Source organism: Ranitomeya imitator, chromosome 4, assembly GCF_032444005.1.
Source record: "Ranitomeya imitator isolate aRanImi1 chromosome 4, aRanImi1.pri, whole genome shotgun sequence".
Taxonomy (NCBI): Eukaryota; Metazoa; Chordata; class Amphibia; order Anura; family Dendrobatidae; genus Ranitomeya; species Ranitomeya imitator.
Genome location: NC_091285.1, coordinates 628,331,455 through 628,475,633, shown reverse-complemented (window position 1 = coordinate 628,475,633; position 144,179 = coordinate 628,331,455). Strand labels below are relative to the sequence as shown.

The 144,179-nt window shown below is 43.6% G+C and overlaps 1 protein-coding gene across 2 annotated transcripts; it reads right to left on the bottom strand.

The window, feature by feature from the left end:
* Positions 1-34,158: 34,158 nt before the first annotated feature.
* Positions 34,159-106,757, bottom strand: TCF7L1 (transcription factor 7 like 1). Of its 2 annotated transcripts, none has more exons than XM_069766685.1 (12): positions 105,750-106,757; positions 104,830-104,890; positions 103,534-103,664; positions 62,386-62,469; positions 56,264-56,396; positions 56,068-56,170; positions 55,899-55,982; positions 55,296-55,439; positions 54,312-54,471; positions 54,125-54,232; positions 52,261-52,309; positions 34,159-35,721 (listed from the first exon to the last, which is right to left on the bottom strand). In XM_069766685.1, the coding sequence occupies exons 1-12, from the start codon at positions 105,933-105,935 to the stop codon at positions 35,318-35,320; spliced, it is 1,647 nt and encodes a 548-aa protein (XP_069622786.1). In that variant the 5' UTR covers positions 105,936-106,757; the 3' UTR covers positions 34,159-35,317. The 2 variants fall into 2 exon arrangements, with proteins under 2 accessions (XP_069622786.1, XP_069622785.1); XM_069766684.1 differs by having other exon boundaries at positions 56,068-56,185; positions 105,750-105,963.
* Positions 106,758-144,179: the final 37,422 nt, after the last annotated feature.

Genomic DNA, 144,179 nt, shown 5'->3' with positions numbered 1-144,179 from the left:
GTCCAGCTTCTCAATTTGTTTTTTACTGCTTGCTGGAAGCTCTGGGACGCAGAGGGTGTACCTCCGTGCCGTTAGTTCGGTACGGAGGGTCTTTTTGCCCCCTTTTGCGTGGTTTTTGTAGGGTTTTGTGTTGACCGCAAAGTTACCTTTCCTATCCTCGCTCTGTTCAGAAAGTTGGGCCTCACTTTGCTAAATCTATTTCATTTCTACGTTTGTCTTTTCATCTTAACTCACAGTCATTATATGTGGGGGCTGCCTTTTCCTTTGGGGTATTTCTCTGAGGCAAGGTAGGCTTATTTTCTATCTTCAGGCTAGCTAGTTTCTCAGGCCGTGCCGAGTTGCATAGGCAGCGTTAGGCGCAATCCACGGCTGCCTTTAGTGTGGTTGGAGAGGATTAGGGATTGCGGTCAACAGAGTTCCCACGTCTCAGAGCTCGTTCTTGTTTTTTGGGTTATTGCCATGTCACTGTATGTGCGCTGACCTCTATGTCCATTGTGGTACTGAATTACCTTTCATAACAGTACTGGCGGCCACGAGTACTAATGATTCTCAATAGAGGGAAAAAAGAAGTTCTGAGACCATTTTTTTTTCTTTGCACTGTGTTTTGCCTTTTTTTTCCCCTAGACATTTGGGTGGTTGAGGACACAGGTGTAGCAATGGACATTAAAGGTCTGTCTTCATGTGTGGATCAGCTCACGGCAAGAGTACAAAGTATTCAAGACTTTCTGGTTCAGAATTCTATGTTAGAACCGAGAATCCCTATTCCTGATTTGTTTTTTGGAGATAGAACTAAATTTCTGAGTTTCAAAAATAATTGTAAACTAATTCTGGCTTTGAAACCTCGCTCCTCTGGTGACCCAGTTCAACAAGTTAGGATCGTTATTTCTTTTTTGCGTGGCGATCCTCAGGACTGGGCATTTTCCCTTGCGCCAGGGGATCCTGCATTAAGTAATATCGATGCATTTTTCCTGGCGCTCGGATTGCTGTACGATGAGCCTAATTCTGTGGATCAGGCAGAGAAGAATTTGCTGGCTCTGTGTCAGGGTCAGGATGAAATAGAGGTATATTGTCAGAAATTTAGAAAGTGGTCCGTACTCACTCAGTGGAATGAAGGTGCGCTCGCAGCTATTTTCAGAAAAGGTCTCTCTGAAGCCCTTAAGCATGTCATGGTGGGATTTCCTATGCCTGCTGGTCTGAATGAGTCTATGTCTTTGGCCATTCAGATCGGTCGACGCTTGCGCGAGCGTAAATCTGTGCACACTGCTGTATCGGTTCAGCCATAGTCAGTGGGATCTGCCATGACTGGCGCAATGAACCTATAAAAACTGTGCCTCAATAAGGATTCCCTGACAGTACGTCTATATCTGTTTGCCTTATGTGTTCTTTACATTTGTTTTTATATATGGGGATCTAGTGTTCCCTTAGTGTAGGAGTATCTATGTCTAGCCTGTAGTGGGCCCTAGGTTGTGGGTAGTGGGTGCCCCGTGGCTATCTTAGGGCACATCAGTACATCTAGGGACAGCCGCCGCGGAGTGGGGGCGCCAATACGTTCCCCCTGTAGGGTGCCAACCTCCACAGATAGGCAGGCTACGAGTGTAGTACTCACTAGGGATACACAGCATACCCCATTTTTAAACTTAGTGTTGGTTCTTTTGAGCACATACGGTATTTTTGTTTTTGTTATTTTGGTCCGTTCTGTGGTGTGAACCAACGTGTGGGTTCTTTTGATTAATAAAGATTTATTATTTTAGGATAGTTTATGATATTGTAGTTGAGATCCTAGTTGGCATTATATTTTCTATAGATACCATTTGGCGGTATTACCTGAGCTTAAACCTGAGCCTATGCAGTGCGATAGGACTTTGACCAGAGTTGAACGGCAAAAACACAGACGTCTGAATGGGCTGTGTTTCTACTGTGGTGATTCCACTCATGCTATCTCTGATTGTCCTAAGCGCACTAAGCGGTTCGCTAGGTCTGCCACCATTGGTACGGTACAGTCAAAATTTCTTCTGTCTGTTACCTTGATCTGCTCTTTGTCATCGTATTCTGTCATGGCATTTGTGGACTCAGGCGCTGCTCTGAATTTGATGGACTTGGAGTATGCTAGGCGTTGTGGGTTTTTCTTGGAGCCCTTGCAGTGTCCTATTCCATTGAGAGGAATTGATGCTACGCCTTTGGCCAAGAATAAGCCTCAGTACTGGACCCAGCTGACCATGTGCATGGCTCCTGCACATCAGGAGGTTATTCGCTTTCTGGTGTTGCATAATCTGCATGATGTGGTCGTGTTGGGGTTGCCATGGCTACAAGTCCATAATCCAGTTTTAGATTGGAAATCCATGTCTGTGTCCAGCTGGGGTTGTCAGGGGGTACATGGTGATGTCCCATTTCTGACTATTTCGTCATCCACCCCTTCTGAGGTTCCTGAGTTCTTGTCTGATTACCGGGATGTATTTGATGAGCCCAAGTCCGATATCCTACCTCCGCATAGGGATTGTGATTGTGCTATCGATTTGATTCCTGGTAGTAAATTCCCAAAAGGTCGACTGTTTAATTTATCTGTGCCTGAGCACGCCGCTATGCGGAGTTATGTGAAGGAGTCTTTGGAGAAGGGGCATATTCGCCCGTCATCGTCGCCATTGGGAGCGGGGTTCTTTTTTGTAGCCAAGAAGGATGGTCCGCTGAGACCTTGTATAGATTACCGCCTTCTAAATAAGATCACGGTTAAATTTCAGTACCCCTTGCCGCTGTTATCTGATTTGTTTGCTCGGATTAAGGGCGCTAGTTGGTTCACCAAGATAGATCTTCGTGGTGCGTATAATCTTGTGCGTATTAAGCGAGGCGATGAGTGGAAAACTGCATTTAATACGCCCGAGGGCCATTTTGAGTATCTAGTAATGCCATTCGGACTTGCCAATGCTCCATCAGTGTTTCAGTCCTTTATGCATGACATCTTCCGAGAGTACCTGGATAAATTCCTGATTGTGTACTTAGATGACATTTTGATCTTCTCGGATGATTAGGAGTCTCATGTGAAGCAGGTCAGAACGGTGTTTCAGGTCCTGCGTGCTAATTCTTTGTTTGTGAAGGGATCAAAGTGTCTCTTTGGTGTGCAGAAGGTTTCATTTTTGGGGTTCATCTTTTCCCCTTCTACTATCGAGATGGATCCTGTTAAGGTCCAAGCCATCCATAATTGGACTCAGCCGACATCTCTGAAAAGTCTGCAAAAGTTCCTGGGCTTTGCTAATTTTTATCGTCGCTTCATCTGCAATTTTCTAGTATTGCTAAACCATTGACCGATTTGACCAAGAAAGGTGCTGATTTGGTCAATTGGTCTTCTGCTGCGGTGGAAGCTTTTCAAGAGTTGAAGCGTCGTTTTTCTTCTGCCCCTGTGTTATGTCAACCAGATGTTTCGCTTCCGTTCCAGGTCGAGGTTGATGCTTCTGAGATTGGAGCAGGGGCTGTTTTGTCGCAGAGAAGTTCTGATTGCTCGGTGATGAAACCATGCGCCTTCTTTTCCAGGAAGTTTTCGCCTGCTGAGCGTAATTATGATGTGGGCAATCGAGAGTTGCTGGCCATGAAGTGGGCATTCGAGGAGTGGCGTCATTGGCTTGAAGGAGCTAAGCATCGCGTGGTGGTCTTGACTGATCATAAGAACTTGACTTATCTCGAGTCCGCCAATCGGTTAAATCCTAGACAAGCTCGTTGGTCGTTGTTTTTTGCCCGTTTTGACTTTGTGATTTCATACCTTCCGGGCTCTAAAAATGTGAAGGCGGATGCTCTGTCTAGGAGTTTTGTACCCGACTCTCCGGGTGTATCTGAGCCGGCGGGTATCCTCAAAGAGGGAGTAATTGTGTCTGCCATCTCCCCTGATTTGCGGCGGGTGCTGCAAAGATTTCAGGCTAATAAACCTGATCGTTGCCCAGCGGAGAAACTGTTTGTCCCTGATAGGTGGACGAATAAAGTTATCTCTGAGGTTCATTGTTCGGTGTTGGCTGGTCATCCTGGAATCTTTGGTACCAGAGAGTTAGTGGCTAGATCCTTTTGGTGGCCATCTCTGTCGCGGGATGTGCGTACTTTTGTGCAGTCCTGTGAGATTTGTGCTCGGGCTAAGCCCTGCTGTTCTCGTGCCAGTGGGTTGCTTTTGCCCTTGCCGGTCCCGAAGAGGCCTTGGACACATATCTCTATGGATTTTATTTCAGATCTTCCCGTCTCTCAAAAGATGTCAGTCATTTGGGTGGTCTGTGATCGCTTCTCTAAGATGGTCCATTTGGTACCCTTGTCTAAATTGCCTTCCTCCTCTGATTTGGTGCCATTGTTTTTCCAGCATGTGGTTCGTTTACATGGCATTCCAGAGAATATCGTTTCTGACAGAGGTTCCCAGTTTGTTTCGAGGTTTTGGCGAGCCTTTTGTGGTAGGATGGGCATTGACTTGTCTTTTTCCTCGGCTTTCCATCCTCAGACTAATGGCCAGACCGAACGAACCAATCAGACATTGGAAACATATCTGAGATGCTTTGTTTCTGCTGATCAGGATGACTGGGTGTCCTTTTTGCCTTTGGCTGAGTTCGCCCTTAATAATCGGGCCAGCTCGGCTACCTTGGTTTCACCGTTTTTCTGCAACTCTGGGTTCCATCCTCGTTTCTCTTCAGGGCAGGTTGAGTCTTCGGACTGTCCTGGTGTGGATACTGTGGTGGACAGGTTGCAGCAGATTTGGACTCATGTAGTGGACAATTTGACTTTGTCCCAGGAGAAGGCTCAACGTTTCGCTAATCACAGACACTGTGTGGGTCCCCGACTTCGGGTTGGGGACTTGGTTTGGTTATCTTCTCGTCATATTCCTATGAAGGTTTCCTCTCCTAAGTTTAAACCTCGTTTTATTGGTCCGTATAGGATTTCTGAGGTTCTTAATCCTGTGTCTTTTCGTCTGACCCTTCCAGATTCATTTTCCATACATAACGTATTCCATAGGTCATTGTTGCGGAGATACGTGCCACCTATGGTTCCATCTGTTGATCCTCCTGCCCCGGTTTTGGTGGAGGGGGAGTTGGAGTATATTGTGGAGAAGATTTTGGATTCTCGTGTTTCGAGACGGAAACTCAAGTATCTGGTTAAGTGGAAGGGTTATGCTCAGGAAGATAATTCCTGGGTCTTTGCCTCTGATGTCCATGCTCCCGATCTTGTTCGTGCCTTTCATATGGCTCATCCTGGTCGTCCTGGGAGCTCTGGTGAGGGTTCGGTGACCCCTCCTCAAGGGGGGGGTACTGTTGTGAATTCTGTGGCAGAGCTCCCTCCTGTGGTCACAAGTGGTACTTCGGCTGGTTCTCTCTGTGAGCTTCCGTTGGTGGAGGAAAGTGGTACTGCGGCTTCTGAGTTTCCTTCCTCAGGTGATGTGGTGAAGTCGTTAGGTGCTTCTCTATTTAACTCCACCTAGTGCTTTGATCCTGGCCGCCAGTCTATGTTCTAGTATTGGACCTGTTTCCTCCTGGATCGTTCCTGTGGCCTGCTGCTCTGCATAGCTAAGTTCCTCTTTGCTATTTGTTTGCTGTTTTTTTCTGTCCAGCTTCTCAATTTGTTTTTTACTGCTTGCTGGAAGCTCTGGGACGCAGAAGGTGTACCTCCGTGCCGTTAGTTCGGTACGGAGGGTCTTTTTGCCCCCTTTTGCGTGGTTTTTGTAGGGTTTTGTGTTGACCGCAAAGTTACCTTTCCTATCCTCGCTCTGTTCAGAAAGTTGGGCCTCACTTTGCTAAATCTATTTCATCTCTACGTTTGTCTTTTCATCTTAACTCACAGTCATTATATGTGGGGGCTGCCTTTTCCTTTGGGGTATTTCTCTGAGGCAAGGTAGGCTTATTTTCTATCTTCAGGCTAGCTAGTTTCTCAGGCCGTGCCGAGTTGCATAGGCAGCGTTAGGCGCAATCCACAGCTGCCTTTAGTGTGGTTGGAGAGGATTAGGGATTGCGGTCAACAGAGTTCCCACGTCTCAGAGCTCGTTCTTGTTTTTTGGGTTATTGCCATGTCACTGTATGTGCGCTGACCTCTATGTCCATTGTGGTACTGAATTACCTTTCATAACAATATACGCTCCACATCTTTAGTTAGATGGTGGAATTTTTTGTATTTTCTGCTGTGGATATTTTTGGAAGGGTTTTAATACTGACCGCTTAGTATTCTGTCCTATCTTTTCCTATTTTAGCTAGAGTGGCCCCTTTTGCTAAATCCTGTTTCCTGCCTGCGTGTGTCTTTTCCTCTACTACTCACAGTCAATATTTGTGGGGGTCTGCCTATCCTTTGGGGTTCTGCTCTGAGGCAAGGTAGAATTCCTATTTCCATCTATAGGGGTATTTAGTCCTCCGGCTGTGTCGAGGTGTCTAGGATTTGTTAGGCACACCCCACGGCTACTTCTAAGTTGCGGTGTTAAGTTCAGGATTTGCGGTCAGTACAGTGTCCACCAACTCAGAGAAAGTTCCATACGGCTCCAAGGTCACCGGATCATAACAGTCTCCACTCCCCCCTTCCCTAGAGTTTGGTTCCCTCTCCCTTATCTCTTCGTATTGCACTTAGCCTTTCTTACACATTGCGTGACATTATCAACTGCCTTCCATGTTTGCAAAACACTTTTTTGGTGTATTTTTTCTGTGTAGGCTTTTTTTTTTCTTTTTTCCAGGTTCATGGATCTCGTTTCTGTGCTGGCAGAGCAGCTGCAGAGATTGGCACTGGAGGTGGCTGACCTTTGTTCTGAGGTTCAGCAGCAACAGCAGCGGCTGCAGGCTCATGTTGTGGGGGACTCTACGGGTAGGCCGATCCAACTTGAACCCAAAATTCCCTCCCTGACAGATTTTCTGGGGGTAGGGACAGTTTTTTTGTGTTTAAGGAGGTGTGAAAATTGTACTCTAAACTTTATCCTTACTCCTCCGGAGATGAGGAGCAACGAGTAGGAATTATTATTTCACTGTTGCAGGGGGATCCTCAGTCCAGAACTTTTTCTCTGCCACTGGATTCTATGTGTCTCCAGTTTGTGGAGGAGGTTTTCAGGGCCCTTGCCCTGATCTATGATGATCCTGACCGTATTTCCTTGGCTGAATCCAAGCTGCGTCGCATTCAGAGAGGGAATCGTTCAATGGAGACTTATAGCTCTGAATTCCGCAGGTGGTTAACTGATACAAAATGGAATGACCCGGCTCTCAGAAGCCAATTCCTTCAGGGCCTCCCTGAAAGGTTAAAGGACGCATTAGCAGTGTATGAAACTCCTGTGTCACTGGAGGCTGATATGTCCTTGACTATTCGGGTGGCTAGACGCCTGCGGGACAGATGGGTAAGACCACCTGCTTCTGGGCCCTCTTTCTGGGACAAGATCTTGGTGTTGGAGGGAAGATCCAGTGGTGAATCTATACTTGCAGAGTTAGAGGAACCCATGCAGTTGAGGGGTGCGTTCATGTCGAATGTTTCCCCCGACTTTTGCAAGAAAAAGGATATACCGTATTTTTTGGACTATAAGATGCTCCGGACCATGAGACGCACCCCAAATTTTCAGAAGGAAAATAGAGAAAAAATTAATGTGTCAAATGGGGGTCCGTCTTACAGCTCAAATTCAGCTTACCGCTGGAGATCAGCAGCGCTGGTGGAGCGTGGTCACAGGGGGTGTTCAGTGGTCCCAGGATGGTGTGGCAGGTGTGATGGCCTCCGGGAAATCCCATCCCATTCTGGTGCAGCTGGTGTAGTAGGTTTGACAGGTTTGGCAGGTGCAGCAGGTTCAGCAGGTGCAGCAGTGGTGCCATGTGGTGCAGGGGAGTCCACCGGCATTTTGTGAAAGCCCAGAAGCCCCCGCACATCCATTTCTGCAATGCGGTGGCCTCCGGGGTGGCACATACTCAGATTGAGATCTAGGCAATGAGATCTCATCCTGAGATCTCGTCTCCCGATATCTCGGGATGAGATCTCAATGTGAGCATGCGCCGCCTCCAGAGGCCATTTTCCTGGAGGTCACCGAATCGCAGCAGATTGAGATCTCGGCAACGACGAGATCTCAGGAGATGAGATCTCATTGCCGAAATCTCAATCTGAGCATGCACCGCCCTGGCGGCCATTTTCGAGGAGGCCACCGCATCACAACAATGGATGTGCAGGGGCTTCCGTGCTGAATCGGCCAACTCCTGCTGCCACCACAGTATTTGTAAGTATATTCTGACTATATAAAATGTATCACCATTTTCCCAAAAAAAAGTTTGTGGAAAAAAGTGCGTCTTATAGTCCAAAAAATGCAATATTTTTTTTTTTGTGGGGAGAAGGGACATTTTATTAGGGCATGTCCTGTAATTCTTAAGCAAAAAGAGACTCGACTAACCCTTGAGAGCCTTAAGCTTGGTAATAAAGGGGTGTGTTTGTCTTCAACCTGACATCGTTTTTTCCTGACAGCAGAGCTGGTGCTAGAGAGCAGGTCTGAAAAAGTTTCTGTGTTTGCAGACCGTGGAGCTGGAGTCAGTATGGTGGATGCTGAGTTTGCTAGAACTCATGGTTTTGTCTGCTCTAACTTGGTTGAACCTATTCCTACGAGCGCCATCGACTCAGCACCACTTGCACAGATAACACTGACACAAATTATTCATAACATAAGACAGAAGGTGGTGGTGTCTCGCCTTATGAAATAATCCCTTGATATGTCCTGAAGGATCTCCACACAGCAATGGTTCTGGGTTTGCCATGGTTAGTGAAGCATAATCCAACTGTGGATTGGCAATCCAGAGAGATTGTAAACTGGGGAGATTACTGTCATGGTAATTGCCTAAATGTGTCCCCTTCTGCTGTATCTACAGGGACCTTACCAACATTTTTGTCTGGCTTTGAGGACCCTGCCCCAATTTTGCAGAAACGGTAGGTATTTCGGCTTTGTACACTAACCTGGAGGTTAAGGTGTTGTAAACTCAGGAGGATGCCCCTGCTTCCTGCCCTTCTGGGAGGTTGTTTGTGCCATCTGAATTGCGCCGCAAAGTAACTAGAGAATTTCATGACTCTGTACTTGCTGGCCACCCAGGTGGTAAGGCAACCGCTGACCTCTTTTCTTGTTGTTTTTGGTGGCCTGGTTGCATTGGGATGTGGTTGAACAAGTGTCTACCTGCAATGTTTGCGCGCGTTCTAAAGTACTGCATAACCGTCCATCTGTTCCTGTTTCGCCACTACCTGTTTCTCTCTGAATCTACTCAACCTAATTGTTCCCCTTGTTTGTGTATCTCATCCGTCTTTAGTGGTAGTAGGACCCATGCTGTGCTTCCTGATGCAGGGCATATTGCCAGTGTCAGGCAGGGATTAGGTATCCTGGTGATAGGTGCGGAGCCTATATAGGGACGATAGGGTGATGTTAGATCTGCCTAGGTGTCTCTAATCACCCCTTCTCTAGTGTTTGGTTCCCTTTCCTTTATCCTTTTGTATTGCACTTAGCCTTTCCTACACGTTGCATGACAATAGTACAATGCAACCCATAGTCCTCCATTTAGTATAATGCACTACCCATAGCCCACCACTTTAACAGAGTAAAATAAACAATTAAGATGGAAAAATGTATGGTTTTCATTTAGTTGCATGATATCAGGCTATGTTCACACGTTGCATTTTTGCATCTTTTTATAATGTATTTTTTATGCAAATTTTCAGCTGCGTTTCACAGTACCAGCAAAGTCTATAAGATTTCAGAAATCTTATGCACACAGCTTGTTTTTTTTTCCTGACTGTTTTTTCAAAGAGCTGTGTTTTTGCAAAATGCAGTATATCACTTCTTTCAGCTTTTTTTCTGTGTTTTTGCAGCACTTTTCACCCATGGAAAGCAATAGGTAGAACAAAAAATGCTGAAAAAAGGCATCAGGTTTTGCTGAATTTTTGGTGCCAAAACCTGATGAAGTGATGAAGTTGAATCAAATAATTTTTTCTGCACTAAACTTTATCAGCATGCACAAAAGACAAATGTACCCTGACAAAAATGCAGGAAAAAATGCACCAAAAATGGCTACCTCTCAGCAAACCTGCTTTTTTGATTTTGCTTCTTTACTGCCTAGGGAGCAGGTTTTGACTTTGGAAAAAAGCATCAAAAACGCAACGTGTGAATGTAGCCTAATATTTGCTTGACACTTCTGCACATATAGACATTCTCCACAGGTACATAGGTGCTGTCACAGAGCTATCGCGACAGAGAGGTTCCAGAAAACAGCAGCGCTCTGGGCCTCGTTCACACACGATGAACAGAAGCTCTTCTCCTGAATTCTGACCTGGCTGTCTTGTGCCAGCAGGGCAGGAGTTAAATCTTGTTGCTAAAGTTGCTGATGGCTAGGTCTCTCTGCTGAATTGGTTTTCGCAATCTCCTCTCCTATATAGACTCAGCCTTGACTACAACTGTTGTCAGTGATCAGTTCTGCTGCCTGGCTTGGAGGTTGAAGGAGTGTGTATTAGGAGCTTGGAGGTTTATTTACAGAGATTGGTGTCTGCTGTTTTATTTTGCATGTTAAACCTGTTTCCCTCCCTAGTTTTTTTCCTTCTATTCCCTTCTCTGTGTTTCCTCTGTGGTTGTGTGAGCATTTGGTGAGTTTGAGACTTTTAGTTACCTTGTCTGTATACCCTGTTTATTGTTGTATTTATACACTGGTGCAATCCTCCTCCCTGGGGGGGAGAGGGGGCCACTGGTAGGGCCTGCACAGGAGACAGGGATAAGCTGGCGGCTCAGGCCTCTTAACCATCATAGGTACCCCTGAGATAAGGGAAAGCCAGGGCCCCTTATAGTGGCAGGGACAGGTGCGGGTCCCAGTACGCCGTCCTGCCCCTTTATTATTATTATTATTATTATTATTTATTGTTATAGCGCCATTTGTTCCATGGCGCTTTACATGTGAGGAGGGGTATACATAATGAAAACAAGTACAATAATCTTAAACAATACAAGTCATAACTGGTACAGGAGGAATGAGGACCCTGCCCGCGAAGGCTCACAATCTACAAGGGATGGGTGAGAATACAGTAGGTTGTATCGCTGTTTACGGCGTAACAGGTGCTATCAAGTATGTACAGAAGGAATGACACTATTTGTACCCAGTATATTACCTGTATCCTGCAGTTTTCAACTGTTTTCCCTCTGCTTTCTCTATCTCTAATTTTCACTTGTCTCAGAGCTGGTGAGTGGAGATTAGCTGCTATGATGTTTTCCATATACTGCACACACGGAAATGAGGGATCTCGGCTCTCCTATCTCTAGTACATGTTCAGGAACAGCACAAAGGACATTATACAGCGGTACTGAGCAGTGTAGTTGCAAAATCAGATTAAAGTGCACTTAAATTTGCCAATAATTGTTAATGAGCATTCCTAAGAATGGTCGTTTCATAATTATTAGCCTGTCCAAACAGAAAAGCGCTTGATCGTCAGGTGAGATGGCTTTTAAAGTTGCTGCGTGTAAACGGGGCTCCAGAGAACAATGATATTCTGTGATCATTTATTAACGATAGGTCTGTTCACAAGGTATAATCAGTCAGCTCGAGTGAGACAATTTAAGCTTTGGGATCAGGTACTTGATAAGGCAACTATAACGTACACTGACCAGGGTAAAGTAAGCCCCCTCCCATATTTTATGACAACCTGCTAAAACCATGGAAAGATAGGAACCCGTAAGGAGCCCATTGCTAGCCCACTTAGAAGCCAACATTCCGTATGTCAAAGTAGCAGGAAATTTGTCACTTTCCCAAAGACGACACAGACAGAAATTGGTACCCAAATAAAGAGGCAGTTTCTTGGAGTTACTAGATCACACTCGTGTCATCAAACATGTACCTTCCATTCCAGTAAATTTAAAACCCTTTAAAATTCTTGAGTCCCACTGGGAGGCAGTCTCAGAGAGGGAAATACAGAAATGGCTACACACCCTCGCAAAATCAGTTTTGTTAAAGAGGCCACTGAGGATTGGCAGATGGTGCCAGGCCTCGGCTTTGAGCAGAGGGGGAGGGTATGTAATAGAGCCAGGTAGGACTGGGTTGATTTCTAGCACTGCAGGCCTTAGTTAGGTGCACCTATCTAGCTTTGTCTAGAGAGCCAGGCTGGGTGTTCACTTGTGAGTCAGCTGGGGGAAGCTGACCAGAGTAGATTGTATTGGAGCTATAGAGAAAGACAGGCCAGAATCTCTCTCTGAGAAGAGTCTGCACAGACCATGTGCGCATATGAGTAGCCAGGGTCTATTTTGTTTACTTAGCACCTGGACAAGGCTAGGAATTTTGTGTTTCTGTTTTTTTTTCAGGTCTGTGCAACATGTGGCGTTTTTTGTGCGTTTTTGCTGCGGTTTTCTTGCGGATTTGCTGCGTTTTTTACCCCTGCGGTTTTCTATAATGGAATGGGTACAAAAACGCTGCAGATTCACAAAAAAGAAGTGACATGCTACTTCTTTTAAACCGCAGCGTTTCCGCAGCGGATTTTCTGCAAAGTGTGCACAGCATTTTTTTTCCTCATTGATTTACATTGTACTGTAAATCAATTGCGGATCTGCAGCGTTTCTGCACTGCAAAAAGCCGCAGAGAATCCGCAACGTGCGCACATAACCTAATTGTGATTCCCTCCTGGTCCCCCCTTTAGTGTGTTTCCGTGTGGCTGTTCCCCCACCATGTATGTCTCGGTTCGTACTCTAACCTGCCCCACTGTACTCCGTGTCTGTTTCCTCTGGTCCTACCCGGCTCCGACCCTTGTGCTTGTGTTTGAGTACGCGTCCGTCTCACCCCTTTCTGATGCTGTGCTCGCGACCGGCTTCTGACCTTTGGCTTGTCTTCGACTCTGCTCTTGTCTCTCCCCTTGGTACTACTTTCCCGGCTGTGTACGACTTGGCGTGATCGACCTCTCTCCTGCCATCTATCAGTGGTTTTCCTGCTACTGCAGGTTCTAACTTGCAGGGAGCTGCTGTTCTCCGCTCTTCCTTGCCCCCTGGTGATTGTACCTGGAATAGCATTCCAGGTACCCACGACACAGTGTGATTGGATGCCCCCCTGTAGGAGTGGCATCTGTAAGAGGGTATTATACTAGTGGAAGTTGTAACTGCCTCCATTTCTGAATGTCCTCCCCTTTCATCCATTAAAGGCCAGGCTCACACGAGTGTAGATTCTCTCATCCGAGATCAAAGCTTGATCTGAGTGTCAGCATAGTGCGATCCAAATTTCTCCATCTTTTCCATGGTGTGAGTCTATGGAAATTGGACTCCATTCAGATGTCATCCAAGTGCAGTCCGATGTTTTTGTTGCACCAATTGGTTAGTGGCATCCAATTTCAGAGTGAAATCGCAGTATGCCATGATTTTTTCACATGTTATGTCAGTGTACAAAATCATGCATCAGCACTGACCCATTGAATAACATTGGTACAAATGCTATCCAATAAAAAATCTGACAGCACTCAGCGGTGTTTTAAATTGTGAGGATGTTTTAAATTAATGCTGGATACCACCTGCCCTTTAAATTTGTAGGCTTATAGCCCAGGAGAGGCATGTTTGATAAATATTAGGTTTAGGTTCCCATTAAAGAAAGGTCACCTTGTTGTGGCTGTTGGGCTCTCACGAATTGGCCAATTTATGCGCTAATTACCTTCATTCTATATATACTCTCTATATAGCAGTAATGCAGGCCAGATTTCATATATTCACTGTTTGTATACATCTTAGCGCTTACAGAGGCTGCTGTATTCTCTTGTTTGTATGTTATGCAGTCATGGCAGATTGCACCTGTTCACACTTGATTTATTCTGTTCGGAGGCGTTGGTCAGTTTTTGTTTTTTTTTTTGCTGTTTTTCAAGTCTCACAAAAAAAAGCGCCCTCATGTAGCTACTATGTCAACGGAACACTAAAAAGGAAGGGAAAAAACGAAAATGAAAAGTGTTTGGGTCCTTGATGTAGTTACAGGCAGTCAAACAATCCTTTAGTAACAAAGAAAAATCACACAACTAGTGCAAAGTATATAAATATGTTTTGTCACATACTGTAAAATAACACAAGATGCACTTTATAACTTTATACTCTATTTCAGCCGCAGGCACAAACTCACGGGGAACTTTGGGAAGAGAGGGGACAGCAGGGGCTCAATGTAATTTACTAGGTGCTCTCATTCTTTGTCCGCTCTATTATGCAGATGTATTTTTTATTCTTTATTGCTTTGATATTGTTCTTTGTACCATGCATTGAATGGTGACACCGTCAAGAATATTAAGTCTTTGCGTTTCGCATATTGTTGTATACATTTCGGTAACCGAAAATCAGTTTTAATCCTTCAATTGGCGTTGTTTTGTCGGCAGTTCTTCCCATATTGTTTTGCTCGGGGATGTCTTTTCTTTAGTGTACTATCATGTATGTATTATTCAGATGGAAAAGATGGAACTAACTGAAGAAAAAAAAAAATATTTGCTGAACTCCTGAAATTGAAACCACAACTTCATCCATTAACTTGCAGAAGGACCAGATTTGTATTGTGTTCGTTTTCCACCATGTCGCATGCTTACAATGCCGCAGAACAATGGAAGCCATTTAGGCTTTCAGTGATTTCCTCTCCTTGACGGCATCTTGCATTGATGGCACCTGAGTGATAAGATCTTTTCAGCAGGAGCAATGGCTCATAGACTGACAGCCACACAATATATGCCTGCAAAATGGCTTTACACAGTGTGGGCGGGAGAGTGGTTTTGTTCAAACACTTTCACTAATCATTGTAAAATGGACTTTACTTCATATCCATCATTTCACCTATATAGCAATAACAAACCAGTGAAGTACACTCCCGGGTTGTGTGACTACCACAAATATAAAAGAACTGAAATAGAAGTCATAAATCAATACACTGGTGGTAACTGTATAACGATGCCCAATGAACGTTTCGCTGACACTTCTTCTGGGGAAAGTGCCCAAGAAGAAGCGAATGCAAAACATTCTTAGGGCATCTGCACACTTGCCACCTCTGGTTTGTATACACTTTGTCACATTATATTGTATGATTTGCACTTCACAATAATTATTATTAGGTCTACAAAGACCTAGTCTTATTATATGTGCATGTGACCTTGGGTATGGTGGTTTACATAACGTTGGAGCGATGTTCTTTCACTTCTGTTTTTATATGTGTTTTATTTAGTGGTATAATTAATAAAATGTATTGATTTATTTTTTGTGCATGTGACTTGGGTGACTGTTATTGTACGGTATTATATGATTTCATTAGTGTTTCCAAAAATTGTAGAGTCTGGTGTTTAGATGTGCTTTATGCAATGCCAACCAACAGCTAAGGTGGTGTAAAGCGTGACATTGCCCCTATTTTAAAATTGAAGGCCATAAAGACAGGGTGTGATGAGTGTCCTCTGGAGGAACGCTAAAGTGCACAGATCCTTGACCTTCAATCATGAATTGGAACACCCATTTTGAAAGACGTTCTTGTCCATCATCAGCGCGTGACCTCACAGATGCTACTTTGGCCCATGGACAACGGCATCAGTTTTTCTCTGACGTGAGACCAGAAAAAAAAGTGAAAATCAGATTGCACTCGGATGACCTCTGATTTTTTTTTAATAGACTCTGACTTGCGTTGCCGATTTTTGATCCACTAGGTTCAAGGAAAAAATCAAATGTGCACAGCCCCATAGAATATCATAGGCATGAGTGCTATCCGTGAAAAGCAATTGTGCAAGAAAATTGGTCCTGTGCAAGAGCTCTAAAAGCGATCATAGTTCATGAGGGAGGTGGTTATAGTTTACAAGGTTGGATGTTTTGGCTCTTAGGCCGGCGTCACACTGGCGCTTTAAATGGCCGAGTGCAATGCGATAAAAAAAATCATCATCCGAGTGATGTGCGCTATAAGCGGACCCCAGCAATGGAGGAGATGGACAAATTCATTTCTCCGCCTCCACCGCAGCTGTTCTCCGATCCTCCCTGTGCGAGAGAATCGGAGCACAGACGCATGACACTCGGCTCCTGTTCTGCTGCGAGCAGGAGCCGAGTGTCATTAGCATATCGCATCCGATGTTCTCGCATCGGACGCGATACGCCAGTGTGACGCCGGCCTTATTGTTAATAACATAAGGAAGGATGGTATGGTGGCTGTAGTTTATAAGCCAGGATGGTGCTGTGCTTAAAGTTCACTAGGTGGTGGCCCGATTCTAACGCATCGGGTATTCTAGAATATGCATGTCCACGTAGTATATTGCCCAGTCACCTGGTATATTGCCCAACCACGTAGTATATTGCTAAGTCTTCTGGGTAAGTTCGCAATGCATCTCTGGGAACGGAAGATGGCGACCGGCGCGAGCGCATCGTCCGGCGACAGAAGGTGAGTATAGCAGGTTTTTTGTTTTTTTATTATTTTTAACATTACATCTTTTTACTATTGATGCTGCATAGGCAGCTCCAATAGTAAAAACTTGGTCACACAGGGTTAATAGCAGCGGTTACGGAGTGCATTAAACGCGGCATAACGCAGTCCGTTACCGCCGGCATTAACCCTGTGTGAGCGGTGACCGGAGGGGAGTATGGAGCGGGCGCTGACTGCGGTGAGTATGGAGCGGGGAGTATGGAGCAGGCGCCGGGGACACAGACTGCGCCGCGGGGAGTATGGAGCGGGGAGTAAGGAGCGGGTTGTCGGGGACACTGACTGTGCCTCGGGGAGTATGGAGCGGGGAGTATGGAGCGGGCGCCGGGGACTCTGACTGCGCCACAGGGAGTATGGAGCGGCGCCGGGGACACTGACTGCGGGGAGCATGGAGCGGCCATTTTCTTCCGGTCTGTGCCCGTCGCTGATTGGTCGTGGCTGTTTTTCCGCGACCAATCAGCGACTTGGATTTCCAGGACAGACAGAGGCCGCGACCAATGAATATCCGTGACAGACAAACAGGCAGACAGAAGGACAGATGGAAGTGACCCTTAGACAATTATATAGTAGATAGGCGGCACAATGCGAAGAAAATATTTTAGAGGGGAGGGCAGTGTGGAGGCCATGCATCATAAGAGGGGTAGTGTGCATGAAATAAAGTGAGTGACAATTATTTATTCAGTGGCACAATGTAGGACAGACATTATTATTTAGGGGGCACTATAGTGACACTGTTAATTTTAAGGGCACCGTGTTGTGATGCGCTATGGCATCTGGACCAGATTGAGAAGATAACAAATGGAAGACTCCAATTAGAGATGTCATCTATGAGGTACCTGGATGTACCGGCGCAGAAGATCCCTGAATGCAGCGCCACAGAAGGGAGGATGAGGTATGTATTTCTGAGGGAGTGCAGGGCGCCGGCGCGGGATTCCTGGGCCATAACTGACGCTGAAGGGAAGGGTGTAGTATTGTAATTAGGACAGGGGAAGGGATTTCTTCCAGGCACCGCACGACCCGGAGCCTTGAAGAAATCATTAACATAAAGGCAGACTATAACATTTCTCCACAACAAGACCATTGATATGAAGCAGACAGGTAGGACTAGTGTAACATTTCTATTACCTGCATGCCTATATTAATAGGTCATACACGTCCCGGGGAAGGGGGGGGGGTGACAGATTCCCTTTAAGAGAATAAAAACTTTGATGGGAGGAGGAGGAGAAGGAGGAGGCGCGCCTCTTTAATTCCTGCAGGGTCCATCTTCCGGGTCCTTTTTGATTTGTGTACTTTAGTGATTTTGTGGCTGCACTGTGCTTCCTGCTGGTTAGGCAGATGACATTTAATGGTATCCCTGATCATATCATCTATCGTGGGATTTCCTTGTGTACATACTGTAGAGAAGGCGTTTAGTAGATACGTTTTTCCCTCATCCTCTTCCACCATTTCTCTCAGAATAACTAGGCCGGCGTCACACTTAGCATAGGGAAATACGGTCCGGTTTTTACAGGCGTAATACACACAAAAGTTCCTGAACAGTAATCCGTATTCAACGCGAGGATGCAATTTTTTTCTCAAAAAATTATCTGTGTGTCATCCGTATGGCATCCGTACAACGAGATTTTCTCTCTCTCTCTCTCTCTCTATATATATATATGTGTCATCAGTGAGACACATACAGTGTATATATATTTATATTTAAAACAGAGCTAGATAGCAGAAACGCCGGCTTTTGCTATCTCCTTATCAAACCCGACAGGATATGAGACATGGATTGCATACAGTAAACCATTTCATATCCCTTATTTTTTACATATTCCTCACTACTAATGTAAGAAGTGTCTGTGTGCAAAATTTGAGAACTCTAGGTGTTAAAATAAAGGGTAAAATCACGGAAAAAACTGACGTGGGCTCCCGCGCAATTTTTTCTGCCAGAGTGGGAAAGCCAGTGACTGAGGGCAGATATTAATAGCCTAGAGAGGGACCATGGTTATTGTCCCCCCTAAAACATCTGCCCCCAGCCAACCTAGAAAAGGCACATCTGTGAGATGCGCCTACACTGGCACTTAGCCTCTCTCTTCCCACTCCCAAGTAGCGGTGGAATATGGGGTAATAAAGGTTTAATGTCACCTTGCTAATGTAAGGTGACATTAAGCCTGGTTAATAATGGAGAAGTGTCAATAAAAGGGTTAAAAAAAACACACACACATTATGAAAAAAGTATTTTACTGAAATAAATACACATGGTGTTGTAATATCTTTATTATACGCTCAATCCAAATGACGACCCTTGTCTTCTGAAAAAAGTTAAAATAAAAAAACAACAATATCCCATACCTGTCCGCCGTACAGTCATGTCCCACGATGTAAATCCATCTGAAGGGGTTAGGCCAGGTTCACATTGTGTTAGCTGTTATGGACCTGGTGGTTAGGAGCACCCGGAAAGACCTGATGGTTAAACTCACACAGGACAAGCTCTGGGAAGTGGGAGCTCTGCTGACCGCAACCCCTAATCCTATCACACAACTAGAAATAGCCGTGGAGCGTACCTAACTCGACCTAGACGCCTCTTCACAGCCTAAGAGCTAACTAGCCCTAAAGATAGAAAATAAAGCCTACCTTGCCTCAGAGAAATTCCCCAAAGGAAAAGGCAGCCCCCCACATATATTGACTGTGAGTTAAGATGAAAGTCACAAACACAGAAATGAAACAGGTTTCAGCAAAGGGAGGCCAGACTTACTAAACAGACTGAGGATAGGAAAGGTATCTTTGCGGTCAGCACAAAACACTACAAAAAGACCACGCAGAGTGTGCAAAAAGACCTCCGCACCGACTCACGGTGCAGAGGTGCCACTCTGCATCCCAGAGCTTTCAGCTAGCAAGGCAAAATCATGATAACCAGCCGGACAAGGAAACAATGAACAAATAGTTAACTAGCAGGGACTTAGCTTCTGCTGGAGTAGACAGGTCACCAGAAATATCCAAGAGCGAACTGAACCAGTACAAGAACATTGACAGCTGGCATGGAGTAACGATCTGAGTGGAGTTAAATAGAGCAGCCAGCCACAGAATAAACTACGTCACCTGTGGAAGGAACCTCAGAAGCAGCAGCTCCACTCACAGCCACCAGAGGGAGTCCATGGACAGAACTCACCGAAGTACCATTGATGACCACAGGAGGGAGTTCGATAACAGAATTCACAACAGTTAGCAGCAGCCCGTTCAACACATGCGTTAACGGGTTGCTGTTAACGCAAGTGCCGGTATGTCAGCGTGCTAGCGCAGATAGAGCTAGCAGATGATCTATCTGCGCTAGCAGTGACGGACCCGGAAATGCTGCAGCCCGCGTCCCAGGGTCCGTCACTCAATGACGGCACATCGCTAGCGCACGCCCACAATGGGCGTGCGCTAGCGATGCGTCCGACATTGAACTAAATGGCAGTGTTAACGGACAACGTTACACCAAGTTATGCTGCGGAGTAACGTAGTCCATCTAACGGATGCCAAAAACGTAATGTGAACGTGGCCTTAAATAATTTTACAACCAGGAGCCTGCTAATGAAATAAATACACATGGTGTTGTAATAGCTTTATTATACGCTCAATCCAAATGATGACCATTGTCTTCTGAAAAAAAAGTTAAAATAAAAAAACAACAATATCCCATACCTGTCCGCTGTACAGTCATGTCCCATGATGTAAATCCATCTGAAGGGGTTAAATAATTTTACAACCAGGAGCCTGCTAATGCAGCTGCCCCTGGATGTAAAAACTGGGGAATGAATGAAATGCAGGGGAAAGTAGCTACCTAGACTTGCGGTGATGCGCCCCCTGCTGGGATGACCTCATATGAACTTTAGCATGGAAAAATATTCTGAAAAATCTGTTATATTTTTACATATCCCTCACTAATAATGTTAGTAGTTTGTGTGTGCAAAATTTGGGAGCTCTAGGTGTTAACTCCTTTACCCCCAAGGGTGGTTTGCACGTCAATGACCAGGCCAATTTTTACAATTCTGACCACTGTCCCTTTATGAGGTTATAACTCTGGAACGCTTCAACGGATCCTGGTGATTCTGACAGTGTTTTCTCGTGACATATTGTACTTCATGATAGTGGTAAAATGTATTTGATATTACCTGCGTTTATTTGTGAAAAAAATGAAAATTTGGAGAAAATTTTGAAAATTTCACAATTTTCCAACTTTTAATTTTTATGCAATTAAATCACAGAGATATGTCACACAAAATACTTAATACGTAACATTTCCCACATGTCTACTTTACATCAGCACAACTTTGGAACCAAAATTTTTTTTTGTTAGGGAGTTATAAGGGTTAAAAGTTGACCAGCAATTATTCATTTTTGCAACACCATTTTTTTTTCAGGGACCACATCTCATTTGAAGTCATTTTGAGGGGTCTATATGAAAGAAAATACCCAAGAGTGACACCATTCTAAAAACTGCACCCCTCAAGGTGCTCAAAACCACATTCAAGAAGTTTATTAACACTTCAGGTGTTTCACAGGAATTTTTGGAATGTTTAAATAAAAATGAACATTTAACTTTTTTTCACAAAAAATTTAATTCAGCTCCAATTTGTTTTATTTTACCAAGGGTAACAGGAGAAAATGGACCCCAAAAGTTGTTGTACAATTTGTCCTGAGTACGCCGATACCTGATATGTGGGGGTAAACCACTGTTTGGGTGCATGACAGAGCTCGGAAGCGAAGGAGGGCAATTTGACTTTTCAATGCAAAATTGACAGGAATTGAGATGGGATGCCATGTTTCGTTTGGAGAGCCACTGATGTGCCTAAACATTGAAATTCCCCACAAGTGACACCATTTTGGAAAGTAGACCCCCTAAGGAACTTATCTAGAGGTGTGGTGAGCACTTTGACCCACCAAGTGCTTCACAGAAGTTTATAATGCAGAACCGTAAAAATAAAAAATCATATTTTTTCACAAAAATTATCTTTTCGCCCCCAATTTTTTATTTTTTCAAGGGTAAGAGAAGAAATTGGACCCCAAAAGTTGTTGTACAATTTGTCCTGAGTACGCTGATACCCTATATGTGGCGGTAAACCACTGTTTGGGCGCATGGGAGAGCTTGGAAGGGAAGGAGCGCCGTTTGACTTTTCAATGCAAAATTGACAGGAATTGAGATGTGACGACATGTTGCGTTTGGAGAGCCACTGATGTGCCTAAACATTGAAACCCCCCCACAAGTGACACCATTTTGGAAAGTAGACCCCCTAAGGAACTTATCTAGAGGTGTGGTGAGCACTTTGACCCACCAAGTGCTTCACATAAGTTTATAATGCAGAACAGTAAAAATAAAAAATCATATCTTTTCACAAAAATCATCTTTTTGCCCCCAATTTTTTTATTTTCCCAAGGGTAAGAGAAGAAATTGGACCACAATAGTTGTTGTACAATTTGTCCTGAGTATGCTGATACCCCATATGTGGGGGTAAACCACTGTTTGGGCGCGTGGGAGAGCTCGGAAGGGAAGGAGCGTCGTTTGACTTTTCAATGCAAAATTGACAGGAATTGAGATGGGACGCAATGTTGCATTTGGAGAGCCACTGATGTGCCTAAACATTGAAACCCCCACAAGTGACACCATTTTGGAAAGTAGACCCCCTAAGGAACTTATCTAGATGTGTGGTGAGCACTTTGACCCACCAAGGGCTTTACAGAAGTTTATAATGCAGAGCCGTAAAAATAAAACAAAAAATTTTTCCCACAAAAATTATTTTTTTAGCCCCCAGTTTTGTATTTTCCCGAGGGTAACAGGAGAAATTGGACCCCAAAAGTTGTTGTCCAATTTGTCCTGAGTACGCTGATACCCCATATGTGGGGAGGAACCACCGTTTGGGCGCATGGGAGGGCTCGGAAGGGAAGGAGTGCCATTTGGAATGCAGACTTAAATGGAATGGTCTGCAGGCGTCACATTACATTTGCAGAGCCCCTAATGTACCTAAACAGTAGAAACCCCCAAGTGACCCCATATTGGAAACTAGACCCCCAAGGAACTTATCTAGATGTGTTGTGAGAACTTTGAACCCTCAAGTGTTTCACTACAGTTTATAACGCAGAGCCGTGAAATTTAAAAAAAAAAAAAATTCCCCCCAAAATTATTTTTTAGCCCCCAGTTTTGTATTTTCCCAAGGGTAACAGGAGAAATTGGACCACAAAAATTGTTTTCCAATTTGTCCTGAGTACGCTAATACCCCATATGTTGGGGTAAACCCCTGTTTGGGCACACGGGAGAGCTCGGAAGGGAAGGAGCACTGTTTTACTTTTTCAACGCAGAATTGGCTGTAATTGAGATCGTACGCCATGTCGCGTTTGGAGAGCCCCTGATGTGCCTAAACAGTGGAAACCCCCCAATTATAACTGAAACCCTAATGCAAACACACCCCTAACCCTAATCCCAACGGTAACCCTAACCACACCTCTAACCCAGACACACCCCTAACCCAAATCCCAACCCTATTCGCAACCGTAAATGTAATCCAAACCCTAACCCTAACTTTAGCCCCAACCCTAACCCTAACTTTAGCCCCAACCCTAACTGTAGCCTTAACCCTAGCCCTAACCTTAGCCCTAACCCTAACCCTAGGGGCGGGGCATCATGTTATAGTGTAGGATCGCCGATCTGACACTTTGCTGTGCAGTGTGTCAGGTCAGCGATCTGACATGCACAGCTCCAGGCTTCACAGTGCCTGCTCTGAGCAGGCGCAGTGAAGCCACCTCCCTCCCTGCAAGACACGGATGCCGCGGCCATCTTGGATCCGGGCCTGCAAGGAGGAGGAGGAGGTAAGAGACCCTCGCAGCAACGCGATCACATCGCGTTGCTGCGGGGGTCTCAGGGAAGCCCGCAGGGAGCCCCCTCCCTGCGCGATGCTTCCCTATACCGCCGGCACACCGCGATCATGTTTGATCGCGGTGTGCCGGGGGTTAATGTTTCGGGGGCGGTCCGTGACCTCTCCTGGCACATAGCGCCGGATGTCAGCTGCCACAGGCAGCTGACACCCGGCCGCGATCGGCCGCACTTCCCCTGTGAGCGCGGCCGATCGCTATGATGTACTATCCCATCGAGGGCCAGATAGGCCCAGGTCACCTCGACGGGATAGTACATCCAAGGTCAGAAAGGGGTTAAAATAAGCGATTAAATCACAGAAAAAACTGGCGTGGTCTCTCGTGCAATTCTCTCCGCCAGAGTGGGAAAGCCATTGACTGAGGGCAGATATTAATAGCCTAGAGAGGGACCATGGTTATTGGCCTCCCCGGCTAAAAACATCTGCCCCCAGCCACCCCAGAAAAGGCACATCTGTAAGATGCGCCTATTCTGGCACTTAGCCACTCTCTGCCCACTAAATAAAGAATAATAAAACCCTGTGTCTTTCTTTCTTTAATTAAAATACTTTATTCATAATGTGTGTGTGTATTTTTAACCCTTTACTACTATTGGATTAATAATAGATAGGTGTCTTATTGACTCCTCTCCATTATTAACCAGGCTTAATGTCACCTTACAACAGCAAGGTGACATTAACCCCTTATTACCCCATATCTCACTGCTGTATGGCAGTGGGAAGAGAGTGGCTAAATACCGGAATAGGCGCATCTTACAGATGTGCCTTTTCTGGGGTGGCTGGGGGCAGATGCTTTTAGCCAGGGGGGGCCAATAACCATGGCCCCTCTCTAGGCTATTAATATCTGCCCTCAGTCACTGGACACAACCAGGTTTCGCCTCAGGAAGTAAGCACTAATTAGTCCTCAGGAACCCATAACCCTGAAATATGCAGTGATTATACACTGGCCATTATAAAAGTGTCTAATGTGCTACTTACCACCATGTTTAGCTAAGACACAAGACATACTTGTAAGGAGAGATGAAAAAGGTAATGGGGGATGACATAAATATACCGAGGAACTCTCTCTAAAATATAAGCAAAAAAGAGAGTGAAGAATGGCGGGCACATGTATTCTTAGACTATTGTAACAATTCTCTTAGAAAATATGGAGCCTAATGACCTCAGACAGTGAGGAGATAATGGCCCAAGGACAGACAAAGCGAGATTTCCTAAAGTAAGGCTCTGTTCACATGTCCAGTATCATCAGTTAGATCGGAACCAGCAGAAATCCGCTAACAAGAAAGTGGTGCAGATATAACTGTTTTGTACAGCTAAAAAAATGGTTTCACCTGGATCCGTTTTTTTTTAACAATGAAGACTATGGAAAACTGACTAAACGGTCCGGCCCCCGAGCACTGAAATCACATAAGTAGGAAACTTCACATGGTGATTGCAGAGGAACAACAAAGCGCATTTCTGCACCAAAGATATCAATGTAATCAGTATTACAGCACCATTACAGCCAGGTCTTTACTTGCGACCAGGTTCTCTGTAAGGTGCATTTACCCTGTCTGACCATAGCCTTAAAGGGTTTTTTTACCCCAAAGGAAACTTTCAGCAGGTAGCACAACGTATGGAATAACTGACAGTGCGCAGTATATACAGTGTCAGGATTCAGCTCTGCTTGTCGGTTGTAGCGGTTGTGACGCCTCCACGGGAATTGGATTGGCAATGAATTGTGGTCACGTTCTGATTATATTGCTTTACTCAGCAGAACATTGAGAGAAGATGATGAAAATCTATTCAGCACAAAATGGCAACTGTGGAAATCATATACTTGTTACAGGACAACGGTGGAAAGCCGTGTTATCGGCTGCAATCGGCCAGCGTACACGCACCTTACTCCTGTCCAAAATAATTGTTGCAGTCAGTATCTAGGAAAGATAACAGCCCATGATCTGCAATGTTATGTATTGTGCTTGTTAATATAACACATACATATTACACAATTCCTTACAAACATTATTACTAATGGCTCTATCGGGGCTCGTAACCTAACTTCTCTATGCGTAGGTCTTTGGTACATGTACTTGTATTCATGTACTGATGATGTATACATGTCATGATGGTGGCTCTGGTGCTGTAGTCATGTACTGATGATGGTCCTGGTGCTGATATTTTATCTGATCGTGCATAGATGTCATCAGATGACGTACTACATTGCTACTTTGACAAAGTATTGTGCCGTCTGACAAGTACTAAGTATTGTGCAGTACCCTGCCTTGGCCACTATCAGAAGATAGAGCAATTCCGCAATTAAGGATAGGTCATCAGTGATACAGTAGTGGACAACCTACTTAAGGATTACTACATCAGTATATATGATAGGATCATTAAACTTTTGCATTTGGTGTGGTATTGGGGAGAGAGGCAAGAGACAGGTGTCCTGCCTTGGTGTACTGTGTAATCTTATAGATGTACTCTACATCTGAGTAAATTCTATAACCTTATGGCATACTTGTATAAACACCTACGTCATTATCAGTACTGGAAGCAGCATCAATGTACTATTTGGCTATGTGCACACGTTGCAGATTTTGAAGCGTTTCCGCAGCGTTTTTGGATGCGCGGAATTGCATCAAATTCGCAGTGTAGTGCACAAGCAATGATAACCAATGGGAAATTGACAATTGGTGTGCACATGCTGCGGAAAAAAAGCGCGGATTTGCAGCGTTTTATTTTCTGCAGCATGTCAATTCTTTTTGCAGATCTGCAGCGTTTCTGCACCCATTAACTTCCATTGATTCAGTCAAATCCGCAGCAAAACCGCAGGTTTAAAAAGATCTGCGGTTTTGCAGCGGAGTTGGGTGCGAGAAACACTGAAGATTGGGAGGAGGAAGATTGTGTGGGCGGAGACTGTGGGTGTGGGCGGAGACTTGTGTGTGCGGAGAAGATGTGCGTGTCTGTGCGCAAGTGTTTGTGTGTATCTGTGGGTGTCTGTGTATGTGTGCAGGGGTCTGTGGGGCTGTGTGTGTATCTGTGTGCGTGTGTCTGTGTATCTGTGTCTGTTAGTGTGTGTGCGTGTCTATGTGCGGGTGTCTGTTTGTATCTGTGTGTGTCTGTGTGTATCTGCGGGGCTGTGTATGTGTCTGGGTCTTGTGTAAGCAGGCATCGTCCGATGGGACTACTAGTCCCATCCAGCTATGCCTGCTACAGTGACAGCTAGCCAATGATGGGACAGCAGTAGTCCCATCATCCGGCTACAGTGTAAAAAAAACCACATACACACATATACACATACAGTACATACATATACAACAGTATACTCCCTGTTCCAATGTAATCCATGTAATAACGAGTGTCCCACGACGATCTCATGTGGAGAGTTGTCACATCAGCAGATGTGACCGCTATCCAGGGGCTCCGGTGATACAATGACAGGAGGTAATCCTCCACACTGTATCCCTCCGCTGCCATGAGTTCAGCAGAGTTCATACTATCACTTGCGGCACTGCTGTGTGGGAAAATTCTCACGCAGCAGTGCCGTATAGTGAGAAAATGACCTCATTGAGCCCTCAGTGATAACACTGCAGGAGCCATTGTCTCCTGTCAGTGTGTCACTGGAGGCCCTGTAGAGCAGTCACATCTCCTGATGTGACTGATCTATAGGGGAGATCGTCGTGGGACACTCGCTATTAAATGAACTACATCGGACAGGGAGTATTTGTGTTGGTTTATTTTATTTTTATTTATTTTTTGCAGGTGATCGAGGGCTTCGAATGGATTAGCAGAATAATAAATATGGTTAAAATGTGTAGTGTTTTATTTAATTAAAAGACTTTTTCTGGCTGTGTCTTTATTTAACCTATAACAACTATAGGACTAGTAATTGGTAGGTGTCTTATTGACACCTCTGAATTACGAAGCCGGCTTGATGTCACCTTAAAATACAAAGGTGACATTAACGCCGTTACCCCATATGTCACCGCTACAGGGCAGTAAGAAGAGAGAGAGGCTAAGAACTCAAATGAACTCTTGAGCGTGGGAAAATACCATCTGATTTTCCCACACTGAAGAGTTTATCTTACTTAAGGCTGGCAGGGAGCGCAGCTTCGGTGACGTCCCCGCTAGTCACTGAGGCTTCGCTCCCAGCATTTCATTAATTCCACAGTAGTTTACAGCCAGGAGCGGTCGCATTAGCAGCACTTCCGGTTGTAAACTGTACATTCCCCTAGAAATGGATTACTGCTTGGGGCTGACTGTACGCCGGACAGTTATGGGTATATTGTTGGTTTATTATTTTGACATTTTTTACAGGAGATCGAGTGCTTGGCTTGGAATCGCAGACTAATAAAGATGGAAAAACTGTGTATATTGTATTATTTCATTAAAATACTTTTTTCTTACTGTGTGGTGTTTGATTAACCCTTTAACAACTATAGGATTAGTAATGGAGAGGTGTCTTATAGACACCTCTCCATTACTAAGCCGACTTAATGTTACCTTAAAATAGGAATGTGACATTAACCCCTCATAACCCCACTTGCCACCGCAACAGGGCATGTGGGAAGAACCGGGCAAAGCTCCAGAATAGATGCGCCTTTTGTGGGCAGCTGCGGGCTGCTGTTTTTAGACTGGGGGGCCCATATCCATGGCCCTTACCAGCCTGAGAATAGCAGACCGCACCTGTGAGTTTTACCAGGTTGGTTTTAAAATATAGGGGTAAGTACCGCATGTCAGTTTGTTTTTTCTTTCATTCATTGTCCCCTGCTCACGCTGCTCGCCGGCAGAGCAGGGGACAATGGATGAAAGCCACGTTCAGCACCACACGCAGGGGAACAGCGCTTACAGTAGCGCTGCTTCCCCCGTGGCCATCCACGTGGTACTGATGCGACACACGGTTGCCACACTTGTGCTGCATGTAGTACAGACACACATCTCCGGTACCGTGTTTACGGGTACAGGAAATATCAGGACGTGTGAAACTGGCCTTCATTTGAAAACAACACCTTGGACCACTGAGCAACAGTCCAGTTCTTTTTCTCCTTGGCCCAGGTAAGACGCTTCTGGCGTTGTCTATTGGTCATGAATGGCTTGACACAAGGAATGTGACACTTGTAGCCCATGTCCTGGATACATTTGTGTGTGGTGGCTCTTGAAGCAATGACTCCAGCAGCAGTCCACTCCTTGTGAATCTCCCCCAAGTTCTCGAATGGTCTTTTCTTAACAATCCTTCCAGGGCTGCAGTTATCCTGTTTGACTCTATATAATATATGAGTTTAACTTTTTGTATTGAAGAATTGAAATAAATTAACTTTTTGATGAAATTCTAATTTTGTGAAAAGCACTTGTATGTTTTAGTCCCCGCAGCTGCATGTCTCACGGCTGTTAGACAGCTGAAACACATGCAGGGATTGCCTGTTTGTTATTATTATTCATTATTCCATGGCGCTTTACATGTGAAAAGATGTATATGCAGCACCCCAGAGACCTGGTCGTTGCAGTATTGTCACTCTGCCACTAAGGGGAGTGATGGTACGTCTGATGGCACTAAAGGAGTTCATCTGACCAGATATCACCAGCACACATTACACTTCACACTCCGGCCACTAGGGGGAGCAAAAGGTTTTATTTATTAGGCCATTCCTCACACTGGTAAAACTAGGGGTTGGATAGGAAGTTAGGCAGAAGCTGACTGGGTTTTGTCCAGGCAACATCCCGTGGCAGGGGGTGTTGCGGGGGAAGATTCAGGGGGGGTCCCTGTCAGGCGTGGGAACCTGGCACGTACCTAGCGACAAGAACAGAACGAAACGGAGCCGCGCCTGAACTACCTTGCGGCGGTATCCTAAGAAAGAGACACGAAGCAAAGGATATTGTGGACAGTGAGAAACGAGATCAAGCACAAAGGAGAGCCAGTAGGAGTCATGCCCGGAGAATGGCAACATCCTACTGAGGCGCGTAGCCAGTGCCCGGAACACCGAGGAAGTAACTGACTTTATGCCTTACTTCAAATACCGCAGGACAGTTAATTATAGGTTGGCTGTCTACCTTACATCACCTAAGCAGACATAGGGGGCAACGCAAGGAGAGGGGCGTCTCTAGGGTCCCAGAAGAGCTCCGAGCTTACCCGTCAAACGGGTGCGTCCTAGCCATAACAAACCTGGGGGACGGAGAATAGAAAGAACGAGAAAGAACTGGAACGAACGAGAATAGAAGTTGTGAGGACTATCCCGAATGCTCAGCAGGGAAGCTCTACAACACACAGGCGCTAGTGGTAGGCAAAGATTTTCACCTGCAAAGGGAACTCTGGATGTGCCTTTGGATCGGCCGGTCTCAGACAGCCCAGTTAACTGTGCTCTGGATTGAGGATCCTGAAGTCACCAGTAAAGAGGTAAAGTGACTGCAACCTTGTGTCCTCGTTATTGTCTGCACCTCACACCATCACCATCCACCTTACTGGGAAGCCCTGGGCACATATTTCACCTGTGGGAAGGTATACCATCTAGCTGCCATCACATCACCCCAGTGGGCCCAAGCAGCGTCGGTCACCCTGACCGAACACCACAGGTAGCGTCACAAACCCTTGACAGACTCGTATCACCTTTCATTGGACGCCCCTTAGCAGGGTCACGGAACGGGTCCAGCCACCGTGGCATCCCCAGAACTAAGCCAGCAGAGGACCGGTACCGAGTAACCCGCGGCCCTGCGTCTGGGGGCGCTCCATATACATAATTTTTAAAAAAAAGTACAGTTATCTTAAACCATAAAAGTCACGACTGGTACAGGAGGAGAGAAGACCCTGCCCGCGAAGGCTCACAATCTAAATGTTATCAGAGCACGTTCCCTCATCACAGTTCCTTACGCAATGGATTCTGCTGCCCTCACGCAATACAATCAACATTTCCCCCTCAACATCTTCCAACCCTTTAAATGTCATACACATTACAAACCAGGCCCAGGAATTTTCATAAATGTTTTTAATAAATCTGTAATTGATCATTCAGAACATTGGGGCCTCCGTGATTGTCACAAGTCAATGAGGAATGATGGAGGAACGGACATTAATTTGCTTGTCGCTCCCTAATAATTGATATGACAAAAATGAAGATCCCTCTTTCTCCTTTCTTTGCAGATTTAAAATCAGTGACAAAACAATGAACCCCTCCCATGTATTGACTGACAATCAAGAATAATTAATTCTAATCAGAATTTTGGCAGCCACATGTTTTTCCATGTATCCCATAGATCTGCCTTAACTGTCAATGACAGGAATACACTTTCAAAGCCTTGAAAAAAAAAAAAAAATCAACATTAGGGCTGAATCATGTGCTGCGGTTTTGCAAAAAAATGTGCCAAAAGAAAGCTGGGCAATCCATAATGTGAGAATAACCCATAATGCTGAAATTAATGAGGTTCATCCTCATGCAGACGAACACAGGCTTAGTTAAAAATCAGTTTCTTCCTCTGGAAGATCTTGGACCAAGAATCCATTGCATGAGAGCAGGGAGGCCGGCATAATGCTGTGAACACTCAGACTGTCTCCACACAACACATGATCGCGGTTTTACTGTGATTTTCAGAAAATTGGCGCAAAACCACGATAAAACCGTAATGTGCAGACTGCTTGACTCATCACTGGGTGTATGCTGTATACCCCCTGGGCATGCGGCATGTGCCCATTAGGGTACATCTACCGCAGGTCTAAAAAATACTATCGGAAATCAATTTCTATGTACAGAACATGAACATTTACGGAATCATTGCACATCACAAGGGGGGATTCATCTCTTAATTTAATTAATTGTTTTAACAGATTTTTTTTCCTTTCTAATTTGTTAACCATTTTGCACTTTAATACTCTTGGCCGCTTTTCTGTTTTTGTTCATCAATATGGGTATGATTAGTCAATTCCAGATGTTTTAGCCTAAATTCATCATTTGTGACTTTTTAAAAAAGCTACAAAATGTTTCCACAATTGTACTCCAGTGTATTTTCTTTTAATCCTATCATGCAATATTTTAGCTTAATAGTCATGCAACTTGTAACTATAAAAGGTCACAAAAAGCAAAAGCAAAAATGAATCAATAGTATCAGTGCTAACCGAGACCGAGTGTCTTTGGCGTGCTCGAATAATATGTTCGAGCCCCCGCGGCTGTTTAAACAGCCGCAGCACGTGAAGGGTTTCCCTAACAATCGGGCAATCCCTGCATGTGTTCGAACAGCTGCGGGGACTCAAACACATTATTCGAGCACGCCGAAGACACTCAGTTAGCACACGAGCATGCTCATATAGCGCCTCATCCTAGCACATTCGGTCATCAATAATCGGAAGTGCCGCAGTGAACCAGAAACAAAAAGGTTTATAGCCACCAGAGAGCCAATCGGAGGAAACACTGCAGTCATATGGGTGTTTTATCAGTGAAATGCCCACATATCTGGCGTCCGGCTGCAGATCTGAATCATATACACCCTAAATTTTAGGGCATTGCTTATTAAAATGTGGTTTCAAATCACAATGACCCAAGAGAGACTATCGTATCCTGAGAACATTATAACCTGAGGCCATTGTGGACCACTGAATACTTACAAATCAAATCTATTGATTGACAAAGTTGTATCCAAGTTGTGATTAACCAACCTAGTATTTCCAGGATACCCAAAGTTCCAGGGTGTTGCTGTCAATAATGTCTGTGACGAACACTATAGAATTTAATACTATACTCAGTAGCCTGAGATTCCAAAGCCCGAGTCCCAGCGAAGCTTTCCGTCATCACAGACAATGGCCTCATGCATCAGTTGTTGTAACCAGAGAACCTAAGTAAGTCAATCCCGAAGAACACGCCAGGGACTATGTATTTTAAAAAACACTCTTTTTTGTTTAATATTGCCAACACCCAATAAGTTTTAAAGTTTTAAAAAGTAGTCACGGATTGTTTCTCACGAGGAAGAAAAACTAAGCAAATGTATATGGAGTAGCACTAAAGCCACCAGAATTGGGTGCAAGCCTTTTAAATCAACTGGTGGTAAATTATTATTATAGTGTCATTTATTCCATGGAACTTTAAATGTGAGGCGTATACATAATAAAAACAAGTACAATAATCTTAAAGGGAACCTGTCACCTGAATTTGGCGGGACTGGTTTTCGGTCACATGGGCGGAGTTTTCGGGTGTTTGATTCACCCTTTCCTTACCCGCTGGCTGCATGCTGGCCGCAATTGGATTGAAGTTCATTCTCTGTCCTCCGTAGTACACGCCTGCACAAGGCAATCCTGGATGAGCTGCACTACCTGAGCCACTTGTGTGGGTTGTAGAGTCCATCTCATGCTACCACGAGTGTGAAGCACAACCAACATTCAAAAGTGAGCAAAACATCAGCCAGAAAGCATTGGCACTGAGATGTGGTCTGTGGTCCCCACCTGCAGAACCACTCCTTTATTGAGGGTGTCTTGATAATTGCCAATAATTTCCATCTGTTGCCTATTCCATTTGCACAACAGCATGTGAAATTGATTGTCAATCAGTGTTGCTTCCTGATATTCCCTATATTTTTTTGAGCAGTGTGTATGTATATATATATATATATATATATATATATATATATATATATATATATATATATATATATATATATATATATATATATATATATATATATATATATATATATATAGGCTGCGTGGGCTATGCTATACACTACGCATACATATTCTAGAATACCTGATGCGTTAGAATTGGGCCAGCATGTAGTGCTGTAGTGTATATATACACACACATACATACACACACACACTACATATGCTGGCCCAATTCTAACGCATCAGGTATTCTAGAATATGTATGCGTAGTGTATAGCATAGCCCACGCAGCCCATTGCGCAGCCCACGCCGCTCATTGCGTCGGTAACCGCTTCGATCTGGGGGCCAACGGAGGGTGAGTATATCACTATTTTTTTTTTATTTTTTTAAATTATTTTTAACATTAGATCTTTTTACTATTCATGCTGCATAGGCAGCATGAATAGTAAAGTGTTGGTCACACAGGGTTAATAGCAGCGTTAACCGACTGCGTTACACCGCGGTCAACGCTGCCATTAGCCCTGTGTGAGGGGTAACTGGAGGGGAGTATGCAGGCGCCGGCACTGACCGCGGGGAGTAAGGAGCGACCATTTTCTTCTGGACTGTGCCCGTCGCTGATTGGTCGTTGCCGTTTTGCCGCGACCAATCAGCGACTTGGATTTCCATGACAGACAGAGGCCGCTACCAATGAATATCCGTGACAGACAGACAGAAAGCCAGAAGTGACCCTTAGACAAATATATATATATATATATATATATATATATATATATATATATATATGTATATATATATATATATATATATATATATTTATTTATTTATTAAAATCAAAATTGTTACATCCCATTATTGCTATTGGTATTTATTACTAGTAGTGATGAGCAAACGTGCTCGGATTAGGTGTTATCAGAACATGCTTGTGTGATAACTGCGTTTCTTTGGCGTGCTTGAATAGTATGTTCGAGTCCCCGCGGCTGCATATCTCGCAGCTGTTCGGCAGCCGCAACAAATGCAGTGATAGCCTGTTTGTTAGGTAATCCCTAACAGCCTCAAGACATGCAGTCGCGGGAACTCAAAGTTATTATTCGAGCTCCCCGAAGACACTCGGTAAGCAAACATTCGCTCATCACTTCTTACTAGCCATACACTATACATTTGATGGTTCTGCAGATTGGATAATTTGGCGAAATCAGCTGAGAATCCGTCCGTGGTGGTCATACACAATATTTACGGCACGTGTTAAAAGAAGATGGATGTTCTGCAGACTTCCGGTTCTCAAAAAAAAAAAAAAAGAAAAAGTTCTATACATTTATTTCATCATCATCATACGCATACACAATAGTGCAAATACTGAGGATTCAGAGTCTCATGTGCTTTTATTTGGTTTCAATTGTCTCCATTGAACACAGATCTTTGTGATGAAGCTGTACTAGGGGGCACAACCCAACATTTGATTCACTGCTCGCAACCTCTGCACACTGTACCAAAAACACGAACAAACCCTTATATTTTAAAACACAATATATTTTCTATTTTGTTACAAAAAGTCACATTTTTCAAGAATTTTCTTGTCCATAAAAAAAAAAAAAAATACATAAAACTGTATAGAAGAATGGAATGGAGAAAAGGTGGAGAGGAAAACAAAAACAAAACAAAAAAAGGACTCAGTAAGTGGGAGAGAAAAATACATGTATAGGTGATAGTAACCCAGGGAATGCCAGATAGGTTATAACAAAAAAAAAAAGAAAAAAAAAAAAGAAAGAAAAAGTAGCTCGCTGCCCCTAGATTAGCACTCAAAAAAAGGGACCAATAATTATTTGTTGTTCCTCCTAACTTTTCCTTAGGACATACAAAATAGAAACATGCACACCCCGTTTCCCCTACTCGGGCACATTTGTATGTACAATATACATGGATTATTTTTCCTATTTCCACTTTTACTTCATTAAAGAAAACAAAAATTTAAGAAAAGAAGAAAACCATAGTTAAGCATAAAACCGCAAGATCAAATATTGACCAATAATGCATGCGGTTCGTGTACTTGTGGCCCAATGCGATAAGTGGCTGCGTGCCGGAGGGGAGGTACAAGCTGTAATCCGCCTAAAGAAAACATGTGACCCGAGCGGCCCCACATTCTGATGAAAGTGTCACTTTAGTAAACCACAACGCTCCGACTCTACGCAGAAGACAAGTCCCTTGTCAAAGTGATGCGCACCCTCTGCGGCCAACGTCTTGAAATATCTGCACCATTATATGGCGGTGTCCATATCCACAGAGTACAGTCCATGGCTGAAGAGTCGAATTGCAGAGCATGAAAAAAAAAAAAAGTGGTCCCCGCTGGTAGAGCATATATATATATATATTTATACACATATACACACACCAATCCGTGCCGAGCAAAATCCAGTATACATATACTAGTGCAGAGCAGAGTAGGTGTCGATCTGCAGAGTACAACTCCTTTTATCTGTCTTTTACGTGAAACGATCCCAGCCATAGACTTTCTTCCCCCCATGTCAGTCACTGGATTTGGTCACCAAAGAGAGGGGTTGTGCCTGCAATAGGGGTAACGGAAAGACACCGGGTGGAGACAATATAGAGGATGTGAGTGGGATGGGCCGAGAGAGCAACGGCGATCCAACAGAAGACAAGTGCCCGGATAGGATGGAGGACGGAGGAGACTTGGAGGCCAGGAAGGCTGCGGAGTGGCTGAGAGATAACTGTGCTCTTGCTTCTGGTTTGGTGGTGAGGGACAGCGGTTGAGCTTGCTCCGAGTGGGTGGCAGCGGGCGCCGCCGGAGACGCGAGAGCAGCAGAGGGTGTTGCTGGCGAGTCCAACATGCTGCCATGGGAAGAGGCCGGGCTGTCACAGGTCTTCTCTGGAGGAAGATGCTGAATACAAACCTTCTTCGGTTTAGAAACTGAAAAATCAAAAAAAGGGGAACAGCTTAGACAATTGGAAACTGCAACGGGAATGAAAAATTTTAGATTTTTTTCCAGGTAGGTGGCTAATATATAATCGCTGTTTGGACCCCCGGATACCACCTTGGGTCTGACAGATAGGACCTCTATTGAGCATGAGTAATAGGAAGCTCAATGACCTAGTGATAACTTGACATTATGACTTATAAGTTCCCTCTAGGTCATAGAGTCGGACTCCCTACTGCTCACAGTCTAGGACAGGTTCCTGTCCGTGTATTATAGCAATTACCTCTATAGGCCAAGAGAATGGGATTTGCTAATTATTTCAGCATTTATTCAGAATGTCACGGTCTTTCCTTCATTTTAGCTACATTTCCAGGAAACCCCTTTAAATGACTGTAAGGCTGGACAGGGTGGGACTGCAGATGATCCTGAAAAAAGGCTCAGCCCCGTGTCCCCCTTCACAATGCAGACGGTCACCTCGCAGCGCAGGGAACTGAAGCTACTCCCTTCACTGCCATGGTGGTCAGAATTGCCCCTGTGCAGAGGAAAAACTGAAGAGGACATAGCCCTAAAACGGTGCTCTTCATTCTCAGGATTAGTGATGGTTGAAGAGGTCAGACCCCCAGCGATTACACACTCATGGTGGTCCTATGAATAAGCAATTAGCGAATACACCTAAAAAAGAGGAGTATAACTACATCATATACACATTAGCAAAGGCTGAGCTTCCAATTCTGTACACTGAGAAGACTTCTGTTTTGTATAGACAGGTAACTCAGCAATAATTATCCCATCACTATGGGAATACATAGGTGACCAAAAGGGTCAGTGTTGTTCTTGACCCCTCTGTAGAAACAGGTCAGTCAAGTTTATAGTGGCCATTCCTACCCCAGACTAAGTGTAGCATCATAGTAAGATATTAATCTCCTTAACTCTTGACAGCCCTTCTATTACCTATGCATTTGGTCAAAGTTCACACGCTGCCCTCACTAAATAGGACCTTTCACCACTTTGACAATGTTAAATTGGCCACACTATGGAATACCGGCTGCAGAGCGGAGTAAAAAGAAAAAAAAAATTGTATTTATTTTTTTAAATTTCTCCTCTGTTGCAGAGATATCACCATGGGATTCACCTTAAACAAGTGGGAAGTGTTATGCAGGGGAACAAAAGAAGAATACGCTTTCTCTCGTGTGTGAGACATGCAATGACAGACAAGTCTGCTCTCCTCATTGATCACATTCATTTCTGCTCTACCCCAAGAACTTTTAATCACTCTGCAATGAGATCACTAAATGTTTTCTAATGATTACTAACGCATCTCATGGCAGCCAGTGTGGGGGGGGGGGGGGGGGGGGGGTAGTGGAGTACAGCAGCGCTGACAGCAGTGTGACAGGAGAGCTGCTAGAAGTGTTTGTATGGATACAAAGCTTAGCTCTGCTGTACTGTGTCCCCCCTAACCCTTCATGGTGGCTGCTGTGAGGTGAAAGCTAAGAAGTGTTCGTAATCGCACTCTCCTATGCTTAACTTCTAGAGCTTTGCTCTCCTCACTTATATCACTGCAGAGTTGTGTGTGATTACATGTTTCACACAGGAAAAAGCCTGTTGTAAGCCATTTCCCCCGCTGCAGGACACTACCTGCTTATGATTGGGGGCGTGTACTTCTACCCCTGTATGATGTTGACCAATCATAAGCAGGAGGCATCATGTAGGGGAAAAAACCATACCCCACAACAGATTGAACAGACAGTCTCCTCTCCTAATTGAGGTCACTGTAGAGCTGTGCCTGAATACAAAGTACTGAGAGTATGGCAGAGATTAGTTACAAATACCTCTTTAGCGTTTGTACCACAGAAGGCAGTGTGGGGGAAGCGAGGAAGTAGGGCAGGGCTGAGATGTCCCCCCACACTTGTTGCGGTGATATGAAAGCTAAAGAAGTACAGGTCCTTCTCAAAAAATTAGCATATAGTGTTAAATTTCATTATTTACCATAATGTAATGATTACAATTAAACTTTCATATATTATAGATTCATTATCCACCAACTGAAATTTGTCAGGTCTTTTATTGTTTTAAAACTGATGATTTTGGCATACAACTCCTGATAACCCAAAAAACCTGTCTCAATAAATTAGCATATCAAGAAAAGGTTCTCTAAACGACCTATTACCCTAATCTTCCGAATCAACTAATTAACTCTAAACACATGCAAAAGATACCTGAGGCTTTTATAAACTCCCTGCCTGGTTCATTACTCAAAACCCCCATCATGGGTAAGACTAGCGACCTGACAGATGTCAAGAAGGCCATCATTGACACCCTCAAGCAAGAGGGTAAGACCCAGAAAGAAATTTCTCAACAAATAGGCTGTTCCCAGAGTGCTGTATCAAGGCACCTCAATGGTAAGTCTGTTGGAAGGAAACAATGTGGCAGAAAACGCTGTACAACGAGAAGAGGAGACCGGACCCTGAGGAAGATTGTGGAGAAGGACCGATTCCAGACCTTGGGGAACCTGAGGAAGCAGTGGACTGAGTCTGGTGTGGAAACATCCAGAGCCACCGTGCACAGGTGTGTGCAGGAAATGGGCTACAGGTGCCGCATTCCCCAGGTAAAGCCACTTTTGAACCATAAACAGCGGCAGAGGCGCCTGACCTGGGCTACAGAGAAGCAGCACTGGACTGTTGCTAAGTGGTCCCAAGTACTTTTTTCTGATGAAAGCAAATTTTGCATGTCATTCGGAAATCAAGGTGCCAGAGTCTGGAGGAAGACTGGGGAGAAGGAAATACCAAAATGCCTGAAGTCCAGTGTCAAGTACCCACAGTCAGTGATGGTGTGGGGTGCCATGTCAGCTGCTGGTGTTGGTCCACTGTGTTTCATCAAGGTCAGGGTCAATGCAGCTAGCTATCAGGAGATTTTGGAGCACTTCATGCTTCCATCGGCTGAAATGCTTTATGGAGATGAAGATTTCATTTTTCAGCACGACCTGGCACCTGCTCACAGTGCCAAAACCACTGGTAAATGGTTTACTGACCATGGTATTACTGTGCTCAATTGGCCTGCCAACTCTCCTGACCTGAACCCCATAGAGAATCTGTGGGATATTGTGAAGAGAAAGTTGAGAGACGCAAGACCCAACACTCTGGATGAGCTTAAGGCCGCTATTGAAGCATCCTGGGCCTCCATAACATCTCAGCAGTGTCACAGGCTGATTGCCTCCATGCCACGCCGCATTGAAGCAGTCATTTCTGCCAAAGGATTCCCGACCAAGTATTGAGTGCATAACTGAACATTATTATTTGATGGTTTTTTTGTTTGTTATTAAAAAACACTTTTATTTGATTGGATGGGTGAAATATGCTAATTTATTGAGACAGGTTTTTTGGGTTATCAGGAGTTGTATGCCAAAATCATCAGTATTAAAACAATAAAAGACCTGACAAATTTCAGTTGGTGGATAATGAATCTATAATATATGAAAGATTAATTGTAATCATTACATTATGGTAAATAATGAAAATTAACACTATATGCTAATTTTTTGAGAAGGACCTGTATTAGTAATCAATCTCTTCTCTCTGCACTTTGTAATCGCTCTACAGCAAGATTAGTTAGAAAAGCAGACTCATTACATGTCTGTTGTGAATTCTGTGGCAGAGCTCCCTCCTGTGGTCACAAGTGGTACTTCGGCTGATTCTCTCTGTGAGCTTCTGTTGGTGGAGGGAAGTGGTACTGCGGCCTCTGAGTTTCCTCCCTCAGGTGATCTGGTGAGGTCGTTAGGTGCTTCTCTACTTAACTCCACCTAATGCTTTGATCCTGGCTTCCTGTCAATGTTCCAGTGTTGGACTTGCTTTTCCCTGGATCATTCCTGTGGCCTGCTGCTCTGCATAGCTAAGTTCTTCTTTGCTATTTGTTTGCTATTTTTTCTGTCCAGCTTGTCTATTTTGTTGCTGGAAGCTCTGGGACGCAAAGGGTGTACCTCCGTGCCGTTAGTTCGGTACGGAGGGTCTTTTTGCCCCCTTTGCGTGGTTTTCTTTAGGGTTTTGTGTAGACCGCAAAGTTACCTTTTCTATACTCGCTCTGTTAAGAAAGTCGGGCCTCACTTTGCTGAATCTATTTCATCTCTACGTTTGTCTTTTCATCTTAACTCACAGTCATTATATGTGGGGGGCTGCCTTTTCCTTTGGGGTATTTCTCTGAGGCAAGGTAGGCTTATTTTCTATCTTCAGGCTAGTTAGTTTCTCAGGCTGTGCCGAGTTGCATAGGCAGAGTTAGGCGCAATCCACGGCTGCCTCTAGTGTTGTTTGGAGAGGATTAGGGATTGCGGTCTGCAGAGTTCCCACGTCTCAGAGCTCGTTCTATGATTTTGGGTTATTGTCAGATCACTGTATGTGCTCTGACCGCTATGTCCATTGTGGTACTGAATTGCCTTTCATAACACGTCTCACAAAAGAGAAAGTCCATTCTAAGCTAGTGTGGGAGCTCGTTCTTGCTTTTTGGCAACACCCAATTGGGCTGATCATAAATTATAATCTAAATACTTTAAAAGACAATGTCCACAACCGAGAGGACAAAAATAAAAAAACGAAACAAAAACAAATACATTTTACTCAGCTCTGCAGCCACCATTATTGCGGCCAGTTTAACCTGCTCAAACTGGTGAAAAACGTCCTCTTTAAATGGACTTTGTCAGCACAGGATCACCAAGTACAGATGCTTGGTGCATCGCAGCAAGGCCAAACATTTAACTACATCTTCCCACATTGTTTTCTATCTGTCTCCACCCCATGCTCTGGTGCCATCAAGCCAGAGCTGTTGAAGATGGGGAGTGGTGGAGGGCATGAAGATCGAGGGAAAACAAGTAGGTGGGAAGTTGTATATACCGTATATACTCGAGTATAAGCCAACCCGAGTATAAGCCGACCCCCTAATTTTGCCACAAAAAACTGGGAAAACTTAATGACTCGAGTATAAGCCTAGGGTAGGAAATGCAGCAGCTACCGGTAAACGTCAAAAGTAAAAATAGATACCAAAGTAAAATTAATTGAGACATCAGTAGGTTAAGTATTTTTAACCCCTTAATGACAGCCAATACGTCTGTTAACTGACCTGAGATATAAGAGAATAGCCTCCCCATACAGGTAACAATCCAACAGCTGTCGGCTGTACACTATAGCTGACAACTTGCTGCATCAGCCACGATCAGTGTTGGCACCGTACATATCTGTTTAACCCCTTAGATGCTGCTGTCAATAGTGACTACATCATTATAAATGGTTAACAGAGTGTGGGGGCTTCCTCTTTATCCCAATTGGTGCCCTCAGATCATGATTTTGTGGTCCTGATGTTTGCAGTGGCACTTCACGACCAAATAGCGGCCTTAGAGTCTGACGGCTGTTGTAACCTGTTCAGAAGTTACCGACATTTAGGTAGTAAAAATACACATTTTCATTTCTGTCATACCACTTTGCATTAATTCCTGTAAAGCACCTAAAGGGTTAATAAGCTACCTGACAGTAGTTTTCAATATGTCAGGGGGTGCTGTTTTTAAAATGATATCATGTTTGAGGGTTTCCCAATATATGAGACCCCTAAAGTTAATTCAAACATCAATAGTTCCCTAAAAAAATAAATGTTGTAAATGTCCTTGTGAAGAGCAGAACAAAAATGATTACCTCAATGAACAAAAAAAAAAAAAAAAGAATTTGTGATAAACATTGACCTGTCCATTCAAGGACATTTTAGCTATAGTATGAAATCCTGTTTTTCTTGTCTGTGGAATTGCCTTTGTACTGTTTGTTGTGAAACTGCCGCCCACGAAACTGTTTTCTTTTCTTTCTTTCCTGTTTTGTCTCTTTGTTTAAACATGCAAAACTTGTATAACCACTAAACCTACTGAAACAACTATATAAAGAAGGGATAGCACCTTGAAGGCAGGCGTGCTTCAGAGACTTCCCAGTGATACACTATACAAGACGTGTCTTGTGTATTATTTCTGGTGATTCACCACTTCCAAAGGCTGCTCCGACTGAGTGTGATCCCGACATTTCCTGGCGCCTGAACAGGGACCCGAGGTCTGTGTATTCCTTCAAGAACACCGGCAGAATACGAACGAAAAGAGAATCTGGGATAATGGACGGCAGATGAACAAAAACCTGGCCAGGTAAGAGACACTGTTAGATCTCTTATATCTGCCCTGCACTGTCCGTAAGATTTTCTGTGTCGTGTTCTTTAGCGGGTAGTTCTAGTAGAGGAGGATACCTATAGCTCGGGTTCTTGAACTATTTAGGAATTGATCACCTCACGGAGTACGGCATTGAATGAGAGTGAATGTGAATAGAAGGTGTGTGGAAGTTGGGAATAGCCCTATAAGCCGCCCAGGGGGTTGAAACAGAAGAAGTGACTGTCCCACTGGGCAACGTGGTTGCGTCCTTTCGGGGAGACCTCCGCGCCTATGTTCAATCTCTGATCCTGTCTTTGACAAAAACCTGGTGACGGATAAGTGTATGATAGTATGAGCCCAGGACAGATAAATTAGCCTGGGACAAGAATACGTTGTATGTGATAGTATAAGCCCAGGACAGATAAATTAGCCTGGGACAAGATACGTTGTATGTTCTTTTTCTTTTTCTGTCTGGTTGCATTTGTGTTGTTTGCTATAGGTGTAGGAATCAGGATTTTCTTACATCAACACAGTTTAAACATCCTAGCTCCTTAGGAAGAAGGTAACGAGGTATTCTCATACCCAAACGCCACCTAGGGCAAGAAAAAGACATCCTAGCTCCTTAGGAAGAAGGTAACGAGGTATTCTCATACCCAAACGCCACCTAGGGCAAGAAAGCTCAGGATAAGAAAATGGGGAATAAGCAAACAAAGTCGGAACCAGAAGAATTAGATATCTATACTATCATAAAGGAGAGAAGTGGTGAAGATGCCACTAAGGGGCTGAAAAAGATTTTTAGTAAGTTTGGAGTTACTAGGGCAGAAGCTTTTAGTAGAAAACTATGGGAAGGAATTCAGGAAAGGAAAAAAGGCATAATCAGAGACAAGAAATGGATAGATCAGATCCAAGCATTGATTGATGTCTCTAGGGTAGCAGAAAATGAGGGATGGACATATAATCAACAGAGTAAAAAGTGGTGTATTAGACCCACAGGCTGTGGAGAAAAACAAAATGTGGAATCTAAAAATACCCCACCCCCATACCTTAACCCACATGCCCCATCTTTTCTCCAAACACCACCTCAAAGTTTAGCCGGACCAGGAGGATGGGTATGTCCGCACTGTGGACAACAAAATCCAGACTGGAGAAATGATTGCCTAGCCTGTGGTACACCTAGACATGGCGCTGTACTTGCCCCTGTTAGGGTAGTACCAAGACCCTTTAGGGAACCTGGTGCTGACGGAGTAATGGGAACTAGATATCACCAAACTCGACAATATTTCCCTTGGTCCCCCGCTGAAGGCATGTCTCTCTTGCATAACGCACCAGATCCCACCCAGTGTCCAGTTAGATTTGCACAATATATACAGCAAATTATGCAGACTCACGCTGGAGTTTGGGCAGATGGAGAAGAATTATGTAGAATGAAAATGACTCCTGGACTCTTCCAGGAGCTATTAGAAAATCTACAGGTACATAGGCCCCAAGCAGGAGATGGTGCCTTACAAACGATAGAATCAGGTACACAATTTGTAGATCACTTAATGGTTTTCATGAGGGAGAGACAGAGGCAGAGAGGAACAACGGGAGTGGTGGCTCAGAAATCTGGACAATCAGTAGACGAATATTATCTAAGTGTAGAAAATAATTTCAGAGATGAAGGCATGGATCTAACCGCTCCAGGAATGATGAGGTTAGTTACAAAAACCTTTATAGATGGATTGTCTCCAAAAGTGAAGGAAAAGCTTAAGGCCGCAACCCCTGATTGGAGAACCTTGGAAGACCCACACCTGGCTAGACAGAAAGCTGTAGGGATAGAAATGGACTTAAGAGAAAATTCTAAGCCAGTAAGAATTGCACAGGCTAATACTGGCTCTGCTAATCAAAAGTTTACTTGTCATTACTGTAAGAAGCCAGGACATTTCCAAAGGGAATGTAGGAAGAGAAAAACAGATATAGATTCAGGAACCTTTGTACCCAAAAATAGGATAAATAACCCAGTGCCTGATCAAACAGACAGCTCAGAATGACTGAAAGTTATGCAGGTCTCTCTTCCTTCTAGAAGACCAATAATACAAGTTGAAGTTGAGGGTAAAAATGTACCTTTTCTGATAGATACGGGAGCAACATCCTCCATTTTAAATCAGGACTTTTTACCATATCCTGACAATATATCCTCAAAGGTTACATATGCAGAAGGGTATGATGGTAAAATTCAGGCGTTGCCCTTTACAAAACCTTTAAATGTGAGCTTTGGCCCTAAAACTTTTGTATCCAAATTTTTATTTGCTAAAGGTGCACCTACCTGCTTGTTGGGTACTGATGTCTTAAGTAAAATGCATGCAAACATCCATTTTAGAGAAGATGGCACAGTTATGCTGACCATCCCTGAAGATGCAGAAACTCTGGAACCATATGTTAGAATACAGGCAATGGAGGATTTTCCCGAAATTTACACTCAACAAGCAAAAATTGACTTGTCTCGGGTTCCTGACAGCCTATGGGCAAAAGGAGACACTGATGTAGGATTTTTATCAGTAGCTCCTATACTGTTAGAAACTGCCCCGGGAACCATATTACCTCAGCTTAGGCAATACCCCATCAGCGCCCAGCAAGAACAGGCGATTTCTCAACAAATTCAGGATTATGTGTTACAAGGTGTTTTGGTAGAAATCAGGTCACCCGCCAATACACCCTTATATCCTGTTAAAAAGAAAGTGTCCTCCAAAGAAACTATGGTGAAATATCGCATGGTGCACGACTTACGGGAAATCAATAAGGTTTTGGCACCGGTCACCCCTGTGGTACCGAATCCTCATACCTTACTGTCTCAAATTCCCAGCACTGCTGCATATTTTACGGTAATTGACTTATCAAACGCATTTTTTTCTGTGCCACTACATAAGAACTGTTGGCATTTGTTTGCCTTTACATTCAAGGGTAAACAATTAGCATGGACAAGATTGCCACAAGGTATGGTACACTCACCAACTTTGTACTCTGAAGCAATGCAGACCGTGCTAAAAAATTTCATCCCAGAACCAGGAGTAGTCATTCTACAGTATGTAGATGACTTACTTATTTGTTGCCCTGATGAGCAGACGGCAGTTACCTCAACTGTTAATTTCTTAATTTTCCTAGCGCAAGAAGGCTGTAAAGTAAATAGACAGAAACTCCAGGCTTGTCAACAAACAGTCGTGTTTTTAGGTCACTGCATATCACAGGGCATCAGACACCTCACACCTCAACGTACGGAAGCCATACGTAACATGCTTGAACCCAGGAATCACAAACAGCTGCGTGCTTTCCTAGGTATTGTTTCACACTGTAGACAGTGGATCATACATGCAAGTCAACTCATGCAGCCTTTATATGACTGTATTGCCAACACACCATATTCACTCAGTGAAGAGGCTAAACAGTCATTTTCCTCTTTGAAAACAGCACTGGTATCAGCTCCGGCTTTGGGACTCCCAGACTACACTAAACCTTTTCAATTGATGGCAGCTGAGATATCCTCACATGCTACAGGGGTGCTCACACAAAAACATGGAAACAAACAGAGACCTGTGGCATACATATCGGCTCATCTGGACCCTGTAGCTAGAGCCGCACCTTCTTGTGTAAGAGTAGTAGCCGCAATTTCACTGTTATTAGATAAAGCTTCTGAGATTGTTCTTGATCACCCACTTCTAGTTCACACCACTCATGATGTACATGGCATTCTTAACCAGGTCCAACCTAAACATATTTCAATGGCCAGACACCTCCGTCTCCAATGTTCCCTACTACTGCCGCCCAACATTTCCTTTGCCAGGATTCAGACTCTTAATCTCGCGTCTTTGCTCCCTTTAGAGTCTGAGGGGGGTACCATACCTGAGGAAACTGCACTCTCCAACTCCTTTGAAACTGCACTCTCCAACTCCTTTGACCCATCAAAGTCAATGCATGATTGTGTACAATTAATGGAACAAGAGACTCAGGGCTTATGTAATGTACGTGACAAGCCACTCTGTAATGCTACATTTGAACTTTTCATAGATGGCAGTAGATATGCAAATATGAATGGACAATTTCATACAGGTTATGCGGTAGTAACTCAGCATGAAGTGCTGAAAGCAGAACCTCTCCCTGCTAATCAGTCTGCACAAGAAGCAGAACTTACGGCATTAGTTGAAGCTCTAAAAATAGCCAAAGATCAGACAGCAAACATATACACTGATTCTAGATATGCACATGGCATTATTTTCGATTTTGGCGTAATATGGAGAGCCAGAGGTTATATGACTGCTTCAGGCCAACCTGTTAAACATGCCTCCCTCATTAGACAGATTCTGGAGGCAGCACAAGAAACTAAAGAAATAGCGGTGATAAAGGTAGCTGCACATGTGAGACTCGACACCGAGGAAGCCAGGGGTAACGATAAAGCCGATAAGGCAGCAAAACAGGCAGCACGTAAACCCTTACATCATGCCCACACACTAGATAGCTCTGAAGATGATGAGGAAAGATTGAAGGAAGCTCAGAAACAGGTAGACGACGAAGAACGAGGGCAGTGGCAGAAAAAAGGGGCAGAAGATCAGCAAGGATTATGGAAAAAAGGAACTTTGTTGTGTTTACCCAGAGCCTGGTACCCCGCAGTGGCAAGTGACCTCCACCTACCCACGCATGTGTCGGCAAATGGTATGACGCTCAAGGTAAAAGAAAGGTGGTTGGCTCCAGGTTTTGGTAATTTTGCTCGGAACATGTGTGCTGCATGCGCTATATGCCTGGCACACAATCCAGGTCAGGCCATTAAAACCCCAACCAAGAATCATGTAAGACCACTGTATCCCTTTCAAAGACTCCAGATCGACTACATCCAACTTCCTAGGTACAATGGATACGAATATGTGCTTGTGTGTGTGGACATGTTCTCAGGGTGGCCAGAGGCTTATCCAGTTTGTAAAGCCTCAGCAAAAACTACTGCCATTAAAATAGCACATGAACTGATACCCCGTTACGGCATGCCTGAGGTGATCGAGTCAGATAGAGGTACCCATTTTACTGGGGAAATATTCCAGAATGTTATGAAAATGTTGGGAGTAGAAAACCAGTTTCACACTCCATATCATCCACAGAGTTCAGGTAAAGTGGAAAGATTAAATGGGACAATAAAATTAAAAATCCAGAAGGCCATGGCAGAAACAGGAAAGCCTTGGACCGAGTGTCTACCACTTGCCCTGTATTCCATCCGAAACACCCCAAGGGGGAAGGCTAAGCTGTCACCACATGAGATTCTTTTTGGTAGAGCAGCAAATTTGGGTTGTTATTTTCCACAACAACTGATGTTGAATACTGAGACTTTAACTGCTTATGTACAAGAATTACAAAAACGTTTAACTAAAGTGCATTCGCAAGTTTTTGCTTCCCTTCCAGATCCAGAAAATCTCGAAGGAGGCCACAAGTTGGAACCTGGTGATCAAGTCTACGTGAAAAGACACACCAGAAAGACTCTGGAACCGAGATTTGACGGACCTTTCCAAGTCCTGTTAACAACTCCAACAGCAGTCAAGCTTGAAGGAAAGGCATCATGGATACATGCAAGCCATTGCAAAAAAGCAGTATAAGACTCATGATATTGATGTTAATAATGTTAACCTCAACGGAGGCATGGGAAAGACTGAATTCTCTAGCCCCTTTGAACAATAGATTCGTACAACATCATAGAAAATTAGTGCATGACTTGTTAAATAATACGCAACCCCTGGCAGATTGTTGGATCTGTACCCATTCACCAGTATCAGCCACAAGTATACCTTTTCTAGCAGTTCCCGTGTCAGCTGAAGAAATATTCGCTTGGCCTAATTGTTCAGACAACCTGGCCAACAACCAACCTGGCAATACTAGACTATGGAATACTACAATCGCCATACCAATTGTGGGATGGGTAGAATTTCCTTGGTGGCAGGGCAATCTTACAGGAAAAATAGACAACTTACAATATTTAGCATTCAAGGGAGGAAAATGGGTACCTAGGAATAAGACTGGATTAACTGATTTAGGACAGGTCCCCACTGAAAATCTACAGCTCAGTTTCAGTACAACCACCCCTTCCTCTGATGCTTTCAAACCTACAGTATTGGAAAGATATATACATAATAGAAAATGGGAACATTCTGAGTTGTTCCCCCAAGGTGATGCAAACAGTTGTACAAGTAAGCCGGGGAACCTGGTTTGTAATGAATCCAATGAGTATGTCAACGGAATGCATGTATGTGGGAATCCCGCAGCCGGGTACTGTAGCCCCTTGGGACAAAAACCCTCTTGGTGTATGCTTCAGAATGTATCTAGTTTTGTGGATTTGGCTCACAGATTGGTATTGCAGCACTCAGCTTTGTGGGATCTGCCTGAGGGTACATTTTGGATATGCGGAGAAGGAGCATATAAATGGCTTCCCGTAGGTATAAAGGGTACTTGTACATTAGGACGCCTAACCCCGGCTACTTTCATAATTTCAAATAAACAAGTGAATATGCAAGCCGTGCCCAAGCACACACTGTATAAAACAGCTGCAGATAACTCACCACGTCCCTCGGGGAGGCCGCATATAGTACAAATGGGAATTCCCAACAAAATTGCTAGTACCATTTTTATTTATCCTATGTTAACACAGATGTGGGATAAATTAGTTAGAGCCACGGATTATCTAGATGATCAGATTTGGGATATATTGGACATATTAAATACTAGTATAGCTGTACAGAATCAGCTTATAATAGTCACTAACCAACATACCCTGGTATTGGATTACCTAACTGCCTCACAAGGGGGTATGTGTCAAATCATCGGACCCACCTGCTGTCATTATATAGACCCGAATAGTACTATGAGTATGAGATTTAAATTAAAAGACGTACAACGACTCAGGGATCAGTATGACAAAGACAATGACCAAAATAAGGATAGCTGGTGGTCAGATACCTTTTCTTTTCTTAACCCGGCCAATTGGTTCAGAGGGATCGGTGGGTGGGTTACCGGGATTATGCAAAGCCTAATACATACAGTTATGGTTATTGTAATTATATATGTATTATTCAAGGTTGTACTCAAGGGTATCTCGGTATGCACAAATAAATTTTGTGTAATGGATGCGAGAATATAAAGTTTTTTTTTTTGTAATATCACAAAAAGAATGACTAAAATGATCGACAAGGTTTTGAATGGAATATGTCAAAGGGGGGATTGTGAAGAGCAGAACAAAAATGATTACCTCAATGAACAAAAAAAAGAATTTGTGATAAACATTGACCTGTCCATTCAAGGACATTTTAGCTATAGTATGAAATCCTGTTTTTCTTGTCTGTGGAATTGCCTTTGTACTGTTTGTTGTGAAACTGCCGCCCACGAAACTGTTTTCTTTTCTTTTCTTTCTTTCCTGTTTTGTCTCTTTGTTTAAACATGCAAAACTTGTATAACCACTAAACCTACTGAAACAACTATATAAAGAAGGGATAGCACCTTGAAGGCAGGCGTGCTTCAGAGACTTCCCAGTGATACACTATACAAGACGTGTCTTGTGTATTATTTCTGGTGATTCCCCACTTCCAAAGGCTGCTCCGACTGAGTGTGATCCCGACAGTCCTTGAAAAATGGAAAATTGCTGCTACATTTTTAAACCTCCTAAAATGCTAACAAAATAAAAGAACATTTTACAAATGATGCCGATGTAAAGCCGACATGTGGGAAATGTTATTTATTAATGGTTTGCTGTGCTATGGCCATCTGGATTAAAGGGATAATCATTCAAATTTAGAAAATTGCAAATTTTTTAACATTTTTCTCAAATTTTTGATATTTTTTATAAATAAACACAAAACATATTGACCTAAATTTACCATGATCATAAAGTATAATGTGTCACGAAAAAACAATCTCAAAATCACTGGGATTTGTTGAAGTGTTGCAGAGTTATTACCACATAAAGTGACACTGGTCAGATTTCAAAAATTTGGCTCCGTCACGAAGGAGTTTAAATATCCATATTGAATCAGGAGCCCCATATAATGCTTCATAAAGTTTATGATGGCCCCATAAGATGCTCCATATTAAAATATGCCCCATATAATCCTGCATAAAGGTTAATAATGGCCCCATAAGATGCTCCATAGACATATTTGCCCAATATAATGCTGCACAAATGTTGACTATGGCCCCATAAGATGCCCCTTACAGATATTTGCCCCATATAGTGCTGCACAAACGTTATGGCCCCATACAGACACTTGCCCCATATAGTGCTGCACAAACGTTATGGCCCCATACAGACACTTGCCCCATATAATGCTGCACAAACGTTATGGCCCCATAGATGCTCCATACAGACACTTGCCCCATTTGCGGTTGCTGCGATTAAAAAAAAGAAAAAAATTACATACTCACCTTTCCGTCGCTCAGGCCCCCGGCACTTTCAATATTCACCTGACTTTGTTCCGGCACCGCACCATCTTCACCGTCTTCGGCACTGACGTCCAGCAGAGGGCGCTTTTACGTGTTACGGAACCACTCAGCCCCCAGAATATGTTGTGCAGTTATATGTATGTATAATAGGTTCCATGTGAGATGCATCAGCCCACAGGCTGCGCCCCTGGGCAGAGGGGACACGATATTCCCCTTTTGTCCGCCCCCCACCTTTGTAATTCCCACAGTAAATATCGGTAGGCTCCGGCCACCTGCGGCTATTGTAATGTATAGGTACCTTCACACTCAGCGACGCTGCAGCGATACCGACAACGATGTCGATCGCTGCAGCGTCGCTGTTTGGTCGCTGGAGAGCTGTCACACAAACAGCTCTCCAGCGACCAACGATGCCGGTAACCAGGGTAAACATCGGGTTACTAAGCGCAGGGCCGCGCTTAGTAACCCGATGTTTACCCTGGTTACCATCGTAAAAGTAAAAAAAAAAAAACACTACTTACCTTCCGCTGTCTGTCCCCGGCGCTCTGCTTTCCTGCACTGACTGTGAGCACAGCGGCCGGAAAGCAGGGTGGTGACGTCACCGCTCTGCTTTCCGGCTGGCCGACGCTGACACAGGATGCAGGAGGAGTGCAGAGAAGCAGAGCGCCGGGGACAGACAGCAGAAGGTAAGTATGTAGTGTTTGTTTTTTTTTACATTTAGGATGGTAACCAGGGTAAACATCGGGTTCCTAAGCGCGGCCCTGCGCTTCGTAACCCGATGTTTACCCTGGTTACCAGTGAAGACATCGCTGAATCGGTGTCACACACGCCGATTCAGTGATGTCTGCAGGAAGTCCAGCGACGAAATAAAGTTCTGGACTTTCTGCAGCGACCAACGACATCACAGCAGGATCCTGATCGCCGCTGCGTGTCAAACACAACGATATCGCTAGCCAGGACGCTGCAACGTCACGGATCGCTAGCGATATCGTTGTGAAGTTGTTTAGTGTGAAGGTACCTTATGTCTGGCCTGCCGCTTTTCTATTGGCCTGCCCTCTGTATCTGTGTGATATATTCTGTGTCCTGTGAGTAAAGTGTTGTCAGACTGGAAATATGTGGAGACGCAGTGATCTTTTATATGCGCCCATGTAACCAAGCAAATCCAGCCAGCGTCCTTCATTCAGGCTCCAGCCAAAGCAGAGTGGACCTCCTGAAACACGGGGTGGTACTGAAAGAGGTACCCCAGCTTGGTAGACCACGTTACCACGCCCTCTGATCTGAGAGTTACTGCACAAGACGGTGAAGACGGAGCGGCGCCGGAACGGGGAGCAGGTGAATATCATGCAGAGCTGCGCTCCCCCTCCCCATTATACTCACCTGCTCCTGGCGCGGTGCAGTCCCTGCTTCCCCGGCGCTGTAGCTTCTCCCTGTACTGAGCGGTCACAGTTACAGCTCATTACAGTAATGAATATGCGGCTCCACCCCTATGGGAGGTGGAGACGCATATTCATTACTGTAATGAGCGGTACCATGTGACCACTCAGTACAGGAAGACGCTGCCAGCGCTGGGAAGCCAGGGACCTGCAGGGACCGCGCCAGGAGTAGGTGAGTATAATTAGACAGCCCCCGCTCCCCCTCCCCTGCCGACCCCTGGGTATGAGTCGAGGGGGACTTTCAGACAAAAAAAAATGGGCTGAAAATCTCGAGTATATACGGTAAATGATTGGCCCCGCCATGAAGCAACGAGCAGCGGGACTTAGTTCTGCATTATTATGAGGGACCATCAGCACAGCATGACTGTTCAAACTAAGGTTAACAAAAGTTCCTCTACTTTGAAGTTAATGTAAACCACTACTACCACCGAATTGTAGACCACCATGGGGCATGGGGGGTCTCCTGTTGTGTAGGTTAGCTATAGAGCTGTAGTCGTGCTTCATACCTTCTGCTTCCTGGGACTGTTTCTCTCTCTTCCGCTTCTTTCTCTTGCCCTGGAAAAGAAAATCTGTTTTATTCATATATACAACTAATATTCAACATATGAATAAAATGTCGGGCCGGTTTCACAAATCCAACTTTTACAGTCCTAGTACGGACTGCGATGTCCAGACAGGCAATGAGCTTCCTGACCCAAACCTAACAACCTCATGAGCCGTTAGTATTTCGGGGGGGGGGGGATCATTTTGTTTTTATGGAAAATAAGCAAAAAGGATATAAGCGAATAGGAGTCCGTCTGTGTGCTCGGCATTTACTGTGGAGGGACGGGTTTATGAAGAGATGCAACTTCCTGTCTCACCGTCTCGGGCTTTCTCTCATCTCCCGCCTGACCTTTTTTCTTGGTAAACTGTGGAATAGTATATTTGATATTTTACTTGACTGAATCCTTTATCTTGTTTGTACATGCGCCATCTGATAATTCTGAAAATATTTTGATATTACCCTTCTAAGCCCAACAGAAGAGAAATCCAGCAGCCATGGTTCCTTATAGCTATGGTGGACTCATTTTAATTAATAAAAGCTGTTGAACAATGGGGGGAAAAGAGATAGTCTAAGCTTTGGTGGCCATCCTGTACGGCTCCAGGGGCGGTTTATCAGGAAGCACGGGAATATGGATATTTGCTTGGGTCATTAGAGGGCTTGACGTGGACTGGCTTTGCTAGTGTGACAAGTCAGAGCGTATTGCCCCTTGGTCTATGTCAGGCAGCTCATGGTGTCTTTGAATAAACTTCACAAAAAGTATTTAAAAATAATTATTATTAATATTTTTTTTTTTTCCCGGCAAAATTATTATTATTAGCCATTTTTAATTCATTTAGCATCAGCTTTACAAATTTACGAGAACAATTTCCAATGTTAAAAGAACTGCAATGTATACGTACAAAATTGGATGCAATACATCATCCAAAATAAATGCTGCATTTTTTTTGGGGGGGGGGGTGGGGGGGGGGGGGTGGACATTGTCATTGAAAAGAAAACCTAAAAACCCCGCACATCTGAACAGTCCTACTGAATAACATTGGTCCCAGTGCTGTCAGATTTTCCCCAAGGACAGAACTCTGACCGAAAATACGGCCGTGTAAATGTAGTCTTTACTGTGATTTACTGTTCTTGTCATATGATTGTAGTAGGTGTAATAATAATTATTATTATTAGCAAATATCTCCAATTATATATGTAGTATAGTTTTTCTGACTCGCTGTATAATTTTCATCATGTGCAGGAATTGCAGGACCTAAGTATCCATGGTTATGACCACTAGCAACTAGCTAAAGTGGTCGTAACCATGGATACCTAAGGTCCTGCGATGCCTTCACACGAGGAAAGACATAGCAACTCAGAAGAACTATATTTAATTTATAATTGGAGGTATTTGCTAATATTATTACACCTACTACATTGGGATAGGATCCTGGAGATGGGAATACGCCTCTAAATAAAAAAAAACTGTGGCCATTTAACACCAAAGTAACGTAGCGTTGAGCATTTTAGTTGGACCATATAGCCAGTTTAGTTTGTATCACGTGCTAATAAATGTGGATCCAGCTCATATCCGGAAGTCATGTTCGGATGTGTTGAAATCCAACATGGCAGACCCTTCTTTTCCCAAACATCTGTAGACAAGAGTGGGGGAAAGTCTTCACTCCCAATACAGATTGAATGGTTGGTAGATCCTGCCAAAAATCGTCAGGTTCAGCCAACATTCATCTAATGTGCATTGTCAAGTTAGGATTCCTAGCTATTGTCTATTGAAATTCAGTTTTTTTTACACTTAAGAGTTGAAGGATCCATGTGGAGGTCACACTTACATAGTTGTCTCTTGCAGACCACGTTGGGTAGAGCTGGGAGTGAAGCTGCCTCTCTTTCCTGGCTAGCTCATAGTACTTGGCCTGTTCTTCTCGCGATAAAGAGTGCCACTGTGGGGAAATGACAGTCAGACGTCACCTACCATACCACGACATTCACGTTTCACTGACCACGTGAAGAAACACCTACCCTACGACCAAGGATCTGATTGATGGCTGCACTCTCCTTAAGTGTGCACTCCGCTACCACCTTGGCTCTCATCTCTTTCATATACAGCATAAAGGCATTCAGCGGCTTTTTAACATGTGGCTTCTTCTCTTCTTCCTTTTTAATTGACATGCTGGATTTCCTAAAGGACAAGAGGGTCAAAAAAAAAATCCTCAATAAATGAATGATGCTTGCAAAAGGACCCATGACTGCTGTATTAACAATGAAAATAACATTGTTTTTAGGGAACCAGCAACCTCGGTGGGATTGGTAGGAGTTACAGGACTAGATTTGAAACTATTTTTTTTTAGGAAAAAGACCCTTATCTATTTGTATAGAGATTGGAAGCAGAGGGATTCTTTCTCTGAAGGGTCAGTCTGGTCCTGCGGTATAAGGACAGCCCATTTACATTCATCAAAATTGAAGTTGCAACAGCAAGAAGAAAAATAAAAAAAGGCCTGGAGTTATGGAAAACACAGGATGGATAGACATTGTGATGATATGCAAGTTCTTGGAAAATAAGAAACAGCATTTTCAAAACCTCTTTATTCACCAGTTTTTGAACACAACAGCATCAGGCCATGCATTGGTCGTGCTACTGTAAGCAGCCTGCGTGGCCTAAGCGTCCCTGGACTTATTTCCCATCTAGAACATTTGGGATTTCATTGGTCCGCAACTACAAAAAGGAGCTGCCAGCAGCAGATCTTGATGATTTGCCCAAATGCATTCAGTGCAGCAGAACATTCCTCAGACACCCATTAATAACCTCATTGATAGCAGGTGTGTAACTGCAGAGATTTATGATGTGAAAAAAAATGGAAACAAAATGTTCAAAAACATCATTTTATTCCGTTTCCATTTTTGTCAACCTGATTAAACAGTCCGATTATTAAGAACGGTGTGGTCCTAGGAACATTCGTTCCACATTACTGTCCAGTGTAGATAAAAGCACCCATAGAGACTTACGAGTTTAGATTGGGACTGAGATTTCCAGAGGACGGCTCCTGCTTGACAACTGGCGAGACAATGGCAGGGTGAGGTATCCCGGAGGTATGCAAGCTGTGGTGAGGAGGGGGCACCATATGTGGAGAGAATCGGCTGGAAACCAAACTGCAGAAAGAAAATTAATTTAATCGGAGGAACAATAAACAAAAGTTAGAGACCAATTCATTATTGTATTTGCACTTTTATTTATTGGCGTTTTTCATTTGAGTCTTTTCTAAATTCTATTTTACACGCGTTTGCCTGTTTTTGCTTTGTTTGCCATTGCGGGCAGGGTATGGGGTTTCCAGAGAATTTTAGCTGATCATCAATTGAAGTTTTTGCATAAGTATACGCCAGTTCACCCTGGATTTATTTTTATGTATTGCAGATAGTTTAGTGCAATTTTCCGACATTTTAGTGGAACGTGCTAAAAAGTCAAACATCTTAAAAGACAAAACAAAACAACTAAAACACAAGACAAAAAAAGGGATAATAGATAATTAAACTGCAATTGAGGAGTTGGGCCCTTTATTTTATATGAAAGAGTAGATAAATGAGGGAAGGTATGACCGGACAGTAGAATACCTGGACATGGAGGCGTTCATTGCCAGCGCGGGATATGGGTGCCTGAATCCACCGGGAGGGATAGAATACATAGGTTGGCCCTGTCTGAGACAGAAGGTCTATGAAACAAACTGCCCTACAGGAACAATACAAAGCCATAATATCATCCTAATACAGAGGAGACACTTACTGTGGGACCAGCCATCCCAGCGGATGGGGAATCTGTCCTACAGCTCCTGGGGACAGCGGGTAGTATGGGGAAAGCTCTGACGGGTGAGGTGGGCGCGGGATGCCTGTAAACATGAAAGCTTAATGGGACATACTATACAAAACAGAAAAACAAAAACTTCACATTTCAATAGACTGTAAAATAACTGAATTCTTACCAGTCTTTGGGTCTATTTCAGGTGACAAATGTCCAGGAGGCGTCACTGGTGAGAAGCGGTCGTTGCTGTAGGTGATGAGGGGCGTTAGAGGGTGCATATGATGGGGATGCTGGACAACTGGCACCTTGTTTGACTAAAGAAAAAAAAAGTAAAATTTCAAAAAGGTGGGTAGGGGGTCTACAATACACTAGTGGACAGGACATACATAGTCCATCTCTAGACCCCCCCAGAGTTGAGCAAAAAGACTTGCAGTAACCAAGTCCAACGACCACGTCGATAGTCCATGACAGTCCAGAGCCATGCCCACCTCCTCCTACCTGCCAGCATCCCTGGCACCTCTTCTGATTAGTAGGCTGGGCTCCATATCATAAGTGTCTCACGTTGCAATTATAACGTCACGCTAGGCCTTCTGATTAGAAGAGGAGCAAGGAAACCTGGCATGCAAGATGAAGTTCATAGGGTTTTGTACCGGTGGTCACAGACTGCCAACATGGCCACAGGACCATTCGTTGAACCGCAGCGCATCCGAGTGGCTCAGAGGTTAGAACTATTTTGGTGTGATTTGAAACCCAGCGCTACAAGGAGTTTGTATGTTCTCCCCGGATTTGTGTGGTTTTCCTCCGGGTTCTCCAGTTTCCTCCGACATTCCAAAGACATACTGATAGGGAATAGGGACTGTGGTGATAATATATGTAAAGAGCAGTGAATTTAACAACGCTATATAAATTAGTAAAATAAGTAAGCTCAACCCCCCCATAGATTTAGAAGAAGTCATCACTAATCCAGAGAATAGATGATGACTAACTGGAATACTGTTTTTAAAAAGGTGCATACATCATTATTAGGCTAAAACATAAAAAAAAAAAAAAAAGTTGATTCTTACTAGCCCAAATGAACACAAGAAATGGACAAAGCAGTCCTGTAAGGAGCGAGTGTAATCTACTCCATCTGCAGGACTTTCCCCCTTAACGGAGCCCCATTACGGTTCCATTAGTATTTGGGAGGCAGACACTGAGCAGGTCGGGCCTCACCCCACAACCACTCTTCTACCCCCTCTCCTACATTAAGTAGCAGCTCAGCGCTCTGCTGAAAGCTTAATGCCAAAAGAATAGACAGGAATCCAGGTGCTAATACAGGTATACAAAGGAGGAACAAAAGGGGCCTCGTGTGTGACGAGAAACATTTTACACATCTAGACGCAAGCATGAGCGAGCGTGTAAAGCTATGCAAGCATGCGTGTATGTGTGTGCATGGTGTGCAGCAAGACCGAGCACGAATATATGTCTCCCCTGTCAGTGCATACAATCAGCGTACATACTCAGCCTCAATTATATATCGTCCTGCCTCATAATGATCCATCATTTTCTGACAACTGATTTATATTCAACACCGCTTGCTATAATTAAAATACTTTTCCCATTTACAATCTAAACAAAGATCGGTCTACACAAACATTGCTGAAAAGGCCCAAGTCACGGGACATTGTCAAGGATCACAATGGGAGATTTTTTTTATTTTTTTTAAACCTTTTAAGAAAAAAAAAAATCCCATTATGGAGTTGTCTAATTTCAGGAGTGCACCTTTCCCCTGTCTCCTGACTTCCTGCTCAGTAGTGGCAGTGCACTTTCAATGAGTGACAGTTCAATCCAGCGGCATGGTTGTGCAACTGGCCTAATCTGCATACGTAAAAGCTCTAACTAAAGTGAGAGTGCATTCTTTACTTAGAAGACAGGACTCCACTGAAACTGCAGAGGTGACCTGTAACACCTGGGCAATAAGCAAAACAAAAAAAAAAAAAGTTTTTACAAGCAAATTCCCTATCAGTATGTCTTTGGAATGTGGGAGGAAACCGGAGTGCCCGGAGGAAACCCATGCAAACATGGAGATAACATACAAACTCCTTGGAGATGTTGTCCAGGGTGGGATTAGGACCCAGGACCCCAGCGCTGCAAGGCTGCAGTGCTAACCACTGCGCCACCGTGCTGCAGGTGAGAAGATTAATAAATCTAATAATATTGTATGAAAAAATTGAAGCCACTAGATCGAATTCCCTTGAAATATTTTGAGGCATCAGGGACCCATGGATCCAGTCACAGACTGATGGCGACTTCCAGAATAATGTCACTATCTGTATAAAATATACAGACACTAATATCTGATGGCTGCGACTTTTGATCCATACGAATTTTAGGTTACATCATAACTCCTATCGCCATCACCTAAGGTTCTACATCCCCCTTCTTCCCTTCCCCCACTTAATACGACACAGTTGAGTTTATGTGTATTTGCTTTTTTTACTACTAAACTCAATAAGTCAAGGATATTGTTTTTCTCCTTTGTAGTCTGATATTTCCCCCTGCGAGGGAATCCTTGTACTATATATTCTGTGTCATTCATGTTATTTTGATGTTATCTGCAATATAAACTGTTGAAACTATAAAAAAATAAAATAATGAGAATCCTTTTAAAAACTACCTATACTGACGCTTAAAAGTTGAAAAACCCTACACAAACATGGGGAGAACATAAACTCCTTGCAGATGTTGTCCTTGGTGGGATGTCAACATAAGACCCCAGTGCGCCAAGGCTACAGTGCTAACCACTGAGCCGCAGGAGCTGCCTTCGATATTTCTACATAGATTTGAGTTAAGATTTTCACACAAGTTCTAAAAGTCGATAAAGAAAACCAAACGAAACAAAAAGGAGGGAAAAATATTATTTTTAAATAAGAAACATGATCTAATATCACAGTGGCAAAAGTTTGTTCACAGTCAGGAATATATATATATATATATATATATATATATATATATTATATTATATTATATATACTGTATAAGGGAGTCACAACACACACAAAGCAAGGGTTCACATACTTTTGTCATTCACCGACATGTAATATTGGATTACAGTTTCCTCATTTAAAAGACAAAAAAAAAAAAAAAAAAAGAGCAAGGGGCTGCAGGAGGAATAAAACTTCACTTTCTCCCTGTAGCTGCTGCATGACACTTTCACTCTGAAACAGTGAAAAAAATCTTTGCGATATAAAATGGCGAACATGTATACAGCCATGTTTACTGTGCAATATGTTGTTATTTTTATGGGGCACATTATCACTTAGATTCCAGGCGGAATAAGCCTAAAAATACACTATTCATTTACCCTGAACAGGATTTAAAGGGAACCTGTCATGTAAAAAAAAAAAATCTATTAACCTGTGTACATGGCGTTAATCTGCAGGTTTAATTGCATCTGAAGCCGTGTGGCCACAACACTAAGGCCCAGCTATCGGGAGGAAAGGAACTTTATTCCTGCCGACTTCAGTCACTGCTCAGTACGTAGCGAGCAGTGGCTGTAACCGCGTTCCAGCACTGACTGACAACAACCTCCTCCGCAGTGCATCAGTACAAGGAACAGTCAGCTGGGACACAGCCGCTAGTTACTATATACGGACCAAAGACGTGGGGGCCAAACAGCTTCAGAACGCCGTTACCTCCATATCTGCAGGTTAGCATTTCTTAATGTGGCAGAGTTCCTTTAAAAATAAATAATGTTTGATTGATTCATTTGGTTCTCATTATCTTTAGGACTTGTGTTAAAATCTCATGGAGTTTTTTTTTTTTTTTACAAAAAATGATCTAAAAGAAAATTCAGAAGATATCAAACTCCACTGTAAATCACCTATCAGAAGAACAATACATAAGTTTATGGTAATTGCGTGGTCAAACTGCTGGGACCCCCACCGATCCTGAGAATGAGTGCCCCAAAGTCTCTTAAGTAACCAGAGCAAAAGTCATGATGTGCAACCCCCCCTCCAACGACAGTGAATGGAGCAGTGGTCTCACATACTCATCACAGCTCCTACAAATGGACTTTGAGACCAGTTTTCAAAATTGGAAGGGTCCCAGTGGTCAAAGCCTCGCCACTCAATTTTCACCCATTTTATGTGTTATACAGTCATGGCCAAAAGTATTGACACCCCTGCAATTCTGTCAGATAATACTCATTTTCTTCCTGAAAGTGATTGCAAACACAAATTATTTGGTATTATCTTCATTTAATTTGTCTTAAATGAAAAAACACAAAGAGAATTGTCCTAAAGCCAAATTGGATATAATTCCACACCAAACATAAAAAAGGGGGTGGACAAAAGTATTGGCACTGTTCGAAAAATCATTTGATGCTTCTCTAATTTGTGTAATTAACAGCACCTGTAACTTACCTGTGGCACCTAACAGGTTTTGGCAATAACTAAATCACACTTGCAGCCAGTTGACATGGATTAAAGTTGACTCAACCTCTGTCCTGTGTCCTTGTGTGTACCACATTGAGCATGGAGAAAAGAAAGAAGACCAAAGAACTGTCTGAGGACTCGAGAAACCAAATTGTGAGGAAGCATGAGCAATCTCAAGGCTACAAGTCCATCTCCCAAGACCTGAATGTTCTTGTGTCTACCATGCACAGTGTCGTCAAGAAGTTTAAAGCCCATGGCACTGTGGCTAACCTCCCTAGATGTGGACGGAAAAGAAAAATTGACAAAAGATTTCAACGCAAGATTGTGCGGATGTTGGATAAAGAACCTCGACTAACATCCAAACAAATACACTGGAATACAATACAATGCAATACCCCCAAGAAAGATAAATGTCCCAGAGGACAGTGAAACTACTCCGACTGATAAACTAATACTGCCAGACTCATGGAACTAAACTGCAGCCGTCCCCCGCACAGAGATGTATACAGATAGCACCTGGCAAATGCCCAATAAATGCCGGCTTACCTAGTGCGATGCACTGCTGGATCGTGGTGGAACAAATGATGGTGCCAGCTGCAGATAGAGGGGGTAGCACTGTCCGTGCCTGATGGCGAGGTGCAGAGCGGTGACCAGGGGCGCTCCGGCCGGCCGGAGCTTTGCTGCCTCTGGCACTGGACTGCTTGACTGTGTGCATGGCATTATGAAGTCTGAAGACTACCAACAAATTTTGCAGCATAATGTAGGGCCCAGTGTGAGAAAGCTGGGTCTCCCTCAGAGGTCATGGGTCTTCCAGCAGGACAATGACCCAAAACACACTTCAAAAAGCACTAGAAAATGGTTTGAGAGAAAGCACTGGAGACTGCTAAGGTGGCCAGCAATGAGTCCAGACCGGAATCCCATAGAACACCTGTGGAGAGATCTAAAAATGGAAGTTTGGAAAAGGCACCCTTCAAATATCAGGGACCTGGAGCAGTTTGCCAAAGAAGAATGGTCTAAAATTCCAGCAGAGCATTGTAAGAAACTCATTGATGGTTACCGGAAGCGGTTGGTCGCAGTTATTTTGGCTAAAGGTTGTGCAACCAAGTATTAGGCTGAGGGTGCCAATACTTTTGTCTGGCCCATTTTTGGAGTTTTGTGTGAAATGATCAATATTTTGCTTTTTGCTTCATTCTCTTTTGTGTTTTTTCATTTAAGACAATTTAAATGAAGATAATAATACCACATAACTTGTGTTTGCAATCATTTTCAGGAAGAAATGAGTATTATCTGACAGAATTGCAGGCGTGTCAATACTTTTGGCCATGACTGTATGTGTTTATGGGACACGTTAAAGAGGACATTCTACTAAAAAAAAAAAAAAAAAAAAAAAAATCAGTCTTCTTACATGTGATATTTGTATTAAAAGATCTCAAAGAAAGCCTCAAGGTTCTCTGGCTCTACAAGACTGGAGCAAGGCCAAAGATAGGAATCCCTCTGTTAGATCAACCCTTGTACTGTAACGTCAGTTCGCTGCAGATGTGAGACGAAGCTGTTGATACCTCAATATCCCACGAGCAAATCATAAATGGTCAGAATTTGCAGCCTCATCTAATCAATAGAGTCAATGGGTCCATGAAGGGAGAGATCGGCAAGGTTTCAGATTGTACACGTGATTCAGGGGAAAGTAAACAGATTTCATAGACTTTCTCCACTTGCATGGAATGAATCGTACCTGTATGGGTTAATGCTATATCATAGGTCTAAGGACAGCTATCCTTCCAAAACATCTGTGTGGCCATTATACACCTTAAAGTCTCCATGCATTATATGGACCAACCCAAGCCAAAATATTCACCTCCATGGCATCTCACCGCTAGGAGATACTCACCAGGTGCGCAGGTGATGGCGACCTGGCATCCTTCAAGCCGGCAGTACTGGGGGCATCTAATAAAGGCCATTTCATCTGTAAATACTATAAACGAAAAATAGAAAAGTTATTTAAAATATATCCAGGCAATGAGAATAGAAAAGTTGTGCAGATGAACCTTCCCGAAAGCTGCAATTGTCCTGAAGACCATCTAGATGGTGCTGTTTTAGCAATCTATATAGGAAAAAGTTGCTAGACATGTTAACAGGACGGCCATGGTCCACACACACACACACACACACACACACACTAGCCTAAACTATTGTCACAGTAGTAAGAATCTGTATGGTGGACAATTCTGGAGTATAGGAAGTCTATGGGTGCGGTGGGATTGAGTCTTTAATCACCAGCATGTGTAAAGGAGCATAAAAATGAGAATATAAGCATCAGTCATAGGTTTCCTAAACGTTATTGGGAATAACTCAGACCCCACATATGATGACCATGTGCTAGCTATACAAGCCATGACATCAGCCCGGCTTCCCGGAGGGGCAGATCCCAATGGGAAGTAATCAAACCCATTACACAGATTTTCCCTCATTAACCATATAATGACAAAGTAGCTCATACTTTTATGGACTTTTTTTTAGGAGAAAAAAAAAATAAAAAGTATATGTCTTGTCAAAAGGGAATAAAAATGAGGTAATGATAGAGTCCATTTGTCAAATTAGCTGCCTGTAAAGCTCAGTCTATGGAGGAAATCTGACCCATCCTCCTCCCACAGATGCTCCAGTGCTGGGGAGGATTTAGGGATTTGGTGAAGGGCAGGGGGGTAGCAGGAAACTGCCAGCATGGGCAGATATAAATCCTGGAGGATCCCGGGAATGTTTACATGGGAGAAAGAAAACTGGGGTAGTAAAACCAACAGAGAGCAAGACAAGGTCCAGCTGTGAGATTCCACTTCATCCTAAGTGACTGGAGACCTTGTTCTCCTCACAGCAGCCACCACATTACAGCCTCCTTCCAACACAAGCTGCTAAAGTTTATTAATCTTTCTATGCTGGAACCTAAAAAAAGGCCCATACCCAGCAAAGACTAGGCACGTATAGTGCCAGGCCTGCCCCCACTCTGGAGAGTGCTGTGTGGGTGTTTTGGGGGGAAGGGTGAGGGTTCTGCAGGCCTGCGGAGTGACTGGAATCCAGCAGGAAATGTCCTTATTGTTCCCGATGACAATTTCCAGAACTGGAGTAGACAAATGGCATTGTCGCCCCCCCATCAGACCCCCTCTGACATGCTCCCCCCTCCCTTTACTAAAAACAGATTTCCAATTTTAAACCCTCTTCCATACAGTCAGATAAGCAAATAACTCCAGAAAGCAAGGGGCTAAAAAGCTTAATGGAACAGTTCCTGTGATAAAGAAGTAGTTGGCTCATTCTTGTAGAGACGGCTATGACTAGCCAGTGGCAAATATCTACTGAGTATAATAAGTTGTTATTCACACCTTGCCTGGTGATCACATCAGATAGATCGGTGCCACAGCGGCTCCTCTGGGGTTATATGGTACAAATTAATTTATGCATCTATGGTCGTTTTAATAAAAGGAACAGTTTCAATTAGTCAGTTTCAGTTAAAGTGTCACTGGAACGCTTCAGGTAACTAACTTGGCGTCATCTGAGAGGAGCCAAGTCATTGAGAGAGTCATGGTGGCCCATATTTCCACATTGACTTCCTGGTCTTCCGACATCAGAAATCCTGTGCATGCATATTGACAACTTGGCATAGGCATTTGGCCATTGTGTGCCCCAGATCCCATGGTGATTTAGTCGTGCCTTCCTTGCGTCATGTGTGCCCCAGATCCCATGGTGATTTAGTCGTGCCTTCCTTGCGTCATGTGTGCCCCAGATCCCATGGTGATTTAGTCGTGCCATCCTTCCATCATGTGTGCCCCAGATCCCATGGTGATTTAGTCGTGCCATCCTTGCGTCATGTGTGCCCCAGATCCCATGGTGATTTAGTCGTGCCTTCCTTGCGTCATGTGTGCCCCAGATCCCATGGTGATTTAGTCGTGCCATCCTTCCATCATGTGTGCCCCAGATCCCATGGTGATTTAGTCGTGCCATCCTTCCATCATGTGTGCCCCAGATCCCATGGTGATTTAGTCGTGCCATCCTTGCGTCATGTGTGCCCCAGATCCCATGGTGATTTAGTAGTGCCATTCTTGCGTCATGTGTGCCCCAGATCCCATGGTGATTTAGTCGTGCCATCCTTGCGTCATGTGTGCCCCAGATCCCATGGTGACTTAGTGTTCCCTCCTTTGCGCCACTTGGCTATTGTGTATGCCCTACACCCAATGGCATTTGTCATGCTTTCCTTGGTGTCATTTAGCCATTGTGTATGCTCCGGATGGATCCTTTAGTGATTCAGCTCCTCAAAACAATCAAACCCAAGTACATCCTCAGAGCACAGGAAAAGTGGCACGTGTGCAGGATTTCAGCAAAACCCAACTGACATCCAATCAGGGGGATATGGACGTGATCCCGACAAGAACACCATGACTCCTGGGAATGCCACTGTCTCAAGTAAGCAATATGTCTACACCATGACAAGTTCTAAAAGTTGATTTTCTGCATAAACTTGTGTTCACAAACTGTAAGCAGGACCCTCCCTCCTCTTGATATCCAAGTTGTGTTACTCTGTATTGTCCGTACAAGGCCCCTCTAATGGAAAAGGTTGGCGCTATAGAAATAAAAATTAATATTACACAAGGACATCTTTGCTACACCATCTGTAATCCCCATAGCGGTGCGCTCCAGCTTTTTCCATACTTGTGGCTGTCAGGGCATGATTGGAGTTGGTGTGTATGTGTGTGCGTATGTATGCATGCGTGCGTGCGTGCGTGGGTAGGTAGGTAGGTAGGTAGGTATGTATGTATGTATGTATGTACATACATACTTAATTTAGAATTTTCTTTATAAGGGGGGGTGGATAACAGGGCAATTATGCAGAGCAACCTAAAGACATGCCCCCAGGGAGTCCCATGAGTAAAACCCCCTTTGGTAAGGACCATAAAAATAGCACTAAATAATAGGCCCATATCTCTGGACCCGTATGAAGGATTTTAAAATAAAACACATACTCAGAGGAGCAGTGGTAATGAAAGAAGAGCAAAACTGACTATGACATGCCCCCTTAAGTGTACCCAACACGTATCCACCATTGATACAGACGTGGCAGAGCTGACTGTCATTTACTGCAACTATGATTTATCCATTTTCCATATGGCTATAGTTTTTTTTTTTTTTTTAAAGAAAGAACTTTCCTAGGACAAAGTGCCTTTATTGTCTATAGATCGGTCTGCCATTGTGACCATGCTTTTCTTCTGAAAAGCTTCTAGATTGTCATATAGTAGAATTCGTGATCCCATTTTTTTTTCCGATGAATAGGGCTGCGGGTAAGTTTGTGGTGTTAGCTACTTGCGAAAACTCGCTGTTCTAAGTCGGCTTTGCAACACTCCTAAGCACTGACCTGAAAGTAATGCATGTAACTTAATGAGGGCTCACAAGAATCTATCCAGAGTGCCAAAAAATGCAAGCAGTGCAAACTTGTCCCAAGTAGAAATTGTGTAAATATTAAGCAAAACTGCAAACAAAGCTCAATACATTTGCACTTTTCCCTGTGCACCGGTGGATATTTGCACACAGGAACCACACTGCTCTGCGCGTAAACGGACACAGCTATACAGACAGTAACATGCAGACAGATTTCTTAATGCTGAATTGTTTTCTTTGCTATAGCCTGCAGGAATGCTTCCCCTCCCACCCTCCCCCTCTATCCCCTGCTCTCTGCCCGCCTCCTCATCCCCACCCCCCATCGGTGGCACAGTCTCCCAGTCACTGCTGCCCTGGGGATGTTTACTTTGGCTGGGCTTAGACCTATAGCTGTGGAAAAAGGAGAGAGTGAGGGAGACTCAGGGAGGGGATGCAGTTACACAAAGCTGCTATATGCTGCTAAGTCTTCCTAAAAGTTGTAATGGTGTGTACTCCCTAGAGGGCCACGCCAGGGAAGGCCACAGAAAGAAAGGTCCTCTAGTCACCGTCCACGGAACCAACGTCAGAAGATGGACAGAAAGGAAGATGGCTTCCATAATAGGATGGGCCCAGATAACGTCTCGGTTTAGGTTAACAGGTTGGCCAGTCGGTGGACTGATGGAAATAGCCTTCAGGGCCAAAATTGACAACACGGGTCTCTTAGTGAAGGTTTGCCCTCATCTTTCGGCACAAACTATTTGAGAGGAAAATCCCCCATCATATGCTAAAATGAAGCCGCCTAAAGGCCCCCCATACACAGACTAATGTAGGCTGAACCTGCTAACATCGGCAAGTTTGGCTGAAGGGCTAACGTATATGGTGGAGCTCGCTGGTGGTCGGTCGGGAGAAAGGGCGATAGTCTCTGAGACATGTCCTAACAGAACAAATGTTCCTGTGCATGCGAGAGTCATCCGAGATTACTGCCAGCCGAACGATCAACCAAAGCATTGTTAGGCTGACAGCCATTTAATGTGTATGGATAGCTTAAAGGGCTCTTATTGGCTCTTTGGGTTCAGACCTTTGGATCTTAAAGCAGTGAACAGGTCCTTCCAGGTAAATAAATGGGACTATTGATAAAGGTCACAACTTACTGATCGCTGGGGGTCAGATTCCTGGAAGAACCCACAATCCCACGATCAAGATTCTGGAACCTGTGCTCAGCAGTGACCAGTTGTGAATGGAGAGGAAGTGTGCATGCTCCATCCCCATTGTCAACAGGGCTGCCACCCAAAGTAAGCCAAAGCCGTCCAATAGTGAAAGAATGGAATGAAGAGAGCATGTGCACCTCCACTACATTTGAGACCAGGAGCCTAGGGGTTGCCCCCATCTACCTCCAGCAATTGGAAAGATCAAAGAGTTTGGCCACTACTATTTTTGATGACCTATCCTTAGGACAAGCTATCAATATCTGATCGGTGGGGGTGCAAAACCCGGCACCCCCACCAATCAGCAGTGGTCGGAAATTCTTGAATGCTGCCGGACCACAGTAGCTCAGTCATAGCTAGAGTGACCACGGCTGTGTACTGCAGACCACTTGCATAGGGTGTGGATCTGCAGAACCCAGCCATGGCGACTATAGTAAGACGGAGCTGCTGTTTTCCGGTAACATTCGAGAACTTCCGTGCACCACCAGTGCTGGTAACAGGCCATTGACGCTGTTGACTGGTGTCAGACTCCTCGCATCGATCAAATGTAGATGGCCATCAATAAAGTAGCAGCCAACCTCTTATTCATTATCCATTGGATAGGGGATAACTTACCAATTGCTGGAGATACATGATAAAGATAGGCCATCAATAAAGTAGTGGCACAACCCTTTATCTTTTGAGAATAACTCTTTTACACCTCCAATTTTTCAGTACAGTCTCATAACATTGCAGTTTGTTAAAGGTTTTGCTGCTATTCACATTGAAACCACTGGTGGCCACATACAGCATAAACAACTCCCGTTAGTATTGGGAAGTCATTTTTTAAAGCTGTTATCTCATACCCTCATCTTCAGTGTTTTTTTCCTTATTTTTCTTCATGAGTCAACAGATCTCGTGTGAAGGTAAATGTTACAAGTGATCTGCACCAAAAACTAAAATATGGGTAATGTGATCAATCATAATCCTACTATTATTCACAATTGACTTAACTGAATTAACGAGAACCCCCAGAAGACTGACAAGAACCAAGTACAAGCAAAATGGATGATGGACATTGTCTTGGTCACCTACAACAGTACAAAGCTACAGATCCCAGGATGTCCAGTCTTCCTACTTCTCTAGGAATTAGAGAGTTGCGGGGCATTTAGCGATTGTGCATCCATGTCGAATTGTAAACTGAAAACCTGCCACCAATTTTCACCTTCATGTTGCCTTATCTTTATGGAAGGAACATGTTGTACAGGATAGTATTTCCCATACGGAAAATGACTGAAGGTGAAACCTATGCAAGCAAATTTAACGACGACACTGTACATAGGGGAACTAAAGAGTCCGAAATCAATAGCCAGTGGAGGTCACAGGTTAACTTTAATTTAGGTACTGAAATAACTACTAGAAATGTTCTCATCTACCCCCCCTCCCCCCCACCAAGCTATAAAAAGCAGCATACTCTCCGTGCAAGCCAAGTGCAAGGTGGCACGGCTGTATTTGGGATTGCAGACAGCCTTCCCCTGACCCCACTCATGGTGATGTTTCCTCCGGCACAGCCTTTGATGCGGCTTACAGAGCGCTGGATGAAAGAACTGGGTAGAGAGGGGGAGTCCCCAAATCTGGCAAAGAGACAAAAATACAAACAGGGAACCCCAGACCCCTCCTTACGGCTCCAATAGGAGAGGGCAGTGTTAACTCTCACTCCAACAGGCCCTGCAGGCTGCTATAAAGACCAACATGATGCAGTGTGGATTAAAAAACAAAACAAAACAAAAAAAACTCAACAAAAACTACAGTCAGTCTAATCGTTCTTGTTCCTTCCCTGTAAGCAGCCATTTCAGGTTAGGAAAGGACAGACTCAAAAATTCATCACGAAGACCACGAATAGGAGCTCAATGAAGAAAACTCTCATAGTCACTACTTTAATCGGAAACATCTAAAGTTCTCTTTTTTTTTTTTTTGGAGCCATCACCAATTACTTGAGGACTTTAGGATGTACAGGGCTCGAGTCGGTAAGCCAAACCTCTGACTCGATGTCCCCCCATTCCCGACCGTCTCCACAGCACTGCCTCACTACTAAACATGTACATCAAGTGCAGCATAGATTCATCTCAACTAAAACCCTAGATAAGGAATAAAACACTTAATAAATTTCCCCAATTCTTATGAAAAAATTGACAGCACATCCTGCAATTTATTATATATTTTAGGAGTCGATCCATTTTATACCAACTCTACCAAAATGGAGTCAGACTCCACAGGCCTGAGGATGAAGGCTCGTTTTCACATAAACAGGACCTTAGGTTGTACAGTAGGTCTGACAAAAGTCACAAATCCAGTCTGCCAAGCCATCTACACTCCAGCCAAACCATGTGTGACAAGAGCGCAACGTCCCTCACAGACTATATATCTGTCAATAACTTCAGCTGCCATAATTATGACTACCCTGAGCCGTAGATCTTTATTAAGAGCCCACGACAAGGTCTTCTTTCCCAGACTTGGTTTTTGTACCTGAATGAACATGTCTAAAATCGTGAGAGATCAACAATGCACATGAGGTCACATGGACTTTTATTTTAAGGGTCAACGCACATAGTGCCTCAGCCCCACATTCCCAGGAAAAATCAGTGTAAAAAAAAAAAAAAAAAAAAGTACTGGTAGGGTGGGACAAGGCCTAATAATCTAGTTGTATAACCCCCTACTTCAGTTTCCTCCCACCCCCCTCTCAACTAAGAAAACAAGGTGAGCAAACAGAACTCATTCCAGAGGGATTACACCTTCATGAAGATTAGCGCACACTCCCCCCCCACCACTCCAAAAACCGCCATCCACAAATGGATGCTCATCTTAAAGCCACACAACCCAACTTAAAACACAGGTTCCTGAGACATATGGAGAATAATTTACTTTTGCACATCTGTGTTAGGTCGGAGAGGGATGGAGGCAACGTATGACATTTATTACCGAGTGCGGATGGTGGGTGGGGAATGTGTGGACAATTCAACAGGTCATCAGCACTGCAAAACACATACCCTTGGGCACACACACGTATGTTTACCTCCACAAAACTACACTCTTGAATTCCACATAAAATTTACTGACCTCATTATCACTGTCCCCATTGGGGCTCAATCTAAAATTCCCTACATATTTCTTCGGAAAAGTGTGTGTGTGCGTGGGGGTGTGTGTGTGTGTGTGTGTGTGCGCGTGCGTGCGTGGTGTGTGTGTGTGTGTGTGGGGGGGGTTGAACTACAGGCACCTGGAGGAAATCCATGCAAAGAAAAACTCCTTGCATATGTTGTCCTTGGTGGGATTTAACCCCAAGACCCTGGCGCTGTAAAGCAACCCTGCTGACCACTTGACAGTTCATGCTGTAAATCTTGCTGGCACGGGCACACTTCATTATTCATTGGAAACAGCTCCGTGTGTTACAACACATGCTATATCTGTATGACATTATACTTAACCCTGTACACGGCGCTCCGGTGATGCCGCCTTATCCTGAGTGACTCATTTCTTTTTTTTTTATTATACCTCGTGGTTATTATGATTAATAGTTTTTAATAAAGATTGTGATTTATTTTTACTCATTGGCTAGTGTGACGCAATTAAAATTTGTAGGTGTGTATAATGTTATGTAGCAGAGGAGCCTACGGGCACAGAGGGACGGGTGAGAATCGGACAGCTCCACCCGTTTCAACTTTTACAATCCAATCTTGAACAGAGAAAACTAAGGACATTTATAGGATTACATAAGCGGCCGGACAGCTGGCGGGCCCCTCACACAAGCAGCATTCACATAGTGGGATAGAATTCGTGCAAAGGCTCATCTGCGCTGCCATAGTCTTGTGATTGTGCCTCATTATATAATCAGAGAAAAGAAAAAAATAACCATCACCACACACACAAAAAAAAAAAAAAAGGAAGGGCCATCTATTTTGGTTAAGGTCTTGACAAAAATATTGGTTGTCTAGCGCCATTAGGTCAAATGTCTGCGCATAACATCACTAGACCTAGTTCTCATTGGATCTTTGACACACTGAGTGGATCCCCAATGGGACAACTGACTGAAAAAGGGGTATTCCCATCTCCAGTATTCCCAGCTCCAAGATCATATCCCAATATTAGCAAATACCTTGGATTAGAAACATAGTGCAGTTCTTAGGGGTATCGTTTCTCCTTAAGGAGAGTGACATACCATCTCAGGCTTGTCAAATTGCCTCTTCTGAGAAAAAGAGGACTTAAACGCTATAGCGCCACCTGTTGGAAGTAGCGATCCTACAAGTCACAATCAACCCTTTAACGGGTCGTGCGATAGGACTTAGGATAAAAGCCAAATCAATATCTCAATTCGCAGACACGGTGTTTCGGGTTGTTGGCCCTCGTCAGTGCGAAGCATGAGAACCGATTTGGCTAGGCGAGAGGCTCTGGCTTCGCACTGACGAGGGCCAACAGCCCGAAACACCGTGTCTGCGAATTGAGATACTGATTTGGCTTTTATCCTAAGTCATATTGCATGACTCATTAAAGGGTTGATTGTGACTTGTAGGATCGCTACTTCTAACAGGTGGCGCTATAGAGTTTAAGTCCTCTTTTTCTCAGAAGAGGCAATTTGCATATTATATTTCCCAGAGGAGCATTGCACGGCGAATAAGCCTCCTTACCTTGACAAGCCAGAGATGGTATGTCACTCTCCATAAGAAGAAACGATACCCCTTAAGGCCCCTTCACATTAAGCGACGCTGCAGTGATACCGACAACGATGTCGATCGCTGCAGCGTCGCTGTTTGGTCGCTGGAGAGCTGTCACACAGACAGCTCTCCTGCGACCAACGATCCCGAAGTCCCCGGGTAACCAGGGTAAACATCGGGTAACTAAGCGCAGGGCCGCGCTTAGTAACCCGATGTTTACCCTGGTTACCAGCGTAAAAGTAAAAAAAAAAAAAACAGTACATACTTACCTACCGCTGTCTGTCCTCGGCGCTCTGCTTCTCTGGTCTGGCTGTGAGCACAGCGGCCGGAAAGCAGAGCGGTGACGTCACCGCTCTGCTTTCCGGCTGACCGACGCTCACAGCCAGTACAGGAGGAGTGCAGAGCACAGCGCCGGGGACAGACAGCGGTAGGTAAGTATGTAGTGTTTGTTTTTTTTTTTACTTTTACGCTGGTAACCAGGGTAAACATCGGGTTACTAAGCGCGGCCCTGCGCTTAGTTACCTGATGTTTACCCTGGTTGCCAACGAAGACATCGCTGGATCGGTGTCACACACGCCGATCCAGCGATGTCCACGGGAGATCCAGCGACGAAATAAAGTTCTGGACTTTGTTCAGCGACCAACGATCTCCCAGCAGGGGCCTGATCGTTGGTCGCTGTCACACAACGATTTTCTTAACGATATCGTTGCTACGTCACAAAAAGCAACGATATCGTTAACGATATCGTTATGTGTGAAGGTACCTTTAGACCCCAATCCAGAGCCTCTCACCTAGCCAAATCAGTTCTCATGCTTCGCACTGACGAGGGCCAACAGCCCGAAACACCGTGTCTGCGAATTGGGATATTGATTTGGCTTTTATCCGAAGTCATATTGCACGACTCGTTAAAGGGTTGATTGTGACTTGTAGGATCGCTACTTCCAACAGGTGGCGCTATAGAGTTTAAGTCCTCTTTTTCTCAGAAGAGGCAATTTGCATAGTGCAGTTCTTCTGATTCGTTATGTCGCTTACCCCATGTGCAGTAGGTTAGATATCCATGGTTATTATGACCACTAACAGCTGTCATTATACGAGTAACTAGGGATAACCAAGCTACTGCAATGCCCTACACAAGGGGTAAGCAACATAACCAGAAGAACCATACATTTCTAATTGGAGGTATTTGCGAATATTACTACTACTATACCCACTACATAATAGCATAGGATATTGGAGATGGGAATACCGTCACTTTATGCTGTTTTGGCAGTGCCAAATTGAGGAAGGCTACTAATGCATGCTTTAAGAAGGAGGACACTGGCAAAACAGGCCACCGAGAGCATAAAGTGACAAAGTGAATGCTCGCTCCAGGTGGTTCCATACGGATCCAATTTTTCAGGCGGAAGCAACAACGGAGCCCAAGACTAGGAGTCTTGACATTTTCAGAAATACAGGCAAGTCCTGATGTTCCCAAGATATCTATTGATCAAGTCGCCCTGCAGTAAAAAAAAAAACAGTGATATAGAGATACCATCCCATGAATATAATCTGGCTCATGTAACTAGTCGACCCACATTCACAAAAAATGACCTGAGGGGAAGCAGTCTCCTCTTCAGGTAAATACATGGGTCACGCGGGTTTCCCAAATTCTCAGACAAGTCAGAAGGAATGGTCGGATCTCAGCAATTTAACAAATTTATGAAAGAAAACACAAAACCTTTAAACCGGAAACAGCCATGTTCAACCATAACTCAACCACGTGCATTTCAAAATCTGTGCAATGAATCAACAGAACTCTAGACGACTTGATAACTTTGATAGAAAGGAAACCTATCGTATATTATCAAATTCCTAGAACAACCCCGTAATAGGGAAACGGAATTTACCCAAAACTGGAAATCCCCTTTAAAGTGAGAATAGATACACAAAGTGCCATAAGGAGACACAAAACGGTTGTATGAATGCTGGTAAGACAGCTCTTCTAAACGCACTGCTGCTCATGAGACATCTATATTTTTCTTAATTAACACAATGACGTTTATAGGTTGTCCGTACCATCTCTATGCTGATGACACCCAATTATACACAGTCACCTGACATCACCCTTGCACTGCTACAAAATGCTGGCGATTGTCTTTCTGCTGTCTCGGTCATCATGTCCTCACTATCCAAAACTGAATCTATCAAAATCTAAACTCCTTAGGTTTACTCCCTACACTTACCTTCCCAAAACCAATATTGCCATTTCCGTGTGTTTCTACCATTACTCCTCTATAGCACCCCCGATGTGTTGGGGGTCATATTGGACTTAGATCTTTCCTTCACTCCCTACATCCGATCACTAGCTCGCTCATGTCACCTACATCTCAAAAACATCTCTAGAATTCAAGCTTTTCTTACATTCGATTCTGCAAAAACGCTTACTGTCACTCTTCTTCAATTCTCATCTGGACAACCGACTGAAACTCTATTAAATCAGTCTCCCTCTTACTAAACTCTCCCCTCTCCAATCCGTCCTGAATGCATCAACAAGAATCATTTCTGCCCAGCTGCTGCACCAATACCTTCGCCCTGTGCCAGCCATTGCACTGGTTACCCATCCGCTGCATAGTACAATATAAACTTCTCATTCTAACCCACAATGCTCCACAATTCTACACCACCCTACATCTCCTCTCTCATTTCTATCTATCAACCAACCAGTGTCTCTGTTCCGCTATTGACCTAAGACCAATATCCTCAATAATCCGAAACTCCCACTCCCATCTACAAGACTCTTCGTAAGCTGCGCCACTTCTCTAACCCTATTTGTTATATTGATGGCTGGCCCACACAACACAAACTTTTTGCCGTTCACCTCTCGGGGAGAGGGGGGTCTCCTTTTTCCTCATATTGTAAGCTTGAGAGCACGGGCCTCACTCTTCTTGATATGTGTTGAATTAGGTGTTACTCTTATGTCTTTTTTGTCTGTACAAGTCCCCTCTAATGTAACACTCTGCGGAATATGTTGGCGATATAGAAATAAAAATTAACATAATAGCAGCTCAGTCTTCTCAAACGTAGACATGTGAGTTCATGCAACAGGCTGTAACATGAAGGCTGCAATAACTCAGGAGTTGGCTCAGCAGAGTGTGAATACAAATTGGCTCCATTTCATTGTATGACTAGTATCCTATTATATATTCCTTCACAGAACGGTCCTTGGCAAAAAAATGCAAGTAATCCTCAAAACACATGATCGTAGACAAGACGTTTCTTAGGGAGGACCCTAAAACCATTTACTTGTAGGGTCATTTAAGCAGTTGCAATTGTACGGAGGTTTACGTGGAAGCATAGGAAGTTTTTAATAAGCAGGCCAAGCGATTATTCTTACTACATGTCAGTGTTTGTCATAAGTGCACGGTGTTTTTTTTTGTTGTTTTTTTTTTTTTTTTAAATCAGACGACCCTTTATACCTTTATATTCTATGGCATGACTCATGACTATTGTGGTGGCTCAATGGTCCACATAAGAGAAAACAGTGAAGACATGTCCTACTCTTGTTTGTTTGGGCAGAATACGGTATATATCTCGTGGTGTTTGTTGTCCTTTTCTCACATACCGGTTATTACTATTCTAGCCCTCTTAATTCCACGGTGCTGGACCTACAAAACAGGGTTTACAAGACAATTATTTAGCAATACATAGAAAGAACAAAACTAGTTTTAATTCCAAGTGGGTCACTGGCGATCCAGGCCCCGAGACCCCTACCGATGGCTCTAGAACTTCCGAGAAGTCTGAAGGAAACCAGAATGGACACATAATAGGGTACAGATTCAATAGGAAAGTATAGGCTTCATAGCCTAAGCTTACAAAATCCATACTCTGGTCGGTTTATACGTTCCAGTCGTCTTCGAGTCACACCTCTTGATGACCCGACCACTACAGATTCACTTGTATTTGCAGATTTCATTTGAACTTCTAGTTCCTTTACAAATCTTTAGTCTTTACATGGCTAAGTGACAGACTGGTACAATACAAGAGTGGACCCTGTCCACAAGGGCTTACAATTTAAAAAAAAAAAAAAGGGGGGGGAAGGAGACAGTAGGTGAGGGTAGTAGCTAATAATGTGGTGGTGGGTTTTTTGTAGGCATTCTTGAGGAGCTGAATTTTCAGGCTAGGTTTGAAGACTTTGAGACACACTACCCCATCCAATCAAACTCTCTTCAATTTTCAGAATACAGGGGACACACGGGGGAAATCTGGGATGTGAGGAGACAAGAGGGGAAAATGTACATTGTGTGTTCACTGGGGATTTTATATGTGGGTAGGTAGCAGGAGATTGTAGTTTTAAAACCCAAAGTGGACAAATTAAGGATTGCCTTAGAAGTCATGGTTCGTATTGGAAACTATTCTCCAAGCAGTAGGGAGCCAGGAGAGCGATTGGCAGATGAATAATGAGGGGAGAGTTGGATTAATCGGGCAGCCAAGAGAAGGATGGAGTAGACTGGTGCAAGAGTACTTAATGGGAGGCCACAGGGAACAACGTTTGAGTAGTCTTGCCATGAGAAGAGGGTATGCCCTAGCGGTTGCGTGGAGTCAAAACTGAAAAATTTGAGTGGTGAAACTTAAACAATTCAATTTTTTTTGCGCGTACAAGGAAAGAAAAAAAAAATAGATGACACATGGATTAAAGATGGACACAATGAATTCAAGCAGATTAAAATTTTGTTTTTGTTTTTTTCCCCAGCGCACGAAAAAAAAAGAGAAAAGATAATTGTTCAATTAAGCCCAATTTGTATTTTTATATTTCTAATGGATAGGATGGTGTGCATCGAAATTACTGAGACATGTACATTCATAAAATGGTGCCTCCCCATCTTCCAGTCTTCCACCAGTATGGCCCGATCAGTCAGACAGTACAGTGCCCCTTTAAATATAAGCAAATACTCTAGATGGGCTCTGTAGGAACATATTTAGCCATTTCCACATCATATATGCAGTTCCCAGAAAGTCACCCACAGACAACAAATCCCACACAACCCGCTATTTTACAAGTTTAGTCTCAAAGCTTGAATTAGAAGGCGCTCACTCCAAATCCGGTGGGTGTAAGTTACGATGTAGTCATTTTACCAAGCAGACCTGGCTGCGCAGATATACCTTGACACGCCATGAGCAATCCCTCCACCATCCTGCCTGCAACACGTCTCAAGACATAATATCTGTGTATATGGCCATAAATTATCTTGGTCCAATTCACGTTTCATTGGGATCCTCCTTTTCTGTGCTCAGTGAAGTTTCTCCGTTGGAAATAAAACATGTCCAAGAGATGAAATATCTGCAGCATTCCTTGAGCTGGAAAAGGACAGAACGCAGCTGCAAAGAAAAGGAGGGAGAGGGAAAAGGCACAAGGAGATCGAAATGGAACGAAATAAACCAGATAAGATGTACGAGACCCAAGAAGCTGGAAGTTTGAGCCGTTGCAGAGCTCACAATCTACTAGTACCTAAAGGAGGCCCACTTTATGGGCAGATTCGATACTAGTCATCTCCTCTCCTAGCCCCAGGTTACTTCATCCCTCTCCCAGCCTCACTTGTATCCCTTCCTTCTCCATATTGTTCCCCCTCCCTTCTCTCCTGACAGTGGGGCAAGCTGTTTAGGATTTCTCATGCAAGTTTTTTTTTTTTTTTCTTCCTTCTTAAAAACAGCTGCAAATCCAGTTATAGGGAGGAATGTACAGGCTGAGCTCATGGGGGCCCCAAGGATGGGGAGGGGGCACCAGGGCAACATGCCTTAGGAGTAAGAAAAATCACAGAAGTGGGTCAAAAACTGACTTTAAACCTTTCTCTATTTGCGACTGAGCGTTTAGAAGAGATAAAAACGTTGACGGTAGAGTTTAGAAGCCATTTTGAATTGGCCTGATATGTAGAAGGCCTATAAATGTAAGGCGCACAGAGCGTTAAATGACATACACCATTCTCTGCACAATCAAATGGGGAAAAGGGTGAGGGGGGTGATTGCAATCAGTGGGTTATAGGTCAACCAGGCCTTTGGCTTGGGTTCCCATGGAAACCAGGCCTATTCACAAGAGAAGCAGACACTTAGTTTAGACACAATAGGAACCATTAGTAAAAGGAAGAAATAGTGTGCATGCAAGGGAGGGCAAGGAGTGCTCAAGAAGGTGCTCATTTTGTCTTTTAAAAGGTTCTTCCAAACTTGAGTAACAGAAAAGGTCAGCAGTATGAAGATATGTACTCTATAAAAACATGGCCGTCCACTTGTCAATGCACCTTGAAATTTATTACCAGTGCAGACTTTGGTCTTTTCTATTGAAATCAATGATGGGATGGGTCATTAGACTAGACCCCCTCGTAGAGCTCAGCCGACAGCTATCCAACATGTGTGGACACCTTAAGGGAACCTGTGACCCCGAAAATCACGGGTGAGGTAAGACCACCGGCATCAGGGGCTTATCTACAGCATTCTGTAATGCTGTAGATAAGCCCCCGATGTATCCTAAAACATGAGAAAAAAGAGAATAGATTATACTCACCCAGGGGCGGTCCCGCTGTTGGTCCGGGTCCGGCGCCTCCCATCTTCATCAGATGACGTCCTCTTCTTGGCTTCATGCTGCGGCTCCGGCACAGGCGTACTTTGTCTGCCCTGTTGAGGGCAGAGCAAAGTACTGCAGTGCGCAGGTGCTGGGCCTCTCTGAACCTTCCCGATGCCTGCGCGCTGCAGTACTTTGCTCTGCCCTCAACAGGGCAGACAAAGTACGCCTGCGCCGGAGCCGCAGGGTGAAGACCAGAAGAGGACGTCATCTGATGAAGATGGGAGGCGCCGGACCCAGATCAACACCCCTGGGAACACCGGGAACACCCCTGGGTGAGTATAATCTAACGTCTTTTTCTCATCTTTTAGGATACATCGGGGGCTTATCTACAGCATTCCAGAATGCTGTAGATAAGCCCCTGATGCCGGTGGGCTTACCTCACCCGCGATTTTCAGGGTGACAGGTTCCCTTTAAGTCTGTTTCATGAAGTTGGTGCAAATGGAACCTAAAAGATGGTAAAAAAGATTAAAAAATAAAAATAAAAATTATGTAGGGACGAGCGACTCGATTAGCGCTACCCCTGTCTTCTATGGCAGCCATTCCTCACTTCTTCGACCAACATACTTAGGACCTCTTGCGCTTGCTATGACCCACGACATTATGGCACTTCGTAAAAGCATCAGAGGCACCTAGGATGACCGTTGCAAAAGTGAAGAAAGGCTTCCTCGGAAGACCAGACTGGACGCTGAACCTATAGTGGGGGATCGAATTGCTCATCTCTACTGCATGTAATTAAAATAATGAGAGTGCCACAAAATTTGGCACATGGACCAGGGTTGCCAACTGAACTGTCCAGAAATTCCCAGACAATACGTAAATATATGGCACTTTTTTTGCCCCGCCGTCCTTAAATTAACAAACAGGTGTCTGGATTTTTGAAGTTGAAAAAATGTATGCAGATTATTTTGACTTATTTTACAGTGAGTGGAGCTGATGTCTTATCAAAATTATTGGCTGGAGAAAAGCATCCCTTATAATAATAAATAACACTGCTTTCCAAGGAGTCCATAAAAAAAATTCTGTCCATGATTTTTTTTTTTTTTAAATTTGTCCAGAAAAAAATAAAAATAAAGTTATGTTTGCAACCCTGACAGGTGTGCAGGGGCGGACACATCATTGGTGCAACCTGTGCAGAGGGGGCCCCAAGAGGAAAGAGGGCCCACTACCACCTCCAAAGTACCGTAGGTGGAATTGTGCATTATGATGAGCTACTGGACTGGAAAGGGCCTATATACTGTTCTTGCATAGGGGCCCTCTTCTGTCTGTCCGCCAGTGCATGTGTGTTCTAGCAGTACTTACCAGCGTGGCACCTACTGTATGCAAGAGAGCACAAACTGTTATAGGGCTTATTCCGCATAAGAAATGACCACTTGGGTGGAAGGAGTGTATAAAAGAGAAAAAATAAAAAATAAAATCACTAACAAGTGTTAACAAGAATTAGTGTTTTACCGAGCACATCAGGTAACGTCAGCACTAGATATATACACTGGCTAATACAGTATCTCCACTATAACAAACTGGTTATTTACATGCTCCGTGGACAAGTCTTTCACCAAAAAGTGAAATATAAAATGTCAATATGTGCCCAGAATACATAGAGCTTTTGAACCATGCGACTGCCTTCTCTCTGCAAGTTTAGCATCTCGACAAGGTAAAATTAACCCTTTAACCCCGGCTGTGCAGTGGTTAATTGCCTTCACAATACAATGCAGACCACTTAGACCCAAGTCTAATATGTATGGGGGCCTTTAGACTCCTAGAAGTTATTAGTAAGGTCTATTGAGAAGGAGAGGTGGGGGCCCCCCACTTCCGCTCTGGTGTTCTCTCTCAATACTGAAATCTGAACCCCATCATTCAGAAAATGCCCCGTAGCTGTTCACGCTATTTAATGCTTCCCTCCAATATCCCCACTTCCTGTTCTCCGCTAACTCTTCCATCTGCATCTCTGCAATATACTCCATCGCCCCTCAGCCTTCGAACACTGAATCAATTGTGTCACCCAAATCACCCACCCCCTTCCCATAGCCAACCCATTACCCCAATGTTGCTCTTGCCTCCCCCTATGCAATTTAGATAACGAGATAGACGGTAAAGTCGATCCAACTACCATAGAGATTTTATGGACCTTAAGAACCTCCAAGAAACAAAAGGTTCTTAATTTCTAGATTATGTTGTAAACCTTAAAAATGGTTAAATGGATTTGTAAAGCTATTCCTCCTAGGTTCTACATCTATGAAAGCAGTAAAAAATAAAATAAAAGGTTACTAGCAAAGGTCAAATATCTTTTGAGTCTTGCAATTCACCCCAGCCGTGGCCTATTTATGGTCACCTGGAACTTGGGTCCATGGTAAGTAATGTTCACCACTTCCTCTTGTCACTTAATAAATCAATTTATATGTCCACTGCTCAGGAACAAGATCCTTGTCCTCATCACCCCTACCTCGGACACAGCTGGTGTAAGGGCGCGTAGAGGAGGGTGACAAGGAAGGGGTTTGGGTGGGGGGGATAATTCTTGGGCCAAATGCTTCTGGTCTACAATATTAAAAAAAAACAAAAAAAAACTATGAGCTGATGGGGTTTAGAGTGGGGCAGAAGTATGAGGACTGTAAAGAAGGGAGAGCAGTTTCACAGCTGCCCCTGAAGTGTCAATTATCCCAGAAGCCTACACTCCACCTCCCGTCACTGACGGGTGTGAAATTACACAGGGCTCATAGGCATACTTCCTGGGCCAACTGGATGCCATATGGAAACCTGTACCCATACAGCATGTGAATTATACAGCTGCGTTGGACTACAGAGCTGACGCTCTACAAGAGTAGAGCAGAGCGAATATCATAACCCAACCCCAACGAGTTTCGGAAAAACTCAAAAACGTATATATATCCAAGTTTTTTCCCCCAGTCCTGTTCAGCCATAGATTATATCCCAATTTTGGGGACTGGCCTTTTTTTTAAAGAACACATTTAAATCATTTTGCAAAGTACGGACCCTTCTGTGCCATAGGGTTCACCAAGCCAACCTTAGGAATTACCATCCGCTACGCAACATGGAAATCTAAAATAGGTAAATGTGACGCTGTTCGTCAGCTTACGCAAATATTCTCCCAATTGTGCAATCCAGACAATACTTCTCAGTAAAAAAAAAAAAAAGGTAGCACTCAGAGAGGGTTAAACAAAGCAGAGAAAGTTATGAGCGCAGCTGGATTTTACTGCATGGGAATCATAATTAAGGACCCCCCCCTCATTCGGCCCCCACCTCACGCATACGCTCACAGCCCCCCTCCAAGACGCTCATTCCCCAAAATAATACGAGCCAGATGTGCCCTTGCAGCTGTCTGTGAGCGTGTAGCGGTGACCAATATGAAGGAGGGGGATTAACCCCTTATCTTCCAGATCTGTGTTCCCATTAAACAATACAACGAAAAATAAATAAATAAATACAAAATCAGCCATCTCCAGTGAAAACGTTGCGAATCTTCGTGTAACATTTCAGATGTGTTTTATTACAAAAAAAAATCTCCAATAAAGCAAAAATTGAGAACGATCTAGTGACAGAAGTGACACCGGTTGTGGACTCTCTGCCACTAGATCATTTCCAATTTCTCAAAATGTTAGAAATAAAAGGTAGATGGTCAATAATCGCCTGAATATTTAGCTACTCTAGACCTGAAGGTGATCTTTAGTTGTGTTTGATGTACAGTTTAGTGATCCCATACTTAAAGGGGCACATAAAAAAATGATTTTGCAGAAGGCATTTTACTGATCACGCTGAAAGCAATAACTTTCACCGTCGGCTGAAGTGTACCTGGGCAAAAAGGCACATGGTCGGGATTGTCATTGTAAGGGTTGTGAATGCTCGGGTTTTGAGGGGCTGTCTGGGAGGGGTCAGGGGGGGTTCTCCTGCAGCTTCTGAATCCTGCTCAGCTGGTTTCATGGTCTGCGCTGTGTATTGTGAGAATGAATAGGCCCTTTCAGCCTGTGAGACAAGAAGCTGTGTGCACAGCCTGGGGAGGGAGAGAGGGGGGTACACTGCAGAGCATTGCCCCATTAACCTTTCATTGGCTAAACTCTAGTAGTGCAGGTATTGGGGGGCATAACACTGCTCCCCTCCATAATCAAGACCAGAAAAGTAAAAGATAGAACAGAGGATGAACAAATAGAAAACGTCTCATGTTCAGATAAAATATGGCCTCACCGATGTTCTTAAAAAGACAACATGTAATAAAAAAAGTAGTTGGTGGCGTTCTGCCTGACCGCCATTTTAATAGCACGCACATACATAACTTTGGAAGGCCATGCACAGGATGCAGAAGTGACACACTCATTTTAGGCTGTGCAGTGCTGTGAAATTCCACATGTCAGGGAAAGGAGAGGGCGGAGGGTGCAAGAACACAGACCCCTTTCAGTTTGTAAAAAACACAAACCAGGAGCACAGCCTAGCAATGGAGCAAAGAAGGGGAGGAACAGCAGGGGGGATAGCAAGGACAAAACATACATACTCTCCATCTGCACTCAATAACCAGCCACGTCGGGGACACGTCCCAGACCGCTCAGATTGCAAGCTCCGATGGCTAGGCTTCCATGAATAAGAACCAGGCGTTGGTGTGGAGATTATAAAATTAGTAAAGTAAGCCTGATGTGAACGTAAAAAATATTTATGTAATATTTATTACAATATTATACATACACACTATTTTGAGGAAAATATATATATACCGTATTTATTATTTTAACGGCCTACAGCTCAATCTTGAGCCACAGCAACTTGATGGATGAACGATCTGTAGGAAGATCGATCTTGTGTGAGCCTACATAGGTCCACCAGGGTCTTCTCTGCCATAATCTCGAAAGTATGAAGCCATTGGGTTGCTGGTCTACCTCTTCACTTTGTTCCTTCTATATATACACACACAGTTTTTTTAGGATGTTTGTAGACAGAATGAGCTACCATTGTAGCCTTCGGGGCACATGATTAATAAGATATAAGGTATTTATGTTATGCCGCTGAAAAAAAAAAGCTCAACACACTCCTAGGCAAAGAACTCTTACCCTGAAAAAAAAATAAATAAAAAGATTCCCTTCTGCAGTTACAAGGCTTGGAAACTACCTTAGGCCTTGCACACTCAAAAAACGACTAGACAATGGTGTACTTTAGAAACTTCTTGGAGAACAGCTACTGTGAAGAGAAAAAAAAAAACTCTTAAAGCAGTTTTGGAAAAACTAAATTTTTGGGATGATGTTCTTCTGGTACTGTAGATACCAATCTTAACATGCGGCACAATAGTTGTACCAGACAGTCCAGCAACAGCTGCTGAATCCAACAGGTGACCAGGGTAGACCCCAATATTTTAATGGGGCCAAGTCCCTCGCCAGCCTGAAAATATGCCGACGCATTTGCTCCATAAACATCCAAGGATGGTGCCAGTCCCAGACAGAAGAAAAAGCTTTTATTATATAACCAAAACTTCCTTCGTTTTCTTACTACAGCTTATACTACGGCAGTTTAGTCCGTTGCCTTTCACAATGTAGAAAAGTCAGCATTGCCCCGCGTGGCGCTCACCCTCTTGGAATGGCAAGCATCCGCTCCCCTTTCTTTGTTATACCAATTCATGTTCTTTCCTATAATACAGGCAAAAGGGAAGCAACGAGGAGATGGCCATTGATGCGCTGACTGCATTGTTAGGCCTTTTGCGCAACTGGTCATTTCTGTTGCAACAGAAGAGAAGAAAGGGCGAAACGGGGTATTCAACTATATCCATCGTATAACACCATTTTTGATACTAAATCTATAGTCCAATAAATGGACAAGTTAAACCAGTGAAGGATTCTGGTGATTATTAAAAGGGACTGTCGGCACAAAACGAGTGTTCACACCAAGCACCGGCGCTCGGTGCACCACGACACGGCTAAACATTTATCTATACCTTCCCACCAGCTCGATTTCCATCTATCTCCACCCTTCTCTGGCTCTATGAACCCAGGGCTGTCAATCAGAGAAGAGGTGGCGGAGACCGAGGGAAACCAAGCTGGTGGGAAGGTGTATATAAATGACTGGCCCCGCCATGAAGCACCGAGAAAAATGGCTGACCATAGTCATCTATCCAAAATATGGCCCAAGACTGGCTGCAGACGAGAGTATATAAAAAAAAAAATATCTGATTTTCATCCAGAAAACTCAGACGAAATCTTCAGTTTTTTCTTTGTCAGTGTGAAATTTGTTTGATCCGTTTTCATACGTGATCAAATGCGTGAGGGTACGTGATCAAATGCAGTTTTTTAAGTTTATAATAGAAATTAATCTGGAAAAATCAGATGTCCTGTGAGGGATCTGATTTCCCCCCCTCAATACACCCATAGACTTGATTGGTTGAGTCTCATTCAAGACTCTGAAGAAATTAGGACATGCTGAGATTGTCACCCCCCAGAGTGGTCAGTATGCAGTCTGATCAAAAATCAGATTGCACACATCCGATTTATACGCCTGTCTGCATGAGCCTTTATGTAAAACTAGAGTAGGTCCATAGCAACCAATAATATCACAGCTTTATTGATAAATTGACACTGGACATATGAATGGTTTCTATGAGCAATGCTCCCACTTCGGCCTACACAACTGTTCACATGAGGCCCATTAGGTCAACTTTAGAAATTTGGTAAATCCTGGACCAAGGGTGTCTCCGATCCCAAGACAAAAATCAATAAAATTGCTCAGAAACAACGAAGCTACAGGTCTAAGCTACAATGACCATCATAAGTCTGGAAACCGGGTTACATAACTGTAGGTGTTGTAAGGGCAGCCAAATTGTGGTCTTTATCGCAACAATCCACTTTATTTCTTCATTTCTTTTGAACTGCTGCATTAAGAAATTACATGTAGGTTGATCAAATAAATCGGTCACCATGTAAAAACATGACTGAGCACAGTCCAATAAATCTAGGCCGAAAGATTGGACGGGCAGCACTGTTGCCTTTCAGCGCTGGGGTCCTGGGTTCAAGTCCCCCCCAAGGACAACATCTGCAAGAACTTTGTATGTTCTCCCATGTTTGTTTGTGTGGGTTTCCTCTGGGTTCCCCGGTTTTCTCCCACATTCCAAAGACATACTGAGTGGGAATTTAGATTGTGAGCCCCAATGGTGGCAGCGAAGATAATGTGTGTAAAACGCTGCAGAATTAATGGCGCTATACAACTGGGTAAAATTATTGTCTTGCCAGTACACTTACATATATAATATGCTATTATTTACTGTTGATTTTCACCTCCATTTAATGCTGGCATATCAAAGAAAATTTAAGGTATTGCATTAATACAGCCAGTTTCCCCTCATGTAAGGTGCAGCTTTTTGCTTGCAGAACGTCACTGGTGTAAAAAGGTCTCACCACCTCCCACTATCTTAACTGACCTAGTTCTGCCGTTTCCTAAACCAGAAGGACAGTGGCCCGAGATATGATTTTTGGAGAAGCAATTAATGAAGCAGCATTAGGTCGTCCTATACCTATGTAGACCAGGCCTGTCTGGAGAGGTAATGCTAGGTTCTTCTGGGAAAGGATTAGGATGTGTTTTTCTGCATTTTGCCTCAGGGCGCCACACCAGTTAAGACTTGTTCCCACCTCTCACCCCAGAAAACAGTTTCAACAACAGTAAAAAGGTGTTGCACTATCTATGAATAACTGAAAAAAAGCATACCGTACTAAAAAAAAAAGAAAAAGAAAAAAAAAAAAAAAAGGATCCATGGGGTGAGAAAACAAAAAAACAAAAAACAAAATGCATTTATGAATTCCTACATGTAGCAAAAGCACATTCATTTTGTCTAGGGAGGTAATTGCTTAAGGTACCGAAGTGATTGGACTGCACAGTTGCCTGTGAGCATGTGCAGTAGGAAATGCCGCTATGACCTGTAGATTTGCTCATGGTCAATCAAAGGAGATTCCTACTGCACATGCTCACAGGCAGCCAACATGTCTTTTTAGCTTTTCAAAAAAAAATTATTCATCATCATCGGAAAACCTTGGCTATAGCATTGGTTACTATTGTCCCAATGTCTTATTACAATATCTAATGGGGAAAAAAAAGAAAAAAAAAAAAAATTTGCAGCCTGACTTTTTGTAATTTTTTTTTTTTTACAAATTATGTCCAAGTAAAGGCCATCCATCCATTTTCTGAATGTGATCAAAAAAGAATATATTAGTTCGCATATCAAAAAAAGGGAACATCCATGGGGACGATATTAGCCCCTTGTGCCTATGGCTCAGCGCATATAAACCAACACCCGCTAGCAACTGTTGCTCTCCTATTACCAGCCAGAACATTTTAGCGATCATGCGCATTAATGCCTCATACACATTTTTCTAAGACGCGAAGCCCTCTAAATTTAAAATTAGTTTGTAAGAGACACACACAAAAAAAAAATTTAAAGTGTTAATTAAATATTACAGACAGACCTCATTTACCGATGTGCAAAACACACATACTTGCTGAGGTCTATTTATTCTGAGATGTTTGCACAAGGCAAGTTTTCTGACAACGGCCTAAATTACAGCGAGTCTCAAGGGTGGAATTAAGTGTCATTTAGGATGCAATCAATGATTAGATTATCTGGCAAAGTCTTTTTTGGACAATGCTAGGTCAGCTCATTGTGTTGAGGGGGTGGTCATTAACTAAAATAAATCCTAGAATGCCTTTAGGGTTAACTTTCCTGTTTTGGAATTATCCTTAATTATTCTTCTTCATTCCACAGTCATCAATACGCACAAGACAAGTATAAAATATTTTTGTGTACCATTGGTAAATGAAGAGGAAAAAGATATATTAAACAGTTAAGAAAGTAAAATGATCTCCAAACAGGTGTGCGATGAATGAAAAGCCCCGGAGGACTTCTCTCCAATAAACTGTCATTCCAGATTACAATAGGACATCCTGCACAGGGGGAAACTACATATACATTTTTAGTTACCATATTAATCAAAATTCGGAGGATCTCAATTTCCTATATGGTCATTTGAACCATAACCATGTAATTTTCATTCCCTAATGGAAGGAAGAAAAAAAACCTCACTGATCGGTACAGAGCCTAATATTATAGTATCACACTAAGTTCTTTATGTACTGTTCCAGCACCAGAACACATTGGTGAATTAAAAATAAAACCTTGTGTTTATACTCTCCGGATCGCATCCTTTGCGCAAGCGCACCCTACACGTTGTGATGTTCTCCGCTTTTCCAAGTGATACTCTAATCCACAGGGCTGCAGGCTTCTAAAAGGTGGTGCGTCCTTACACAACCCTAACAGGTGAGCGCCACCATCAACCTCACCTTGCTCTTTTCAGTACGGCCCTATCAGTGCGCATTTGTCCCTCTCCAGATCTTTAAGATTTTATTATGTCGCAAACCTTCATAACCAGATTTTTCCCTTTGCAACTTATTCATCCAATTTAGAGAAATCCTTTGGAGCCCTCAATTATATCTTATAAATTCTGAAAAGTATCAAAGAACAGTTTTAGGTTTTCCCCAACATGTCGATTGTTGAACTCGTACAGGTGACACCACACAATGCCAAAGCTCATAAAGTTCCCAAATTATGGCTTTTGAATAATTTGTCTTATAATTGTACAAGTCAAAAGTAGAAGATCCTTATGCTCACTTCAGAGCCTTCAACATTGATGGCACACACATCATGAACCATGGTTGATCATGGGAGGCAACTCAACTACTCAACAAATGGACTTCATCCTGAAACTATGACTTTGTTGACATCTCAAGAAGAGCATATTAGGACAGCCATATGGACAAATAATTTTCATACGAGCGCCAGAAAATAGAAGAAATTCAAAAAATAAATAAAAATGTGTTAAGAGTCGACTCTTGTAGAATAATTTCAAACTTTCTAAAACTTATTAAAAAATCCACCAAAAATACTGGCACTACCATGGTATGCCAAATATTGTTAGAGTCATTAATTCCTTTAAAGGTAAAGCAAAACTCCATGGCTGGAAGAAGAACCACATAACCACAATGCATTCTTTGTACAGTACATGGAAACAGACGATAATAAGTTACATCTGTCCTCTATCCGTGAAAAAAAAATAAAAATCCTTGATTTACATTCATACTTTCCATCTTTTCTGGAAAAGTTGGATAACCATCAATGGTTGCCCGCCATAAGATCGCTAAAGTTGTCACTCAAGTGTTAAATAAAAAATTTTTTTTATTTTTATATAAATGTAAGTGTTAAAAATCCATGTACAAATATAGTTTTTCACAAGGGGAAAAACAGGTGCAACCTCTCTAAATCCCTGCTCAGATTTGTAAATGGTAGGTAACAAAAGGTGCCGTTTGCGTAAAATTTAGACCCTGTATACTTAGCCACCCCCTGCTCTCATTCACTTAACACCTATTGTTAATCCCAGAACAGGAGGTCTACGTTTTACCACCGCCCCTCCATCTCCCAATTAGTAGAGATGTTATTTCTGTAGAAACATGGAGGCCTATGCCCAGGACACGCACGCAGGAAACCAATGCAGATAAGAGACGCCAAATACAGACTTTATGGAAGGGGTGGACCTAAGAGCTAACAGCTTAGAATAAAATAAACACCATTTCTGGAGACAGGTCTCATACTGCCCAACCCAACCTGAGCTGAAAAGGATAAGATACAGACAAAAGGGATATGCCACAATACAATGTCTACAGGCCGCACAGGCAGAATTTACATGTCTGTTTATACATGGAGTGTCAACTGGACCCAAACGAAGAGAAAAAATTACTTTTAGGAAGGAAAGCGGGAAGGAAGCTGGGCTCTGGGAAGGAAGAGTTAGATAAAAAGAAAACATGCAGGGCGACCCGCAACACATGATGTCCATTATGAAAGATTGGATAGTGCTGAGGAATATAACGCTCTCCTCTTAGGCTTGTGTCTACATGTTTAGTATAGGAATGAAACTTACTAAATGGCCCTCATTAGAATGGATCCATAGCGTGAAAGAACATACTGTATGCCCCTAACATGTCTAGATGATAGTTAAGCCATACTCGGGATAGCCAGTGTTGCTTCATAACTAGGCCGATTTATCATGGAGAACAGAGGGGGTTGTCACAGCCTAGGCCACCAATGTCAGCTATATTTTAGCTCCCCATACTACATACCAGTGATCTGTGTTATGGAAGATCCATAAATAAAATCAATGATTTTAGTAGTGGCCCCCTACTCGCCTCGATGTTGCTAAAGCACTGCAGAGTTCTCCATGCAACACAAATATATTCAGCGGTGGTGTATTCGAGAAGGGCAATACCCCAGGACTGCTTGTTAGAGCTTACCACTTATGAAAGGAAGAAACGGAACACATGGCGAGCGACAGAGGACAGCTGCTATCGGAGAAAGACAGGAGGTGAGGAAAATGGCAGGGCTTGTACAATTGTAAGGCTGAGAATGTAACCGGAGTGAGGGTTGGAGTTTGACTTGGCACAGATTCACGGGGGAGTAAATCCAAGGCTGCTTTGGGCCTTCAACAAAGTTCTTTTACATGTACAGAGGAATGGTGATATCTGCTTGCAAGTAGGAAAGGCTAGAGCGTCAAGTGTTAACCCTTGCCATACCATTCTGCTGCATCAAAAAAAAAAAAAACACACTTTGCATAGTTACAAGACTGGTCTACTCCAAAAACATCAACACCTACAAGTATTAAATTATGTCGTCTTTAAAAAAAGCATGTTCCACCCACCTACCATGTCAGCTGGTATGGTACCCAACCAGTCTCTGGGGTTCATAATATTACAAACCAGTGTACTATACCAAAGAACGCAAACATGTTCCCCTTTAGTTACAGTAACCCATGCTCTAGTTCGTCTAAAAGTTTTCTAATGTGACAGTGCACTGCGCTTTAGATCATTTTCCCCCATTTCACACCACATTATGCTCTTTAATAGATACAAGGAGTCTTTATGTGGCAGCTGATGCCCTCTTCACCTTGTCAGTTCTACAAGAGGTCCACTTCAAGTTATGTTCATAACCTAAAAGGTTAAGACAAATCTCCTGGACACCAAAGAAGACAGTTAATATTCTACCCATACAGTGGCATGTAAAGTTTGGGCACCCATGGTCAAAGTTACTGTTATTGTAAACAGTTAGGCAAGTTTTACATTTTAAAAATTACAAGTTCTGGTACGTTGTTCTACTGTTCTTAGACACCTGCACAAATATGGCCTTCATGGAAGAGTCATCAGAAGAAAACTTCTCCTGCGTCCTCATCATATAATTAAGTGTCAGAAGTATGCAAAAGAACATCTAAACAAGCCTAGGGCATTTTGGAAAGAAGTCCTGTGGGGACTGATGAGGTTATAATACAACTCTTTGGCTGCAATTATCAAAGGTATGTGTGGAGAAAAGAAAAAAAAAATGGGCACAGAAATTCAGGAAAATAATATTTCAATCAACCATTAAGAATTGGGGTGGATTAGTCAGGCTTTGGGGTTGTGATGCAGGTAAACTGCATGGGCAACATTTCACGGGTAGAGGGACGAATGGATTAAATGAAATTTTAACAAATTCTTGATGCAGACATATCACCATCTGTAAAGAAGCTGAAGTTGAAAAGAAGATGGCTTCTGCAAATGAATAATGATCCTAAACACAAAATCCACAATCGTCCTCAAAAGGCACAAGCTGAAGGTGTTACAATGGCCCTCACAGTCCCCTGACTTGAAAATCTGTGGTTAGACCTCAAAATAGCAGTGCATGCAAGACGACCCAGGAATCTCACAGAACTGGGAGAATTTTCCAAGGAAGAATGGGTGAAAATCCCTAAACACAAGAATTGAAAGACTTAGCTGGTTACAAAAAGCGTTTTCAAGCTGTGATACTTGCAAAAAGGGGTGTTAGTAGGTACTAACCATGCAGGGTGCCCAATCTTTTGCACTGGCCCATTTTTCTTTTTGTAAATTTATAAAAACGTAGAAGTTGAAATATGTATTTATACAATGTTATATTTAGGCCTTTTAGAGATCATTTCATCTTCAACTTGCTTAAATGCTCACAATAACCGTAATTTTGACCACTGCATCTACATATCTATGCATGGCTTTATTCATATGTAGAGCATTTACATTTAAAAAAAAGTATGCCATTTTACACGGAGTAAGAGCACAAATGACTGTTCAAATCAAGCAAAGGTGCTCTGTGTGGCCTTGGCATGGCCGAACCATTCAGTACACCTTACCACCTATGTTTTCCATCTATCTATCAGGAGGGCGTTAAACTAGAAGAAGAGGGGACGGGAAGAAAAACACTAGACTCGAACAAAGACGACCCAGGAAAACATACTCAGAAGGGAGGTAAGAACATTTCTAAAACAATCCACAGTGAGGAGATTGGAACAAAACAAAATCCTCTAAACTGCATGCTCGCAAACGCCAGAAGCCTGACAAACAAGATGGAAGAACTAGAAGCAGAAATATCTACAGGTAACTTTGACATAGTGGGAATAACCGAGACATGGTTAGATGAAGGCTATGACTGGGCAGTTAACTTACAGGGTTACAGTCTGTTTAGAAAGGATCGTAAAAATCGGAGAGGAGGAGGGGTTTGTCTCTATGTAAAGTCTTGTCTAAAGTCCACTTTAAGGGAGGATATTAGCGAAGGGAATGAGGATGTCGAGTCCATATGGGTTGAAATTCATGGAGGGAAAAATGGTAACAAAATTCTCATTGGGGTCTGTTACAAACCCCCAAATATAACAGAAAGCATGGAAAGTCTACTTCTAAAGCAGATAGATGAAGCTGCAACCCATAATGAGGTCCTGGTTATGGGGGACTTTAACTACCCGGATATTAACTGGGAAACAGAAACCTGTGAAACCCATAAAGGCAACAGGTTTCTGCTAATAACCAAGAAAAATTATCTTTCACAATTGGTGCAGAATCCAACCAGAGGAGCAGCACTTTTAGACCTAATACTATCTAATAGACCTGACAGAATAACAAATCTGCAGGTGGTTGGGCATTTAGGAAATAGCGACCACAATATTGTGCAGTTTCACCTGTCTTTCACTAGGGGGACTTGTCAGGGAGTCACAAAAACATTGAACTTTAGGAAGGCAAAGTTTGAACAGCTTAGAGATGCCCTTAATCTGGTAGACTGGGACAATATCCTCAGAAATGAGAATACAGATAATAAATGGGAAATGTTTAAGAACATCCTAAATAGGCAGTGTAAGCGGTTTATACCTTGTGGGAATAAAAGGACTAGAAATAGGAAAAACCCAATGTGGCTAAACAAAGAAGTAAGACAGGCAATTAACAGTAAAAAGAAAGCATTTGCACTACTAAAGCAGGATGGCACCATTGAAGCTCTAAAAAACTATAGGGAGAAAAATACTTTATCTAAAAAACTAATTAAAGCTGCCAAAAAGGAAACAGAGAAGCACATTGCTAAGGAGAGTAAAACTAATCCCAAACTGTTCTTCAACTATATCAATAGTAAAAGAATAAAAACTGAAAATGTAGGCCCCTTAAAAAATAGTGAGGAAAGAATGGTTGTAGATGACGAGGAAAAAGCTAACATATTAAACACCTTCTTCTCCACGGTATTCACGGTGGAAAATGAAATGCTAGGTGAAATCCCAAGAAACAATGAAAACCCTATATTAAGGGTCACCAATCTAACCCAAGAAGAGGTGCGAAACCGGCTAAATAAGATTAAAATAGATAAATCTCCGGGTCCGGATGGCATACGCCCACGAGTACTAAGAGAACTAAGTAATGTAATAGATAAACCATTATTTCTTATTTTTAGTGACTCTATAGCGACAGGGTCTGTTCCGCAGGACTGGCGCATAGCAAATGTGGTGCCAATATTCAAAAAGGGCTCTAAAAGTGAACCTGGAAATTATAGGCCAGTAAGTCTAACCTCTATTGTTGGTAAAATATTTGAAGGGTTTCTGAGGGATGTTATTCTGGATTATCTCAATGAGAATAACTGTTTAACTCCATATCAGCATGGGTTTATGAGAAATCGCTCCTGTCAAACCAATCTAATCAGTTTTTATGAAGAGGTAAGCTATAGACTGGACCACGGTGAGTCATTGGACGTGGTATATCTCGATTTTTCCAAAGCGTTTGATACCGTGCCGCACAAGAGGTTGGTACACAAAATGAGAATGCTTGGTCTGGGGGAAAATGTGTGTAAATGGGTTAGTAACTGGCTTAGTGATAGAAAGCAGAGGGTGGTTATAAATGGTATAGTCTCTAACTGGGTCGCTGTGACCAGTGGGGTACCGCAGGGGTCAGTATTGGGACCTGTTCTCTTCAACATATTCATTAATGATCTGGTAGAAGGTTTACACAGTAAAATATCGATATTTGCAGATGATACAAAACTATGTAAAGCAGTTAATACAAGAGAAGATAGTATTCTGCTACAGATGGATCTGGATAAGTTGGAAACTTGGGCTGAAAGGTGGCAGATGAGGTTTAACAATGATAAATGTAAGGTTATACACATGGGAAGAGGGAATCAATATCACCATTACACACTGAACGGGAAACCACTGGGTAAATCTGACAGGGAGAAGGACTTGGGGATCCTAGTTAATGATAAACTTACCTGGAGCAGCCAGTGCCAGGCAGCAGCTGCCAAGGCAAACAGGATCATGGGGTGCATTAAAAGAGGTCTGGATACACATGATGAGAGCATTATACTGCCTCTGTACAAATCCCTAGTTAGACCGCACATGGAGTACTGTGTCCAGTTTTGGGCACCGGTGCTCAGGAAGGATATAATGGAACTAGAGAGAGTACAAAGGAGGGCAACAAAATTAATAAAGGGGATGGGAGAACTACAATACCCAGATAGATTAGCGAAATTAGGATTATTTAGTCTAGAAAAAAGACGACTGAGGGGCGATCTAATAACCATGTATAAGTATATAAGGGGACAATACAAATATCTCGCTGAGGATCTGTTTATACCAAGGAAGGTGACGGGCACAAGGGGGCATTCTTTGCGTCTGGAGGAGAGAAGGTTTTTCCACCAACATAGAAGAGGATTCTTTACTGTTAGGGCAGTGAGAATCTGGAATTGCTTGCCTGAGGAGGTGGTGATGGCGAACTCAGTCGAGGGGTTCAAGAGAGGCCTGGATGTCTTCCTGGAGCAGAACAATATTGTATCATACAATTATTAGGTTCTGTAGAAGGACGTAGATCTGGGTATTTATTATGATGGAATATAGGCTGAACTGGATGGACAAATGTCTTTTTTCGGCCTTACTAACTATGTTACTATGTTATGTTATATCTCCTCCATCCTTTGACTCCAGAAGAGGCCAGAGCAGTCAGTCAAGGAATATAAGGTGCAGAGAGAGGCAAAGCAAGTTGGTAGGAAAGTGCACTGAAGCGGTTGGCGACATCAAAAGGCGCACAGAGCGTCTGTGCTTGGTTTGAATGAACTGTCATTTTGTGAAGAGTTCCTTTAAGCGGTTTTCTACTGGGGCTTTTTTTTTTTTCTATTAAAAAAAAAAACAAAGAGAGTAACCATAAACCACCAGCAAAATTAAAAAGGATTATAATTGAAACAATTCACTTAATTATTACCATACAAAAGGAGGAATAAGAATACATCCAATCCATAAAGCAGGACAAAGTGTGCAAAGCACCCAAGTCTCAAGGAATCATAGGTTGTAAGAAGGGCCAAATTGACAGACAAAATAGGATAAAAAGGTGAATTAGACGAGTTGTTTCTTACCCATGGTGGGGGAGGATATGGCTATTTGGCCCTTTTCACAACCTATGATTCCTTGAGGCCGGGTGCTTGAGTTCTTATTCCTCCTTTTTTGCTTTTAGTCTTTGCCTGATGAAGAGACGTATGTAGTCTTGAAAGCTTGCAATTTATTACCATCTTTTCAGTTGGCCATTAAACGGTATCAACCACTGAGGACTCTCAATTCTAAATATTTTCCTTTTTTGGACTCATTTGTACGGAACAATAATTACCGTAAGTGAATTGTTTCAATAAATGAGCCTTTTTAATTTTATTGGTTGCTTATGGTTACTCTATTTTTGTTCTTTGCTCTATTGATCACGTCCTGGAGTTCTCCACTGTCTGATCTTCATTTAGTGATGGAATGGGGGGGGGGGGGGTGTTAATTGGGCTATAGGACTAAAGTTTATGATTCTGCGCTACATGAATATTGTCTTTTTTTGTAGGCCAGCAAAAAAAAAAAAAAATTTTATATATACACAGTGGGGCAAAAAAGTATTTAGTCAGTCAGCAATAGTGCAAGTTCCACCACTTAAAAAGATGAGAGGCGTCTGTAATTTACATCATAGGTAGACCTCAACTATGGGAGACAAACTGAGAAAAAAAAATCCAGAAAATCACATTGTCTGTTTTTTTAACATTTTATTTGCATATTATGGTGGAAAATAAGTATTTGGTCAGAAACAAAATTTCATCTCAATACTTTGTAATATATCCTTTGTTGGCAATGACAGAGGTCAAACGTTTTCTGTAAGTCTTCACAAGGTTGCCACACACTGTTGTTGGTATGTTGGCCCATTCCTCCATGCAGATCTCCTCTAGAGCAGTGATGTTTTTGGCTTTTCGCTTGGCAACACGGACTTTCAACTCCCTCCAAAGGTTTTCTATAGGGTTGAGATCTGGAGACTGGCTAGGCCACTCCAGGACCTTGAAATGCTTCTTACGAAGCCACTCCTTCGTTGCCCTGGCGGTGTGCTTTGGATCATTGTCATGTTGAAAGACCCAGCCACGTTTCATCTTCAATGCCCTTGCTGATGGAAGGAGGTTTGCACTCAAAATCTCACGATACATGGCCCCATTCATTCTTTCATGTACCCGGATCAGTCGTCCTAGCCCCTTTGCAGAGAAACAGCCCCAAAGCATGATGTTTCCACCACCATGCTTTACAGTAGGTATGGTGTTTGATGGATGCAACTCAGTATTCTTTTTCCTCCAAACACGACAAGTTGTGTTTCTACCAAACAGTTCCAGTTTGGTTTCATCAGACCATAGGACATTCTCCCAAAACTCCTCTGGATCATCCAAATGCTCTCTAGCAAACTTCAGATGGGCCCGGACATGTACTGGCTTAAGCAGTGGGACACGTCTGGCACTGCAGGATCTGAGTCTATCGTGGCGTAGTGTGTTACTTATGGTAGGCCTTGTTACATTGGTCCCAGCTCTCTGCAATTCATTCACTAGGTCCCCCCGCGTGGTTCTGGGATTTTTGCTCACCGTTCTTGTGATCATTCTGACCCCACGGGGTGGGATTTTGCGTGGAGCCCCAGATCGAGGGAGATTATCAGTGGTCTTGTATGTCTTCCATTTTCTAATTATTGCTCCCACTGTTGATTTCTTCACTCCAAGCTGGTTGGCTATTACAGATTCAGTCTTCCCAGCCTGGTGCAGGGCTACAATTTTGTTTCTGGTGTCCTTTAACAGCTCTTTGGTCTTCACCATAGTGGAGTTTGGAGTCAGACTGTTTGAGGGTGTGCACAGGTGTCTTTTTATACTGATAACAAGTTTAAACAGGTGCCATTACTACAGGTAATGAGTGGAGGAAAGAGGAGACTCTTAAAGAAGAAGTTACAGGTCTGTGAGAGCCAGAAATCTTGATTGTTTGTTTCTGACCAAATACTTATTTTCCACCATAATATGCAAAAAAAAATGATAAAAAAAACAGACAATGTGATTTTCTGGATTTTTTTTTCTCAGTTTGTCTCCCATAGTTGAGGTCTACCTATGATGTAAATTACAGACGCCTCTCATCTTTTTAAGTGGTGGAACTTGCACTATTGCTGACTGACTAAATACTTTTTTGCCCCACTGTATATATATGTCTAAGGGTCCCTTACGTCTGTCTGTCTCGGATATTCATTGGACGCGGCCTCTGTCTGTCATGGAAATCCAAGTCGCTAATTGGTCGTGGCAAAACGCCCACGACCAATCAGCGATGGGGACAGTCCGGCGGCAACATGGCCACTCCTTCCTCACCGCAGTCAGTGCCCGCTCCGTACTCCCCTCCTGTCAGCCCTCACACAGGTTTAATAGCAGCGTTAATAGACCGTGTTATGCAGCGGTGTAACGCACTCCATTAACGCAGCTATTAACCCTGTGTGACCAACTCATTACTATTGATGCTGTGTATGCAGTATCAATAGTAAAAAGATCTAATGTTACAAATAATAATAATAATAATAATAATAAAAAAAGGTTATTCTCACCCTCCAACGTGGCGCTGTCCTCGGCAGTGCAAGTGGCAGGTTCCGGTGCCAAGGATGCTATGCGAGAAGGACCTTCCATGACGTCAAAGTCATGTGACCGCGACGTCATCACAGGTCCTGCGCTCATACCAACCCTGGGACCGGAAGTTGCTGCGTGCACCGCACACAGGTGCCAGGACTTCAAGGGGCCTTCGGAAGGTGAGTATATGTTTCTTTTTTATTTTAAGTCTTTTTTAACCACGGATATAGTGCCCACATTGCTATATACTACGTGGGCTGTGTTACATACTGCGTGGGTTGCGTTATATACTACATGGCTGCTATGTACTACGTGGGCAGTGTTATATACTGTGTGGGCAATGCCATATACTGCGTGGGCTGTGTTATATACTCTTTGGGCTGTGTTATATACTGCGTGGCCACTGTTATATACTGCGTGGGCTGTATTAACACAACGGGTATTCAAGAATATGTCATGACCTGTGCTATATACTATGTGGCTGCTATATACATACATATTCTAGAATACCCGATGCGTTAGAATCGGGCCACCATCTAGTGTGTGTGTGTGTGTGTGTGTATGTATGTGTGTATGTATGTGTGCGTGTGTGTGCGTGTGTATGCGTGTGTATGCGTGTGTATGCGTGTGTATGCGTGTGTATGCGTGTGTATGCGTGTGTGTGCGTGTGTGTGCGTGTGTGTGCGTGTGTGTGCGTGTGTATGCGTGTGTATTGCGTGTGTATGCGTGTGTATGCGTGTGTATGCGTGTGCGTGTATGTATATACATAGATGGTGGCCCGATTCTAACGCATCGGGTATTCTAGAATATGCATGTCCACGTAGTATATTGCCCAGCGACGTAGTATATTGCCCAGTAACGTAGTATATTGCCCAGCCCACGTAGTATATTGCCCAGCCCACGTAGTATATTGCCCAGCCCACGTAGTATATTGCCCAGCCCACGTAGTATATTGCCCAGCCCACGTAGTACGGTATATTGCCCAGTCACGTAGTATATTGGCCAGCACAGAGCCACGTAGTATAGAGACTTAAAAAAAAAAAACAAAAACATATACTCACCTATAGCCCGTTGAAGTCCTGCTATACTTACCATCCTCCGCCTTTCCCGCTCCTCGCCACGCTCCCGGGACCGCTCCATTGCAAGCGGCAGCTTGCGGTCCCAGGGCTGGTGTGAGCAGGACCTATGATGACGTCGCAGCCACATGGAAAAAGTCAACCACCAGCACTCGGATGGGGGATGCACGCTCAGGAGTCCAAGGATCCAGTCAGACCCAAAATCACAAGCAGGAAAAAGGAGCAGCATCCATACCAGGTGAATCGTGTCCAAAACGGTCTTTATTCAGCCATATAAAAGATACAACGTTTCGGCCAAATTGGCCTTTGTCAAGCATGTTATGATGCTATGATGACGTCGCAGTCACATGACAGTGATGTCACGGCAGGTCCTTGTCGCACACCAGCCCTGGGACGGGACCGGAAGCTGCCGCCTGCAATGGAGCGGTCCCGGGAGCATGGCGAGGAGCGAGAAAGGCGACGGAGGGTAAGTATAGCAGGTTTTTTTTTTTTTATTATTTTTAACCTGACATTTTTACTATTGATGCTGTATAGGCAGCATCAATAGTAAATAGTTGGGGACACAGGGTTAATAGCAGCGGTAATGGAGTGCGTTACACCGCGGGCCGTTACTGCTGCCATTAACCCTGTGTGAGCAGTGAGTGGAGGGGATTACAGAGCGGGCGCCGGGCAGTGAGTGCAGGGGAGTAGGGGAGGGACTAATCGGACTTTGCCCATCGCTGATTGGTCGCGGCAGCCATGACAGGCAGCTGCCGAGATCAATCAGCGAAAGAATAACCGTGACAGAAGGACAGACAGACGGAAGTACCCCTTAGACAATTATACGGTATATATATGTATATAATTTTAGGAAGCCACACAAAAACATGAGGCATTTTAAATGTTTTCAACAGGCCTTAAAATAGGGCTGCAGGAAGGAGTCCTTAGTAGGGCGCTCAAAACAACACAAGACGAAATTTGCCAAAATACTAAAAATGCAATACAAAAACTACATTTTTCTTGGGTTTAGGTCAGGATAAAAGCTGCTCCGGCATAGTCACTTCTCCGATGCGCGTGGTCCCCCATCATAGAAGTTTTCACCCAAATTTTTAATTGGGTGGCCCTCGCCTCGATGCATCTGAATGTTCCGTGAGATCAAGTCACCGCAGCCCATCATGAGGTGACATTTCTGTACACCCCCGACCTGTACCCCATGTTACTAGAACAGAGCATGGAGCGTATCTCTGTATGGGACGGACCGATGTTACATTGTCAGGTTCCCTATGACAATGACAGAGGTTTCTCGACCTCCCCTGCTGACGTGGGACACATTTCAGTTAATTGAGACAGGTATGGGGTTTTAATTAGCTCCCAGCAATGTGCTGTAATGGAGTCTTGTTTGGGGTAGATTTGAGATGACTTATAGGCCCTCCTCCTGTCCCTCGGGGCGAGGCAATTTGCAATGCACACAGGGAGGGGAATGCATCATTTGTGTCTGTAGAGGAATGTAATTTGCAACCAGACATTCACCCTGATCACCTCCCAAAACAGAGCATACAATGCCAGCTCATTAACAGCACTCGGGGAGGTAGCTGAGGGGGCATCTGAATAATAAAGAAAGACTGACAAAAGCAGAGGGTCCAATAATCCCACCAACAGCTCCATTGTCTGCTAACCACCATATAACATTCAAATGGAGGGACACTCAGAAAAAGTGATGTGCGGACAGGATCCTCAGGACCCTAGAACAAACTTATAGTCCTCGTAACCAATTATAACCGTCATAGAAGTAATGCTACTAGAAAGGGTCATTTCCATAACACATCTGCACCAACTACTACTACTACTGATAACACATAGGCGGTGTTCACATGTTGCATTTTTTGCAGCTGTTCTTTTCATTTTTGTTCCATTCTCATTACTAGCAAAGGATGAAAAAAAAAGCTTTAAAAAAAAAAAAAAAACGTAATTAAATAGTACAAGCAATTTTTTGTCCCATACTGAAATGAATCTTAATTTTAGGGGAAAAGGAACAATTTTCAAATTTTCTTTGTTATTTTTTAAATATATTTATTTTTTTACTTATTTACCATCTGCACATTTCATAATAAGCCACGTGCTCGTCCACACGTTTCATAATAAGGCATCCATTTTAAAGTCACCACATCAATTTAACGTACTTCAACCGCAAGACAAACCCTCATTTGTCCCCCGCCTCCCCCCATGTTGGGGTACCAGATCCACTGCATCGAGATAATTCACTATTCAGGCACAAAACAAACACAGGCCCAAGAGTAGAGCAACAAAGCCTGGTCTGTGCAAGGAGCGAAACACCTAGCCCTGCGCTGCTGGGCTCAAAGTGGGCACACAGCCCCCAGTCAAACGCCAACTAAAACAGCCTTATTCAGGCCCCGTCTGGATATTAAAGGGGCAGTTTCAATATTAGAACATCTAGTGGCTCCATTGTTCTCATACAGTAAAGACAACATGAGCGGAAGCCATATTCAACCTCTTCGATTTACGCGGCGTTGGGGCATCACCAGCTTAGAGCGCATTGGTGGCCATCATGTAATCTAATTTCCAATTGGGCCACGTGCACATGTTGAGTATTTGGTGATTTTTTTACCTCAGAATTTGTAAGACAAAACCAAGAGTGGAACAGTCAGAAGTCACGTCACCACTTCTGCATTTTTCACCCACTCCTGATTTCCACTTACAAGTACTGAGGTAAAAAAAAAAAAACAAACAAAAAAAACCACCAAATAATCAACGTGTGCACATGGCTTAGAAAGAGATTATTAATGCAGAAATAAAGATGGACAAATAATGGCCCAAATCGACAAGTTTGCAGATAAGCCAAATTTTGCACATGTGATAGAACATTCTCCAACCTATAAATTTTAACTTGTTGCCCTGGCTTTTTTCTACCTTTAATTAGTGCATACACCCTTAATAAACCTGGCACATTTTATAGGCGCAAAAAAAAAAAAAAAAAAAAAACTAATCCAAACGCTCCAAAACCAAGTCACTGCGTTAATAATAAAATATAATAATAAAATAAATATAAAATAGTTCAGAATGATGATGGAAATAGTTATTCCAAAGTATTATGGCTTACGCCTAATAATGGAAAAAAATTAAAATAAAACAAAATTGTTAAATGCTGTTACCATAGAAAAAGAATGACTCTAAACATTTTTACACAACCAAAAATATAGGGATGATTGGAATAACTTCGCCATAATTGATGTACTGAGTATCTGTACGAACAGCAATTTCTTTGCCCACAACACCAAGTATCGTCTCCGACACTGCAAACATTGATCGAAATTGATAAAAGTAAAAAAAACACACAAAAAAACAAACAAACATACATACACTACCGTATATATTATTTTGTTAACTGTATATGATGGTTACGTTTGGAAATGTAACATGGAGTTCCCAGAGCTCTTCCCTGGAACATAAGCCCCATCCAGAAACACAAACCATAAAGTACCCGTAAGTCAAACAGAAGGATTCCACGCTGCCTGCACACAAGCCTATTAGTGGTTTCACAATCAGATTACACGTCTGAAATGTGCCGTTTTAATTCTATAGAACGGCACAACATTCTGTACCTTGTCTGTAAACAGTCCTCACAATAGATATGACAGGGCAAATATGCACACAAGGATACACTTTACAGCTGGATTTGTAACTGGAGATTGTGGGACACTATAGTGAATAGACCAATTTAGCTGTCAAAAAAAAGCTTGACATAAAAATAAAATTAAAAGTAAAATTACAAATATAGCAACCAACCTCAACTCCAGCAAACCTGGATTCCTTTGTGTGAATACCATAATTGTTACAGGGTAAAGTCCCCTCTACCCTTTGGTAGTCATTCCTACCAGCGTCAGCTTGGTAGCGCTTGTGTGTAAGGCTTTGTTCACACCATGTTTTTGACATACGTCAGTGGCTCAGTCGGGGCCCCAAAAACCATGGTTTAGAAGGATCGTCTGGCCGGCCCAGTAACCAGTGAGGTATACAGTCACATTCTGGGTTGACCTCATTTTCGGCAGTATAGGGCTTATTCAGGTGGGCAGAAAAAGGTCAGTTTTTGTGCCCCATGAAAAAAGGCGAAACATGAGCTCAGACAGAGCGACTTCGTCTGCTTCAGTAAAGTCAATGACTCCGTTGGCGGATCAGTCATTCCCGTTTTTTATTTTCCAGGTTGAAGCCCCAATGGAGCCGATGTTGCCAAACGTGATGCAAACCCGGCCTTGTATAGATGGCGTCTACCTGTCAACTCTTTGTTTAGTGCCACCACATATAAGAAACGAAAAAAATATATAAAAAAAAAAAAAAAGGCAGCAACTCTACCGCTCGGAATATTCCAAAATGGTGGATTTAAAAATAAATAAATAAATATACAAAATTGACCAACAGAAGATTGAAATCAAGACCCAACTGCACACCCTTGTAGGGTAGAACTATAAATAATGAGATGTTTGTCTAAGGGGAAAGGTTGACACTGATGGTATACAGATGGTGACAGGTGACTGCACTATTTAAAGAGCGCCCCCATCCCATAGTTCGAACAGCAACCCTGTACCAGTCACACCACAGGGCAGCAAAGAACACAACATTGGAGTCACTTGTGCACTATGGCAGCCACAGACCGGGTCAACACAAGACTATATATCAAGTCAAGAGACAGACGTTCCTGCAGGCACAACAATTCAGCCCTTGTGTGACCCTTACAAGCCAACCCTCACAATGCCATGCCAATCACAACATGTGGTTTCCAAATACTAAAATTCCAGTAAAGAAGTCACCACAAGACACATGCAGAATAGATCTGGAGAAATGCTTACCGTGCGGGCACTGGGAGATAGGGCACCATTGGGCAAGTAATGGCCTCCAAGGTCAGGGATCATCAAGAATGGGTAGCCTGCATAGGGCGAGCTTTTAAAGAAAGCCGCATCCTGGTGCTGCCTCCTAAATGCTGAGGGGGGTAAAAGAGGAGAAAGTGTTAGCAATATATCTAAAATTATAACGACAGGGATTATGCAGTTACCACCACATGACCGGATGCACGTTCTTGACAGTAAAACTGGATGCCTAATTATTCTTAAAGGGGTTTTTTGGGGGGCCAGGACAGAATATAAAGGACCAGTTTACTCCAGAAAAAAAAAAATCTGATGGGCCATATTTGACACCAGTATACATATCCATCCTTAACATTACATTTTTCATATTATTTTAAAGAGTTTTGACAGCCAATCTGTATGCAGCGCACATGCCCGTCCTTGCTTTTTTTGGGGGGGTGGGGGGCGTACAACATGGCCGCACTCACAAACCTAGTATCTAGACTGGAACCAGTGCACACGAGGATGTCCTTTTTATTACACAATGGATCTTGTGAAGATAATCAACTTATAATTGTAGAAGAATATAATATTCGAGACCTCGTGTATGGAATTATCGGCTTAACCCTACAGATGACCACTAACAAAAACCAGCATCTTACCCAAATATTGGGGGTACAAAGTATCTATTACGGCAAACCATAGATTGTACAGTGCTATGATTTGTAAAAAATAGTCAATATATCTCAAATATGGTACATTCATAACATCCCAAGAAATCAGGACTAAATGAGAACTTGTTATCAAAAACTGTAATAGTTGGGCTCGACAGACCGTATAGATGCTTTAGTAGTGATATACAACACAAAAGATGTAAATATATACAATATATATCTTTTTTTTAACCAAAATGTGGCATATAAACCTCAAAATTGACAAACCAGTTCCATATATCAACCGATGATTACAAATAACAGAAGACAACACACAAACAGAGATAGTAGGCAAACAAAAAAGTGCGAAATACACAGTAACAAAGTATAAACAGATCCATTAGTGACTATTCAGCCTCGTCATGGGCCAAATCCATATACTGGAATTTCTTTAGTGATCACAAAAGCTGACAATTCCTTTTACTTCACCAATTATAATGCAATTTCAGGTTAATAAAAGGTTAAACCACCAAAACTATTTAGTTACATCATGACCTAAAGAAAAAAAAAATGAAAGATGTCAAAGAAAATACCTACAATAATTCTAAATATGCAACAACAGAAAAAAAAAGAAAAAAAGATGCCTCACCTTCAGACAGGTAATCCCTGGGTTTCTCAAAACTCTCTCTTGGAGGAGGACGTCTCTCCACCTGGAAAATGGAAGAAGAAGAAAGCACAGTTTAGTCTTGGCCAAGAATAGAATAGATGGACATCCTGACCCATGTTTATTTTTTCGGGAGGGAAGATGAAGTAGAGTTCAGCGAAACATTTGTTCTGATGAGATAACATACTGGCAAAAGTTCACCGGGGCATGAGCAAAAGTTCACCGGGGCATGGGCTCCTCACTTCTGTTAGGGTCCCCCCCCCCATAGAACATCTTACACTAAGAGAGATTGGACCAAATGATCAGAACTTCTGCCAATTGTCACCATAGATGTGCAGACTATGGTTGGAGTCACCACGACTGAGCATTACAATAAGACCACGTTCACACATCATCAGTATTTGTAAGGCAAAATTGGGAGTGAAGCAGTCAGAGGAGAACAAAAAAAGTATAATAGAAACGTACACAAATTTAGGATTTTTGACCCATTCCTAGTTTTGGCTGATGTAAAAATACCAAACGTGTGACTGTGGCCTAAAAGTAATAGAAATCTGATGCAACGGAGGAAACTTTAAGGCTTAGGTTCCCACATGAGTAAAAAAAAACAAAACGCAATTAATAGGGACTGAAAATCAGCAACATCACAAACTCATGGAGGGAACGTGGCCCTGTGCGGAAAATACTCAAATAGCAAAATAAGCAAAATAGGACTATAAACAAGTAAAAAAAAACAAAATTAGCCAAGCTGACCAGCCTCTACAAATCAAAAACACTATAGTGACGGATTGCAATATTTGTCGGGCAAGCTTTGCAACAGAGTCCGAGCTGGAATTCAGCATTCGATCGTATAGAAACCGTGCCCAATGGTCATCCGACCTCTAGAAAAGTCCGGGAGCGATTCTTACCTCGGAGTCTGAGTCGCTGCTGTGATTCTCCGATTCATTGACCAGGGAGGACTTGACATCGGCCAGATCCCCCTCTGCAGACCCCTCTCCGGGACTTTTCTCTTCTTGCTCACCCTCATCCTTGAACCGGATCAGCTCATCGTTAGCCCCCAACTCATCCCCCCCACCGCTGTTTAGTTGAGGCATGTTTGCCAGGCCCCCCCACCCCCAGACAGTAAAAGCCCAATACCACCGAGCCCCCTTCCTAATTCCCAACCAGCTAACTTTTCCCTAGTGCCCCCAGGCTGCTATAAAAACATAATCAGGGGGGGCTCAAACTTCGCAGAGAAACTTAGTATCTGCAGCAAGTCTTCCTCAGCAGGCCCCTACACAATCAGCCAAGCCCCCCTGAATGCAGGGTCTCAGCCCCCCCACCCCAGTGCACAGGCAGCCTCTGCCCCCATTACACTGCACAGCCAGCCTCCCTCCCCCCCACCACAATGCACAGCCAGCCTCCCCCTCCTTCCCAGAGCAAACTTCCTGCAGCCTCCTAAGGAATGAGATGTTTTCTTTCCCTAACAGAATGTCTTTGTATGTTACAATCTGCTCAGCATTGCAAACAAAAGACTCAGAACCAAAAAGAAAAAAAAAAAAGATCTGCCAGCCCAGACCCCCTCAAAATCCAAACTCCTCAGTCTTGGCAACCAGTTGAGCCCCTAAAAATAAGTCTAAGGAGCCCCTCGAGTGCTCTGCCGCCTCCCTCTGCGATCCAGGGGGGCTCTGAAGTTCCTTGAAAGTTGCATAAACAAAGAAGAAGAAGAAGAAAAAAAAAATGGCAAATCACAGCTCCAGAAGTGCACAGATTCCCAGCTTCCTCCCAGCCAGCTCCAGTCCTCTTCTCAGGGGCTTCTTCCCGAGGTAGATGGGAGGGGGCACCACAGATCCCCCCCCAAGCCTGTAGGATCTGGTTGGGATCCTGCTTCCTTCCCTGGGTAAACTCTAATGAGGAGGACTTGCAGGAGCAGGATCCCCAGCCAGAACCCAGGGGAGGAGTCTGCACATGCAAACTGACACTTAGTGAAAAAGAACTGCTCAATGGACAATTGAGGGAATGGGGCCAAGATTAACCCTTCTGCCTCTTCACTGCATTCACACTCTTGCTGCCATTACAATTTTTTTTTTATTATTTTTTTATTATTATTTTTTTTTGCAAAACATTGGCATGTACATTACATTAATGCAGAGCTGCAATCCAACCATAAAGAATATTCATCGTATTACAAATGTTAATCCGGCTCTTAGTAGAATTTATAATGTTCTCGTATTCCTAGAAGATTCTTATTATTTATTTTTTTTAATTTTAGTTGCTTGTTTATGTATTGTAGTTAGTTGACTACATAGCTACGTTCCCAAGATAGTTTTTTGATGTTGCAGCATTTCTGCACCTATTGAGTACTTTTTTTTTTTACATGCGTTTTTATCACGTTCTATTGAGTACTTTTTTTTTTTACATGCGTTTTTATCACGTTCTATTGAGTACTTTTTTTTTTTACATGCGTTTTTATGACGTTCTATTGAGTACTTTTTTTTTTTACATGCGTTTTTATCACGTTCTATTGAGTACTTTTTTTTTTACATGCGTTTTTATCACGTTCTATTGAGTACTTTTTTTATATATGCGTTTTTATCACGTTCTATCGAGTACTTTTTTTTGCATGCGTTTTTATCACGTTCTATTGAGTACTTTTTTTTTATATGCGTTTTTATCACGTTCTATTGAGTACTTTTTTTTACATGCGTTTTTATCACGTTCTATTGAGTACTTTTTTTTCATGCGTTTTTATCACGTTCTATTGAGTACTTTTTTTTTTACATGCGTTTTTATCACGTTCTATTGAGTACTTTTTTTTTTACATGCGTTTTTATCACGTTCTATTGAGTACTTTTTCTTTTTTACATGTGTTTTTATCACGTTCTATTGAGTACTTTTTTTTACATGTGTTTTTATCACGTTCTATTGAGTACTTTTTTTTACATGCGTTTTTATCACGTTCTATTGAGTACTTTTTTTTTTACATGCGTTTTTATCACGTTCTATTGAGTACTTTTTTTTTTTACATGCGTTTTTATCACGTTCTATTGAGTACTTTTTTTTTACATGCGTTTTTATCACGTTCTATTGAGTACTTTTTTTTTTACATGCGTTTTTATCACGTTCTATCGAGTACTTTTTTTTTTACATGCGTTTTTATCACGTTCTATTGAGTACTTTTTTTTTTTACATGCGTTTTTATCACGTTCTATTGAGTACTTTTTTTTTACATGCGTTTTTATCACGTTCTTGATGTGCCTTTTTGAGGCACCTAAAACTCATCGTGGGCACGGCTAGGTGCACATCAGCATATTTTCTCTCACTCTGATTTCTGTGTGATTTCTTTATCTCGTATGACGGGAAGATAATAAAGAAAATATCTCCATCTTCTCCGTGATGTCAGTCCGTGAAAATCGGACTGCATTCTGATGTCATCATCCGAGTGCTGTCAGATTGTTTTCCACGGACTCATTGACTTGAATGGCCGCGTGTGATCCAAATATACGCCTATTTGAAATTTTGAAAAATCTATGCATGCGCGGTCGGAAATGGCAGACGCGACGTACGAAAAAACGTTACATTGAACGTTTTTTTCCGTGCCGATGGTCCGCCAAAACACGACACATCCATCGCACGACGGACGCGATCTATGGCCATACGTTGCGATCCGTCGGCAATACAAGTCTATGGGGAAAAAAACCGCATCCTGCGGGCACATTTCCAGGATCCGTTTTTTCCCCAAAACGACGCATTATGACAGATTCCAAACGACGCAAGTCTCAAAGTAGCCTCAGGGGATGAATGATTTCTAAAATTAGAATTGAACCTCTCTCAAAAAAAAATTTTCAGAACAGGTATTTTTTTTTTAAATTTATACAGTATCAGCCTTTATTGGACAAACAATCATTTTACTTTTGTATTGATATCATGGTTTCAATTTTCTTTTTTTGCACGTGGTGGCAGAATAGTGGATCCTGTTGCACTATTTTGCCTGTAGAAAAGCAGATCTGTCCTATCCGTCATGGATTATATAAGGATATTTACATACAGGGCTAATTAGCCGTAATACCACAGCAAAAAATGTAGAATATTCGAATGTACGGCAAAATCTGAAACAATAATTGACATGTTGTAAATATTTAATCTGTAAAATCTCATCCACCATGCGTCCGCCTGGAAAATCTTCTGCGTATCTGCCGCGAGTGTGATCATCCTAGGGGTATGCAAAAACGAGCGTGTTTTCGGTCTGTGTGTTGTCTATGAGTGCGACAGACCACCCAAGGACTAATGTTAGCCTATGTGCCATTTTCTAACAGCCCTCCGGTCCATGGAAAAAAAATTGCAGCATGCGCTAGTCCGGCCTAATTAACAGACCAAACTAGTGCAGGTAAATAGAAAGCGGTTCCTGCACCCGTCTGCTATGCGGAAAAGGACACGAGGGCCGTCATTTCCACAATTTGCCAACGGAACCGCTTTCCAAAGTTCAGCGTATAAAAATCATCTGATTTTCATCCAGAAAACTTGTACAATTTTCATCCAAATTGTTATCCATGTGCCATCCATGTGTCCTTTTTTTACATCCATGTGACTTCCCTATTTACACAGCAACATTTTAAAATGTAAATGATCAAACACAATTTCCTAGGTTTGGGGCAAGTGCAAACGTCCGTATTTTTGGCCCGAGTGAGATCCGACAAATCATCATATCGGACCCGGACCAATGTTATGCTATGGGTCCGTGCACATGTCACTTTTTTTCCTTGGACAAAGCTGGTCAGGGGAAAAAAATTGGATTACACTATGATCACACTCTGCTGAAACTCTGATCAGACTTTAATCTGCATAATTTACTTGATTCTCTCGGATAAGAGAATTTACACCAGTCTGCACCTGCCCTAATGGACCCGATTCTCTCGGATAAGAGGATATATGCCACTCTGCACCTGCCCTAACGGACCCGATTCTCTCGGATAAGAAGATATACGCCGGTCTGAACCTGCCCTAATGGACCCGATTCTCTCGGATAAGAGGATATATGCCGGTCTGCACCTGCCCTAATGGACCCGATTCTCCCGGATAAGAGGATATACGCTGGTCTGTACCTGCCCTAACGGACCCGATTCACTCGGATAAGAGGATATACGCCGGTCTGAACCTGCCCTAATGGACCCGATTCTCTCGGATAAGAAGATATACGCCGGTCTGAACCTGCCCTAATGGACCCGATTCTCTCGGATAAGAAGATATACGCCGGTCTGAACCTGCCCTAATGGACCCGATTCTCTCGGATAAGAGGATATATGCCGGTCTGCACCTGCTCTAACGGACCCGATTCTCTCGGATAAGAGGATATATGCCGGTCTGTACCTGCCCTAACGGACCCGATTCACTCGGATAAGAGGATATACGCCGGTCTGTACCTGCCCTAACGGACCCGATTCTCTCGGATAAGAGGATATATGCCAGTCTGCACCTGCCCTAATGGACCTGATTATCTCGGATGAAAGTATATACATCGGTCTGTACCTGTCGTAATGGACCCCATTCTCTCGGATGAGAGGATATGCGCTGGTCTGCACCTGCCCAAATGGACCTGATTCTCTCAGCTGAGAGGATATACTCTGGTCTGTCCCTGCCCTAATGGACCGGATTCTCTCGGATGAGAGGATATACGCTGGTCTGCACCTGCCCTAATGGACCCAATTCTCTTGAATGAGAGGATATACTCTGGTCTGTCCCTGCCCTAATGGACCTGATTCTCTCGGATAAGAGGATATATGCTGGTCTGCACCTGCCCTAATGGACCCGATTCTCTCAGATGAGAAGATATATACGCCGGTCTGCCTCTGCCCTAATGGACCCGATTCTCTCGGATGAGAGGATATACTCTGGTCTGCACCTGCCCTATTGGACTTGATTGTCTCGGATGAGAAGATATACACTGGTTTGCACCTGCCCTAATAATGGGAAATTGGCCGTAAAAATTGGATGCAATACGAATGTTGCCTATGGGATCTTTTTGTGCGCACCCATAGACTTGCATAGGTGAGTCTCATCTGATATACGGAAGACAATACTGCATGCTGCGAATTTTTTCACATTGGCACTCGGTCATCTGAACAGCCATATGGAATTACTTTTTTAAGTGCGCCGTCTGATTTTTGCACCAGCAGAACACGTCCGTATTATATGCTCGTCCAAACGAGCTACAAGGCTATAAACATACGTATCAGATACTCCACCGGCAGTTCGGTCACGTCTAGCAGCAAGAATATCACCGCACTACTATTGTAATTAAGATGATGGACAACATGAATGTGCCTCAAAAATCTAGAATACCGCATGCAAGGTACGCCGGTTAGAATTTACACTATGGTGTGTGACTTTTCTAAGGAGTCATGAAGATGCCGGAACCACACAAGGTTGTTTGTCATTTTTCTAACTAAAAAAAAATAGAGCACGTTGAATGCTGTGCCAACTTACGCCAACCCAAATGTCAACTGTTTATTGGGCAGTAAAAGAGACGGGAGGCGTCCATAAATGCGATGTTCTGTAACAAAGCATTGTAAACCTTGAGTAATTTTGGTAATGAATCTCCGACAATGAGCGGCTGTCCAGTTCACAGAACCATTGTCTATGATGTAGCTGACTAACCTCTATGGACTACGGCCAAGCTTTCAAAAAGCCTTCGCCTCCAAAGAAATTAATGGGAACCCCATCTAATTGAATGGAGATTTTTTTTTTTAACTTTTATAATGAACAGTGCCACTCCTATCACAGGTAAATGCAGGTACTGCATCTGAGCTCCAATATTGTGCCCATTACCTAGCTGAAAAATGGCGCGAAAGCTGTGCAGTGGTCCACAGAGCCAGGAGGCCCATCATGTAAATAATCAGTAAATATGCAATAAACTATGCATCCGATAAATTATTATACCATTATAATAATATATAATATTTTTACTGGGTGAACCAAATATTTCTGTGCTTTGGGTAGCCGTGAGAGCTAACTGTCTGTTGAACGCTCAGTTATCTCAGGTGCATGGACAAATTAAGGATTGGTGAAACGAAACACACGTTATTTTTGCCTATGTCCATCTTTGACTATTATGGGTTATTGGAAGGTAACGGGCCTCCTGCGCTGCTCGTGTACATCCAATCAAGGAGTCAAATCAAACGTGATTAGTAAGAGTCCGGTTTATTGTCTACGCGTTTTGAAGTAATCCAACTTCTTCAGGAGAACCAAAGAGATGCTGTGGAATCTATGTGGTTCTCCTGAAGAAGTTGTATTAATTGGAAACGCGTAGAGAATAAACCGGACTCTTACTAATCACGCTTGATTTGACTCCTTGATTGGATGTACACGAGCAGCGCAGGAGACCCGTTACCTTCCAATAACCCATAATACTGTCTTGGATCCTCTAACCTGTAGGGCTGCTGCAGCTGGAACGTTGTTTTCTGTCTTTTTGTATTGTGTCTTGGTGTGCATTCAAATTACGTTTAGGCACCGGTTCAGTGGCTCAAGTCGGGGCTTACTACCAACACTCCTGCAAATCTGGATTCGGACATATGCACCAACGGGGCCATAGACTATAATGGTGCTGACAGAGCGAACGTCTGCTCTGCCGTACATCATTTTCGGGCATGTACGCCTACTGGAGATGGACACTCACATAGTAGACTGTGTCTGGGTGTTCGCCTTCAGCCCAAAAATGATGCACGGCAGAGCACACGCTCACTCTATCGGTACCATCATAGACTATGGCCCCTTCAGCACATACATCCTGTTTTGTGAGGGGTTCGGACGTAAACCCCGACGGGGCCACTGATCGGGTGTCTAAACGCAATGTGAAAGCACCCTTACACAACTAAATGACATGACCCTAGTAGTGATGAGCGAGTATACTCGTTGCTCGGGTTTTCCCGAGCACGCTCGTGTGTCCTCCGAGTATTTTGGCATGCTCGGAGATTTAGTTTCTGTTGACTCAGCTGCATGATTTACGGTTGCTGGACAGCCTGAACACATGCAGGGATTGACTGTATGTTCGGGAACCCCGACATGTATTCAGGCTGTCTAGCAGCCATAAATCATGCAGCTGCATCAACAGAATCGAAATCTCCGAGCACGCCAAAATACTCGGAGGACACCCAAGCATGCTCGGGAAAACCCGAGCAATGAGTATACCCGCTCATCACTACACCCTTTTGTTCTTATCTTGTTCCCATTCCACATCTTTGACTTTTGTCTGTGTCCATCTTTGACTCTCTTTGGTCTTCCATCTTGGGTTTGTGGCATCGATTTCTTCTATAACATGGGTCGTAGATGCATTTGTCGGCACCCTACAAGCTTAGGCATCGTTTAGGGGGCCCCATACACATTACATAAGAGTCAAAGGATTTTAGTGGGACTGACCAACATGCAGGGTTTTTTTTCTGCACCAAAAAGACAGGAAAAATGTTATGGAAAATATGTGTACTTTTGCTTCTATTTTCTTGTTATTCATTAAAATTGGTGAAAAATAGTGAAAAAATTGACATGTTTGCAGCCTGGGAAAAAAAAATGCCCAGAAGCTCAAAAATGCAAGATAAAAAAAAATCAAGGGTGAGCATGAAATTTTTGAACCCTCATTCACTTTGCTGGTACAAAAAAGTGTATGGGAGGCTCCTGACATAAAGATCAGGCAGCTGGAATTTAATCGCCCAATCGTTTTGTTCGGCGTGGAGTTAAGGGGCTGCCAGCAGGGTTTGGCAGTGGCTCTTGTGTATGGGGGAGTTGGGAGAAATATCTGCCTGAATGATCAGATGATTAATGCGTATGGTCATCACTCCTGCGCTGATTTCTTCTTTTTTTCTCGATGTTGGTATTAGTAGTAAGTTTTCTAAGTTGTTTCTAAGTCAAACCAGGGATTCAAGCTTGAGGAGGCTAATTTGCATATTCCAGGTGCCTTCTGGGAAAAGCGAAGAGTCTCCCTAAGCTAGAAGATCGTTGGGTACAGCCGGGACCAGCTGCTTGGAAAGCATCACCAAACCAGGGATTCAAGCTTGAGGAGGCTAATTTGCATATTCCAGGTGCCTTCTGGGAAAAGCGAAGAGTCTCCCTAAGCTAGAAGATCGTTGGGTACAGCCGGGACCAGCTGCTTGGAAAGCATCACCAAACCAGGGATTCAAGCTTGAGGAGGATAATTTTTGCCTGTAGGACATTATTGCAAGAGAGCTTGGCTGAGTAGATTACACAAGAAGGAAAACACACAGCAAGTCAGCAGGATCTAGGAGCAACATGGCAGATGTGACAACCTACATGGTGAGCTGCAGCATGTGCTACATGTTCACAGATCGACCAGAAGAAGAATCAAATTTCACCTGTCAGAAGTGTAGACTAGTGGCCCTTTTAGAAGAAAAGGTGCGGGGTCTGGAAGAAAGAATAGCAACTTTGAAACTCATCAAAGAGAATGAAGACTTTCTAGACAGAACAGAAGCATCTCAACTGGTCACAGAAGGTGAAAAAAGTGTCAGAGAACCTCCAAAAGCAGATGAGTGGAAGCATGTGACCAAAAGAAGCAAGAAGACCATGGAGAAATCACCAACCACACAACTGAAGAACCGATATCAAATCTTTGTAGAGGATGAAGATGGCACACCTAAGGATGAAGCAATACCAGCAAGCAAAAAAGAAAAGGGCACACAGCAACAAGTGACAGCAAAAAGTACAGCCAAGAAGCAACGAAGAGTGGTGGTGGTGGGAGACTCACTACTGAGAGGCACAGAAGCAACCATCTGCAGACCGGACATAACTGCAAGAGAAGTATGCTGCCTTCCAGGTGCGATGATCAAGGATGTGACCGATAGGATACCAAAGCTCTTCAGCTCCAAGGACGTCCACCCATTTCTTCTGATACATGTTGGCACCAATGACACGGCAAGGAAGGACCTACCGACAATCTGCAAAGACTTTGAAGAGTTGGGGAAGAAAGTAAAGGAACTGGATGCACAGGTAGTTTTTTCTTCTATCCTTCCAGTAGACGGGCATGGCACCAGGAGATGGAACAGGATCCTTGATGCAAACAACTGGCTAAGGCGATGGTGCAGACAACAAGGATTCGGATTCCTGGACCACGCTGTGAATTACTTGTACGATGGACTCCTCGCCAGAGACGGACTACACCTCAACAAACCTGGGAAACACACATTCGCCAGAAGATTCGCTACACTCATCAGGAGGGCGTTAAACTAGAAGAAGAGGGGACGGGAAGAAAAACATTAGACTTGAACAAAGAAGATCCAGGAAAACATACTCAGAAGGGAGGTAAGAACATTTCTAAAACAATCCACAGTGAGGAGATTGGAACAAAACAAAATCCTCTAAACTGCATGCTCGCAAACGCCAGAAGCCTGACAAACAAGATGGAAGAACTAGAAGCAGAAATATCTACAGGTAACTTTGACATAGTGGGAATAACCGAGACATGGTTAGATGAAAGCTATGACTGGGCAGTTAACTTACAGGGTTACAGTCTGTTTAGAAAGGATCGTAAATATCGGAGAGGAGGAGGGGTTTGTCTCTATGTAAAGTCTTGTCTAAAGTCCACTTTAAGGGAGGATATTAGCGAAGGAAATGAGGATGTTGAGTCCATATGGGTCGAAATTCATGGAGGGAAAAATGGTAACAAAATTCTCATTGGGGTCTGTTACAAACCCCCAAATATAACAGAAACCATGGAAAGTCTACTTCTAAAGCAGATAGATGAAGCTGCAACCCATAATGAGGTCCTGGTTATGGGGGACTTTAACTACCCGGATATTAACTGGGAAACAGAAACCTGTGAAACCCTTAAAGGCAACAGGTTTCTGCTAATAACCAAGAAAAATTATCTTTCACAATTGGTGCAGAATCCAACCAGAGGAGCAGCACTTTTAGACCTAATACTATCTAATAGACCTGACAGAATAACAAATCTGCAGGTGGTCGGGCATCTAGGAAATAGCGACCACAATATTGTACAGTTTCACCTGTCTTTCACTAGGGGGACTTGTCAGGGAGTCACAAAAAACACTGAACTTTAGGAAGGCAAAGTTTGACCAGCTTAGAGATGCCCTTAATCTGGTAGACTGGGACAATATCCTCAGAAATAAGAATACAGATAATAAATGGGAAATGTTTAAGAACATCCTAAATAGGCAGTGTAAGCGGTTTATACCTTGTGGGAATAAAAGGACTAGAAATAGGAAAAACCCAATGTGGCTAAACAAAGAAGTAAGACAGGCAATTAACAGTAAAAAGAAAGCATTTGCACTACTAAAGCAGGATGGCACCATTGAAGCTCTAAAAAACTATAGGGAGAAAAATACTTTATCTAAAAAACTAATTAAAGCTGCCAAAAAGGAAACAGAGAAGCACATTGCTAAGGAGAGTAAAACTAATCCCAAACTGTTCTTCCACTATATCAATAGTAAAAGACTAAAAACTGAAAATGTAGGCCCCTTAAAAAATAGTGAGGAAAGAATGGTTGTAGATGACGAGGAAAAAGCTAACATATTAAACACCTTCTTCTCCACGGCATTCACGGTGGAAAATGAAATGCTAGGTGAAATCCCAAGAAACAATGAAAACCCTATATTCAGGGTCACCAATCTAACCCAAGAAGAGGTGCGAAACCGGCTAAATAAGATTAAAATAGATAAATCTCCGGGTCCGGATGGCATACACCCACGAGTACTAAGAGAACTAAGTAATGTAATAGATAAACCATTATTTCTTATTTTTAGGGACTCTATAGCGACAGGGTCTGTTCCGCAGGATTGGCGCATAGCAAATGTGGTGCCAATATTCAAAAAGGGCTCTAAAAGTGAACCTGGAAATTATAGGCCAGTAAGTCTAACCTCTATTGTTGGTAAAATATTTGAAGGGTTTCTGAGGGATGTTATTCTGGATTATCTCAATGAGAATAACTGTTTAACTCCATATCAGCATGGGTTTATGAGAAATCGCTCCTGTCAAACCAATCTAATCAGTTTTTATGAAGAGGTAAGCTATAGGCTGGACCACGGTGAGTCATTGGACGTGGTATATCTCGATTTTTCCAAAGCGTTTGATACCGTGCCGCACAAGAGGTTGGTACACAAAATGAGAATGCTTGGTCTGGGGGAAAATGTGTGTAAATGGGTTAGTAACTGGCTTAGTGATAGAAAGCAGAGGGTGGTTATAAATGGTATAGTCTCTAACTGGGTCGCTGTGACCAGTGGGGTACCGCAGGGGTCAGTATTGGAACCTGTTCTCTTCAACATATTCATTAATGATCTGGTAGAAGGTTTACACAGTAAAGTATTGATATTTGCAGATGATACAAAACTATGTAAAGCAGTTAATACAAGAGAAGATAGTATTCTGCTACAGATGGATCTGGATAAGTTGGAAACTTGGGCTGAAAGGTGGCAGATGAGGTTTAACAATGATAAATGTAAGGTTATACACATGGGAAGAGGGAATCAATATCACCATTACACACTGAATGGGAAACCACTGGGTAAATCTGACAGGGAGAAGGACTTGGGGATCCTAGTTAATGATAAACTTAGGTCTGGATACACATGATGAGAGCATTATACTGCCTCTGTACAAATCCCTAGTTAGACCGCACATGGAGTACTGTGTCCAGTTTTGGGCACCGGTGCTCAGGAAGGATATAATGGAACTAGAGAGAGTACAAAGGAGGGCAACAAAATTAATAAAGGGGATGGGAGAACTACAATACCCAGATAGATTAGCGAAATTAGGATTATTTAGTCTAGAAAAAAGACGACTGAGGGGCGATCTAATAACCATGTACAAGTATATAAGGGGACAATACAAATATCTCGCTGAGGATCTGTTTATACCAAGGAAGGTGACGGGCACAAGGGGGCATTCTTTGCGTCTGGAGGAGAGAAGGTTTTTCCACCAACATAGAAGAAGATTCTTTACTGTTAGGGCAGTGAGAATCTGGAATTGTTTGCCTGAGGAGGTGGTGATGGCGAACTCAGTCGAGGGGTTCAAGAGAGGCCTGGATGTCTTCCTGGAGCAGAACAATATTGTATCATACAATTAGGTTCTGTAGAAGGACGTAGATCTGGGGATTTATTATGATGGAATATAGGCTGAACTGGATGGACAAATGTCTTTTTTCGGCCTTACTAACTATGTTACTATGTTACTATGTTTGCTGATCCTGTAAACATGATGGGAGAAGAAGCACGAAATCTAAACTTATCATTCAATGACTAGGCAGCTTGAACAAATGCAGGTACCATAAAAATGGATTAAGAGTCTGATAAAGTTAGTAAAGCTCCACGTGAGTCATCATGTGGAAGTTATATTCATCATATAAAATACTGATTGTCATAAATCCACAAGGTCAGCATGGCTGATTCATATTATCCTAGTTGACGAAGACTATAAAATTGAGGATTATTGCACAATGATATCTACTGACTTTTTTTTTTCCAAGTGTCACAAGATGGACCCTGTTGCCTATAATGGGGTCCGTTCGGTTTCAGTAATGGCATCGGTCTTGTTACCATGAAGCAAATTGCAGAATGTGGTTCTGTTTTCTTCTCTGGAAAATATAACAGAATCTCAAATATTATGATTACTTGCTGATCAGTGGGGGTCTGACCACTTGCACCCCCGTGGATCTCAAGAATGGGGTTCAGCAGAGTGGTAGTTGGCATAGAGTGGTCGTAAAAGTTGCCCGTTCATTTATTCTTTATGGGACTGTCTGAAAAAGGTGATCTCTTTACTGAAATAACTCCGGCAGTCCAATAGGTAATGAATCGAGCGGAAGCCGGCTACTATTGCTTTATTCAGGTGGGCTCGGCAAAGCCTCATCCTCGACATCTGTGGAGATCCCAGTGCTTGGACCCTCAACAATCAGAATGTTATCAGCTATGGTATGGATAATGATAATGTCAAAAGATGGCAAGAGCCCCTTATCATGAATATTTAAAGGGGTGTTTTCTTTTTCTCGTCCAGCGGATATGCCGACAGTCGCTGTGACACAAGGCAGGATGGGAGTCAGCGGGAACCCTGTTATTGAAATAGGCGCAAGTCTTCGAGGTGGAACCTGCACCCATAAATGTCTAAGATTAAAATATTCATATCCAGTAACTGTGGTTGCATAAGATCTACATAAATAAAAATGAGCTGCAATAATAGACACAGCCCATGGATAAGAATGGTGAAAACAAATCCCTTTAAGAAGTTAGCAGCCCCCAAAATGTCCCAATAGTTATTTTGGAATGAAGACCTGGACTTCCTTAAAGGGAGACTCCTTTTTTACCTTTTTTATGGAAATATATGCATTCAGTAGAACAGCATCCTGAATATGTTCACTGCTGTATGTATGTAAGAGACAAGTCGACCATCGGGGAATGAGCATTTGTGGGAATGAGCATTCTAAACTGGCCGGTAATCGCACGACAAACAGGCAAAACACTTGTGATGGTTTTAAGCCAGCTTAAAAGTAATTATCAGCATCACATTGCCCCTTGTAAAGAGGTGATGTAGTGGCAGAGAGCCTGATTTCAGGGATGTGTTACTTGCTCAGCAGTTAGCTGTAGTTTCAATACAATCAGTGTTTTACGAGGTGGAGATTATCATTAGAGGACTAGGTGTCTCGGGCCAGATAGTCTAGCTAATCTGTGTAACCCCGCCCCCAATACTGATTGGCTGCAGTCACTGCTCAGTGTATAGAAAGTGGCAGCTGTAACTGCGCCCCTGGCACTGACTGACAGCCTGCTCGGCATTAGATCCAGTTGTCAGTCAGTGCCTGGTATGCGGTGACTCTCACTTACAGTATGATGGGCTGACTCACTTTCTGTGGCAGACACCACACAAGTCTGCCGGTACCCGGATGCCGTATAGCCACTGCATATAGCTCCGTTATATGGACTAACAACTTCGTTTATGGACTTTTGAGCTACATATAGGCCTGTTGGCCATTCAAACTCCCCTGATGAATCTCCGGGATTGGAGAGGAAACGCGTAGGGAGGCGTCACATTACATCTTGCATCTTGGAGGGGTGTCCGTAGTGGGGCTTATTCGGGCCTGTCCTTGTCAGGACGGGAGTCATTGCTGGGGCACGACAGGGGATATAGGCAGAGGTCCCCCGTCCCTACACTCTTACCCCACAACTACTGGACCCTCCCTGGGACCCTTGTGCATCGATTTGGGTACCCTACGTCCATAATTGGTGAGACCATACCAGTTTTTTAATTGAGCACAGTTTTCGGCGTGAGCACTTTGTGTATTTGTTGTATTGTTTTTTCCACTTTTTAATATCATTAGTAAAAGTTACGTTTTATATTATTGGGTTATGCTCTTCTGGCTGCTTTCCCACTTACAGTATGACTATACACTGAAGTCACGCTGGCGCCGCCCCTATGACTGAAAGCACGAGGCCGACGGGAGAAATAACATTTGCAGTGGGACTCTCAGTGCAGACGCCGGGCAGCTCCAGAACATTATTAACCTGCCGATTATCTGCAGGTTAATAGTGTTTTTTTACGACACCTTCTTTCCCTCTGACCCCCCCAACTCCCTTAAAGTGCCCGTAACCGATACAAGTCACACCAAAATCTTGTCATGGTGGCGTCCCTCTATGTTCCTTCATGTCCGGACTTATTTATTAATTTACACCACAAAAGTGGCATAAAATTTAGTAGAGATGTGCCCCAATCCATATGACTAACGATGGACGGTAACTTGGAAATATTCTTTGTGAGGTAATTAACATCGTAACGTCCGATCTGCGATAACCACACCGGTCACTGTTTTCAGAAGTGAGAGATGTGGAAGAGCAGAGACTCGGGGGAAGGGGGGATTATAAGAATGTGATAAATACTGTATGCACAGGGAATAATGGGAAGTAAAGGAGAGATTCAGAGGGATTTCAAGGCATCGTCATAGTACAGAGAGAATAGGAAATCACTTCAGCTGAGTGATGTGCTCTTCACAGTCTGCCTTTCATTTCTCTGCCTTTTGTTGTCGCGGTGACTTTTATTTAAAGGGGTTGTTCAGGATTAGAAAAACATGTCTGCTTTCTTCCAAAAACAACCCCACTCCCGTCCAGGGGCTGTGTGTGGCATCCACTTTAACTTCAATGGGGCAAAACCTCTGGACATTGATTGTGATTTTTTTTTTTTAAGCAACCCATCTTCTTCTAATCTTGGACAAACTTTTGGAAGTAGAAAATAAAGATAATTAGGTGTCCCACATAACCTCAGGCTGAATTTGTTGTCTATCAGATCCTAGGGAATGAGACAAAACAGGAATCAGATGCATACAGAGGAACAGCAGAGATGTAGAGTGACTGCAGTCTTGTACCCTAAACCTGGACAACCCCTTTCACCGGAGCAATCGGCCATGATGAGACCACCATAAGCCCCCCATATTGAAATAATACTCTCGAAGTAACTTCTCTCAACTCCCTTCCTCTCCCCTACTTGCGATCTCCTCCTCCCATTCTCTCTCAGTATTCTGCCTCCCTAAAACCCAGGCTCTATGGGAGGGGTCTCCCAGATCTGTCAGCGTCTCAGCCAAAGCTGGAAGGAAAGTGACAGAAAACAATGTTTCTTTCTTGGAAATCCCTGGAAAAGAGAAAAAAAAAAAAACACAAGCGAGCTCTGAGTGCAGACAATTAATCATTGGTTTACCAGCCCCCCTCAGTCCTTTTCTCTGTTCATTGTGATGAGCGCACACATCTGTGCAAGTCTCCGTGGGTTAAAATAATTGGGAGAGTGAGTAGAACCCCTGGGTAAGTTATTCACACTCAACACAACAGCTTGCACCAAGAAAAGGAATGTATCGAAAACCATCCATTGGCGTTAGAAAACCACTTGCCAAAAGTTATCAACCAATTCTTGTTCTGCAAGCTGAAGAATTCGAGTTTGGCCAATTCTCTGTTCTCAAAATTATGGAGACCCAGGAGGGTCTACCGGTGCCCATTAGTATTACGTTATGATTAGAGTTGAGCGACTTTTACGTTTTTCAGATCGAGTCGGGTTTGCGAAACCCGACTTTGTCAAAAGTCGGGTCGGGTGAAATCGGCGGATTATTGCGAAAAGTCGGGGGCCGACCGAAACACGAAACCCAATGCAAGTCAATGGGGAATCAAAGTCGGCAGTGAGTGGAGGACAGGAAAACACCTACAGTGCCCATTTTAATGCCAAAAAACATCAATTCTTATTACTTAAGCTTGTCAATCTTAATTTACTTTATAATAATAGTTAGGCATTGAAAACAGGGGGTCATTTGGCTAAAGTTGTGGGGGGGAGTAGGGCTGGCTCAAGATTTTCGTGGGCCTAGGAAACGCGGAATACGTCACGGCGGTGGAGCAGGGAGAGGTAAGTATTTCAACTTTGCAAGTGCTGTGATCCAGAGCAAGCAGGGGGAGCCCACTTGTTGGCACTGGCGCAGGGCTCCTCATAGTACGATGGTGTGTTTGACGGCGGGTGGCGCCTCCCACTGGCAGAGACACTTTTGCGTACTGTGAGGGGCCCTGTGCCAGTGACGTCGCCAACGAGTATGCCCCCCACCTGATGAAGGAACCTGCACTTTCATCTGCACCTTCCTCTTTGCCCCCGTGTAAGGTGGTATAGTATGCAGGAAGGGGAACCTGACTTTCAGCAGGGTCAGATTCTGGCTGTGTAGAGTGCAAGGGGAATGTAGTGGTCTGGGTCAATGTACCAGCAGACTCATCTATCACTGGCTGGGCAATGGGCAGGATGATCAGGAAACACAGATATAGGCCCAAATAATAAAGTAGGCTAATTCAGTTCAAAATTGTTAACAGGACTAAACGGGCGCCATAACTTTGTTCAGTGGAGGACAACTGTAATGAGTGGCAGACACAGTTAGTAGGCCCAAATACTAAAGTAGGCTAAATGCAGTTCAAAATTGGTAACAGGACTAAACAGGTGGCATAGCTAGGTACTGGGGTGGGCTCCTCTGCTGAGTAGTAGACAGTGGTAGTTGGCACAAAGTATTAACTGGTCTAAATGGAGGCCAGGGCCCATGTATATTTTTACTATCATCTATCATTTCAACAAATTTGTATTGGGAGTGCCATTGAAAGATTTAACAGCAAAGACTACACAGTGGTGGAGCAGGGAGAGGTAAGTATTGCAAGTGGTAGAGCACAGTTCGAGCTGGGGGGGAACACTCTCTCGTGGGCGGCATTACTGGCACAGGGCCCCTCATATTACGACGGTGTGTCTGACGTTGGTTGTGCACCACCACCGTCAGAGACACTTCATTGTACTATGAGGGACCCTGTGCCAGTGCCGTCGCCCAAGAGGGGGCGCACCCACCTGTCCAGGCAAACGGCACTCGCACGGGTGCTTGCGCCAGGTGGTGACCACGGCCCTGTGGGGGGAGTCTGCCCATTTAGGGAGGTATAAAAATGGCCTATGGTGGACATTCAGCAGTTGCAAATGGAGGAATTAGAGAAGCCAGTAAGAAGAGGCCAAAAGCAAGACATTTTTCAGGCAAGCTACGTGTCAGCAGGGGAAGGTGGGGCAAAATAATTTGAAATACATGATTGGTTCATTTTAATGAAGGTTTAATGAAGAGTTCGCACCCTTAGGTGCTATTGTGCTTTTGCCACTACCACCAGATGCACCACCACCACCATCAGTACCAGCTGGCAACCACCGCCCACGGGCTCTTCCACCAGACTTCCTAATTTTTTGGAAAATCTAACCAAAATAACAACCGTTATATGGTACTGTAAAACAAGGTAGAAGTTGTATATAAACTTGTTGAGAATTTAAATCTCCCTTTTTTTTGGGAGACTGAACCAAAACTCAGGCCCAGTGTATAAAACAACACAATGTAAGTGGCAGAAAGTGGCTGGCTGATATACGACAAACTAACAGGACTGAAGTATATCCACTTTGTGAGAATTTGAATCTCACTTTTTTGGGGGGAGACTGGACCAAAACTCAGGCCCAGTGTACATAACAACACAATGTAAGTTGCAGAAAGTGGCTGGAAGATATATGAAAAAATACAAGGACTGTAGTAGAATTTCTATCTCCCTACAATGATCTCAGGAAAAGTATGGCAGCAATAAAAAGGACTGCTGCACACAAAAGTGTGGACAAATAAACAAGATAACTGTGCAGAAAGGAGCAACAGGATTTTTGCTTTTAAAAAAAGCAGTTGGTTTGCACAGCGGCGTGCAAACAGCAATCAGGGAGTCTTCTAGGGCAGCCTAATAAGCTACAGAGCTGATGCACAAAAATGTAGCCTCCACTGTCCCTGCAAACAAATGGTGGTGTTGGTCAGTGGAAATCGCTACAGCACAAGGGGGTTAATCTTCCCTCCCTAACTATATCCCTTCTTCTGATGAAGCTGCAGCAACCTCTCCCTATGCTAAGATCGGCAGAAGTAAGATGGCGGCCGGCGTGCACGCCCCTTTATAGCCCCTGTGACGCCGCAGAAAGCAAGCCAATCATTGTCATGCCCTTCTCTAAGATGGTGGGGACCGAGACCTATGTCATCACGCTGCCCACACTCTGCGTCCTCCTTCATTGGCGGAAAAATGGCGCTGAAAGCGTCATACGAAACGCGACTTTTGCGCGCAGATCGCTGACCTCATGGCCGATCCCACACTAGGATCGAGTCGGGTTTCATGAAACCCGACTTTGCGGAAAGTCGGCGATTTTTTAATTTGTCCGATCCGTTTCGCTCAACCCTAGTTATGATCAAACTGTTTTATTTCGACTTTTGTTTGGAGCCCCCAATGGCCGTTCTCTTACTTTTGATGACAAGCTCAATTTTCAGCATCATTCTAGTAAATTGATGGAGAACCTTGTTAGAGACACTATTATAACTGAATGTGGTCCATTGGGCACTTTTTTGGTCTGTCACACAACAGATCCAGCTCAGTGCTGAAGCTTCGGTACATCACACAGATGTCATCAGAACCCATTTGTTTTTCTAAACTGAAAGCACACTTTTATTTACGGTGTGACAAATATTACAAGTTTTTATGGACTTATGTGTAATTGTTCTTCTGGACATTCCTCCCACTAATTCGGATCACTTCCTGAATTCCTATGACTCAGAATATACAGTGCCTACAAGTAGTATTCAACCCCCTGCAGATTTAGCAGGTTTAATAAGATGCAAATAAGTTAGAGCCTTCAAACTTCAAACAAGAGCAGGATTTATTAACAGATGCATAAATCTTACAAACCAAAATGTTTTGTTGCTCAGTTACATTTTTATAAATTTTAAACATAAAAGTGTGGGTCAATTATTATTCAACCCCTAGGTTTAATACTTTGTGGAATAACCTTTGTTTGCAATTACAGCTAATAATCGTCTTTTATAAGACCTGATCAGGTCGGCACAGATCTCTGGAGTTATCTTGGCCCACTCCTCCATGCAGATCTTCTCCAAGTTATCTAGGTTCTTTGGGTGTCTCATGTGGACTTTAATCTTGAGCTCCTTCCACAAGTTTTCAATTGGGTTAAGGTCAGGAGACTGACTAGGCCACTGCAACACCTTGATTTTTTGCCTCTTGAACCAGGCCTTGATTTTCTTGGCTGTGTGCTTTGGGTCGTTGTCTTGTTGGAAGCTGAAATGACGACCCATCTTAAGATCCTTGATGGAGGAGCGGAGGTTCTTGGCCAAAATCTCCAGGTAGGCCGTGCTATCCATGTTCCCATGGATGCGGACCAGATGGCCAGGCCCCTTGGCTGAGAAACAGCCCCACAGCATGATGCTGCCACCACCATGCTTGACTGTAGGGATGGTATTCTTGGGGTCGTATGCAGTGCCATCCAGTCTCCAAACGTCACGTGTGTGGTTGGCACCAAAGATCTCGATCTTGGTCTCATCAGACCAGAGAACCTTGAACCAGTCAGTCTCAGAGTCCTCCAAGTGGTCATGAGCAAACTGTAGACGAGCCTTGACATGACTCTTTGAAAGTAAAGGTACCTTACGGGCTCGTCTGGAACGGAGACCATTGCGGTGGAGTACGTTACTTATGGTATTGACTGAAACCAATGTCCCCACTGCCATGAGAGCTTCCCGGAGCTCCTTCCTTGTTGTCCTTGGGTTAGCCTTGACTCTTCGGACAAGCCTGGCCTCGGCACGGGAGGAAACTTTCAAAGGCTGTCCAGGCCGTGGAAGGCTAACAGTAGTTCCATAAGCCTTCCACTTCCGGATGATGCTCCCAACAGTGGAGACAGGTAGGCCCAACTCCTTGGAAAGGGTTTTGTACCCCTTGCCAGCCTTGTGACCCTCCACGATCTTGTCTCTGATGGCCTTGGAATGCTCCTTTGTCTTTCCCATGTTGACCATGTTTGAGTGCTGTTCACAAGTTTGGGGAGGGTCTTAAATAGTCAGAAAAGGCTGGAAAAAGAGATAATTAATCCAAACATGTGAAGCTCATTGTTCTTTGTGCCTGAACTACTTCTTAATACTTTAGGGGAACCAAACAGAATTCTGGTGGGTTGAGGGGTTGAATAATAAATGACCCTCTGAAAAGACTTTTCACAATTTAAAAAAAAATAAACAAAGAAATAACATTCTTTTTTGCTGCAGTGCATTTCACACTTCCAGGCTGATCTACAGTCCAAATGTCACAATGCCAAGTTAATTCCAAATGTGTAAACCTGCTAAATCTGCAGGGGGTTGAATACTACTTGTAGGCACTGTATGTGTATGTGCTTGAGATTACAGAAGTAGAGAGATCTCAAAGTGCCATACATTGTACCAAAAACATCCTGATTAATGATCTGTCAAACAACCCAGTCCTATCACTAACGGGACACGCATGGACCTCAAAATGGTCAAAAGTGAAGAATAGTGGTAATCTCTCATGTTAAAATTCCCATTCATCTTAGATGGTGGCTAATCATTCAGCCAGTAGCTATCTCTGCCAACTCTCCCATTCTCAGGAGAGCTTGTTTAGCCAATCCCCTCTGTTCTCTATGGTAGAGACATGGCCAGACTTCTTCTTTAGAGAACGAAAAGGATCAGCAGTCCAAAATCAGACATGCTGGATACTTATCTCCCCCAACAATGATATTTCTGGGGCCGCCCATGCACACTAAACTGTTGGCCAAACACATCCACATCAGTGGGTTCAGTCACCATTAGGCCTAATTCACGTGTCAGTATTTTCCACATACAAGAGAAACGGACTGATTTTTTTTATCAGAATGTGGTCCGAGTGTCATTAGTTTTTCTCATACGTGGAGAAAATAAAAAAAGAAAGCTTCTCCACCTTCTCTTATGTGACAGTCCATGAAAATCGAACCCAACTTGATGTCAGATGTCATCTGAGTGTTGTCCGATTTTTTTCATGGACCCATAAACAAGCATTATCGACTTTGGTCCGTCACTCTGATCAAAATTGGATGCATCTCTGCGATTTTCTGTGGATAGTTTTGTCCACAAAAAGTCATGTAAATGAGAATGGCCCGTAACTTTCACAACATGTATAAGATCTGACTGGAAATATTTTAGGAGATGACAGGAAGATAAGTTGCTAACCCCCACCCTTTCAAATTTCACCAATCTTGAGCAGCGACTACATAAAGTCAAAATGGGCAGCCTTAGCAATGAAATTCTGAACGATGAACAGTTTTAGTCTTTAGTCTCCAGGGTCTAAATTTTCAGCTACATGCAAATATGACTTTACCCTCATTCACAAATTTCTATAGCAATAAAATGGCTTGATTGTTGAGTAGAAAGAATGCAACCATTGTTTGTACATAGTGAATCAAGACTATTGCGTCAAGTACTGCTCATATAAGAGGGTAGTGGCCAATCCTGCGCACAAAGGCCCACCGGAGGATTCTCCTGTGGGCCAGCCCGAGCCTGGCAGTACTTACATATGGATCGCCCCCAGTAGGGCAATGGGGTACTTGGAGCCGGGCCCTTCTTCTGTTCTCAGTGGGGATGTCACGGTGGCTGACCCGGTCCGTGGCCCTAGGGGAACGTCCGTTGATAAATTGGGGAAAAGGTCTTTAAAGGGATAATGTTCGTCACGCCACCTGTGGTATTCGGTCAGGGTGACCGACGCTGCTTAGGGGTCCGCTGGGGCGATGTTATGGCAGCTAGAGTGTAGATGGTGGATGGTGTAAGGTACAGTGAATAACGATGACACAAGGTTGCTGTCTCTTTACCTTTACTGAAGGCTTCAGCATCCACAGTCCAGGGTAGGGACCACAGGGTAGGCAGAGTCCGGCCGGTCTGAAGGCAAATCCAGAGTCCCCATATCCAGGTGGAATTCAATAGCCTTCCTCTAGCACCTGAGTGTTGTAGTACCTCCCTGCTGAGCTCCTCGGTGAGGTCCTCACAACTATCGTAGATGTAATGTCTCTTTCTCTCTGTCCGCCTGACGGATAGGACAAACCCGTATGACTGATGGCCTGAGGATTTTTATAGGGACCTTAGAGACGCCCCGGCCCCCACAAGTTGCCATCGTGCATCCTGGGTATATGGTCGGGCAGCCAACGTGGAATCAACTGTCCTGCCAGTCTCTGAAGTAAAGCATAGAGATCTGTCATGATCTGGTAATTCAGTACCACAATGGACATAGGAGTCAGAGCACATACAGTGACCTGACAATAACCCAAAAACATAGAACGAGCTCTGAGACGTGGAAACTCTGCTGACCGCAATCCCTAATCCTCTCCAACACAACTAGAGGCAGCCGTGGATTGCGCCTAACGCTCCCTATGCAACTCGGCACGGCCTGTGTTGTGAATTCTGTGGCAGAGCTCCCTCCTGTGGTCACAAGTGGTACTTCGGCTGATTCTCTCTGGGAGCTTCCGTTTCTGGAGGAAAGTGGTACTGCGGCTTCTGAGTTTCCTCCCTCAGGTGATCTTGTGAGGTCGTTAGGTGCTTCTCTACTTAACTCCACCTAATGCTTTGATCCTGGCTTCCTGTCTATGTTCCAGTGTTGGACTTGTTTTTCCCTGGATCGTTCCTGTGGCGCTGCTCTGCATAGCTAAGTGCTTCTTTGCTATTTGTTTGCTATTTTTTCTGTCCAGCTTGTCTATTTGTTTTGCTGGAAGCTGGGACGCAAAGGGTGTACCTCCGTGCCGTTAGTTCGGTACGGAGGGTCTTTTTGCCCCCTTTGCGTGGTTTTCTTTAGGGTTTTGTGTGGACCGCAAAGTTATCTTTCCTGTCCTCGCTCTGTTGGGAAGGTCGGGCCTCACTTTGCTGAATCTATTTCATCCCTACATTTGTCTTTTCATCTTACTCACAGTCATTATATGTGGGGGGCTGCCTTTTCCTTTGGGGTATTTCTCTGAGGCAAGGTAGGCTTATTTTCTATCTTCAGGCTAGTTAGTTTCTCAGGCTGTGCCGAGTTGCATAGGCAGAGTTAGGCGCAATCCACGGCTGCCTCTAGTGTTGTTTGGAGAGGATTAGGGATTGCGGTCTGCAGAGTTCCCACGTCTCAGAGCTCGTTCTATGATTTTGGGTTATTGTCAGATCACTGTATGTGCTCTGACCGCTATGTCCATTGTGGTACTGAATTGCCTTTCATAACAGTACAGGAAGCCCAAAGTACTAATGATTCTCAATAGAGGGAAAAAAGAAGTTCTGAGACCATTTTTTTTTCTTTGCACTGTGTTTTGCCTTTTTTTTCCCCTAGACATTTGGGTGGTTCAGGACACAAGTGTGGACATGGACATTCAGGGTCTGTGCTCTTCAATGGATAATCTCGTTATTAATGTACAAAAGATTCAAGATTTGGTGGTTCAGAAGCCTATGTTTGAACCAAGAATTAATATTCCTGATTTGTTTTATGGTGATAGAGTCAAGTTTGTGAATTTCAAAAATAATTGCAAACTGTTTCTGGCCTTGAAACCTCACTCCTCTGGTGACCCAGCTCAACAAGTGAGAATTATTATTTCTTTTTTGCGTGGCGACTCTCAAGACTGGGCATTTTCCCTTGCGCCGGGAGATCCTGCATTAAGTAATATTGATGCGTTTTTCCTGGCGCTCGGATTGCTGTACGATGAGCCTAATTCAGTGGATCAGGCAGAGAAAAATTTGCTGGCTTTGTGTCAGGGTCAGGATGAGATAGAGGTATATTGTCAGAAATTTAGAAAGTGGTCTGTACTCACTCAATGGAATGAAGCTGCGCTCGCAGCGATTTTCAGAAAGGGTCTCTCTGAAGCCCTTAAAGATGTCATGGTGGGATTTCCTATGCCTGATGGTCTGAATGAATCTATGTCTTTGGCCATTCAGATCGGTCGACGCTTGCGTGAGCGTAAAGCTGTGCACCATTTGGCGGTATTACCTGAGATTAAACCTAAGCCTATGCAGTGCGATAGGACTTTGTCCAGAGTTGAACGGCAAGAACACAGACGTCTGAATGGTCTGTGTTTCTACTGTGGTGATTCCACTCATGCCATCTCTGATTGTCCTAAGCGCTCTAAGCGGTTCGCTAGGTCTGCCACCATTGGTACGGTACAGTCAAAATTTCTTCTGTCCGTTACCTTGATTTGCTCTTTGTCATCGTATTCTGTCATGGCATTTGTGGATTCAGGCGCTGCCCTGAATTTGATGGACTTAGAGTATGCTAAGCGTTGTGGGTTTTTCTTGGAGCCCTTGCAGTGTCCTATTCCATTGAGAGGAATTGATGGTACACCTTTGGCCAAGAATAAGCCTCAGTACTGGACCCAGCTGACCATGTGCATGGCTCCTGCACATCAGGAGGATATTCGCTTTCTGGTGTTGCATAATCTGCATGATGTGGTCGTGTTGGGGTTGCCATGGCTACAAGTCCATAATCCAGTATTAGATTGGAAATCCATGTCGGTGTCCAGCTGGGGTTGTCAGGGCGTACATGGTGATGTTCCATTTCTGTCAATTTCGTCATCCACCCCTTCTGAGGTCCCAGAGTTCTTGTCTGATTACCGGGATGTATTTGATGAGCCCAAGTCCGATACCCTACCTCTGCATAGGGATTGTGATTGTGCTATCAATTTGATTCCTGGTAGTAAATTCCCAAAAGGTCGACTGTTTAATTTATCCGTGCCTGAGCACACCGCTATGCGCAGTTATGTGAAGGAATCCCTGGAGAAGGGGCATATTCGCCCGTCATCGTCGCCATTAGGAGCAGGGTTCTTTTTTGTAGCCAAGAAGGATGGTTCGCTGAGACCTTGTATAGATTACCGCCTTCTTAATAAGATCACGGTTAAATTTCAGTACCCCTTGCCATTGTTATCTGATCTGTTTGCTCGGATTAAGGGGGCTAGTTGGTTCACAAAGATAGATCTTCGTGGTGCGTATAATCTGGTGCGAATTAAGCAAGGCGATGAATGGAAAACTGCATTTAATACGCCCGAGGGTCATTTTGAGTATCTAGTGATGCCGTTCGGACTTGCCAATGCTCCATCAGTGTTTCAGTCCTTTATGCATGACATCTTCCGAGAGTACCTGGATAAATTCCTGATTGTGTACTTGGATGACATTTTGATCTTCTCGGATGATTGGGAGTCTCATGTGAAGCAGGTCAGAACGGTTTTTCAGGTCCTGCGTGCTAATTCTTTGTTTGTGAAGGGATCAAAGTGTCTCTTTGGTGTGCAGAAGGTTTCATTTTTGGGGTTCATCTTTTCCCCTTCTACTATCGAGATGGATCCTGTTAAAGTCCAAGCCATCCATGATTGGACTCAGCCGACATCTCTGAAAAGTCTGCAAAAGTTCCTGGGCTTTGCTAATTTTTATCGTCGCTTCATCTTCAATTTTTCTAGTATTGCTAAACCATTGACCGATTTGACCAAGAAGGGTGCTGATGTGGTCAATTGGTCTTCTGCTGCTGTGGAAGCCTTTCAAGAGTTGAAGCGTCGTTTTTCTTCTGCCCCTGTGTTGTGTCAACCAGATGTTTCTCTTCCGTTCCAGGTCGAGGTTGATGCTTCTGAGATTGGAGCAGGGGCTGTTTTGTCGCAGAGAGGTTCTGATTGCTCAGTGATGAAACCATGCGCTTTTTTTTCCAGGAGGTTTTCGCCTGCTGAGCGAAATTATGATGTGGGCAACCGAGAGTTGCTGGCCATGAAGTGGGCATTCGAGGAGTGGCGTCATTGGCTTGAAGGAGCTAAGCATCGCGTGGTGGTATTGACTGATCATAAGAACTTAACTTATCTCGAGTCTGCCAAGCGGTTGAATCCTAGACAGGCTCGTTGGTCGCTGTTTTTTGCCCGTTTTGACTTTGTGATTTCGTACCTTCCGGGCTCTAAAAATGTGAAGGCGGATGCTCTGTCTAGGAGTTTTGTGCCCGACTCTCCGGGTTTGTCTGAGCCGGCGGGTATCCTCAAGGAGGGAGTAATTGTGTCTGCCATCTCCCCTGATTTGCGGCGGGTGCTGCAAAAATTTCAGGCTAATAAACCTGATCGTTGTCCAGCGGAGAAACTGTTTGTCCCTGATAGGTGGACGAATAAAGTTATCTCTGAGGTTCATTGTTCGGTGTTGGCTAGTCATCCTGGAATCTTTGGTACCAGAGAGTTAGTGGCTAGATCCTTTTGGTGGCCATCTCTGTCGCGGGATGTGCGTACTTTTGTGCAGTCCTGTGGGATTTGTGCTCGGGCTAAGCCCTGCTGTTCTCGGGCCAGTGGGTTGCTTTTGCCCTTGCCGGTCCCGAAGAGACCTTGGACACATATCTCGATGGATTTTATTTCAGATCTTCCCGTTTCTCAAAAGATGTCAGTCATTTGGGTGGTCTGTGATCGCTTTTCTAAGATGGTCCATCTGGTACCCTTGTCTAAATTGCCTTCCTCCTCTGATTTGGTGCCATTGTTCTTCCAGCATGTGGTTCGTTTACATGGTATTCCAGAGAATATCGTTTCTGACAGAGGTTCCCAGTTTGTTTCGAGGTTTTGGCGAGCCTTTTGTGGTAGGATGGGCATTGACTTGTCTTTTTCCTCGGCTTTCCATCCTCAGACTAATGGCCAGACCGAACGAACCAATCAGATCTTGGAAACCTATCTGAGATGTTTTGTTTCTGCTGATCAGGATGACTGGGTGTCCTTTTTGCCTTTGGCTGAGTTCGCCCTTAACCCCTTTCTGCCATTAGACGTACTATTGCGTCCATGTGGGGTGGGCTTTACTTCCCAAGGACGCAATAGTACGTCATATGCGATCGGCAGCGCTCACGGGGGGAGCGCCGCCGATCGCGGCCGGGTGTCAGCTGTTTATCGCAGCTGACATCCGGCACTATGTGCCAGGAGCGGTCACGGACCGCCCCCGGCACATTAACCCCCGGCACACCGCGATCAAAGATGATCGCGATGTGCCGGCGGTACAGGGAAGCACCGCGCAGGGAGGGGGCTCCCTGCGGGCTTCCCTGAGCCCCCCGCAGCAACGCGATGTGATCGCGTTGCTGCGAGGGTCTCACCTCCCTCCCTGCTCCCTCCAGCCCCGGATCCAAGATGGCCGCGGATCCGGGTCCTGCAGGGAGGGAGGTGGCTTCACAGAGCCTGCTCAGAGCAGGCACTGTGAAGGCTGCAGCGCTGCATGTCAGATCAGTGATCTGACAGAGTGCTGTGCAAACTGTCAGATCACTGATCTGTGATGTCCCCCCCTGGGACAAAGTAAAAAAGTAAAAAAAAAAAATTTCAAATGTGTAAAAAAAAATAAAAAAAAATATTCCAAAATAATGAAAAAAAAAAAAAAAATATTATTCCCATAAATACATTTCTTTATCTAAATAAAAAAAAAAAATAAAAGTACACATATTTAGTATCGCCGCGTCCGTAACGGCCCGACCTATAAAACTGGCCCACTAGTTAACCCCTTCAGTAAACACCGTAAGAAAAAAAAAAAAAAAACGAGGCAAAAAACAACGCTTTATTATCATACCGCCGAACAAAAAGTGGAATAACACGCGATCAAAAAGACAGATATAATTATCCATGGTACCGCTGAAAACGTCATCTTGTTCCACAAAAAACGAGCCACCATACAGCATCATCAGCAAAAAAATAAAAAAGTTATAGTCCTGAGAATAAAGCGATGCCAAAATAATTATTTTTTCTATAAAATAGTTTTTATCGTATAAAAGCGCCAAAACATAAAAAAATGATATAAATGAGGTGTCGCTGTAATCGTACTGACCCGAAGAATAAAACTGCTTCATCAATTTTACCAAACGCGGAACGGTATAAACGCCTCCCCCAAAAGAAATTCATGAATAGCTGGTTTTTGGTCATTCTGCCTCACAAAAATCGGAATAAAAAGCGATCAAAAAATGTCACGTGCCCGAAAATGTTACCAATAAAAACATCAACTCGTCCCGCAAAAAACAATACCTCACATGACTCTGTGGACCAAAATATAGAAAAATTATAGCTCTCAAAATGTGGTAACGCAAAAAATATTTTTTGCAATGAAAAGCGTCTTTCAGTGTGTGACGGCTGCCAATCATAAAAATCCGCTAAAAAACCCGCTATAAAAGTAAATCAAACCCCCCTTCATCACCCCCTTAGTTAGGGAAAAATTAAAAAAATGTATTTATTTCCATTTTCCCATTAGGGCTAGGGTTAGAGTTAGGGCTAGGGTTAGGGTTAGGGCTAGGGTTAGGGTTAGGGCTAGGGTTAGGGTTAGGGCTAGGGTTAGGGTTAGGGTTAGGGCTAGGGTTAGGGTTAGGGTTAGAGCTAGGGTTAGGGCTAGGGTTAGGGTTAGGGCTAGGGTTAGGGCTAGGGTTAGGGTTAGGGCTAGGGTTAGGGTTAGGGCTAGGGTTAGGGCTAGGGTTATGACTAGGGTTAGGATTAGGGTTAGGGCTAGGGTTAGGGCTAGGGCTACAGTTTGGGTTGGGGCTAAAGTTACAGTTAGGGTTTAGATTACATTTACGGTTGGGAATAGGGTTGGGATTAGGGTTAGGGGTGTGTCAGGGTTAGAGGTGTGGTTAGGGTTACTGTTGGGATTAGGGTTAGGGATGTGTTTGGATTAGGGTTTCAGTTATAATTGGGGGGTTTCCACTGTTTAGGCACATCAGGGGCTCTCCAAACGCGACATGGCGTCCGATCTCAATTCCAGCCAATTCTGCGTTGAAAAAGTAAAACAGTGCTTCTTCCCTTCCGAGCTCTCCCGTGTGCCCAAACAGGGGTTTACCCCAACATATGGGGTATCAGCGTACTCAGGACAAATAGGACAACAACTTTTGGGGTCCAATTTCTCCTGCTACCCTTGGGAAAATACAAAACTCGGGGCTAAAACATATTTTTTGTGGGAAAAAAAAAGATTTTTTATTTTCACGGCTCTGCGTTATAAACTGTAGTGAAACACTTGGGGGTTCAAAGTTCTCACAACACATCTAGATTAGTTCCCTGGGGGGTCTAGTTTCCAATATGGGGTCACTTGTGGGGGGTTTCTACTGTTTAGGTACATTAGGGGTTCTGCAAACGCAATGTGACGTCTGCAGACCATTCCATCTAAGTCTGCATTCCAAATGGCGCTCCTTCCCTTCCGAGCTCTGCCATGCGCTCAAACGGTGGTTTCCCCCAACATACGGGGTATCAGTGTACTCAGGACAAATTGGACAACAACTTTTGTGGTCGAATTTCTCCTCTTACCCTCGGGAAAATACAAAACTGGGGGCTAAAAAATAATTTTGGGGGGAAAGATTTTTTTTTAAAATTTTCACGGCTCTGCGTTACAAACTGTAGTGAAACACTTGGGGGTTCAAAGCTATCACAACACATCTAGATGAGTTCCTTAGGGGGTCTAGTTTCCAAAATGGTGTCACTTGTGGGAGGTTTCTACTGTTTAGGTACATTAGGGGCTCTGCAAATGCAATGTGACACCTGCAGACCATTCCATCTAAGTCCTCATTCCAAATGGAGCTCCTTCCCTTCCGAGCCCTCCCATGCGCCCAAACAGTGGTTCCCCCCCACATATGGGGTATCAGCGCACTCAGGACAAATTGGACAACAAATTGTGGGGTCGAATTTCTCCTGTTACCCTCGGGAAAATACAAAACTGGGGGCTAAAAAATAATTTTTGTGGGAAAAAATTTTTGTTTTATTTTTACGGCTCTCCATTATAAACTTCTGTGAAGCCCTTGGTGGGTCAAAGCGCTCAGCACACATCTAGATAAGTTCCTAAGGGGGTCTACTTTCCAAAATGGTGTCACTTGTGGGGGGTTTCTACTGTTTAGGTACATTAGGGGCTCTGCAAACGCAATGTGACACCTGCAGACCATTCCATCTAAGTCTGCATTCAAATGGCACTCCTTCCCTTCTGAGCCCTCCCATGTGCCCAAACAGTGGTTCCCCCCACATATGGTGTATCATCGCACTCAGGACAAATTGGGCAACAAATTTTGGGGTCCAATTTCTCCTGTTACCCTCAGGAAAATACAAAACTGGGGGCTAAAAAAATAATTTTTGTGGGAAAAAAAATTTGTTTTATTTTTACGGCTCTGCATTATAAACTTCTGTGAAGCACTTGGTGGGTCAAAGTGCTCACCACACCTCTAGATAAGTTCCTTAGGGGGTCTACTTTCCAAAATGGTGTCACTTGTGGGGGGTTTCAATGTTTAGGCACATCAGTGGCTCTTCAAACGCAACATGGCGTCCCATCTCAATTCCTGTCAATTTTGCTTTGAAAAGTCAAACGGCGCTCCTTCCCTTCCGAGCTCTCCCATCCACCCAAACAGTGGTTTACCCCCACATATGGGGTATCAGCGTACTCAGGACAAATTGTACAACAACTTTTGGTGTCCAATTTCTTCTCTTACCCTTGGGAAAATAAAAAATTGGGGGCAAAAAGATAATTTTTGTGAAAAAATATGATTTTTTATTTTTACGGTTCTACATTATAAACTTCTGTGAAGCACTTGGTGGGTCAAAGTGCTCACCACACCTCTAGATAAGTTCCTTAGGGGGTCTACTTTCCAAAATGGTGTCACTTGTGGGGGGTTTCAATGTTTAGGCACATCAGTGGCTCTTCAAACGCAACATGACGTCCCATCTCAATTCCTGTCAATTTTGCATTGAAAAGTCAAACGGCGCTCCTTCCCTTCCGAGCTCTCCCATCCGCCCAAACAGTGGTTTACCCCCACATATGGGCTATCAGCGTACTCAGGACAAATTGTACAACAACTTTTGGGGTCCAATTTCTTCTCTTACCCTTGGGAAAATAAAAAATTGGGGGCGAAAAGATAATTTTTGTGAAAAAATATGATTTTTTATTTTTACGGTTCTACATTATAAACTTCTGTGAAGCACTTGTTGGGTCAAAGTGCTCACCACGCCTCTAGATAAGTTCCTTAGGGGGTCTACTTTCCAAAATGGTGTCACTTGTGGGGGGTTTCAATGTTTAGCCACATCAGGGGCTCTCCAAACGAAACATGGCGTCCCATCTCAATTCCAGTCAATTTTGCATTGAAAAGTCAAATGGCACTCCTTCGCTTCCGAGCTCTGCCATGCGCCCAAACAGTGGTTTACCCCCACATGTGGGGTATTGGCATACTCAGGACAAATTGTACAACAATGTTTGGGGTCCATTTTCTCCTGTTACCCTTGGTAAAATAAAACAAATTGGAGCTGAATTAAATTTTTTGTGAAAAAAAGTTAAATGTTCATTTTTATTTAAACATTCAAAAAATTCCTGTGAAGCACGAGAAGGGTTAATAAACTTCTTGAATATGGTTTTGAGCACCTTGAGGGGTGTAGTTTTTAGAATGGTGTCACACTTGGGTATTTTCTATCATATAGACCCCTCAAAATGACTTCAAATGAGATGTGGTCCCTAAAATAAAATGGTGTTGTAGAAATGAGAAATTGCTGGTCAACTTTTAACCCTTATAACTCCCTAACAAAAAAAAATTTTGGTTCCAAAATTGTGCTGATGTAAAGTAGACATGTGGGAAATGTTACTTATTAAGTATTTTGTGTGACATATCTCTGTGATTTAATTGCATAAAAATTCAAAGTTGGAAAATTGCGAAATTTTCATAATTTTCGCCAAATTTCCGTTTTTTTCACAAATAAACGCAGGTACTATCAAATAATTTTTACCATTGTCATGAAGTACAATATGTCACGAGAAAACAATGTCAGAATCACCAGGATCCATTGAAGCGTTCTAGAGTTATAACCTCATAAAGGGACAGTGGTCAGAATTGTAAAAATTGGCCCGGTCATTAACGTGCAAACCACCCTTGGGGGTAAAGGGGTTAATAACCGGGCCAGCTCGGCTACCTTGGTTTCGCCATTTTTCTGCAACTCTGGGTTCCATCCTCGTTTCTCTTCAGGACAGGTTGAGTCTTCGGACTCCGTATCGAACTAACGGCACGGAGGTACACCCTCTGCGTCCCAGAGCTTCCAGCAAGCACGAGAAAACAAATAAGCAAGCTGGACAGAAAAAATCAGCAAACAAAAAGCAAAAGCGGAACTTAGCTATGCAGAGCAGCAGGCCACAGGAACGATCCAGGAGGAAACAGGTCCAATACTAGAACATTGACTGGAAGCCAGGATCAAAGCACTAGGTGGAGTTAAATAGAGCAGCACCTAACGACTTCACCACATCACCTGAGGAAGGAAACTCAGAAGCCGTAGTACCACTTTCCTCCACCAACGGAAGCTCACAGAGAGAATTAGCACGCAGGACCTGGAACACCGTTCTGACCTGCTTCACATGAGACTCCCAATCATCCGAAAAGATCAAAATGTCATCCAAGTACACAATCAGGAATTTATCCAGGTACTCTCGGAAGATGTCATGCATAAAGGACTGAAACACTGATGGAGCATTGGCAAGTCCGAATGGCATTACTAGATACTCAAAATGGCCCTCGGGCGTATTAAATGCAGTTTTCCATTCATCGCCTCGCTTAATACGCACAAGATTATACGCACCACGAAGATCTATCTTGGTGAACCAACTAGCCCCCTTACTCCGAGCAAACAAATCAGATAACAACGGCAAGGGGTACTGAAATTTAACCGTGATCTTATTTAGAAGGCGGTAATCTATACAAGGTCTCAGTGAACCATCCTTCTTGGCTACAAAAAAGAACCCTGCTCCTAATGGCGACGATGACGGGCGAATATGCCCCTTCTCCAAGGACTCCTTAACATAACTCCGCATAGCGGCGTGCTCAGGCACAGATAAATTAAACAGTCGACCTTTTGGGAATTTACTACCAGGAATCAAATCGATAGCACAATCACAATCCCTATGCGGACTTGGGCTCATCAAATACATCTCAGTAATCAGACAAGAACTCTGGAACCTCAGAAGGGGTGGATGACGAAATAGTCAGAAATGGGACATCACCATGTACCCCCTGACAACCCCAGCTGGACACAGACATGGATTTCCAATCTAATACTGGATTATGGACTTGTAGCCATGGCAACCCCAACACGACCACATCATGCAGATTATGCAACACCAGAAAGCGAATAACCTCCTGATGTGCAGGAGCCATGCACATGGTCAGCTGGGTCCAGTACTGAGGCTTATTCTTGGCCAAAGGCGTAGCATCAATTCCTCTCAATGGAATAGGACACTGCAAGGGCTCCAAGAAAAACCCACAACGCCTAGCATACTCCAAGTCCATCAAATTCAGGGCGGCGCCTGAATCCACAAATGCCATGACAGAATACGATGACAAGGAGCAGATCAAGGTAACGGACAGAAGAAATTTTGACTGTACCGTACCAATGGTGACAGATCTAGCGAACCGCTTAGTGCGCTTAGGACAATCAGAGATAGCATGAGTGGAATCACCACAGTAGAAACACAGCCCATTCAGACGTCTGTGTTCTTGCCGTTCAACTCTGGTCAAAGTCCTATCGCACTGCATAGGCTCAGGTTTAAGCTCAGGTAATACCGCCAAATGGTGCACAGATTTACGCTCACGCAAGCGTCGACCGATCTGAATGGCCAAAGACATAGACTCATTCAGACCAGCAGGCATAGGAAATCCCACCATGACATCCTTAAGGGCTTCAGAGAGACCTTTTCTGAAAATAGCTGCGAGCGCACCTTCATTCCATTGAGTGAGTACGGACCACTTTCTAAATTTCTGACAATATACCTCTATCTCATCCTGACCCTGACACAGAGCCAGCAAATTTTTCTCTGCCTGATTCACTGAATTAGGCTCATCGTACAGCAATCCGAGCGCCAGGAAAAACGCATCAACATTACTCAATGCAGGATCTCCTGGCGCAAGGGAAAATGCCCAGTCTTGAGGGTCGCCACGCAAAAAAGAAATAATAATTCTCACTTGTTGAACTGGGTCACCAGAGGAGCGAGGTTTCAAGGCCAGAAACAGTTTGCAATTATTTTTGAAATTCACAAACTTGGCTCTATCACCATAAAACAAATCAGGAATAGGAATTCTTGGTTCTAACATAGGCTTCTGAACCACCAAATCTTGAATCTTTTGTACATTTATAACGAGATTATCCATTGAAGAGCACAGACCCTGAATGTCCATGTCACACCTGTGTCCTGAACCACCCAAATGTCTAGGGGAAAAAAAAGGCAAAACACAGTGCAGAGGAAAAAAAAATGGTCTCAGAACTTCTTTTTTCCCTCTATTGAGAATCATTAGTACTTTTGGCTTCCAGTACTGTCATGATCTGGTAATTCAGTACCACAATGGACATAGGAGTCAGAGCACATACAGTGACCTGACAATAACCCAAAAACATAGAACGAGCTCTGAGACGTGGAAACTCTGCTGGCCGCAATCCCTAATCCTCTCCAACACAAATAGAGGCAGCCGTGGATTGCGCCTAACGCTACCTATGCAACTCGGCACGGCCTGAGAAACTAGCTAGCCTGAAGATAGAAAATAAGCCTACCTTGCCTCAGAGAAATACCCCAAAGGAAAAGGCAGCCCCCACATATAATGACTGTTAGTTAAGATGAAAAGACCAACGTAGAGTTGAAATAGATTTAGCAAAGTGAGGCCCGACTTTCTGAACAGAGCGTGGATAGGAAAGGTAACTTTGCGGTCAACACAAAACCCTACAAACAACCACGCAAAGGGGGCAAAAAGACCCTCCGTACCGAACTAACGGCACGGAGGTACACCCTCTGCGTCCCAGAGCTTCCAGCAAGCACAAGAAAACAAATAAGCAAGCTGGACAGAAAAAAACAGCAAACAAAAAGCAAAAGCGGAACTTAGCTATGCAGAGCAGCAGGCCACAGGAACGATCCAGGAGGAAACAGGTCCAATACTAGAACATTGACTGGAAGCCAGGATCAAAGCACTAGATGGAGTTAAATAGAGCAGTACCTAACGACTTCACCACATCACCTGAGGAAGGAAACTCAGAAGCCGCAGTACCACTTTCCTCCACCAACGGAAGCTCACAGAGAGAATCAGCCGAAGTACCACTTGTGACCACAGGAGGGAGCTCTGCCACAGAATTCACAACAGAGATCCTTACTCCCTCGGTGTTCTGGCTACCGGTACTGTGCTTCAGAAGGAGGCTGCCTGCTTCTAGCTGGTCTCCCCCTGATGTTCCTCTCCTTTTTCTATGACTTTGTTTCTCACTCACTGCAACACAATTCCTTTCAATGTCTCTTTCTTTGGATGCTGCCGCTCGTGGGGCAGGCTGTTGTGAATTCTGTGGCTGAATTCACTCCTGTGGTCACAAGTGGTACTGCAGCTTCTGAGCTTCCTCCCTCAGGTGTTCTGGTGAGCTCGTTAACTGCTTCATTACTTAACTCCGCCTGATGCTGCTATCCTTGCTCCTTGTCAATGTTTCAGTGTTGGATCTGAGCTTCTCCTGATTGTTCCTGTGACCTGCTGCTCTGTATAGCTAAGTGCCTTTTGCTTTTTTGTTGCTTTTTTTCTGTCCAGCTTGTCTTTGTTTTTGCTGGAAGCTCTGAGACGCAAAGGGTGTACCGCCGTGCCGTTAGTTCGGCACAGTGGGTTTTTTTGCCCCCTTTGCGTGGTTTTGCTTTAGGGTTTTTTGTAGACTGCAAAGTTCGCTTTACTGTCCTCGCTCTGTCCTAGAATATCGGGCCCCACTTTGCTGAATCTATTTCATCCCTACGTTTTGTCTTTTCATCTTACTCACAGTCATTATATGTGGGGGGCTGCCTTTTCCTTTGGGGAATTTCTCTGGGGCAAGTCAGGCCTATTTTTCTATCTTCAGGCTAGCTAGTTTCTTAGGCTGTGCCGAGTTGCCTAGGTAGTTGTTAGGCGCAATCCACAGCCGCTTTTAGTTGTGTTTAGGATAGGATCAGGTGTGCAGTCTACAGAGTTTCCACGTCTCAGAGCTCGTTCTTGTATTTTTGGGTATTTGTCAGATCACTGTGTGCGCTCTGATCGCTAAGCACACTGTGTTTCTGGATTGCCTTCATAACACCTGTCATTAGCAAACATAACAGTACAAGGAGCCAAACTAATGATTCTCAATAGAGGGAAAGAAAAAGTTCTGACATCATTTTTTTTTTTTTTCCTGCTCTGTGTTCACTTTTTTTTTTTTCCCCCTAGACATTTGGGTGATTCTGGACACAGGTGTGGACATGGATTTTCAGGGTCTGTGTTCTTCAATGGATAATCTCGTTATAAATGTACAAAAGATTCAAGATACTATTGATCAGAAATCTATGTTAGAACCAAGAATTCCTATTCCTGATTTGTTTTTTGGAGATAGAACTAAGTTTCTAAGTTTCAAAAATAATTGTAAGCTATTTCTGGCCTTGAAACCTCATTCTTCTGGTAATCCTATTCAACAGGTTTTGATTATTATCTCTTTTTTGCGCGGCGACCCTCAAGACTGGGCATTTTCTCTTGCGCCAGGAGACCCTGCATTGAGTAGTGTCGATGCGTTTTTCCTGGCGCTCGGATTGCTGTACGATGAACCTAATTCAGTGGATCAGGCTGAGAAAAATTTGCTGGCTTTGTGCCAGGGTCAGGATGATATAGAAGTATATTGTCAGAAATTTAGGAAATGGTCAGTACTCACTCAGTGGAATGAATCTGCGCTGGCAGCTTTGTTCAGAAAGGGTCTCTCTGAGGCTCTTAAGGATGTCATGGTGGGATTTCCTATGCCTGCTGGTTTGAATGAGTCTTTGTCTTTGGCCATTCAGATCGGTCGACGCTTGCGCGAGCGTAAATCTGTGCACCATTTGGCGGTACTGCCTGAGGTTAAACCTGAGCCTATGCAGTGCGATAGGACTATGACTAGAGTTGAACGGCAGGAATACAGACGTCTGAATGGTCTGTGTTTCTACTGTGGTGATTTCACTCATGCTATTTCTGATTGTCCTAAGCGCACTAAGCGGTCCGCTAGGTCTGCCGTCATTGGTACTGTACAGTCCAAATTCCTTCTGTCCATTACCTTGATATGCTCTTTGTCGTCGTTTTCTGTCATGGCGTTTGTGGATTCGGGCGCTGCCCTGAATCTGATGGATTTGGATTATGCTAAACGTTGTGGGTTTTTCTTGGAGCCTTTGCGGTGTCCTATTCCATTGAGAGGAATTGATGCTACACATTTGGCCAAGAATTAACCTCAATATTGGGCCCAGCTGACTATGTGCATGGCTCCTGCACATCAGGAAGTTATTCGCTTTCTGGTGTTGCATAATCTGCATGATGTGGTCGTGTTGGGGTTGCCATGGCTACAAACCCATAATCCAGTATTGGATTGGAATTCCATGTCGGTATCCAGCTGGGGTTGTCAGGGGGTACATGGTGATGTTCCATTTTTGTCGATTTCGTCATCCACCCCTTCTGAGGTCCCAGAGTTCTTGTCTGATTATCAGGATGTATTTGAAGAGCCCAAGTCCGATGCTCTACCTCCGCATAGGGATTGTGATTGTGCTATCAATTTGATTCCTGGTAGTAAATTCCCTAAAGGTCGATTATTTAATTTATCCGTGCCCGAACACGCCGCTATGCGCAGTTATGTGAAGGAATCCCTGGAGAAGGGACATATTCGCCCATCGTCATCACCACTGGGAGCAGGGTTCTTCTTTGTAGCCAAGAAGGATGGTTCGCTGAGACCGTGTATTGATTACCGCCTTCTTAATAAGATCACTGTTAAATTTCAGTATCCCTTGCCATTGTTATCTGACTTGTTTGCTCGGATTAAGGGGGCTAGTTGGTTCACTAAGATAGATCTTCGTGGTGCGTATAATCTGGTGAGAATCAGGCAAGGAGATGAATGGAAAACTGCATTCAATACGCCCGAGGGTCATTTTGAGTATCTAGTGATGCCGTTCGGACTTGCCAATGCTCCATCTGTGTTTCAGTCTTTTATGCATGACATCTTTCGTGAGTATCTGGATAAATTCCTGATTGTGTACTTGGATGACATTTTGATCTTCTCAGATGATTGGGAGTCTCATGTGAAGCAGGTCAGAATGGTTTTTCAGG

Bases quoted from the DNA above. Each gene is read 5' to 3' on its own strand.
- TCF7L1 (XM_069766684.1), bottom strand. From the start codon at position 105,935: ATGCCTCAACTAAACAGCGGTGGGGGGGATGAGTTGGGGGCTAACGAT. The intron at 103,665-104,829 runs GTGAGGCATCTT...TACCCCCCTCAG, and splicing joins CAGGGATTACCTGTCTGAAG to CATTTAGGAGGCAGCACCAG. The intron at 62,470-103,533 runs GTAAGCATTTCT...TTTCGTTTATAG, and splicing joins TATCTCCCAGTGCCCGCACG to TATTTACAGATGAAATGGCC.